Source organism: Macaca mulatta, chromosome 4 (genome assembly GCF_049350105.2).
Source record: "Macaca mulatta isolate MMU2019108-1 chromosome 4, T2T-MMU8v2.0, whole genome shotgun sequence".
In the NCBI taxonomy this organism is placed as follows: Eukaryota; Metazoa; Chordata; class Mammalia; order Primates; family Cercopithecidae; genus Macaca; species Macaca mulatta.
The window spans coordinates 81888614-82032792 of record NC_133409.1 but is presented as its reverse complement, the minus strand read 5'-3'; positions in this window follow the sequence as shown (position 1 = coordinate 82032792).

Sequence of the window (144179 nt, the reverse complement as noted above, 5' to 3'; positions counted from 1 at the left end):
TTAGTAAAATGCCACATGACCTGTTAAGATTCTATCAGCCAATCCATTTTCCCTAAGCTGCTGTTAGAACAAAAAGAAGAAAAATGGTGAATCAGAGAGCCATTATCAAAGGGGCAAACTGACTTGTCATGACTTGTGTGATGAAAAACAGCTTTGGCTGAATCTTGTACCTAATCTGACCTAAGATTTCTATTTACACAAGGCTTTTCAATAGTTGAACTTCAATTGACAACTAAGAGAGCTGCCATTAGATTTTCTCAAGACTGGAAACAATGTAGGATTTTCTTTTCTTCTAAAAATAACGACCATTTTTATTTGTCTCTATACTCTGTCTCTATACTTCCGCATCATTAAGTTAAACCACAGATATTTCTGGTTTCTGTGGTTACTCTTAGAAATTACTGTAACTATCTACTAATTTGCTCTTTATGCTTCCTGAAAGAGCTGCTTTGAGTATTATGGTTTTCACGTGAAGTACTGCTAACATCTTCTGAAGTTCTAAGTTTTAATAACTGTCAAGATTTCTAACTCAGTCTCCTCTGTCAAATACAGTAATGCATGCACAAACAAAAATATTCTCACATTTCTGGCTAAAATATTTTTTCAAATGGCTCACTCATATCTCCCTACCTCATTTATTGCACCTACTAATGAGAAGCTTCGAGATTCATTTAATTGAGATTCATTTTTAGAACCATGAGAATGTCCTAACATCTTCTTGGTCCTTTAAAGGAAACATTAAAATTGGCCATAAGACTGACAGAGTTCACATATATGTTCTGTGACTCATGGTAAAAACACCACATACCATTAATAACCCATCTGTTCCATTTCTTGGTATGCTAGAGTGTAAGGTCTCTTGGTTCTAAGACTGTAACAACTCAAATCTATTTGGTACACTAGCTACAACAGGTTAACATTAAGTTGGCTGCATTTCAAGCTAACAAAGCTGTCAGCAGTTCCAGGCCAGCTCCTGGATTTTTTTTTTTTTTTTTCCTTTTGGGATCATGCTTCCTTATTTCTTCTCTCCTGAATCTATTCTCATCTCTTTCTCTATTTCTTCAGCTTTTTATATTTGACTACTACTAGCACATGGTCACTGATATCAGGTTCATTGGACAAATAGAGATTTTTCAATGACATATGTGTTTTATTACTAATGATAGTACATAAGCAAATATTTACTGATAATGAGTCTGGGGTATCTATCTGGAAGGTTTGATGAGATAATATATACTCAGAGATCCAATATTGAGTCAGTCAGATCTTTCTCATATATTTTTTGTGTGGAGTCTGTGTGAAAAAAAATTAAAATCAGGGGAAGTTTTGGGCAGGAGAAGCTAAAACGTCTACAGAGAAGTTAGTCATATAGAGATTGCCATTTCAAAATTAGAAATAAATATAAGACAAGCCTCTTTCCGATTTTTATATACCCTAGGGTATTTGTGTGCCCTTTAAGTTTAAGCAGAGTTCCACTTTTGCTTGATTTGCAGAATGACCTTCAGAAAAAAGAGGTGTGAAGTGTTCTCTACCTTGTTTCATATTTACTCTGGTAAATGTGTGTTATCAACAGAATTGTCTAATATCAATCAACCATAAATTGTTTATATGCTTTTGTTTTCTAAATAAATAAATTTGCATTTGCAATTTACGTTTACTTTATCTCATATAATTTATTTTCTCCACCACAAAATATATCATGACACTTCCAATTTCAGAAATAAACAAGCATCACATTAAAATTTTGATCCTGGCCAACTCTTCTTAGAATTTCTTTTTCAATTTAGTTTGGAAAATTCTAACAGCTAAAGAAATGATATTACTTTGTAATAAATTTAGACTATTTCTGAATAGCACACCATCTTCAACTGCATTGTCCTCTTGATGGACAAGTAGATAATTAGAAAAATCCAGAAGACTGACACGAATGTCATACAGAATATGTTCAACACTGGTATCTTTAGGCATACATATTTGTCATCTACTTGTTTGTCACAAAGTAGCTGTAGGCCCTTAGGCAATTTATTTTTTAACCCTACATTTCCTTATCTGTAAAGCTGATATAATAAGAGTTACCTGTGTTAATTAAGGATGAGTCCTAGGAATCTATATTTTAAATACAGTTTTGAGTATTCCCTATGCAAATACCCTGAATTTGGTTCATAAATGTGTGATGAAAGCTACTGCCCCAAACAAGTCCTGTTTCTTGATTGTTTTTATATAAGGGTGATCAATTGATTATAAAATTAAATATTAAATAATAAATTATGTTTTATGTTGCATGGAGGAAAATCCTAAATAAAAACAAACACTCCAGAAGAGTAAATCATTTTAATCTGCCTTTTGGGCATAGCTTCACTATAACATTTATTTCCCTGGGGTTTTCTACTTTTTGTCTTCACATCTACAATTTTTTTTCCTTGTAATGTCTCATGATACCTGCTGTTTTGTTGCTGTTTGAAGAAAAATCTTTAGTGCACAAAGTAGTATTTATACAAATTTTCTCCCATATATTTCCATACAAAAGAAATGCAAAATGAGATTAAAGAACAGCTTCAGATAGAGTTTTCATTTAGATGTATCAATGTTATCGACAAATGAATTCTATAGTATTGGAAAACAATGCCTGATACCCCTTTTTTCCTGCAATATTCTAACAAGGCAAACCAGATATCTGAAAATCCAACAAAAAAAATCTTTAAAAACCTGATAAAGTATATATTTAAATATTTTTTAAATGATTTGTGAAAATGTCAAGAAATTTAGAGTAATTTTTCAAAGGAAAGAGAGAAAAATGGGGTGTTAAAACAGAGAGGTAATTACCTTTTGTAGCCACTGACAATCCAGAAATCTATGTGTCATGTAGTTTCAGTATTAAAAGCCATGTGGTGGGGGATTAAGTCAGGAACTCTCACACAAAGCTATGACTGCTGATAGATAACGCAGACTGAAAGAGAGAGCCTACAGTGATTTCACCTCCACAGCAGAGACTTGTATGTCTCCTCCTCTGTGGGCATAAAAGTAGAAGGTTGGAAACAGTGATTCAAATATACAGAAACAATAAAAAAATTCAATTTTATGCTTTTATAAAGTTCTTGGAAGAAGATATCATAGGGACATGTCAAAATACGGATGATAAAACAAAAAAAAAATGAAGCAGATTAAAGACAGAGGGCGAATTTCCCTAATACATGATTAATTCTACAAAAAGTTTTTTAAAAGATGAAAAAATCTAAAGCCAAAACCATGAAGAGATAATTCTCCAAATTATGATATAAAAATGATTCTTAAATGTATACAAACAGGTTCAATCCCCCTCAAAATAAGTACAAATTAAAATTACGCTAAAATCTTATATATCGCCCATTAGATTCACAAAATCTCAAAAGTTGTCAACACTTTAGTTAATAAAGCTATGGAAAACTATGAGCTTTTATATACTGCTGGTAGAAATGCAAATTGGTAAAGACTTATGGAGATGACAATATATTACAAAACTGCACAATACTTTTCCCTTTGTCCCAACAATCTCACTTTGATAATTTTATCCTCAAATTACATATGAAATAATCAAAAATACCTATGCAAAAGGTTATTCATTGTGACATTAGTTGCAATTACAAAACACTAGAGACATCCCAAATACACATTCATAGGCTATTGGTTTAACAAATTGTGGTATTTAACACAATGGAGTACTACAAAACTGTAAAAAAGAATGAGAAAGATTTTGAACAGATATGAAGTGATCTATAGGGTACATTCTTAGTTGAGAACAGCAAAGCACAAATAAAAAAACTGAAGTGTAAGTACAAGCACATTTATCATAAATTTTTTAAAAGATGAAAAATCTATAATGTAATACAAATAGATATTAATAAACCTAAGTTTATTTCAAATGATATCCCATTAAATAGTATAATTATCATTATGTTCTATATCTTGACAGTTAAATATACAGTTTATTATTATTATTCCAGCTACCTATCATAAATGATATTCCTATTATGTTGGATATGTGAGATGTTTCATTATTATTAAAAAGAGATGCTTTGAGTGCCATAGAGAAGCTAGTAAATCCTCAGGGAGTAGTTGAAGAATGATTTGTGTTGTCTTGGACAAATTCCCTAACACTCCATGACTCAGTTTTTCATTTATGAAATGAGCTTATAAAAGTCTCTATCCAGTAATGTCATTATAAGGCTTAAGTAGTTATTAGACAAACTGCTTAGAATAATATCAAGCACATAATTAAAATCAATAATTATTAGTCAGTAGTAAGAGCATGGAAGCCATTTCTCTAGGATCCAAAGTCTTCAACCATCAGTTTGTTCCTGAGTATTAGTGACAGTTGAAAACATTGTTTTAGTTACTGTACTCTGTAATGGCAAATAATAGTGATTCTCAACTGGGTATGGCATCAGCATCATTGTTGATCTCTTAAAAATTATAAACAAACACAATTCAGAGAGTTGAGTATCACCCAAAACCTCCTGAACATAATTTTTAGACATCAGGCCCAGGTTTACATAAGTTCGAAAATGTCATAGGTGATACTGACAAGTTGTCTTCGTTAAGAACCCCAGTGATAGAAATATTGAGGAAGTATTATAGCAGAAAATAAATTATGCTAAGTCCTTCACCTCAGACAGAGAACTGCATCTCAGTTTCTTTTCTGTAAAATGAGGATAACGATCCCTTACAGTGGGTTTGTTATGATGGTTAATGAAGATAATAAATAGAGAATACTTAGTTCATTGTTAGTAGTCAATGAATGATGGCTATTATCATTTTCTGTTCCTGTAGAAGGCTGAAAAATTACATAAAAAGAGGAAATGAAGTGTTTATAAGATATCATAGATAATGTAATTTAATATCATATTTTAATGAGATCTATAATTTTGGTAGAATTTTAAACTCTACTTTTAAGACCATTAGACCAAAACTTATAAAATATAAAAATATCACCAATTTTCAAAAAGGTAATTGAAGGTCTTCGTGCAATTTCAAATAATGGATTTATGCTGCTGACTTGCACACACAAATGAGTGCCCTTGTGAATAGAAAGATATTCAAGCATGTTTATCATATTCTGAGCCTGCAACTGCATACTGATCAACGCCCCTCACTCAATATACAAGACTCTTTTCTTGAGCTTTCATTTGCATGCTCTTCTAAAAGCTCCTTTTTCCTTCACTGTTCAAACAGCCAATGACTTTTGTAATCAACAAGAAAATTAGAAGCAGGTGAGAGCTTATTTTTAACGATGCTGAGACCAAATTGTTTAAATCTGAATTTTTTTCTATAATTTGTAATGCCTGACAAATATTAATTATATGAAGTTAGAGACCGACTTTCTCATTGTCTCTGATCAAGCTCTGCAACTAACCGTTTGCTTTTATATTTAATACATAAAAACACCTCTCCTTTATCACTTCTTTTTTTTTTTTTTTTTTTTAACCTGGAGGCTTCAGTATTAACATGGTATCTTTGGGATTTACTTAATGATCTGGCAACCATTACAAATTTATCTAGATGATTATAAGTGAAACTGATTGAGCACATTTCCTACAGGATTGCACTTATTTATTTTAATGAGTGCATATTAGTGAATCAGAAATAAAGTTTCAACATCATAAATGACAAGTATGGGCCATGTTTTCTGTCTCTTTTGTGTCTCAGTATTCTTAATCACATTTACTTAAAATAATCCCATTCCCTAAGGTTTCTCAGAATTACCAAACAACTTTCGTTTCAGCTTCATATACAAGTATATAATGAATTAAATAATGAAGATTGCCAATTGCAGTCATACCTAGATTATCTACAAACAAATACATGCCTGGTGAATCTAAAGCAAATTGAATTTCAGGCCAGGTTTTCTACAATATTTAACATGATCTACTCCGCTACCTCCCAATTCTCATGAAAAATATGCTCAAATAAACTAAAATTATATCAAAATGTATCATCCAAATCTTTCAAGATAAATAGAAACTGATTTCATAGTAGTCCAGAGTTTTGGATTTGTCACAACTCCCTTGTTAATTTTAAGCAATGTAGTATTCATTATATTTCATGTCTTAACCTATCCAGCTATTTCTCCATTATTATTGCATTTGAATGGAAGTAATATTATTGTTATCCTTTAGCAAATTAAATGCTTAGTTTACGTAAGATATAAAACAGAATATAGAGTTTTTTTTGGGGGGGAGGGGAATCCTATTTAAATATTTTGCTTTTCATTTAAAATAATGTACAATGACTTGTTCTTGATGGTTTGACAATATTTTCCAAGACTGTCCTGTCTATTAATATTTTTTCAAAAGGTCCAGGTGTCATAGCTCACATCTGTAATCCCAGCAATTTGGGACGCTGAAGCGGGTGGATCACATGAGGCCAGGAGTTCAAGACTAGCCTGGCAAACATGGGGAAACCTTGTCTCTACAGAAAATACAAAAATTAGCAGGGCGTGGTGATGCGTTCTTGAAATCCCAGCTACTCGGGAGGCTGAGGCAGGAGAATCACTTGAACCCAGGAGGCGGAGCTTGCAGTGAGCTGCGATCATGCCACCACACTCCAGCCTGTGTAGACAGAGTGAGATTCTGTCTCAAAATATATAATATAATATATATATTATGTAATATATGCTTTTTATATATTATATATATATTTTTAATATATATAGTCAAGAGGACTGACCCTCTTCAGCTATCCATGCATTTGAATACAAAAGATTCAGTGCTATTTTAAATATTTATACCTACCTATATATTTAAATCACATACACCACAAAGGTTTCATTGGTGGCAGTGCCTTAAAACCTTCTAATCAAGTAGAAGCCTGCTTAAGAGTGAATTGGCCTTTAAATACAAAAATCAAATCTCTGAATCTTATTTTCATGTTTTATGTTATATTTATATATTGGCTAATTATCTAATAATCCGAGGTAGCTTAAAATGAGACATTAACATGTACTTTTAAATTGTAATAGAAAATCCAGATTACAGAAAAAGTTAAGACAATATACGGCTAACCTATATTTTTCACAGATTTCCATATATAACCACGAGCCTTATGACATGCAGAAGAAAAATAAAAGGGATATAATAAATGGCATAGCTCTAACAGAAGTTAGAGTTTATATGTATTATAATGAACATCTAAGCACTATAACAGTTAACTCAAATTTCAGCTTAAGGTTCGAATGCATGTTTTGAGTTCAATGATCTCTATGTCAGTAAAGCTTGTAAAAATGTCATATACTGCTAATGCCATACAGTGTCATATACTGCTACTTTGGAAAAGTCAGAGGAAAAGAAAATAAAAAAGTAAAAATAAACCTATACAAAGCAGAAAGAAAGATTTAACTACTGTTTATATGGCCTTTTCTATGTTGTATGGCCTCAGGGATACTTGAGGATTTGACATTTAGTTAATTTTCCTAGCAATATTAACTCAAATAATGCATAGGTAGACATAATATTGGATCCAAGATAAATGAGAATTCAATCAAAGAATGTATATAAGAGCAAGCACATGTGCTTTATCATTGACATTGTTTATTAACAAATGAGTCACCAGTACTGTCGAGAAATAGCATCAATAAGGAATGAAAACTTGTCACAAATCCCCAAGGACACTGTGGACTAGTTAGATGTAAAAGATGAAGGGATTAATAGCTGATGGCCTTCTTAGCCAGTGACCACTCAGCTCCTTCTGTGACTAAACATGTTTTGAATGTGGATTTGGGAAACTGTGCTTGGGAATCATGAGGCACTTCATGTTGTACAAGCTATATTGTTGTTTGCCCTTGATCCTATCTTAAAACTAAGTAATCTTGGTGCTGGTGATGCCTATCATGTTGTATTTAATTATCAATCCCAGCTTACCACCACTGATGCTAGTAGAGTTCAATGAGAATGATAGTAATTAACAGCATTTCATATAGCTCAAGTAATCTGAAGAAAACTATAGCTGAAAGAATTCTTGCTTTAGATTGGCAGGGTAGAAAGAGGGAGTTGATTTTTACTATGAGTGGTCAAGGAAGATCTCACCTAGAAAGAGATATTTCCACAAAGACCTGAAGTACAAGGTATAGGAAGTCATTTTGATTTTTGGAGGAAGAGCATTCCAGAAAGAGGAAGAAGACACATAAATGATTGGAGGCAGGAATATGCTTGGTGTGCTTTGTATTAATATTTAAAAATCAGCGAGGCAGCCAGAGTGTTCAGTGTGGAACAAATTAGGGGTAACAGATGTAAGCAGATGAAATCAGCAAGATAATTATTGTGGGTAAGAGAGGGGCAGGTATTACAGGGCTTTCTATTTCATTCTAAGGACTTTCAATTTCACTTATAAGATGGGGAATCACCAGTGGCCTTTAAGCAAAATAGAGACATAATATGACTTATGTCTTATTAGAATCACTCTATTATTTTCTTAACCCACTGAGGGAGGCATTATGCAAGGAGAACGACTGAGAGGCTAGCACAGTAATCCAGATAATAGTGAAAGGTGGCTTAGTCCAAGAGAGCAAAGGATGATCAAGAGTGGTAAAACTGACAGGATTTTCTGGTGAATGTGTATGTAATGCATTGATAGAGAGGAATTAAGGATGATTCCAGGGATTTTGGTCCAGTGACTGAAAGGATGGTGTTGCCATTGTAAAAGATTATTCACTAGACACATTAAAAATGGTAAGACAGATTTTATTCAGACTTCAGAATAGCATAGACAGATTTTTGTATGAATGGAGTTCAATTGCATTGAAACAAAATGAAAGAAGTTTTTTAAATGCAGAGTGTGCTAAAGGTAGAGTCCAGAAACACATTAAGAGTGGGAAGGGGAGAGAGGTTGATTAATGTCATTAGGTCATCTACATTTGCTAACTTATAAAGTTAGACTTCTATCCAGCTAAGGAGACTAGGAGATAGGGGACTTATCTTTCTTGCTGAGTACTTTTCGAAAGGATGGCTCCCAAGTTCTTGAGAAGGACATTGCTGAGTTTTAGAAGATACTTCTAAAAGGGACAGAGAAAAGATTTACATTTGCACATTAAAAATAATAATAATAATGCTTCCAAGAAAAGGGTAGTCAGGGAACTATAGTCATGTTTTGGCTGGAACAAAGTGTAAATTCTTTTGTAGCATTGAGTTTTCTCAGGCAGGGATTTTAAGGGGCTGAAGTTGTCATCCTAGGAACACTGCCCTGAGCTGATAGAAACTATACTAGTGTTTATTTAAGTCTGTTAGTGTAGGTGGTAGATAAAATCATTTGTACTAAGAGTTTGTAGTTCTTATACTACAAGGCTGAGGCCTAGTCAAAAAGAGGACTCAGAAGGGCCCTTGAGTAGGGTTTGGTCAAAAGAGAGTCTTTGTCATCATATAAAAAGTTTCAGACTAATTCTCCATTTCCATAAACTGAATCTCTTCTTCTGACATTTATAGTTAAAACCTGTTGTTTACAGCACAGCTAGCTTCTACTTGGAGAGGGAAATGGTTGTCTTGGTCTTCTGAAAGGATCTGATATTATTTTATTTCACATTAATAATACACATATATTTTCTTAATAGAAAGAAACCAATATTAAATTAAAGGTAACATTATACCAGCTTAACTTTATCTTTTGGCACCTTATTTAATACCAAATTATCTGTATCTGCTATTCAGTGGTAAAGATGATTCCAATCAGGTTGTATTTAAAATATTAAAGTTACATTAAAAATAAGTCACATTTGGTGCTTTTTTAATAATGCCTTAACAAGAAAGAAAATTAAAATTCATGCATACTGAACACAGTAAAAATTCCAAACAGAGTACGCAAAAAGAAAAAAAAAAGGCTAATATATTTCCCATTAGGAGGAAAATTACCATAATATTATAAGCATAAATTTAAGGACAAATGAGTAAGCACTTATAGTCACAGTAAATGCATAATATATGTTCAAACCATTTTCTGACTCCTCCATACTGTTTTGTTTGGGAGAATGTTTAAAAAGAGAACAATGTAGCAAACAGCTGGTGAACATTCAACCATATTCCTGTTAAACAACATGAGAAAAGAAAGCAACTTTTAAAATTTTGTTTTCTAAGCCATAATTGCATACCTCATGCTGACAAATTAAAAAGCAAACAAGCCTATGTACATTCAAATAATAGGTGTTGAGGCTCTAAATGTCGAGCACTTTCAATGAAACACTCAGTTTGCAATTGCATATTTCAACTCACATATGTTTAAGGTAAAATATAATAGTTAAGCATGACAGGAGGCCAATGCACAAATGTTCATATTTGCACCGGTAGACCTTTCCAAACCCATGATAATTATTTGAGATGTATGAATAAAATATTGGTTTTGTAAAAAAGTCTTCAATTATTCAATTTATATTGTTATAGGCCTCGCAGCTTACAGTAAAAGAAAATGAATACGGAGCCCAGTTTGGATACAGGAAAAAAATATTTGCAAAATATACATCTTTAAAAAAATTTTTTGGCCAGGCGCGGTGGCTCAAGCCTGTAATCCCAGCACTTTGGGAGGCCTAGATGGGCGGATCACGAGGTCCGGAGATCGAGACCATCCTGGCTAACACGGTAAAACCCCGTTCTCTACTAAAAAATACAAAAAACTAGCCGGGCGAGGTTGTGGGCCCCTGTAGTCCCAGCTACACGGGAGGCTGAGGCAGGAGAATGGTGTAAACCCGGGAGGCGGAGCTTGCAGTGAGCTGAAATCTGGCCACTGCACTCCAGCCCAGGCGATAGAGCAAGACTCCGTCTCAAAAAAATAAAAAATAAAAAAATCTTTTAACTTTTAATTTTTGTGAGTACATAGTAGGTGTATATATTTATGGTATACATGAGATACTTTGATATAAACATGTTTTGCACAATAATCACATCATAAGGCAGGGCAAGGTGGCTCATGCCTGTAATCCCAGCACTTTGGGAGGCCGAGGTGGGCGGATCACGAGGTCAGGAGTTGGAGACCCGTTCTGACCAACATGGTGAATCCCTGTCTCTACTAAAAATACAAAAATTAGCCAGGCGTGGTGGTGCATGCCTGTAATCCCAGCTACTCCGGAAGCTGAGGCAAGAGAATTGCTTGAACCTGGGAGGCAGAGGTTATAGAGAGCTGAGATCGTGCCATTGCACTCCAGCCTGAGTGACAGAGCGAGACTCTGTCTAAAAAATAAATAAATCATCATCATCATCATCACCTCATGGAAAATGGGGCATCCATCCCCTCAAGCCCTGATCCTTTGTGTTGCAAACAATCCAATTATACCCTTTTAGTGGTTTTTAAATGTATGATTAAATTATTTTGACTATAGTCATCCTGTTGTGCTATCAAAATCTTGGTTTTATTCATTCAATCTTTTTTAGGGTGTGTACTCATTAACTATCCCCACCTCCTCCCTACACCCCCTACTACTCTTCCCAACCTTTGGGTACCATCCTTCTGTTCTCTATCTTCGTGAGTTCAATTGTTTTGATTTTTAGATCCCATATATAACTCAGAACATGTTATGCTTTTCTTCTGTGCCTGGCTCATTTCACTTAACATAATGACCTCCAGTTCCATCCATGTTGTTGCAAATGACAGGATCTCATTCTTTTTTATGTCAAAAGAGTACTCCATTGTGTATAAGTACCATATGTCCTTTATCCATTCATCTGTTGATAGACACTTAGGTTGCTTCCAGATCTTGGCTACTGTGAACAATGCTGCAATAAACATGGGAGTTCACATATCTCTCCAATATACTGATTTTCTTTCTTTGGTATATATACTCAGCAGCAGGATTGCTAGATCATATAGTAGCACTATTTTTCATTTTTGGTGGGAACCTCCAAACCGTTCTCCACAGTGCTTGTACTAATTTACATTCCCACCAATAGTGTATGAGGATTACCTTTTCTCCGCATCCTTATCAGCATTTGTTACTGCCTGTCTTTTGGACATGAGCCATTTTAACTGGGGTGAGATGATGTCTCATTGTAGTTTTCATTTGCATTTGTCTGATAACCAGTGATGTGGAGCATCTTTTCTTATGCCTGTTTGCCATTTGTATGCCTTCTTTCAATAAATAGCTATTCAAATATTTTTCCCATTTTTTAATTTGATTATTCATTTTTTTCCTCTAGAGTTAATTTGAGCGCCTTATATAATCTGGTTGTCAATCCCTTGTTGGATGGGTAGTCTACAAATATTTTCTCCTATTCTGTGGGTTGTCTCTTCAATTTGTTGATCATTTCCTTTGCTGTGCAGAGGGTTTTTGACTTGATGTTACCCCATTTTCCCATTTTTAATTTGGTCACCTGTGCTTGTGGGGTATTACTCAATAAATTACAAAATACATATCTTATAAAATACTTATATCTACATTTTACATAAAGATCTATACTGAACAATACAATAAAATAGGCAAAAGACATAAATATTTATAAAAGAAAACACTCAAGTGGCTAATGAGCCCATGAAAAGATGTTTGTCATCAGTAGTCATCAGAGAAATGCAAATAAAATCAAAATTGATAGCATATGCCATATCTACTAGCATGAGTACAATAAATAAGACAAACCACAAGAAACATTGGCAAGCATCTGGAAAACTGAGATTACACATAAACTGTCAGTGGGAATGTAATATGGTAAAGCTACGGTTGAAAACAGTTTGTCAGTTTCTCCAAAAGTTAAACATGAAATTGTCATATGATTCTAGCAATTCTATTCTTAGATACGTATCCAACATAAATGAAAACGTATCCCCATGCAAAGATTTGCATACAAATTAGGTTACATGTGAGGTTTACAGCAGCATTATTCATAACAGCCAAAAACTGGAAATGACCTAAATATCCATCAACTGATTGATCAATGGGCAAAATACTATATATTCACACAATGAAATATATTCGGCAATAACAAAGGAATGGATTACTGACACTCATGACATCCTGTGTGAGCCTCAAAGAAGCCAGTCACTAGTTCCATATTATATGTTTCTATTTATATGAAATTTCCAGAAAAGGCAAACTTGTAGAGACAGTAAATTAGTGATTACCTAGGCCTGGGGCTAGGGTAGAAATTGCAATTAGGCCTGAGGAGTCTTACTGTGGAAAGGGTTGAAAATGCTCTAAAATTTATGCTGATGGTTGCATCATTTGATAAATTTACTCAGAGACAGTGACTTGTGCACTTGAAATGAGTAAATTTTCTCATATGCAAGACATACCTCAATAAAGTTGTCAAAATATTAAGTTTCTCTCTCTCTCTCTATCTCTCTATTTATATCTATCCAGCTCTCTAAGATTTAGAACTTAAATGTGAGGTAGATATCATTGGGACTTTTTTTTAACTTTTTGAATAAAAAGACATGCCTACATGCTTGTCCTAAGAGCAAGTAAGTCTGATTTAATTGACTGGTTTCTCATAGAGGTTGGCATTTCAGATTAGATCACATGGAAGATATTTATAATAAATGGATGGGTACATTTGCATTTTCAAAGCTTTGGTGAAAAACACAAGATGTAAGTACAAAATACAAATGTTTTCCATCACTTTTTGTGTAAATTAAGTTGCCTCTAAATGAAAGGATAATAGGTTGCATAGATATTTTATTAAGCTTTCATAAAGATTCTTAAGTATATTTTTTAGAGATGGAGAAAGTGATGTACTCTAATGAATTTGTAATGCATCTTTTTTACTACTTAGATATTTTATTTAGAAACCAATATGTGCACAAAAATTTACAGTATCCTATTCACACTGTATAAGACTATACATGAGAGTCAAAGATGCTCTAAAACAAGATGTGAACACAAGAATAAAGGTAGAAGTTTTCTAAGTGTGACAGTTAAAAATATAATCATACATGAGCTCTCCAAGCCTGTGATACAGAGAAACAGAAGACAATCAGGTGAATACATCCATAAAAGATGGGTTATAGGAAAGTCAGAGAATAAAATAGTAGATTTGTATTTGAACAGCAAGGAATGTAAATATTGATATATATTAAAATTAGATTGAACAAATAATGTCTTTTGTTTAAATGCCTTGTGTTACTATTTAGAAAGTTATATCTTAATTTATAACGAGATTTGAGAATCCATTTTTTTCATATTTTAGAAAGTTCTTAACTGTCATGAAATATGTAATTTCAGATGTACTAAAAACTCATGTGAAATGTTAGGCACAAACAGAAACACCTCTTAGCTCTATGACTAGGCAAGTTTCTTAGTTTCCATAAATTTAATTTTATACTGTCATTATAAGCATTAAATGAATATGAAGCATTTATTAATACATCTTTCATATTATTTGTTTTATAAATATTAGGTGTTTATAGTAGTTAATATTGGTATTCTTGAATTAATCCAGGTATAGAGGCAAATAACACTGATCTTACATGCAATTGAAAATTGTATGTTAACATATTAATTGGCACTTTTAAATCTAAACTTGTTTTAAAGTGAACCAAATTCACAAGATGAATTTTGAGGGTTGAGTAAAACATTTACACATGTCCATTAACAACAGTCATAAAGCTCATGTGTCATAAGTGTACGTACCATGGTGAGCCAGATTTTCATTCTAGTCACATCAAACTTCACTTGCCTGGTTAGCCTTTTATAATTAAAAAGACAAGTGAACGTATATCTATTCAAGGGGTTTCTTTTATGATAATGTTAAAGATAATGCATAGGAAGCACCTAGAACAGTGAAATTAGCATACTGCAAGCTCTACAAGTGGTTGTTCTTGTTACAGTTATGGAGTAGATGCTATCACTAGACATATTACCTTGTCTTCCCTGTTCAACCTCCAACTTTGCCTTATTTCACCACGGCCATTTCCACAGTTTCCAAAATCCTGCAACTCTTACTTTCCACCACACTGGTATAGCAAGAGAGGACTCAAAGTTCCTTGCTTATTTTTCAAATGCTAACTCTTTCAGATACTACTTCTACTGATATTATCAAAGTGCTGGATTGGAAAACTTATTCTAAAAAGACATGAACCTTTGGTGACCAATTAAACATAGCTATAAGATATGATACAAGAAAGTTTAAAAACAAAAAATTATTGTTTTTCATGTACAAATAAGTGTTTCCTGGACATGTGTAGAATTTTTCTTCTGTGCTGACATTCAACAGGGAGTAACAGTCATTGATCCATTCATCAGTTATAATTCCTTGTGTACTTCCTACGCTTCTTGATCTTCCCAATGACAATATAGGATGATGATGTGTCTACCATCAAAGAACAAAATGTCTTTTTTGCGGGGATGTGTCCAAACCAGTTGAAAGTGATCCTCAGCCAATTTTCATGAGTTATATTGCATAAATTGATCATTCACATCTGCATATATGCCTCTCCCCCTACACACACACACATGAGAGACAGAGAGAGAGGCCACCATTAGTTAAATAGGAAATGCAAGATGTTTTTAAAATAGGCTGGGTAAAGTGTATATTTAGATTTCATAACTCCTCAGAATTAACAACTCAGAAGTATATTTATTATTCCATGTTGATTCTGAAATATGTAGCAACCAGGAGAGAACTGTGATATTTATTGACTGTCAATGTTTTCAAGTACTGTCTAGCACTGAAGGGCAGCCTTTATTTTCAAGTTGAAGAGAAGACAGCACGGCCTAATAGAAATTAACTTTTAGAGACAAAAGTTTCTGTTGGGTTCATATCTGGTTTCATTACTTGCTTTTATGAACCTGAACAAAATAACTTTCCCTATTCACAGCGTTTTTGTGATCCTCAAGGACAATAGTTCACAAGGGTTGTTGGCTTGGGTAGGTAGTGTTGGAAGTAAACTTCTTGTGCCAATTTTTCTGTGTTTAACATTATTTCTATAATGCAAGTATAATAACTTTTAGAGAATTAATGGATAAAATAAAGAAGCATTTCAATACTGAAATGTATTCAAAATGCACAATGACTGCAAGAATGTAGTTATAAATAAACCAGGCCCACCACACTGATAATTTTTCAAATAGATAGACATGATTAACTCAATCTAATGTTATAAACATTAGATTGGATATTACAGTTGTGTGTGTATATTATCAACTCATTCAACAAACATGTTTAACCAATAAACAATGTTTCAAATACGCTTAGTGCACTTTAGGAAAACCAGTCTGATATATAACTAAACAGAATACATATTTGGGCAACATAATAACTAATATAAGCTGAAATTTATTGAAAGCTTACTATATATAACACATGTCCCAAAGTTATCACATTTAATCCTGCAACAATCTTATCCAGCGGTACTATCATCATTCCCACAGTACAAATGGGAAAAATAAGGTAGACAATCAAACAGATATGCGAACAACAAACCCCGAAATAAAGTTTAAGAAAGTTGCTCAACGTGACCAGGATAACAGAGAGATGAAATCAACCATTATAAAAGTGGTAGTGGAAGAATTTGCACACAGAGTAGGTAGATCTAGAGTCACTCTTAACCATTCCATGAATATCACAGAGGCAGCCTCCATCTGTAAAGCCTCCAATAAAAAGTCTCAATTATAAATTTTTAGGAATTAGTTCCTAGCAAATATCTTATTCATAAGAGCAGCTAAGATTATCAGTAACTCAATCTGAAAATGTCATTTTTTTCAGTGTCTTAACAACCTAAAAATCCAATGAAAGTTGTTCACAACTACTTTTAGGTAAAGAGGGTGATGTATAATCTGTCTAACTTGTCCTTTCACCCCATCCCTATTTTCTGATTGAAATTTTCAAAGAAAAAAATATATATATATACACACACAAAAACATATATATACATATATCAGAACAAATATAAAAGTTTGAAGTGCCTCGAACTAGCAATGTTTTTCTGTGGATACCCACGCATATGGATGAGAAATAATCATAGCCCCAAGACATGATGAAACCTGTAAGTGATTCCTATCTTTCTCGGCTGTAGACCGTAACTCAGGCTCATGTTAGATTTACTGTGCTGAGGAGCTGCTCTGTGGGGGGATCAGGGTTGCTTCAAGATCATCTCTCTAATTAGTTACCTTTTCATCTGAGATTACGCCCCAGATTTTATTCCTTTATAGTGTCATAGATTAAGAAGCCACATCAGACAGAAAAAAATGTGCATTGCATACCGAAAGGTGAATTAAATAATTACAAAGTGTTGGAGAATAGAAGAACATTAGAGACTGTGCACTTTTGGTTGTTTTGAACACCTTCTGCCAAGAGTAACTGCACAGCTTACATGAGATTTTCTAAGGATACATTCACCTCAGCATAATCAGAGAAACAGGGAGGGAGAACAGATATATGGTCATCAGCCTTGTATATTCACTGGGCACGTCAGTAGGCTTCAGCAGAAGGTCTGAGAAAAGGCCTCAAAAGGGATGCAGGTGAAGAGTGAGGGGCAGAAGGAGATGCAGTAGCACTGCTCCTGAGAAGCAGAGGCCTAGACTGATCTCTTCTCATTCAAAGATGAGTGAAGAGAAAAAAATAGCATGAGGTTTATGAAAAAAACTCTGAAAAACAAAATATAGAGATAATGTATTGAGGATATAGAAGAACATATTTTGGTTAATGATTTAGAGGCAAAACCATAGTACTTAGACAGCATAATATTTAGAAATAGATGTATTTATATACACACATACACACACATATACATACATATATATGTATATATATAAATAGACATAAGTTCACAGCATGGAATGTAAATGGCTTTTGGCTAGCTGCTTAAAACCTCTCTTGAAAATTCCCAGGAAATCATTGTAAATAACAAAATACAATATCAAATACTGTATTTGGCAAGTTACAGACTTACTACTGATGAAATCTGTAGGCATATTTCAAAATTGTAAGCAATTTCAGGGCATTAACAATAACTAAAAGGGAAATAGAGGTAAATACATGAGAAAAATAACAAAACATTACTCAACTCTAGGGTTTATGCACTGTAGCATCTTCATGGTATGGAGATGGCCAAACAACCAGCATGAGACACAAAGGTGGTGCTTGTTCAGAAGATGAAACTGATAAGATGGAGGAAACAAAGTAATGGGGAGGGGCGGGGGAAAGGTAACAAAGAGAGTTATGTAAGACTATGTCTGAACCAATGAGGAAGTAATCTTTTTGTAGTAATTATACAACAGTGCAAACAGGACACTAATAATTATAATGCACTAATTTTCAGAAAGAAAAAGATTTAAAATAGATGTTACAGAGCTCTTTATGATGCTAAGATATTAATACAATATCCATTTTCTTAATTGTAAGAACGTTTGTAATTAATGTGAAGAAAAATCAAAGGCACAAAGCATTAGTAATTTTCATATAATATGTTTGCATTTTAAATATTAGTTAATTCATTAGTAGGAAAACTCATTTAGGAAGTACAATATTAGAATATTCACCTAAGGGCAAATTTACATACCAGGTAAGTGACAGCTCATTTTCCATTTAATTCATTAAAGTATTCCTCTCTACTCCAAAAGAGATAAATAGACTTTGTCAGAGATTTCTGTCTAAGGTGTTAACAATTGTGCATAGTTCAATGTTTAAATAGTTTAAAAAAGCAGGATCATCATGGCAGATGGGAGGTAGGACTGGATTACAGCTCCAGACAGAGCAAAGTACAGAGGCTAGCATTGTGAATTTTAGCTCCAGATCAACTGCAAAAACAAACCAGGAATCCTGAGAGGACCCACAGACCCTCTGAAGGAAGTGGACTGCTCCTGCAGGACCCAGGAGACATCTCAAATAATGCGCATGCCACAACTATGGAAGTGGGAAAGGGGAACTATTCCTCTCCTGAACACACACTCCCACTGGAGAAAGTGAAGGCCTGTTTGCAGGAGAAGTTTCCAACCTTACCCAGAGCTGAGTCAATTTAGAGAGCTGAGTGAAATACAGGGGTAGGGGAAGCAGCAGAAAGGCCCTGGGAGCTCTTTGGGTCCCCAAGCAACCCATTCCTGCCTGGCACCACAGGGATCCACCAGGAGGGCAGCCAGAGGAGCAGGGGGTAAAATTCCACAGGGAGAAGGAAATCTCTAACTGAACTTTGTAACAACTTGAACGGGGGAGAGAGGTCTCCTGGTCAGAACTCAAGGATGGTTGCAAATCCAGTGTGCAGACTCCACAAGCTGGGGAAGGACTAAGCCCTCTTCTTTCACAGCTAGGAGGCAGGTAGCCTGGGGCAAGTTTTCAAGCTCGTCTTGCCCATGGACTGGAAACAGACCGTTGGGGGGCTGTTGGGGTGCAGGGGGGCATGGTGGGAGTGAGACTGGCCCTTCAGTTTGCATGGGAGCTGGTGAGGCCTGTGACTGCCGGCTTACCCCCACTTCTGTGACAACCTGCATGACTCAACAGAGGCAGCCATAATCCTCCTAGGTACACAACTCCAGTGACCTGGGACTCTCAGCCCCGTTCCTCACAGCAGCTGCAGAAAGACCTACCCAAGGAGAGTCTGAGCTCAGACACGCCTAGCCTTGCCCCCATCTGATAGTCCTTCCCTACCCACCCTGATAGCAGAAGACAAAGGGCATATAATCTTGGGAGTTCTAGGGCCCCGCCCACCACTGGTCCCTCTCCATACTACTACAGCCGAGGATCTCTGTAAAGTGCCACCTCCCAGCAGGAGGCCAACCAGTACAAAAATAGAGCATTAAACCATCAAAGCTAAGAACCCTCACGGAGTCCATTGCAACATCCCGCCAGCCCCACAGAGCACAAAGAACACCTGGGAAATTCATCACAAAAAGGTCATCGCCTAGGCACATTGTCATTCCTCCACCAGAACAGGAACTGGTATCTACAGCTGAGAGAACCATAGACAGTTCACAGCTCAGGACTCTGTGCAGATAACCTGCCGTAGCAGCCTTGAGCTGGGTATACTCACTGGGTGACTAGACCCAGAAGAGAGACAATAATCACAGTTGTTCAGCTCACAGGAAGCCACATCTATAGGAAAGAGGGAAAGCACTATATCAATGAAACACCCCGTGGGACAAAAGAATATGAACAACAGCCTTCAGCCCTAGACCTTCCCTTTGACAGAGCCTAACCTAATGAAAAGGAACCAAAACCCAACCCTAGTAATATGACAAAACCAGGATCTTTAACACCCCCCCACAAGCACACTAGTTCACCAGAAATGAATCCAAACCAAGAAGAAATCCCTAATAGACCTGAAAAAGAATTCAAGAGGTTAGTTATTAAGCTAATCGGGGGGCACCAGAGAAAGGCGAAGCCCAATGCAAGGAAATACAAAAAATGATACAAGAAGTGAAGGGAGAAAAATTCAAGGAAATAGATAGCTTAAAGAAAAAACAATAAAAATTTCAGGAAATTTTGGAGACACTTTTAGAAATGTGAGATGCTTTCGAGAGTCTCAGCAATAGAACTGAACAAGTAGAAGAAAGAAATTCAGAGCTCAAAGACAAGGTCTTCGAAATAACTGAATCAAATGAAGACAAAGAAAATCGAATAAGAAAATATGAACAAATTTTCCAAGAAGTTTGGGATTATGTTAAATGACCAAACCTAAGAATAATCAGTGTTCCTGAGGTAAAAGATAATTCTAAAAGCTTGGAAAACATATTTGAGGGAATAATCAAGGAAAACTTCCCTGACCTTGCTAGAGACCTAGACATCCAAATTCAAGAAGCACAAAGAACACCTGGGAAATTCATCGCAAAAAGGTCATCACCTAGGCACATTGTCATCAAGTTATTCAAAATTAAGACAAAGGAAATAATCTTAAGAGCTGTAAGACAGAAGCACCAGGTAACCTATAAAGGAAAATCTATCAGATTAACAGCAGATTTCTCAGCAAAAACCCTACAAGCCAGAATGGATTGGGGCCCTATCTTCAGCCTCCTCAAACATAACAATTATTGGCCAATGATTTTGTATTCAGAGAAGCTAAGCATCATATATGAAGGAAAGATACAGTTTTTTTCAGTCAAATAAATGCTGAGAGAATTCACCATTGCCAAGTCACCACCAAAAGAATTGCTAAAAGGAGCTCTAAATCTTGAAACAAATCCTGGAAACACATCAATACAGAACCTTTTGAAACATAAATTACTCAGAACGTATAAAACAAAAATACAAATTGAAAAGCAAAAACAAAACAAAACGAAAGTACACAGGCAACAAAGAGCACAATTAATGCAACAGTACCTCATATGTCAATACTAACAATGAATGTAAACGGCCTAAATGCTCCACTTAAAAGATCCAGAACTGCAGAATGGATAAGAACTCACCAACCAACTACCTGCTGTTTTCAGGAGACTCACCTAACACATAAGGACTCACATAAACTTAAAGTAAAGGGGTGGAAAAAGGCATTTCATGCAAATGAACACCAAAAGTGAGCAGGAGTAGGTATTCTTATATCAGACAAAACAAACTCTAAAGCAACAGGAGTTAGAAAAGACAAAGAGGGACATTATATAATGGTAAAAAACCTTGTCCAACACGAAAATATCACAATCCTAAACATATGCAACTAATATTAGAGCTCCCAAACTCATAAACAATTACTAATACACATAAGAAATGAGATAGACAGCAATACAATAATAGTGGGGGACTTCAGTACTCCACTGATAGCACTAGACAGGTCATCAAGAAAGAAAGTCAACAAAGAAACAGTAGATTTATACTATACCTTGGAACAAATGGACTTAACAGATATATACAGAACATTTCATCCAATAACCACAGAATATGCATTCTATTCAATAACACATGGAACTTTCTTCCTGATAGACCATGTGATAGGCCACCAAACAAGTCTCAGTAAATTTAAGAAAATTGAAATTATCAGACCAATTCTAGGAGCTTTCTGGAGCAGTGTCTCAGACCACAATGGAATAGAAATGGAAATCAACTCCAAAAGGAATCTTCAAAACCATGCAAATACATGGAAATTAAATAACCTGCGTCTGGGGGAATATTGGCTCAGAAACAAAATCAAAAAGGAAATTAAAAAATTCTTCGAACTGAATAACAATAATGACACAACCTACCAAAACCTCTGGGATACACTAAAGACAGTGCTAAGAGGAAAGTTCATAGCCCTAAACACTTACATCAAGAAAACTGAAGGAGAACAAACTAACATTCTAAGGTCACACCTCAAGGAACCAGAGAAACAAGAACAAACCAAACCCAAACCCAGCAGAAGAAAGGAAATAACTAAGATCAGAGCAGAGCTAAATGAAATTGAAACAAACAAAAAATACAAACATAAATAAAAAAAGCTGGTTCTTCAAAAATATAAATAAAATTGGTAGAACATTAGCAAGATTAACCCAGAAAAGGAGAAAATCCAAATAACCTCAATAAGAAATGAAACAGGAGATATCACAACTGACACTACTGAAGTACAGAACATCATTCAAGGCTACCAGGAACACCTTCACACACATAAACTAGAAAACCTAGAAGAGATGCGTAAATTCCTGGAAAAACACAACGCTCCTGTTCAGATACCCTGAACAGACCAATAGCAAGCAGTCAGATTGAAATGGTCATTTAAAAACTACCAAGGAAAAAAAGTTCAGGACCAGCCTGATTCACAGCAGAATTATACCAGACATTCAAAGAATCAGTACTAATCCTCTTGACACTATTCCACAAGATAGAGAAAGAAGGAACTCTCCCTAATTCATTCTATGAAGCCACCATCACCCTAACTCCAAAACCAGGGAAGGGTATAACCAAGAAAGAAAACTACAGACCAATATCCTTGATGAATATAGATGCTAAAATCCTTAACAAAATACTAGCTAACTGAATCCAACAGCATATCAGAAAGATAATCCATCATAATCAAATGGGTTTCATACCAAGGATGCAGGGATGGTTTAACATACACAAGTCAATAAATGTGATATGCCACATAAGAAGAATTAAAAACAAAAAATCATTTGATCATCTCAATAGATGCAGAAAAAGAATTTGACAAAATCCAGCATCCCTTTATGATTAAAACTCTCAGCAAAATCGGCATACAAAGGACATCCCTTAAATGTAATAAAAACCATCTATGACAAACCCACAGCCAACATAATACTGTATGGAGAAAAGTTGAAAGCATTCTCCCGAGAACTGGAACAAGACTAGGATGCCCACTCTCACCACTACTCTTCAACATAGTACTGGAAGTCCTAGCTAGGGCAATCAGAAAAGAGAGGGAAACAAAGGGCATCTAAATCGGTAGAGAGGAAGTCAAACTGTCACTGTTTGCTGATGATATGATCATTTACCTTGAAAACCCTAAAGACTCCTCCAGAAAGCTCCTAAAACTGATAAAAGAATTCAGCAAAGTTTCCAGATACAAGATTAATGTACACGAATCAGTAGTTCTTCTATACACCAACAGCAACCAATCGGATAATCAAATCAAGAACTCAACCCCTTTTATGATAGCTACAAAAAAATTGCAAAATACTTAGGAATATACCTAACCAAGGAGTCAAAAGACCTCTACAAGACTTCTATAAAACACTGTTAAAATAAATCATAGATGACACAAAGAAATGGAAACACATCCATGCTCATGGATGGGTAGAATCAATATTGTGAAAATGACCATACTGCCAAAAGCAATCTACAAATTCAATGCAATCCCCATCAAAATACCACCATCATTCTTCACAGAATTAGAAGAAAACAGTTCTAAAATTTATATGTAACCAAAAAAGAACTTGCATGGCCAAAGCAAGACTAAACAAAAAGAACAAATCTGTAGGCATCACACTACCTGATTTCAAACTATAAGGCCATGGTCACCAAAACAGTGTGTTACTGGTATAAAAATAGGCACACAGACAAGTGGAACAGAATAGAGAATGCAGAAATAAACCCAAATACTTACAGCCAACTGATCTTTGACAAAGCAAACAAAAACATAAAGTGGGGAAAGGACACCCTTTTCAACAAATGGTGCTGGGATTATTGGCTAGCCACATGTAGGAGAATGAAACTGGATCCTCATCTCTCACCTAATCCAAAAATCAACTCAAGATGGATTAAGGAGTTAAACTTAAGATCTGAAACCATAAAAATTCTAGATGATAACATTGGAAAAACCTTTCTAGACATTTGCTTAGGAAGGATTTCATGACCAAAACTCCAAAAGCAAATGCAATAAAAACAAAGATAAATAGCCGGGACCTAATTAAGCTAAAGCGCTTTTGCACGGCAAAAGGAACAGTCAGCAGAGTAAACAGACAACCCACAGAGTGGGAGAAAATCTTCACCATCTATACATCTGACAGACAACTAATATCCAGAATCTACAACAAACTCAAACAAATCAGTAAGAAAAAAACAGTCCCATTAAAAAGTGGGCTAAGACATGAACAGACAATTCTCAAAAGAAGTTATACAAGTGGCCAACAAACATGAAAAAATGCTCACTATCACAAATGATCAGGGAAATGCAAATCAAAACCACAGTGCGATACCATCTTACTCCTGTAAGAATTGCCATAATCAAAAAATCAAAAAACAGTAGATGTTGGCATGAATGCAGGGATCAGGGAATACTTTTACACTGCTAATTGAATGTAAATCAGTACAACCACGATGATAAACAGTATGGAGATTCCTTAAGGAACCAAAAGTACAACTACCATTTGACCCAGCAATCCCACTACTGGGTATCTACCCAGAGGAAAAGCAGTCATTATTTGAAAAAGAAACTTGCACATGCATGTTTATGGCAGCTTAAGTCACAATTGCAAAATCGTGGAACCAACCCAAATGCCAATCAATCAACAAGTGGATAAAGAAACTGTGATATACATACATACATATATATATATATAGTATTTATATATATATTTTATATTTATTCATAAAATGTATTCATATATATATTTATATTTATATATAAGTACATATTTGATGGAATGCTACTCATCCATAAAAAGGAATAAATTAACAGCATTTGCAGTGACCTGGATGAGATTGGAGATTATTATTCTAAGTGAAGTAACTCAGGAATGGAAAACCAAACATCATATATTCTCACTCATAAGTGGAAGTTAAGCTATGAGGACAGAAAGGCATAAGAATCATATAATCAACTTTGGGGACTTGGGGAGAAGGGTGGTGGCGGGGGGCAAGGCATAAAAGACTACAAATAAAGTGCGGTGTATACTGCTTCGGTAATCGGTGCACCAAAGTCTCACAGGTCACCACTAAATAACTTATTCATGTAATCAAATACCACCTGTAACCTGTACCCCAATAACTTATGGAAAAAGGAAAGGAAAGGAGAGGGGAGGGGAGGGGAGGGGAGGGGAGGGCAGGGCAGGGCAGGGCAGGGCAGGGCAGGGCAAGGCAAGGCAAGGCAAGGCAAGGCAAGGCAAGGCGAAACCGTTTGTTTCAATTGGTATTTTATAATTTTCAACGTTTTGTCCAGATTAGCAGACTTGCCTTCATTGTCCATAAGCAAATTGCTTTTTTGAAATTCTTTAAAAATTTGTTCATCTAAATACCAATAGTTGCCAAGAAATCTGGACAGGGCACTCCTTCAGGACCAGGGACTGCTGAGAATCACCTTGTGAATACTCAGTGCTAAACCCACTTGTTCCCATATCTTTGCTATTCTTGCCAAGAATACCCTTGATACTCTTACTATCCTGGATGTGTGAGCCCATCTAATTAGCTAATATCTCTGGGTAAAAGACTGAATCCTTCAACATTATTGACTGGCTCAAATGAGGTTATTCCAGATAGCTCTTTTTCATCATACCTGAGGCACCATCCCTTCTAACTAGTCCTTATTTCTTTGTTCTGTCCACCTCTCATACATCCAGGTTTCTTGTGTGTTTTCATAGTGGAACAATCTTAATGAACAACTTCTTTTTCTGGCTAACTCCTTTTTATTCTAAGGGTCTCACGTTAAATGTTACTTCTGCTGGGAAATCTTTCATAAACTGCAAAATCTAAGTTTGGTAGCTCACCTGTGAGTTTCTTTATCCTTTCCCATAGCATCACTTATCAAGCACACTGTGTAGGATAATACGGTGTGTCTTCTCATTAGATTTTACATGTTCCTCATGGGCCATTGTATGGTCTGCATCTATCAGAGGACTGGGCATATGGTCAGCACACATGTCAGAAGGAAAAAAAGGAAAGGAAACGAAAAGAAAAAGCAAGGAAGGAGAAAGGGGAGAGAAAAGAAGAAAAGGGAGGGAAAGAAAAATGTGGCTAAAACCTTAGGTGATTTTTGTTTTAAATAATATAAATAGCACTGTAATTGTACTGAGAGCCAAAATAGCGGCATTTTTGTCAAAGCATCATAACCAGGTAAACTCTCTTTTATTTCCTCCATGAGGTAATTCTAAATTAAGGAGACAATAAAGAGTATGCTCACAAATCAGAATTCTACCCTGTTTGGGTATTAGCTACTGAAGTAAGCAATACTATGATTGCTTGTTTAGACTTCAGTACATAATTATCCACTCAGATTCCCATGTCCTTCAAATTAAAGCTGGTTATCCAATTTGCCACCTATCTGTTTATTCAACAAATGCTTCATATGTGCTTATTCTGTGGTAAACATCATGTTACCTTCTGTAGCAAATAGTATCTCATTTATTTCTCAAACCAATCATTTAATGCAAATGATGTCATTGTCATCATTTTATCAGATGAGTAAACTGTGGCACAACAATTATATAATTTGCCACCCCAAACAGACAGTGCTTGTAATCTTTGACACTATTCTAATGCAGTTACTCATTTTATCAAAAGTTAAATAATAACAATAATAGTAATAATCTCTCAGCAAACTAGGGATACAAGAGAATTCCCTCAACCTGCGAAAGGGTTAAAATACCTACTGCTTTACATCCTATGTAATGATGAAGAACTGAATGCTTTCCTCTAAGATCCAGAGTAATACAGGGATGTCAGCTTTTACCACTTCTATTCAACATTATACTGGAAATTCTAGCCACTGCAATCATTTTTTAATTGGGAGTGGGGAGAAGGAAGGAGAAAAGAAGGAAAAAAGAGAAGGAGAAAAATAAAAGCCATAAAGATTAAAAAGAAAAAAAATTATAAGCAATAAGTTTTTAGAATTCACATGCTAATCTCTCTCACTCTGTTTTCTCACCTAACTCTCCATCTTTCTATATCTTCAGAGTGTCATGTGGATATGAAGCTCATTGCATGGGAAAGAAATATGTAAAATATGGTAGTTGCCTTCATGACAATTCGTAATCTGTGTAAGAAATATATTTGATTGTAAAACAAAACCACTAAATTCATCACATTTATTGTGCCCCTACTAAGATGCCTGCATATTTATTTCAGGTTCCAAAACTGAATAGACATAAAACAAAAGGCAGATCATGGCAAATTGTTTGAAAGAAATAAAACTATGTAATAAGAGCAAACAGGAGTAACTCCTATGTTATTGAATAAAAACTTGAGAAGTGCGGTAGCATCTGAGATGGTACCTGTGTCTGCCTCCCCACACATTGACTTGCTCTCTCAGTTCACCTACCTGCCATGTAGGGGACCCAGAGCCAGTTCTGAATGGGCTTCCATTTCACTTAGGAGCTGTGCTGGCTGCAGTTAGCCTCTGGCCTTCTCACATTTAAATAGCTGCTCCCTCCACCATTGCTACTCCACCATACATTTCATGTCTCTAGCATCTTCTTTCAGAGGTCATGAGCTTCCTCAAAGGCATAAACTAGGAGAGAGAAGAGAAGCCCCTATCCCCTAAGATTTCAATTTTTTAGTGGATTACCTACACTGACAACCCTTCCTGGCCAGGTGGTCTGCAGGGCATGAGGGAGCAAGCTGATCACATCTCACTCACTTTATTTCCCATTTCTTCTAAAAATCCTCACTCTTTTGGAAGATTACACAATTCTCACGTGGTAGCAGCTGGGAGGGAGGCTAGGAGGAGAGGTTGAAAAAGTGGGAGGTCAAAAATAACCAGTTTTGTGACTATGCAAAAAAAATTGGGGCCTTGTGCTTAAAGCCTAGCCTCTTCTTTATAGAAACAAAAACTTTTGTGCTGTTATTCTCCAGCTGTGATCTGATAGCTCCTTCCTAAAATTAGTGACAGCCTGAGTATAGGTGGTTGATAGGGATGGGGAAAGGAGCAGAAAATGCTGACTACTATCTCAAATTATTTTTCTGCTTTATAACATGTGATCAGTATGACCATATAACAGAAAAAAATCAAAAGAAAAAAAGTACCTGCAACCCATTGCTGGTTAATATTTGGTCTCTATTCATTTAGAATCCATTGATTGAATAAGTACACTGAATTGATAACAAATACCTGGCTATCATATTATTTTGGGCTTGGGTGTTTAAAAAATAAATCTGTCCTAAGCAAAATACCAGGATTAAACCCAGCTTCTCCAAAAATGTCCTGCAGGGAAATAAGACAATGAGAAAATGGCCTCTTGTTTTGATTCATCAGCCTTGGAGAAATTGGAACAATGAAAATTGCCTACAGAGAATCAAGGAGAAGGAGCACCATGAAAGGTCCAGCTCCCAGTGTGGTCTGGGCCACTGCAGTGGACATCTTTACTGGGTAAAATCCTGCTTTGAGACCAGTTTATGCAGTGCTCTATTCAAATTTAATCTCAGCGCCTAGTTAGGAGGCCAGTAAAGGGACTTCTAAAATTCCTGGATGGGTGCCGTGGCTCACACATGTAATCCCAGCACTTTGGGAGGCCAAGGCAGGCAGATCACTTAAGCCCAGGAGTTCAAGACCAGGCTGGGTAACATGACGAAATCCCATCTCTAAAACTAATAAAAAAAATTAGCCAGGCATGGCGGCAGGTGACCACAGTTCTAGCTACTTAGGAGGCTAAGGGCAAAGGTGGGAGGAGCAGCTGAGCCCAGGACATCAAGGCTGCAGTCGGTTGTGATTGTGCCACTGCACTCCAGCCTGGGTGACAGAGTGAGACCCTGTCTCTAAATAATAATAGTAATAAATAAGAATAAAATAAAATTCCTAAGCACATTGCTTTTCAGAGAAATATATAGACTCCAAATTATTTTGCCTTGAAGCCAGGAATAAGGAAGAAAGAAATGAGGACACCCAGTTTTGCCACTTAAAAAAAAAAAATCATCTCTGTGTCAGCGTTTCCCATTAAATAGTGCTCTTTTCTTTATTTAAGAATCTGACGTTAAGTCTCTATCTCTATTTGCCCTGTCAATGAATAATAGAGTGTGAGTGCTTGCCCATAAGCCATATTCATCAGTGCACAAGTCAAAGAGAATTGAAAAATATGTGTTAAAATAAAAACACCAATAACAGTTATACTACCTCAAAGAAAAATCTGTCACTCACCATCATTTATGGAGTGGATCGGCATTAGAGAGCTGTGCCCTTACTTTACCATATAAACAAATAAAAGAAAAATGGAGATAAAGCACAGTGCAGAGCAATACGTACTAAATCTCTAATTGCTTTCCTGACGTCCATTTGTTTATAATGTGCTGAGTACATTGACAGGATAATAACTGAAAAGCATGAGAAATGTTTGAAATGCGTACAAAGAGTTCAGATCCACTGCGAGCATAAAATAATCACCTCATGACTCAGCTAGTGTTTCCACTTTTAATTGATGCAATAGATTTGCCATTATGGGCTTCTCTTCTGAGGTTTGTCTTTATTTTTATTGAAGAAGAAACACTCACCAAAAAATTTTGCATTAAGCTTTTTTATTTTAACCTGGTTTTTCAATGTGAGTGTTCATTCTGATAAACCTAAACCTTTCTGACATGTTTTCTGCCTTAGAGAACATATTTTGCCCATAGCATGAGGCACTTGTTCCATGGCATGCATTGGAAATGTAGCTTAGCCAAGAGAAACCAAGGAGAGACAGAGCTGGGCAACATGGTGCCCCACCTCATCTCCCCTCACACTACACAATTCTAGGACTGATTTTTCTACTGTAGCTTAGGATCATAGGAAATTATTTCTCAGCTGCCATTCAGACTGGAAAACGTCTGCACCAGCAGCTTTGTGATTCTCTGAGGATATGTAAGATCTCAGGGGCAATTGATGGGAACTCTTTTCTTCTTCAGATCTACACATACGCTATTAGTGTATAGGATCAAAAAGGCAGATTAGGGTAACTTGCATCTTATGCATTGTATATATGTATCAAAACATCATACTGTACCCGATAAACATGTACAATTATTGTATGTCAATTGAAAATAAAACTTTTTTAGAAGTCAGATTGTTTTGCCTTCTCACTTTATAGAAGGATGCAAGATTTACTTTTTCTTTCATCACGTCAGAAATGAAGAGCTGTTATAGAAACATTAAAAATATACTAAACAGGCTTGCAAGCCAATACGCCAGATTGAACACATATTTTTAACAACTAACTCCAATACACTGAAATAAAATCAAGAACTTAGATACATAACATAATTAAGTTAAAAGGAAAATAAGTATAAATTAAAGGAGAAATGAAAGGGAAGACAAAGGAAATCAATAACTCCAGGTGAAAAAATAACTGAAGAAGTGTACAAAAAGTGTCATTGTCCAATGTTGGAACAAAATCAAATGTGGCATGAAACCTGGAAATAAGAGGGAGACATGATTGAACATAGCAATTTTCAACTATAAACTAATCAAAAAGGAATTTATATGGGAGCTTAAGTTCAGGAATGAGAAACACATTTTTTAAATTCGTGTCTTATATATGCAAAGAGAACACTGATCTTAGATGTAGTCCTGAAAGGGACGGTTGGAGATTAACTCTTGCACTGTAATATATGTATAGTTTTTAAGACCTGGGTAATAAAATTTGACAAGGAGAGAATGATCATACTAGCCACTCATACTTGAGTCCATAAAGAGTCTGAATCCCAAGAAGAGACCAGGCACCTACCAATTGCTGGGGAAATTCTCTCACCTCACACAGAGAAGTGGAAACTACGTAGGTAGAAAAGAAAAAGAGCTAAAGGATGAAAGCATTGTGATGATGGGAGAATAAGGGTATCATGAAATAGTATTTATCTATGCTCTCCAACCTCTAGGGGAAATTTTACATGAAGAAAATCCCACTAATATGGGGTAATATAGTCAATGAAGTCTTGAACTCATACACAGTGCCTGGGAACAAGATAGTTTGTTAGTTAGAAATGATGCACAGTACTCAGTTTATTAATCCTGATCCCTCTCCTCCAAAAAAGTTCATAGAACTATTTATGATTCCTGATAGCAGGAAATCTGGCAAGCCTTCTTAGAGAAGATGTTAGGTGAAATTCATTCATGCAGGGTTAAAATGTGTAACTATAACATATGTGTACATACATATGTATACATACGTATGTATACACATGCCCATGTTTTTTGGAAGGGAATGGGCTTTTTAGTTTGAATGAACATCTTGAGCAAAGGCACAAAGAAAAGATGATATGATTAATATAATTTCTTACTGAAGTTTACAAGAAAATAACAGTAGAGTATGCTAGGAAATTACACAAGGGTTAAAGGAATTATTTTATGTGCTATGCTAAGATTTTGCATATTAATTTATAGGAAAATGCATTTTAAAGATGTATAAACTAGGATTTTAGTATCCTCAGTCTTTTAAAGCTACGATCTATTATGAAAAAATACTTCTATCTCCCTTGATATTTTTATTTATTTGAATAAAATAAATATTGTGAGTCAGAAAAGAAACCAATACTAAATATCTTTTCTAAACAATCACGAATTTTTTATAGACACAGACACACACACATACACACATATGAGTGTCTGATATGCTTTCCCAAAGTCATTTATTTCCCCCAAATATATTTTAGAAATACTAAACTAAAGAATGAATCATAAAGGAAAAGGTAATTCTGAAGAAGGACAAGGAGAAAATTGCACCAGTTTCTTTGGTTTCAAAAAACAGGAATTGACTCAGACTAAATTTTTAACACACACTCCTAAATGAACATATTTCTGGGAATGACAAAAGTTAAGCAGTACCCATGCTATCTATTATATCAAAAGCAAAACATTAGAAAACATGCTACCTAAACTTATCTTCTCTTGATTCCAAATGAATTCCATTTTATAATACCTGCAGTTTTAGTTCAAAATTGTTATTAACTTTTGCATTAAAAATAATTATAGTTAACATTTATTGAGTGCTTATCATTTGCCAGGAATTGTTCTAACCACCTGACAAGCACTAATTTACTTAATGCTCATAATACTCTTATGAGGCGAATACATTTATTTTTCCCATATTACAAATAAAGTCATTGAGCCAGAAAGAAGTTAAGAAACATGTCCAAGGTCACATAGATAATTAGTAGGAAAGCTTGAATTCCAATTATCAGTCTGGCTGGGTTTCCATGCCCTTTAACACAATACTTTAATACTTCTTAATATTCTATATTCATAAGTTTGTTAATATCTTGCAAATAATTATGGTTCCCAACTACTTCTCTTAGATTCATATTATCTTCTCTTTAATGTACATATTCTCTGGGAATTATTTCAGAGGTTCTATGCAAAATAAATTTCCTGAATCCATCCATACATAGACTTTCATATATGAAAATACTTCTATTTTCCCAGATAATGGATATAATTTGACTAAGCATAGAATCCTAAATTGTCAGAAATTTTACATAATTTTCTATATCCCCCCTTAAGATATCATTATTTTTTTTTAGTGTTTGAAGTTATGGTGATTCTTGTTCTTTTGTGGGGGGTCTGGTATTTCCTCTAAAGAATGTTTTGAATTCTCTCTATATTCTTGGTGCTCTCCAATTTCACTATGTCAGTTTGGGTGTGTGTGTGTGTACACGTTTATGTGTATTTTGTCTTCATGGTTTTGTTTTATTTTATTAGATTGATTTTGTGCTTTGAAACATACTTCCTATGTTCTGAAAAAATTCTTCAGTTTGATCATACAATCACAAATTATTTCCTCCATCTATTCCTATTTGCATTTTGGCTTATATTTTAAGATTTTTTTCTGCTTGTTTACTCTTATTGGCGATTTTATTTACGTAATCTGTGTCTCTTTATTTTTTATCACTGCAATACATTATTCTGTATGTGACAGTACAGACAACACTTATTCTAAATTTCTCTTTTTTTGTTCCATTACCTATGGTTTCCTCTGTTTTACTTTGGTGTTAAGATTTCTGTATTTTTGATATGGGAGTGAGGCAAGGAAGTGCTCAGTAGAAAAGGGCAGGGTCCCTGGTAAGGGCTCCACCCTTGGGCCTGTGCTGGTGGACCTAAATGAGAACAGGTGCTCCTGTTTTCATTTCTGAATGTTGTACTTTCCAAGAACACTCTGGCCCACCACGAACCCTATCCTGTACCCATATAAATCTAAGAATTTAGCAAGCACACACACGAGTGGCTGATCGTCAAGAGGAACAAACTGGTAGAAAATGGCAGAGAGTGGCAGAGGGCAGCAGGGTGTCATTGGAGAAGGAAGGAAGAAGTGTCTGAACTTCCAGAGGAGTGTCTCCGAGAACAGCCAAACTCCAGGCGAAAATTTTCTCCTCCTACCCTCCACCTTCCCACTCCAGCTCCCCATCCCTCTGAAAGCTGCTCCCACTGCTCAATAAAGTCTCTGCATTCATCACCTTTCAAACAGTTCATGTGTCCTGATTGGTTCAGGACACCAGACAAGAACCCAGGACAAGGGGGTTGACACTCAGCTGTCCCTGGACAATAAGGCTGAAAGAGCACACTGTAACACAAGCCTACTTGGGCTCCAGTACTCGTCCATCTGCCTGCTCCCCCTTCCCTCAGGGGTTTGAGCTGCTGGCCTACTGAACAGACGAGCCACACCTCTGTCACATGTCCTGAGAGGGGAATCATGGAAATCTCCCATTTCATTTTGATGGTATTGGATTTCTGCAAATATTTGCTGATTTTATGTTGTGTGTTATGTAGTTATTATTATTTTGGGGTGGTTGATGCAGCTGCGGGTCTGAGGGTAGCATAGCTCCAGGGTATTTACAGTTATCAAGGGTTTACCTGTCTCTGTGCCCATGTTCTCAAACTTACTACTCTATACTGGGGGCAGAAAATACAGTTGCCTCTGCCTGGTCCAAGATTGAGTATGGGGAGGATCCTCAGTGTGGAGGCGTTCATCAATCTGACTGGGTTTCCTAAGGTACTTCCATCCCAGTACCCCCTTGGGTGCTTCCATGACCCCTAATTCCTCCCAGCACTACCAACTACCACTACCAAACAGAGATAGCAACAGCGCTATTGCACATGTTGGTCTATGGTTTCCTTCGTTTACCAAGTTCTGCCTCCTTTTCATTTCTCAGGGATGCCCTGGTCTTAGATACTATAAAATATTCTGACATTAAATATTTAACATACCCTAATTCTCTTTTCTCTTAGAGATACTTAAAGAATGTTAATATTACATTGTAAATTAATATTATGACAAAAATATCTGTGTAAGTTTGTAAGTTGACATCATTTTGTGTGAAAGGAATGAAACAGAAAACATGTTTTGATCATTTTCATGGAAACATCTTTGCACTTATAGAATAAAAATATATAGGCCGGGCGCAGTGGCTCATGTCTGTAATCCCAGCACTTTGGGAGGCCAACGTGGGTGGATCACCTGAGGTCGGGAGTTTGGCACTAGCCTGACCAACATGCAGAAACCTGGTCTCTACTAAAAAAAACTACAAAATTAGCCAGGCATGGTGGTACCTGCCAGAGGCTGAGGCAGGAGAATCGCTTGAACACAGCAGGCAGAGGTTGCGGTGGGCAGAGATCGTGCCATTGCACTCCAGCCTGAGCAACAAGAGTGAAACTCCATCTCAAAAAAAAAAAAAAAAGAAAGAAAGATAAAATATATATTTATACATGATATTTTTCCTATTTCTTGTAATAAAATGTAGCCAAGTTTGAGAGGATGCTAGAACCTGTAGTTGCTCTATGTTCAATAGTAACCATGTTGCTCAAACAAATAATGACAAGGGTTGATCACTCCTCAAATATCATGTACCACATTCCATGTTGCTGGCTTCTTCCTCACATGAGGGAAATATGAGAGCCAAAGTGATAGCAATATTTTCTAGATAAGAATAAAGGTAAATTATTTATTAGATATTGTATTTATGTGGGAAGTCTACTGTAAAAGTTATTCAATCACATTGGCAAAGTTGTTGCAAGTAATATCTTGAAGGTTCATTTTTGGATCATTCCATTCTGGTCAAGAATAGTTCTGCCAGAGTAATTAATCGTGAAGAAAAGCTCACATAAGATAAATTATCAAAGTTAAAAATAAAATAAATATTGTAATGAATGGCACACAATTATTGCAATAGAAAACAACAAAACATCTCTAAAAATATGACACTCAAAGTTTTACATAATTGAACTTATAACAAAAAAAGATAAATTGATGAAAACATCTTAAAAAGAAGACTGGCACTACATGACTAAGCAAGAACACAATTAAAGAGAACTCTTGAGAAGAATAGAACACGCTCCTATTTTACAAACACAAAAAGGCCTGTGAGCTACTAGCTAAGATCCTAAGTTCCAAAAAGGTCTTCATAAATGTGAAGAGACATGCCAAATATCACGATTATCAGTGGGGATATTTTGGATTTACCTGCACCAAGGTTATGACTGATGTCTAGCAGAAATGTGTAACAACTTATGATCTTAGTCAAATATTTCTCTTTGAATCTTGAACCTTGTACCGTATGCAATGCATGCCATCTTCAGCATGCCCTGCCTCCACCCTCCACTCAGGATGTTTAATTACCTTGTGGCATGAAAATTTGGTAACTAAATATATGTATGTGTAAATAGAGCAACCACAAAAATAGAGAAATGTTCTCTTTATATGTCTCTGTGTCTCTGTCTCCCTCTGACAGCCAAGTATAAAGGGGTCCCCAGAGAACCTCTGACGAGCCTGTGCACTGGGAGAATGGGGTGGAGCCATGGGAAGTTCACGCCTTTGCAGCAGGGAGGAGGCCTGGCCTCTGCTGTTCCGGGGTGGTAATCTGGGATTGGATCTGTGAGGCAGAAAGACAGCTAGCAGGACTCTGGCTTTGCTGAGACTCCCCGTTTCTTTTTTTTTTTTCCTTTTCACCCAATAAACCCTGCCCTATTCACCCTTCAAAGTGTCTGCGAGCCTAATCTTTCCTGGCTGTGTAACAAGGACCCTAAGGAGAAAATCCTACAACATCTCTCTCTCTCTCTCTCTCTCTCTCCATCCATCTATCTATCTGCAGCATCCTAATTTCTCATGCCACAAGATTGCACAAAATATGTATATTCACACATACGTATATTTGGTTACCTAATTTCTCATGTCACCAGATTTTATATACTATGTATAATATATAATACATATGAGCAAATACATAAATATACATAAATAATACATACATAGAACTCTTATGGGTTTTGTGATTGGTATGCAGTTGGAAACAAATATATAAGTAATATTTCCCAAATAAATAAAATGATTACAAGTTATCAATTACATTAATTTTTTGAAACACTGTTTAATCTTGGTTACACAGCAGTAAACTATGTGGAAGAGAAAATAGATTGCTGGATAAAATAATTAGAGCCTTTGATAAAATTAAAGGGCTTGTATACATGTCAGTTTCCTGGTTGTGACATTAAACTATAATTTTGCAAAATGTTTTCATTTCTGGAACTGGGCAAAGTATACCAATGAGCTATTTCGGTATTATTTCTTACAATTTTATGTGTATCTACAATTATTTCAATTAAAAATAATAATCAAGGAGCACTTGGGAATGAAACGAACTCTCTGATGCCCAATATGCTGCTCTCATTCACTATTTCACAACCCGCATCTTCACTATTTCAAACCATTCTATTCCTGCTTTCTCTTCCTACAGACCTACCAGAAGTAAACTGAATTAAACAACTTTTTGACATAAGTTACCCAGGAAAATTCATTAATCAATTTCTCACCCCCATAGATATTTAGAAAATATTAGCTCAGGGCAGAATTTTCTTAGAAATTCCACTCTCTATATTTTATATTGCATTTCTGATTACAGTAATGTCATTATTATTGTTTTGTTTTTTTTTTTTTTTTTGACACAGAGTCTCATTCTGTCATCCAGGCTGGAGTGCAATGGCACGATTTCGGCTCACTGTAAACTCCACCTCCCGGATCAAGAAATTCTTGGGCCTCAGCCTCCCGAGTAGATGTGATTACAGGTGCGTGCCACAACGCCCCACTAATTTTTGTATTTTTAGTAGAGACGGGGTTTCACCATGTCAGCCATGCTGGTCTCCAACTCCTGACCTCAGGTGATCTGCCCACCTCAGCCTCCCAACATGCTTTGATTACAGGTGTGAGCCACTGCCCCCAGACTATTATTATTGATTAATATATCAATTTCTGATAATCAAAAATTGCTAATAATTTAGAAATATATTTGGTACCTTTTGTATTAAACTGGACAATATTTTTTAAATGTATTATTCTTAATTTGATGCAAATTTAATGATAAAAGGAAAAGATAAAAAGATTAATATATTATTTCACCTGGACTTTATATTTTTACTTTTAAAAAATTCTGTTAGCAGCAGAGCTTCATTTTATTTCACTGGACATATTAGTGTTATGAATAGACATTAATTTCAAAAACTGAGTATAAGCAGTTGAATTATTATCCACATTTGTTTATTTTTATTATTTCAAGTGCAACATCACAGCAGAAAATCAGGTTATTTCACACGCCATTTCAAATCACCAAAAATTATCATGCATGTATTTGAGCATTTTATTACCCTATTTCATAGTGAAATATAAAGAATATATTTTTTCTTGGGTTTCAGCTTTTTTTCTCTACTCATTTGATTAACAAAATCAACTGTATATAGCCGATTCAATGCTCAATTTCTGCAAACTTTCAAACACAAAATCACAAGATATGTCATTACAAAGACTACCAGCAGAATTAAATGTGACATACAAAACATTACATCATTTTCCTTTTACCCTTTCAAAAAGAACATGTTGGATTGAGCTAATTTTAGGTTTCAGATGAAATGTAATCACATCATTTCACCCTCACTCAAGGAAGTAAAAAATTAAACTTCACGCATTAGGCTATAACCTTAAGATTATGAAATGATCTCTTTTCTTTAATTCACTGGCAATATAATAGTTACATCACTTTAGAAGAGATTAGAATTTCAACACAAGATTCACAGAGAATTTTAATTTCCCTGACTAGTCTCCTGCTGGTTTTAAACAGATGACTATCAATTCTTCATAAAATGTAGGAGAGTTACATTAACTAGATAACTTCAGGTCTGAAAAGCAAAACTGGTATAATTCATCTGGTAGCCTAACCAAGCTTTTTATATTTGAGTTAAAAATGTAATTTACAAAAAATTAATTAACAAATAACTTTTGTTGTGCATTACATTTGTTTCAGACACTATTCAGGATCAACAGTGAATTCAGCAATAAGAAAACAAGTCTCTGATTTTAAAGATTTCCATTCTACTAGGATTACAAAGAACTATTGGGCAATTATAATTGAATACAGGAAGTGTGACATCTAAGTGTAATTATTTGGAGATATAGGCTTACAAATAAAAGAAGAATGTATCTAGTTCAATATTGGGAGGCATGGAAAGCCTTCTAAAAATGTCATAACTAAGTCAAAACTATAAACTAATTTCTGCTAATGGTTTGCACTTGATCTTGAAGACAAATGGTGTCTATTGACTACATTTAAGGAAGGCAGAGTTAAACCAGATTTGTATTTTTAAAAGATCCTTTGGGCTGGGTGCAGTGGCTCACGCCTGTAATCCCACCACTTTGGGAGGTTGATGTGGGCAGATTACCTGAGGTCGGGAGTTCGAGACCAGCCATGTCCAACATAGAGAAACCTCGACTCTACTAAATATACAAAATTAGCCAGGCTTGGTGGTGTATGACTGTAATCCCAGCTACTCAGGAGGCTGAGCAGGAGAATCAAGAATCACTTGAACCTGGGAGGCGGAGGTTGCAGTGAGATGAGATTGCGCCATTGCACTCCAGTCTGGGCAACAAAAGTGAAACTCTGCTTAAAAAAAAAAAAAAAAAAAAAAAAAAAAAACTTCCATAAAGTCTCAACCCAGTGACTAATTCGTACAGCATTGCTAGATCAAAAGTACCACAGGCTAGATTTGGATCCAGAGATTGAGACTTTGCTTACCAGAGTGCCTCATGATAGCTAGCAACCAACCTAGCTATCTATATAGTGGCATTTTGACTTACCACTTGTTTTTATTCTGCATGAATACAGCACCATCAGTAGCCACCCAGAGTTCTGGCAAAATGAAAGGCAAAGCATGTATGTATCCTCTTGGCTTAGTACTATATAGATGCATGAAACCCTCACTATGATTGTGAAATTTTAACAAGATTCACTTGCTTTGGTTCAGGTTTGAAATAACCGCTATGACGGTTCCCCACTTTCAAACTACTCCACTGGCTCAGTTTGTATAATATACGATCATTTTTTTCCTTGTTCTTCTGATTTTAATCATCCTTTATATTGAAGGCTCAACAAAATTTCATCCAGCTTTTTTTTATTAGCTCCTCTTCCTAGTTCATTTCCTCCTGTTTGGGATAGTAATAAATCTCTGTGGGTGGGACACACATTTATTTTTAAATTTCTCATATAATTTTAATATTGAAAACCCTGCTTTAGGTTAATAATCTCTTTAATTTTGCCCTCTATATTAATCAGATCTTTTAGAGGGAACAAAAATCCTACTTGAGTTACTATATGGAAAAGGGGAATGTATAAACTCAAAATACCAAACCACAAGATTATTATGAAGCCACAAGAGCAACAGGGACCAGAAATTTAAATGACAACAGGACTTGGTCTCTTCAAATTTCACCTAATTTTCTTTAAATGCTTGCTCTTTCAGACTTGCTGTATGAATTGAAAAAGAATTGAAGGAACTGAAAAATGAGTGTTCATAATCTCACATCTCATGTTCCACAGTTTTGCCCATCAAGCTAGCCAATCTTTCTCAGATTCTTAAGGAAGTGCTGTGATTGCCCAGATTTTAGCTAGAGGCTCAACCCAGACCAGTCAAATACAGCCAGGGTTTTTGGGTCATATGATGGTATGTCTTCATAGAATTACAGTGTTGAGGCCGGGCACGGTGGCTCATGCCTGTAATCCCAGCACTTTTGGAGGCGGAGGCGGGCGGATCACGAGGTCAGGAGATCGAGATCATCCTGGCTAACATGGTAAAACCCTGTCTCTACTAAAAATACAAAAAATTAGCCTGGTGTGGTGGCAGGCACCTGTACTCGGGAGGCTGAGGCAAGAGAATGGCGTGAACCCGGGAGGCAGAGCTTGCAGTGGCCCAAGATCATGCCACTGCACTCCAGCCTGGGTGACAGAGTGAGACTCTGTCTCAAAAAAAAAAAAAAAAAAAAAAAAAGGCAAGAATTACAGTGTTGAAGGAAGAGAAGGAAGAGGAGTTATTTGAAAGAAAATTTTAAGATGTAATATTGGTTACATTGGCTGGCCAATTACTTTTCATAATAAATAACAAATTTAAAACTTTAGAATTTTAAGATCAAGAGGAAACCATTAAAATATTTTCATTAGAAAGATGGAAATCAGATATTTATTTGGAAAAACAAATACCTTTGTTACAGTGTGGAGAGTCTATTGGAGGAGATGATACAGGCAGAAAAAAAAAATACAAAAACACAAGGAAACCAAGGTATAAGATGGGTTGTAGTTTTTTGGGTCCAATTGAGCTAGAAAGAAGAGAAGACATTTCAGGAAGATTAGAAGCTAGGATCTACAGGATTTAATAACTGAGATTTGGGAGTGAGAGCACCTAAATGGGAAAAAACAGGTTTCAGGTAGCTGATATAAACTAGTTTTGATTTTGACTTTGAATATAAGATGTGATATGGTTTGACTGTGTTCCCGCCTAAATTTCAACTTGAGTTGTATCTCCCACAATTCCTGCATGTTGTGGGAGGGACCCAGGAAGAGGTAATTGAATCATGGGGGCTGGGTTTTCTCATGCTATTCTTGTGATAAAGAATAAGTCTCATGAGTATTTGATGGGTTTCTCAGGGGTTTCCACTTTGGCTTTTTCCTCATTTTTCTCTTGCTACTGCATGTAAGAAGTGCTTCTTGTCTGCCACTATGATTCTGAAGTCTCCCCAGTCATGTGAAAGTATAAGTTCAATTAAACCTCTTTTTCTTCCCAGTCTTGGATATGTATTTACCAGCAGCATGATAACAAACGAATACAGTAAATTACTACCAGGAATGGGGTGTTGTTGAAAAGATACCTGAAAATGTGGAAGTGACTGTGGAACTAGGTAACAGGCAGAGGTTGGAAGAGTTTGGAAGATTCAGAAGAAGACAGGAAAATGTGGGAAAGTTTGGAATCTCCTAGAGACTTGTTGAATGGCTTTGACAAAAATGAAAACAGTGATATGAACAATAAGGTCAAGGCTGAGGTAGTTTCAGATGGCGATGAGGATCTTATTGGGAACTGGAGCAAAGGTGACTCTTGCTATGTTTCAGCAAAGTGACTGGCAGCATTTTTCCCCAGCCATAGAGATTTGTGGAACTTCGAGCTTGAGAGAGATGATTTAGGGTAACTGGCAGAAGAAATTTCTAAGCAGCAAAGCATTGAAAATGTGACTTGGGTGCCATTAAAAGCATTTTATTTTAAAAGGGAAACAGAGCATAAAAGTTCAGAAAATTTGCAGTGTGACAAAGCAGTAGAAAAGAAAACCCAATTTTTGAGGAGAAATTCAGGTTGGCTGCAGGAATTTGCACAAATAGCAAGAAGCCTAATGTTAATTACCAAGACCATAGGGGAAAATGTCTCCAGGCCATGTTGGAGAATTTCATGGCAGCCTCTCCCATCACAGGCTTGGAGGTCCAGGAGGAAAGAGTGGTTCCATGGTCCGGGCCCAGGGTCCCTGTGCCTTGTGCAGCCTAGGGAGTTGGTGCCCCGTGCCCAACCACTCCACTCATGGCTAAAAGGGGCCAACATAGAGCTCAGGCTGTGGCTTCCGAGGGTGGAAGCTCTAAGCCTTAGCAGCTTCCACATGGTGTTGACACAAGTCAGGAATTGAAGTTTGGGAACCTCAGCCTAGATTTCAAAAGATGTAAGGAAACACCTGGATGCCCAGACAAAAGTTTGCTGCAGGGGTGGGGCCCTCATGGAGAACCTCTTCTAGGGCAGTGAGGAAGGGAAATGTGGGGTTGGAGCCCTACTGGGGCACTGCCTAGTGGAGCTGAGAGAAGAGAGCCACCATTCTCCAGACCCCAGAATTGTAGATCCACTGACAGCTTGCACTGTGCACCTGGAAAATGCTGCAGACACTCAACGCCAGCCCATGAAAGTAGCCCAGAGTGAGGCTGTACTCTGCAAAGCCACAGGGGCAGAGCTGCCCAAGACTGTGCCAACCCACCTTTTGTATCAGCGTGACCTGGATGTGAGACCTGGAGTCAAAGGAGATCATTTTGGAACTTCAAAATTTGTCCTGCTGGATTTTGGATTTTCATGGGCCCTGTCACCCCTTAGTTTTGGCCAACATCTTCCATTTGGAAGGGCTGTATTTACCTAATACCTGTACCCTCATTTTATCTAGAAAGTAATTAGCTCACTTTTTATTTTACAGGCTCATAGGTGGAAGGGAATTGCCTTGTCTCAGATGGGACTTTGGACTGTGGACTTTTGGGTTAATGATGAAATGAGTTAAGACTTTGGGACTTGGGAAGATATAATTGGTTTTCATATGTGAATACATGAGATTTGGAGGGGCTGAGGTTGGAATTATAAGGTGTGGCTGTGTCTCCACCCAAATCTCAACTGGAATTGTGTCTCCCACAATTTCCACATGCTTTGGAAGGGACCCAGGGAGGGGTAATTGAATCATGGGGACCAGCTTTTCCCATACTATTCTCATGATAGTGAATAGATCTCATGAGATCTGATGGGTGTATCAGGGTTTTCCTCTTTTGCTTCTTTGTCATTTTTCTCTTGCTGTCACCATTTAGGAAGTGCCTTTTGCCTACCATCATGATTCTGAGGTCTCGCCAGCCATATGGAACTGTAAGTCCAATTACATCTCTTTTTCTTCCTAGTCTAGGTATGTCTTTATCAGCAGTGTGAAAACAAACTAATACAAGAGGTCTATAGAACACAAAGTAGAACTGTCCACTATGGGGATGTTAGCAATATGGAGGACTAGGAGATCCAAACCCTTGTTTCATCCCATGGAAACATCAATACAACAACAATATATTCACTAATTCCCTTTGTGATAAATCCGGAAAAAAGATAAGAGTTCCTGTACCCCAAGAAACTGACCCTAAAAATGGAGATATATAAATTACTTGCAGATGAACAAAATAACTTTCACGAAGGTGTTCAATGGGCTCAGGAAAACAGCATGTATGAACAAAATAAGAATAGCAACAAAGAGAATACATTTAAAAAGCATAAATTTCAGAGCTGAAGAATATAATAAATGAAATGAAAAATTCACTACAGGAGTTCAACAGCAGACTCAATCAAGCAGAAGAAAGAATGAACAAACTCAAAGATAGGTCATTAGAAATTATCCAGTCAGCAGAGCAAAAAGAAAAATAAAGAAAACGGGTAAAGAAAGTCTAAGAGACCTACAGGATACCATCAAGTGGACTAATATAAGCATTATGGGAATTCTAAAAGAAGAAAGAAAGGGACACAAAGCTTATTAGAATATATAAAGGCTAAAAATTTTCCCAATCTAGAGAAGAAGATGGACACCAAGAGTCAAGAAGCCCAAAAGACCCCAACTGGAATGAACTAAAATAAATTCACACCAAGAAACATAATCAAATATTCAAAATTTTAAAAAAAAAAACCCTGAAAATAGAGAAAAGTGACTCATCACATAGACAGGAGCATTCATAAGACTATCCATGGATTTCTCTTCAGAAACTTTGCATAATAATATATGCAAAGTAAAATGGGAGTATAATGATATATTCAAATAACTGGGTGGCGGGAGAGCAGCAATCAAGAATACTATATCCATCAAGACTGTCCTTCATATGTGAAGGACACATACCTGGGAAAATAAAGTTTTCCCAGGTAAACAAAACTAAAGGAGTTCATCACCACTCAACCTGCCCCAGCCTTAAAAGAAATGCTATAGGGAGTCCTTCAAGGTAAAATGAAAAGATGATATATGGCAACATGAAAGGATATACAAGTAAACGTCTTGCTAGAATTTAAGTATGTAGACAAATATCAAATATAGAATACTATAATATTCTAATAGTGATGGATGTATCACTTTTTTTTTCTTTGAGACAGAGTCTCACTCTGTTGTTCAGGCTGGAGTGCAATGGTAAGGTCATGGCTCACTGAAGTCTCAACCTCTCAGGCTCAGGTGATCCTCCCACCTCAGCCTCCCAAGTAGCTGGGACCACAGATGCATGCTACCATGCCTGGTTATTTTTTTTATTATTATTTTTCTTGTAGAGAGAGGGCCTTGCCATGTTGCCAAGACTGGTCTCAAACTCCTGGGCTTAAATAATCTGCCCACCTTAGCATCCCAAAGACCTGGGATTACAGGTGTCAGCCACTGCACCAAGCCAGGCATATAACTTTTAATTTTGACATATATTTAAGAGAAAAAAAGACAAAAATTAACAATAACAGCACAAAGTTGATTGTTCTGTAAGATATTTTATATAAGTCCCATGGTAACTACAAGAAAATATGTATAGAAGATATAAAGAATAAAATTAGAAAGAAATCAAAGCCTGTTACTACAAAAAATAAAGGACATACAAAGAAAGAGAGCAAGAAATGAAAAGAAGGGTGAGAAAGATACCAAACAGTAAACAATTAACAAAATGGTAATAGTAAGCCCTTCCCTGTCAGTAATTAAATCCAAATGAATAAGACTGCCTAATCAAAATACATACTGTGACTAAAAGGAATTTTTTTAACAGAGATCCAACTATAAACTTTTCATAGGAACTCATTTTAGATTTAAGAACACACATAGTCTGAAAAATAAAAGATTTTTAAAACTCCATAAAAATGATAACCAAGAGCAGGAGTAGCCACACTTATATCCAACAAAATAGACATTAAATTAAAAACTATCACGAGACAAAAAAAGACCATTATATAAATAATAAATGAGTCAATACAGGGAAATACAACATTTATAAATACATATACACACCCATCAGAGAACCCAAATATAAAAATAAAATGTTGACAGAATTGAAAGAAGTAGATAATACCATAATAGTAGAATTTAATATCTCACTTTTAATAATAAATAGAACAATGATACAGAAGATCAATAAGAAAATAGAGGGCTTTAACAGTATTATAGTTCAAATATACCTAGCAAATATCTACAGAACATTGCAGCCAACAGCATGCGAATACATGTTTTTCTTGGCCGGGCGCGGTGGTTCACGCCTGTAATCCCAGCACTTTGGGAGGCCGAGGCGGGCGGATCACAAGGTCAGGAGATCGAGACCACGGTGAAACCCCGTCTCTACTAAAAATACAAAAAAAAAAATTAGCCGGGCGCGGTTGTGGGCGCCTGTAGTCCCAGCTACTCGGGAGGCTGAGGCAGGAGAATGGCGTGAACCCGGGAGGCGGAGCTTGCAGTGAGCCGAGATCGCGCCACTGCACTCCAGCCTGGGCGACAGAGCGAGACTCCGTCTCAAAAAAAAAAAAAAAAACAGGGAACTCCTGGTACATTGTTGGTGGAAATGTAAAATGGTGAATCCACAATGGAAAACAGTATGGAAGTTCTTTAAAAAACTAAAAAATGTAACTACTATATGATCCAGCAACCATACTGCTGAATATATAGCTAAAAGAACTGAAGTAAGTATCTATTTGAGTATACTGCCGTGTTTTTATAGCACTATTCACAATAGCCAAGATGTGGATACAACCTAAATATCCATCAAAGGATGAATGGATTTAATATATGTGATATATACATATAATTGTATGTGACTACGTAAAATATACACATTATTCAGCCTTAAAAAAGAAGGAAATCCTGCCATATGTGACAACATGGATGAACTTTGAGGGCATTATGTTAAGTGAAATTAGCCCATCACAGAAGGACACATAATGTATGAGTCCACTTATATGAATTATCTAAGATAGTCAAAATCACAGAAGTGGAAAGTAGAATGGCAATTGCCAAGGACTAGAGGGAAGGAATAATGAGGAATTGCTGTTCAATGGGTATATAAGTTTAGCCATGCAAAACAAAAAAAAATCCATAGATCTTCTATAAAACAGTGTGCATTTAATTAACAATAGTGTAGTCTAAGCTTAAAAAATTTGTTAAGAGGGCAGATCTCATGTTATATATTTTTATCATAATAAAAAACTAGCTCTAGCTACTGGGGAGGCTGAGGCAGGAGAATCACTTGAGCCTGGGAGGTGGAGGTTGCAGTGAGCCGAGGTAGCGCTCCAGCCTGTGAGACTCTGCCTCAAAAAAACAAAAACAGAAACAAACAAACAAACAAAAACAAAAAAAAACTGTCTTAAAATAAAACAAAAATTTAAATTTACCAGTTATCTTTGAATGTCATGCTTAGAATACATAGAAGAAAAACAAAAACTATTTAAAAATTTTTAAATCCAGCAAAAATAAAAGAAATATCTTCCAGGCAGTGAGATATATGGTTGTAAAACCACGTCCTTTGGTATACTATATCTCTTAAAATGGTGGTTATTTGTATATGACTAAATAACAATCATTTTTGGTTATCAAAATTTAAACTTAACACTAGAAAAGTAATTTTCACTTTCTATAATTACACTTGTCTACACAGATTACTCAGAATCTGAAATCCTTCTGTAACTAGAGATTGTAGATTTCTCATCTGACAGGTAAATTTGACTTCACATTTTCTATTAGTTGAGATCTTTATAATATGTCATTAACCTTTTTATCCCCATGCTTCACTGTTTAAATAAAACCAAAATTCAGAAGTAAAAATACCAAACCACTAGCCTGTAGAAAAGAGTACTTTTCAACCTTTCTCTTGCATACGTTGTTTGTCTGCAACATAGAGAATTTTAGAATGCAGATTAAAGATTTTATATTACATTTCAGGTATCTGTTGATAAAATACAGTATGCTGTAACTTTATTACATTTAGTATAAACTATTATTGACCTGGGGTTCTTCCCTCTTGATTAAATAATTAAAAAGATACAAGTAGGATGGAGGGTACAGGCCATATCACGTCAAATGGTAGTTATTCACATACAAGTTCTACCTGTGCAGGTTATCCAGAGACCAAGATGAAGGGACCAGCTACCAGGTGAGTGAGTTAGGAGTACCAAATTTTGTTGTTCCAATGGGGAGGCTCATCTAGGTTACATTAAGTAGTGCTAGTCTAGTGTAAGATCATAGAAAGGAATGTTTCAGCCATTTCTTACAAGAGTCCTGGGAAAATTGAACAATCCAGTCAGAATTGAAGGACAACAAAGTGCATAGAGCTAGGGTGATCTAACAGCAACTGGAACTTGGAACTGTGACAACTAGGTTACCTTGCCATCCTTCAGCAAGCAGCAGTCTGATGAACTCGACTCTGGAACTCTTTATACCTCTCAGCCATTTGGGAATGTCCACTTTTCTGTTTTCTGCTTTCTCATCTATCACGTTATTATCTCACTTCTCCAGTTCAGCTTTATACAAAAAAGGATCTAGTTATCCAGGGGATTAGCATCTTTCACTTTAGAAAGAGCCTTGAAAGATATCATAAGGTACTGTTTAATAGAGAAGGTCACCAAGGGACAAGTGCCAACCCCCTGGATCCAAAAGTTGAAGTCAGAGTGTGAGCTTTGTTACATGAAAGAAGTCCCTTAAAGAAGACTGAGAACTGTTAGAAAAATAACATGGCTGGGTGGAGTGGCAGGCATTCTCTCATGAACACCTGGGCAAAGACCAAGTAGGAAAGACAATATGGTGAGAAAAGAGTTTATAGCCAGTAAATGAGCATGTTGTACTGAAAGAGCTGTAGAGTAGAACAGATGGGAGTTTGGGGTTAAAAAAATCAAGAGTAAGAGAGGGGGAAAAAAGTAAAGATACAAATAAATGCTACAGGTTGAAGGCTAATTGGTATGACTCCCCTAGCACTAGGCTCCATCTGCCTATTTTTCCTATGTATGTATTTTGGACTTTTTAACATATTCACTGCAGAAAGTACCAAAATATTGGAATCTAAATTAGGTTTCCCCACTCATCTCTGGACTGTAAACACGACAGTGTGAGCATAACCTCAATTACTATTTACACGCTCAGAATGTAATTGGTTCCAATAAAAGTTTTAGTATATGACCCACTCCCAACTTTTAACTGGGTTTACTCTGGTAGAATGGGTAATTGTGAGGGGGATTGGCTGAGAGTAGGTAGAGATTATCCCTTTTATTATTTATATATTCATTAAATAGTGACATATGTAAATATGAAATATATTCATTAAATAGTGACATATGTAAATATTATTTTTTCGTGTTTTTATTTTTTTTCAAGTAATTAAAAAAAACTCATAAGAGTTTAACTAGTAGCCTTTCTGGATATGGGTATAATTTCCAAGTATATATTTACATAAGAATATGTAATATTTACATTACTTTGAGCATAAATACTATGGCTGAATATGGAAGTTTTCCCTCTACCATGTGAGGAAAAAAACATATATGCCATAGTTATGAATATAAAGGTCAGAAAAAGGAAGAAGAAATACAACATTGTCAACGAAAGACGAAAAGACAGGAAGAAAATATATGAAGCTCATTTAAATACAAACAGGCTTTATATAAATCTTTGTAATAAATTATTTTAAAAATTGTTGAAATGAGTAAAATAATATACTTGTATTTTTACATTTTAAAAGTTTTAATCCTTTTTATAACCAAGAAAAAATATGGAACCAAATTACAGTTCTTAATGAAGTTTGAGGAAATACATACTTGGTTAATTTTATGCTATTTTAGTGGCCTAATTCTTAGGCAAATACAAATGTGCATATTATAAGCTGATTTGAACAGAGGTTCTGAAAATAGCTAACTACAATCCTAGTGAAATTATAAATTGTTTTACTTGAATAATTGCTCTGAAAAGATCAATTTTTCTTTTCTATTTTCATTTAGTCAAAATGTATTATTTAATGTTGGACTACACCTAAACTCAACACTGAGGAGATAATTAAGTTTTATTAAGTAAAAGGAAGGACATAGCCAAAAATATTTTTTCTTAGAGCTGAAACAAAATTTTAAGAATTAGCAGATAATTGCTGTGTTCCTAAGAAAAATACATTCATTGTTCCTCCTAAATATCAAGTTATTTATAGAAAAGATTCTTATTATTAACATTTATAATAACTGATAAAAGATTTTTCAATTTATAAATAACATTTGGAGACATCACATTTACATTTAACTTAAGTTTTCATGAAAAAATGCTCTTACTTATTACTTAGATCTTATATAAAATCATTATACATGATTACTAAAAGCTGGTTGTTTACAAAATAATACAAAAGAGCATAGCAAAGATGAGACAAAAAGATGAATTAGCACTTTATTCTACCAGTTCTGAGACTTAAAAGAATGATAACAATCTTCTTCTTTCTAATGCTAAAACATTATAAAGAAGGAGAGAAAGAAATTTGGTTCTGCCTTCTCCCCAGCTCTCCTCTCCCTAAAAATGGCCTCTGGTTAGAATGATTGTGAATTTGTGGCTGAAAATCACACTGAAAAATATAAACCTTTCTATCTACCTTCTAAAATGATTAACTCAAATACAATTCAGGTCATCTAGCAGGCATAACCCATTTCCAGGTAGTAGAAAATGTGGAGAAATAAGAGCGAAAAGAATAGACACCATAGCAGAGGGGGGAGTGAATATTTTGGAGAGGCACTACTTGATTAACAATTATTTTGTAATAGCAGTGTCTCCAACTATCTTGGTGGCTTTTGCTATTGCATGGTCCAGAGGAAGCCTGGAATTCCAGTGAGTCTGGAAACATGGAGGAACACCTAAGACAAAGCCAGTAACTGGAGCTAGAGTGGACAAGATAAAGGGTTTTCTAAGGAACCCCACAGAAAATTTGGAGACTCTTCCATCAACTCTCACTGTTCATGTGTTCTACTTCTCTTGAATGCCAATAAATAGGTTTAGTTAAAACATTTAGCATCACATTTTATTCATTGACCCTGATATCTAACTAAGCATCACATGGGGATTGAATAAACCAACACACCCTTCTCCCATAGTCAAATTCCTGTGAAAGTATCATATAGAAAGTTGTGAATGCTCAGATAGAAAACAAATTATTTTTACCCAGATTCTACATGTTACGCACATCTGAAGATATAAGAGTGAGAGCACATGAAAACAGTAAGCAGCTCACAGCCACAGAGTTCATCAAAGTCTCTCGTCAGAAGTAGCACTCTGTATCTGTCTCCGGGCAACACACCATCCACCTCAGACACGGGCCTCTAAAACATGAGCTCTGCCTTCTGAGCACAGTGCACACAGACCAGGTTTCTATATCTCTTATGTACACATCACTCTTTTCAGAGAGCGGCAGTTACCTCCCCTACCTAAGAGATGTGGCCATCCCCAGCCAAAGGCAACTTTTACGAAGACTGAATGCTCCCTAGTCCTTGGTAATAGCTGCACGGAATTTTTTTGGCGACTGTCTGACCAACATAATTCACCAAGCTGCCCACAAATACTCTGTCAGTCAGCATAAAGATATAAACATTTCTCATGCTCTCTGATCTATTTTCTCATCATCATTATACATGTATTATTCTCCTTTTCCCCTTCTCTGAACAAATTAGTTCCTTTATTCTCCAATTTCAAGTTTCATGTCATGATATAAAAACTCTCTTGTTCCCAGTCTTCATCAAATATTTGTTTCACCATTGTGTCCTAATTGAACCCAGCTTCTCAAACAGCTTCAGAACAAAAACTATAGCCCACTAGTTTCAGAGTAATGAAGCAAGACCTATTCTCTGCCAGTGCTATCCCCAGCCCTTACTTATCCACATTCTTATAAAAACAGCTCATCCCTAGAAGCCCTTGCCTTTCAGCTGTCCCAAAGGGCCTTGGCTCTCCCCAAAGTAGATTTACAGACCAGAAAAATAGTCTGTCTCTTCATGCTGGTAGCTGCAATAATACTGAATGACTATGGTGTCCCTTTGAACAGCTAATCTCATCGCTTTCCTTCTTGCATCCTTGATCTCTCTACCTCTAATGAACTTAATCTCTGGCCTGCACTGACTACCCACTCATATGGCCATAGCAAAACCTGGCTAAAATCCATAACTGTTTTATCTCTGAAAAATTAAGTTCAATGATTCCACTCTCACTATAATGTAAATCTCACATAGTTTTTCCACTATATCTATTTTTCAAATTCCTAAGGCTCAAAACTTTGTTTCTTCTAGTTTTCCCGAACCCACCAAAAACTTTCCTGCTTCCCTTCCTTACCTATCTGGTTTGAGTTGTGTGACTATCTTTTCAGAATGCTGTCTCCAAAATCCAACTTCCTTATCCCATTACCTTCTATTGTTCTAGGTCAGAAACACCAAAAACTTGAATCAACTCAAATGTCTGTTCTTGCCAGAAAAATCACACAACCATACAGATTAATGCCACAAATTTATTGTTTCTAGCTTCAACAGAAGTCTCCCTCTCTAATTACTATTCTCTTCCCTATTTATTGTCTAAACTTTTTTCTGTGCTAAGAGATGTGATCCTGACCATCCTCCTTTACAATTCCAGCATTTAACCCTGCTTTCCACTATACAAAGAAAACAGAAGTCCACCACATTCTTACCTCCTTTTCTCTATTTACATTTAAGAACTGCCTCTTCTCCAATCTAAAATTAGCACTCTTCTTGTGAATCTTCAGTTTCTCTCTCTCCCTGCCCATAAGCATGCAAAACGAATCAAGCCTACCACATAAAAGGGGGAGGGCATATACCTTAATATACCTCTGTAACCCTATTTTAAAAGAAAAATATCCCCAGAAATGCATTTATACTTCACTGCCCCACCACCCTTGTATTTTTCATCTAGCTTCCAAACACAAACCCATCCACCACTCTGAAGAATGTAAAATGGCTCCCAAGAATGGCATTTCAAGACTAAATCCACTAGAATTCTCCATTTCTTACTTGACCTCTTAGTGGCTGATAGCACTTTTGACCCCTAATTTCTTCAGCATATTCTCTCAATTTCTAGGACAACATGCTCTCCCATTTTATTACCTTCCTCTTCTTTACTGCTCCTTAGTATTTCTTAGGCTTTTCTTACTCTGCTTATGATTTGGTGACCTTCAGGTTCTGGTTCTATGTCTGCTTCAACATTACAATTTCCTTTTGTTTTAGTGAGGTGATCTCATCCAGATCCATAACTTTAATTAACTATATACTGATAACTCCCAAAGAGATATTCTGAGGCCTCATCTCCTTTCAGATCTCCTTATCTTTATAAACAACTTTCTATTGCTTCACTGACAATCCTCAAACACACCAAATACAGAAAGTCTAAAACTGAATATCTCTTCCCATTTGTGTTTTATGTTTTTGTAATTCTTAGTAAGAATTTACCAAATTGCTCAATATTGAAATCTAGTCATAATTGTTAGCTTTTCTTTCTCATCCTTAACCCACATTTAATCAGTAACCAAAGGTTCTATCACCTGAATATCACTGGAATTCATGTGTTTATACCCTAGTTCAGGTCTCATTACTTACTCCATAGATTACTGGCCAACTACTACACTAGTAACTGATTATCTCTTCAATGTATACCCCGCATTGCAAACCAAATACTATTTTTAAAATGAAAATCTGATTCCAGCACTCCTTTTCCTAAAATGCTTAACTGCTCCTCAGGATCTTCTGGATAAACCCAAGCTCCGTAATGCTACTCAAGGCTCTTCTTTAAATGGCACTCCTTACCATTTCAGAATCATGTCTTCTCTACCTCTCCACAACCCTATTGCTATGCTGTATCTGAGCAAAGACAAACTATTTTCTTCAGATTATAACAGTTTCCATGCCCCTTGTCTCCAAACAAGATTCCTAAAATAGAATGTCTGACCTATCACCTGATTACTTTTTTCTTAACTTTGGATTTGATACTATTTATACCAGAATTCACCACTGAGCATTCATCCCATCGACACCTAAATCCAGATTAAGGCCTTAAGGTACTAGTCCTATTTATTTATTTTATTTATTTACTTATTTTGAGACAGAGTTTCGCTCTTGTTGCCTAGGTTGGAGTGCAATGGCACCATCTCGGCTCACCACAAACTGCGCCTTCTGGGTTCAAGTGATCCTCCTGCCTCAGCCTCCTGTGTAGCTGGGATTACAGGTGCATGCCACCACACCTGGCTAATTTTGTATTTTTAGTAGAGACGGGGTTTCTCCATGTTGGTCAGACTGGTCTTGAACTCCCGACCTCAGGTGATCTGCCCACCTCAGCCTCCCAAATGCTGGGATTACAGGTGTGAGCCACCGTGCCCAGCCTAGTCCTAGTTATTCTATAGGATACTATTTAGAGCGATATATATATATATATATATAGAGAGAGAGAGAGAGAGAGAGAGAGAATTATAATACTATAGAATTACAGAGGGATGCACTCTATAATTGATTCACCATAGTATGTATTTCTCATGAAGTCATTTGCTTGTTTGTTTCAGTCACCTGATGTGATTGCAAGTTTCTGAAAGATGCCATACACGTCTCTCATATTTATCTCCATATGCTAGCAATTAGCACCTATGATAAATTATTTCTTATTGAAAGTATAAATGTGTGGAAGCTAAAGCACCTCCATCTTGGAAGCTAATCTGCCATGTTGGTTTAACTGACTAACCCCAGTTCTGGAAAGGTCTCTAAGATTTCCAGTTTATCTATTGTTCCTTGTGTAAGAGCAGGTACTTACCATAGATCCTTCCCTTAGGTCAAACAACATTGATGTTATCATACTTCAGTTATCCTACAAATCCCTTCTGAACCACTCCTTTACCTGTGGTATCAATCCCTGACTCTGGAGCGTATTGGTGCAGGGATCTGCCATCTTGTCTCACTGCCACGTGTGTCTTGTGACTTCTGTTCATAAGTCCTAATTAAATGCTTTTAAGAAACTGGATTTGTCAGCCTCTTTCTTCAGCCTCACAGCTTCCTTGGACCTTCGGGTAGGTTTAAATACTCCTGCCTATCTTGAAACAAAATGAAGTAGTGTATAAATTAATTATCTCAAGAGACAAATTCTGATTGTTTGGCAAGGTGATATCCAGCAGACTAGCTGGACTCCTGCCCAGGTGATGGGTGATTTTGGTTCAGTCACCCATTGCCAGTTCAAACATCTGTGTCAAAAGTAATGGGATCATGTGGTATAAGTAGGCAAATTAAGCCTGAAGAGTCACCTGAAGAAAGTGATAGGCCTAAATATTTTTCACATTTAAAAGCTTCTTGAAAGAGGACAATACAACTTACAAGTACTTCGCTTTCTCTGCCAAATGCATAGAGGCCTGCCAAATGCACTGAGGCCTCCATCTAGACGTCCGTTTTTCTAAGAAGTTCTTTTAGATCTCCATTCCCCAAATTATAAGAGGGTAGCTCTCAGGTAGGTTTTATGTCTTTTTGTTTATACCTACGTCATGATCTGTTTAGGAGAATAGACTTAAACTTGATTTCTCAGCACCTGGGACTGTTTCTGAATAATAGTAGATTAATATAGTTTAATGGATTCCTGTTGAATGAAGAAATACATGCTTACATGAATAAAGGAACAACTCCCTAACTCAAATTTCATGAAAAGCTTAAAGCATCTCAATAAATTTATTTTCTAATATTTTAAAAATAAATTTAAATACACATACATCTAGAGGATAGGCAGGTGACCATTTTACTGGCCCATTGACAAACTTAATTTTTCAAAATATAGAGGAGTCTCCTGATTATTTTTATTGCTATAATCAATTGCTTGAATATAATCAGTTTGATTTTCAGCATAGTGCACTGTGGAGAATAAGTGTAAGACATGCTTATTGAGTTAAATTAATTGAATGGTGAACTGCATTGAATTTGATTTAGATTACATCATCCTCACCCACATGAAATTACTGAAGAAGACGACTAAATCACAATATGCTGGGGCTTTCTTATCCTATTAATTGATCCAGGTCATAAATCAATAACAAAAATTAACATTACTTGTACTGGAATCCAAACCTTACACACCTTTTATTTTTGACATATTAATAAATTAAAGGAATTTTCCTCCCTATAAAAAAGTTATTAGTGAAATAATAGCTCGAGTCATTTTTTCTTGAAATTGTAAACCAAAATGAGAATGAATAGTGATTCTTCTGAATTAATCTGAAATAATAATTGTTTTTTGGAATACCTCGTTATTCCTTAACAAACTGATAAGAGTTTTCATCTACAACAGTATCACTAATGTATTAAAAAAGAATATGGCTTTCCAATTTAAGTATGTTTGGTGACAGATGGTCAAAATCTTTTTTATTTTAACTTAGTGGACCATAACATATAAAAACTGAACTGTACGTAGACTTTTTCTTTTTTACCCAGTGGCAAAAAGTTCATGAGGAACAGATGTCTGTTTCTCCTGATTAAAGTAAAAGACATTTCTGAACACTTTTTGAAATGCATTTTATATGAAAATGTTCTAAGAATATAATATTGGATATGCTTAACGGAGTCTTCAATATCAACACTTGCACAGAACTTACTCCTCTAAATATCCTTAAATATAATCCATTTTCTACAAATTAAATCCTGTGAAATAAAGATGCCAAATGGTGTGATGTTCTCTTTTATCCAGCTTTTCCTTGTAATTATTACCCAGTGTTTACAACCTGGAGAGCTTTTGAAATGCAAATTAGGATCTAACTAAAGAAGCCAGTTCTGCTATTTGAAATACTGCTACTTCTTGATAAATAGTCTATTATTTTATCCCCCTCTACATTTGCCCCAATGCCACTATCACTTATCAGAATTATAATCATTTTTTTTCTATCCTGGAGTCCCTCTTTTCTCTCAGTTTCAAAGAGCAATAATTAGCAATTCTACTTTCCAACAGGGATTTGAAATGGTCATTACTGCTCTAAGACTATAAGACAACGTGGAAGTGCCTGACTCCCCTGAGAGGTGGCCTATAGACAGGTCTCCCACAATTCCCAAGAGATAACAAATCTGCTTACCTGGTCCATTTCTGCTCAGAACTTCAGTGCTGTTAAACTCTTCATGTTCCCCATGTAACTCTGAGGATGATGCCATAAAAGTTTAAGGTGTACTTCTCAGGAACAGAGCCCTGTTCTTACTGCATTTTAGACAAAATTTTGGAAATAACTGTCTATGCAGTTGACACTGTCTCAGTTTTCACTCCATGCTTTCAAAACCAGACCCTTGCCCTATTTCCTTCCATTGGACCTCTTTTAGTTCTCAAAATCAAGCACACAAATGAATTTTTTGTTAATGCCCTCTCCAGTATTGTCATGTCTACCCTGATTTCCACCTTTGACTCTGCTATTCCCTCCAATTCCTCCTCATCTTAGAAACAGGCCCCCTTTGTTCCCAGCATACTGCATGGCAGTAAATCTAACGTACTCATAGGAGCTTGAATTGATTGGAAAAAGTAGAAGTTTGGCTTCAGATTATTTTTAAATTCACAATAATTTCATAATTGCATTATTTCCTTGATAACCTTTGTGAGCTTGATTTATTTTTAAGATATTGATAAACACAAAAATTGAATTCTTTGCCTTGCCGTGATTTCTCAGTGTGTCCATATATGTTTCAAGGGGCATAATTATACATTTCAATTTTGTCTGACTTCTTAGTGAATGTATAGACAGAGCCTATTGGAATGGTAGTTCGATCAATACCTGGCATTCATAAAATGTCCTGTAAATATTTTTGTGAATATAACATATTTTTTGAAGTCAAGATCATATTGAATATAAGATATCTAAAAGAAGGAAAAATAGAACTAGCTGAAAGGTCATGATTTATACCTATAAGTATGATAATCCCTATAAGGAAGTATAATTACAATCTTATGCAAGATCATAATTATAGTTTGAAAATAAGCCTTCTTTCCCCTCTGAGGCCTGTTTTGCTTTTGGTATTCTGCAGTTATACATAGCAACAAAGCAACACTGTTTTCATAACCTGAGCTTTCAGTTTGGACCTCCTTAGCATTCTTCAGACAAACAGAATAATGTCAAGGTAAAAATCAAAGCTTTGGCTTAATTCTCACAAGTACAAGTGCTAACAACTACATTATAACTTGTTCATCTATCTTGAGAATGTCAGGTTTTTTTTGACATCAATTTAACTACCATGCCAACTTTGGAAATGCAAAAATGTCACACACACACACACACACACACACACACACACACACACACAAAACACTGTTTTATAGTACAGGAAATATAGAAATGCATTTGTGCCTAAATCTCCTACATATTAATGAGCTTAAACTTTTCTTTTTTCCCAACAGTAAACAAGCTCCTTACATACTTCTCAACACGATGTGTTCTTTTCAGGAGCATCACGGCAGCTAAAGAGCAGGCAGTAAAGCCCATACATTTTAAATACTAAAAGGAATTCAGCACTTTATTCACTATATTTTAGTATGTTTGTCACTTGTGTACTCATTGGCATCACTGTGAAATTAATTGAAGATTCCCTTCAGTTTCTCATTGCATAAAACTATATATGGGGGAAATGGCTCTATCTACACATGCAATAAAAAGTTAGAATTTGACAAAATCAAAATTTGTAATTATATCTTAAGAAAAAAATACAGTCATAAAATGAAATATCAAGATATCAAGGTAAGTGAGGCAACAAATTTTTTTTTTTTCTTTTTTGTTTTTGAGACGCAGTTTCACTCTTGTTGCCCAGGCTGGAGCGCAGTAGTGCAATCTCACCTCACTGCAACCTCTGCCTCCCAGGTTCAAGCGATTCTCCTGCCTCAGACTCTTGAATAGCTGGGATTACAGGTGCCCATCACCACGCCTGGCTAGTTTTTTGTATTTTTAGTAGAGATGGGGTTTCATCATGTTGGCCAGGCTGGTCTTAAACTCCTGACCTCAGGTGATCCACCTGTCTCGGCCTCTCAAAGTGCGGGGATTACAGACATGAGCCACAGCTCCCGGACAGTTTTTTTAAAACTTCACTTTGTGTGCTTATTTAATGCATTAAGAATAAGTCAAATTCACACTAGATAATGTGATTCTCACACAATGCCAGGACAATTATTATTTGTTATCATTATTTTATGGAAGTTCATTTTAAAGACCATATATGGAAATATAAACAAAGCAAAATAACCAGAAAAACCCTGACAAAAGAAAACTAATGAGGGGCTATGCAGAGAATTAGCTACAAATGGTCCTAATGCATATAAGTAGATTCTCAACTTGACTAAAAATAAAGAAATATGAATTAAAACTACTTTGAGAGATAATATTTCACCTTTCATTTTGGCATTTCAAAAGCCCAACTATATGCTTTGTTGGTGACGCTGTAGAAGAATAGGCACTCTGACACAGAGGATTACAAATTGGTGCAAACTTATGGGGGAGAAATTGGCAGTAATATCTAACTAAATTAGATAGTCATTTGCCTTTGACCCACATCTAGGAATTCACACTAGAAATTGTCAGAGAATGCAGCTTGGAAAGTGGTACTCCCACGAGTTGATACCACCCACAGTTGAAATGCACTGAACTAAGCTAAGCTATCAAACATCATTGCCCCAAAACACAGAAGAGGGGCCCTAGAAACAGCATATAGGTCTTAGCAACCCAGGGCCTCCTTTCCACATCAAGGAGGGAGCCAAAGGAGATCAACTATGGCAATGGCCCTTTAACACAGTGACCCATTTCGCTCCATCCACCGCCACGGCAATCAAAGATGACCAGAACCATATTCTAAAGTTTAAATATTCAGATTAGATTTCCCTCCCTGGAAAAAGGAAGAGAGAGGTGGAAAGAGACTGGCAAAATAGCAAATGCCTTTTTCTCCATTTTATGTATTATACTATATGTTTGTCCTTAATTTCACAAACATGAAGAAAACATTCTTTATATTCCTGCAAATATCAGTCTTAGTAAATTCCCACCAGTTCTAGTTCACAAAATGTTTTCTGATTAATATATGGCTGTATACTAATTTTAACATTATACTTAATAACCTGTGCTAATATATTGACCTTAATACATAAATATAATTGTTTGAGTTAATTGCTTTTTATTTATCCTACATAGTGTATCTTCTTTTTTGTGAAGTTTCATAATGTGCTGCTCTTAATAAACACATTGATTCACTATCAGCTTCTGGGGTCTTGGAGTGCCTAGTGAGCAATTTTTGCTTTATAATTTTGAGATGGGCATCTGAAATAAGATTCAAGATGTGTAAAGGGAGCAGAATATCCATCTAATGTAAGAATAGCACCCTAGCTGTTGGCTTTCAGGAGTCTGAGGTTAGGAATAGGAGCAGGCAGTTCAGTTCTATAAACATCATGAACAAAGTTACTCTTCTCATAGTGCACTAAAATCTTAGCCTCCAGGGCTCGTCACTTGACACAGAATCAAGTCTATCCATTCTGCCCATCTTTCTCCAGGCTGAAGGTTCTGAATGTTGCAGTAGGATTGCTTTTGTGCCAGCTTGGATAAATTTATCTTCCACAACTTTGTTGTTCTACCAGGGTCATGATTTTGATATTAACTCTCCTGCTTTATCCTAGAAATTCCTGGATCAAGTTCTTGTCTCACTTTAAATCTGTTGTGGAGGAAAGAAAACTGGATGAAACCCAATATAATATTTGTATCTACTGAGGGTCCAATAAAAGTTAACAAGTTTGAATCTAATACATATTAGCTAAGCTTTTTTGTGTGGTTTCTGCATTATCATAGCTTCCAAGCATGTCTGTTTTGTGGCTAGAAATCTCTTGGTCCTATTTGTAAAAACGCATACCTTTATTAAGTACTGGGATGGCACTATATGTCTTTCAACTAAACCACAGCTGACTTTATGGGATGTACAAACAATCATAGAGGTGGTAGTTGCTTTACACAAACACAAGCAGAAGTCCAAAATGAAATGGGAATCACAAAGGAAGAAGTGTTTGCAGACAAACAATTCACTCACAGCAGGATTCGTATTGGTTATACGACATTGGTCTATATCAAGCAGAGTTCCTGAAAACACTTTATACTCCAGCTATCTATCACACATGCCGATACCCCAAGATAAGGGAAGGAATAGGAGAGGTGAGAGAAGAAAGCTGTTCCTAAAACATCTTTATAACATCCCTGGTTCTTGAAGCAGGGTTTATTTTTATATCAAGGTTCCTGTAATGTTAATCATGCTTTGCTTTCTAACTTATCAGGAAAGGGACACATAGATACTTTTTCTTGTAGTTTTCTGAGATGTCAGAAAAGAGGATAAATGTATGAAAACATGATTATAGACCGTAGACTACTTTTTATTTTTTATCTTTATATTTTTTTATATTTTGAGGCAGAGTCTCCCGAGATGGTGTGCAGTGGTGTGATCACAACTCATTGTAGCCTTGACCTCCCAAGCTGAAGCAATCCTCTGCCTCATTTTTAAATTTTTTTATAGAGACAAGGTCCGCTATTTTGCACAGGCTGGTCTCAAACTCCTGGGCTCAAGCAATCCTTCCACCTTGGCCTCCCCAATTGCTGGGGTTACAGGCATGAGTCCATGCCCAGCCTGACTACTGTTTAGTATTTAATACTTATGTGGCTATATTCTCCCTATATCCAAGGTATATACATGATTTTATTATTTTAAGCAGAGAGATCAGATAAATGAATGCCACCAAGCTGCCTAATCATATGGGAAACTGCCCCCACTATAAACTTACTTATTTTTAATTAAAAAGCACAAGAGGTTTTATTTTATTTTATTATTTTTTGCATATCTTTAAAACACTGAGTGAAACTATATCTAAGGTAGAAATTACCTAGGCAATTGTGATTCCACATGCATTTTTCTTTAAACTCAGCAGGACTTGCTTATAAAATGCACAGCTTTTAAAAGAAATCAATCATACCACAGATCAAAATAAGTCTCCCAAATATAAGGATGATAGAATGTCTCACTCAAACAAAAAAAAATCATGCAACATGAATGCTAAACGTGTAGAAGGTTTTAAATATGTGAGGTGCTTCCTCCCAGCAGATGACATAGTGACACAGTTGTTGTAGTTACTACTTATACAAGACACATTGCATCTACTCAATCAATACTTGATAACTAGCTACTGGCTGTTACTATCTAAAAAAAAAAATCCTCTAATGTTGCCTCCATACAAATTCATGGAAAAGTTTTAAATAAATTGTATGTATTTTGGCAGAAACTGTCTCTTATTAGTGGTTCTCAAACTTGGCTTCATTTTAAAGTTACCTAGCTTCAACCAAACCAGGCATTAGCACCAACGAAGCACCAAGGGGATTCCTATGCAGTCATGCATCAGTGACGGAGATGTGTTCTGAAAAATGCATCGTTAGGCAATTTTGTTCTTGTGCAAACTTCATAGAGTGAACTTAACACAAACCTAGATGGTATAGTCTACTACACATCTAAGCTACGAGGCATAGACTATGGCTACTAGGCTACAAACCTGTATGACCTGTTACTGGGCTGAATACTGTAGATAACTATAACACAAATGTGCATCTAAACATATCTAAACATAGAAAAGGTAAAGTACAAATATGGTATAAAGATAAACATGGTACACCTTTGTGGGGTACTTAATATGAATGGAGCTTGCAGGACTAGAAGTTGCTCTGTGTGAATCATTGAGTGAGTGGTGAGTAAATGTGAAGGCCTAGAACATTACTATACATTGTAGACTTGGTGAACACTGTACACTTTGGCTACATTAAATTAAATTATTAAAATAAAGTAAGTACTATGACATTGTGACTATAATGTCACTAGGTGGTAGACATTTGTCAGCTCTATTATAATCTTATAGAACCCCCATCAGGGGGTCTATTATTGGTGGAAACATTATTATCAAGTGCATGACTATATTTAGGCAGTGATTTAATCTTTAAGGTGTAGCAGTATCTCCTTGAGGTGATTGTTAAAACACAAACTTCTGGGCCATACTTCAGAGTTTCTGATTCATTAGGTCTGGGTATGGATGGACATTTATATTCCTTACAATTTCCTAAGTGATGCTGATCCTGCTGATCTGGCAATCATTCTTTGCAACCTCTACCTATAAAGCCCTACCCCAAACTTCAATGTAAATACAGCTCCAGACCTAGCTGAAGTTTTACCTTCTGTGTAAAGCCTTCCATGAGCAACAGAGTGGAAGTAAATTCTCTTTTAAATTGTTAGTGACACTGACTTTGCTGCTCAGTTATTGTTTTATTGTTCTTGAGCATTTGCTACATTCAGGCACTGTGACTAAATACTTTGCAAACGTTTTGTACAACCTTCAGAGAAGGATTAGAATGAGTGATATTTGCCACAATTTAAAATGGAAAATCAAAAAGAGAGAGGACTCCTTGTTTAAGTTTCTGGGAAGTGCCAGTTTTTTCCCATGGTAGGTTCTTTGCAATTTCATCTATTTAGAAGGAACCAACTTCTCACCTCCAAACATGTCATCCTAAAATTCTCAGCTCAGGCACTAAGGCTTCCAGTTTCCTACTCTCTATCCCAGGTCTCCTGAGGACAAAAACGTTAGAATGTAATGGCAGGGGTGGGGTGGTGGGGGGAAGGGTATCTATTAGACTCCAGAAAAGCCGGGCAACCAGAAAATATCTTTATCCTAAAGCTGAGCATTATTTAAAATAAAATACAAATAATTATGTATTTAAAATATTACCCCATATGCTGAATGCTTTTAAAATTGTATGCCAAAGAGTCACAGAATTTACAATCTAGTAGAGAAGATTGATGCTGATCACATAATTGCATTAATTAATTCATAATTACAATGTGAGGAAAGTGCTCCAAAAGAAACAAACATCATTGTTTAAGGTAGTAAAAGAACGAATGTGGGTGCAGAGTAGGAAAGGGGGAGCCTGAATTGGCTGAGCTGGGTCTAAGGTTGGTGTGTTTGGAGAGAAGAGAGTGATTCCTTCTAGATAGATGAAATCACAATATCCTATCAATGAAAAAAATATATATCTAGCACTTTATAGTAATGTATACAAGACCACTGTGGCTATACTGCAAAAAGCTGTGGGGAAGGGGAGCAAGAACAGGATTTGTGTGAAGTGAGGTGTTATTTTTACTATCATAGTAATTATTAGATTACACATAACAACTGCCAGTTTTTACATTGTTTATATTCACGCTAGGGTTACTAGGTAAGATATGGGACACATGGTAAATTTCAATTTCAAATAAACAACAAGTAATTTTTAGTGTATGTGTGTATCATGCATTTTTGGGAATATTTATAATAATCAAAGAAAAATCATTGTTTATCTAGAATTAAAATTGAACTAGGAGTTGTATATTTTTATTTGCTAAATCTAGCAACCCTACATGGCAGTCTTTCCTGAATTTTCTCCTCGTCGATTCTCAGTGCAATAATTTGAGACACTCACTAATTCAACACATTTTAGAAATGCCTCCATAACATCTATCTGCAGAACATACACACCCCCATGTAAGAGTTATGGATATATACCATGTATCATGTATGTTCTAAGTACCGGGATGGAGTGGTGAATAAGACAAGCAACTTCCGTAGCTTGTACACACACTCATGTGTTTTGTATGGTATTCATCAAACACATACAAAACCTGCCATGTATCAACAGCCAGGGGGAGGTGCTGTCCTTAGATTATTTCATTTAATGCCAACAGAATTACTATTTCGACTTATATACATCACTTCAAGATAATTTTTACAGAAAATAAATAGGTCTTATTAACCTTATTTTTATTTCCCTTCAAAAGTTGAGGAAATTGGCTGGGCGCGGTGGCTCAAGCCTGTAATCCCAGCACTTTGGGAGGCCGAGACGGGCGGATCACGAGGTCAGGAGATCGAAACCATCCTGGCTAACACGGTGAAACCCCGTCTCTATTAAGAAATACAAAAAACTAGCCGGGCGAGGTGGCGGGCGCCTGTAGTCCCAGCTACTCGGGAGGCTGAGGCCGGAGAATGGCGTGAACCCGGGAGGCGGAGCTTGCAGTGAGCTGAGATCCGGCCACTGCACTCCAGCCTGGGCAACAGAGCGAGACTCCGTCTCAAAAAAAAAAAAAAAAAAAAAAAAGTTGAGGAAATTGAGGCTTAGGGAAGTTAAAGAAGTTGGTTGTTGCAACATAGCTATGAAATGACTGAGTCAAGGGTCAATGTATCTGTATGACTCAAAAGCCAGCATATACTTCTATGTCCTACTGAAGTCCCTCTAAAAATGCAAACCCAGAACATCTCCACAATTACAGCTTAGGTATGAATTTTGTTATCTTTTATAATATTATTGTTCACTTCTTTTTGCTTTGCTTTGTTAATTTAAATGAAAAGAAAAAAGACTTCTTCAAAATGCAATTATATCATTATTATGTATCGTTCATTTGTTATTGCAACGGTGCAAGAAACCTTGAAAAGGACTCTGTTTCAATATTAGGATTTCCCAAACACACACACACACCAATTACCTATAAGGAGACAGATTTATGGTTTTCAGATTAGCTGGTATCCTTTGGCTCAGATGGAAGCATTATAACATCATAACTTTCCTCTGCCCATAAATAGACATTGTCATACATTTTTCACTCTTTTAAATGAATATATCTTCAGACTGACACATATAAGATGATTTTTGAGAAATTATGGTCTTGAAATTCTACTATAAGCCTCAAACTACAACATTTTGTCATGGAAGTAACAGTAGAGCTCTCATATTCTTTATAATCTTATTATTAATTTGTTGTAATAGTTTCCAACTCTTGAATTGGGGCTGTTCTATCAAAAAATTATGCAACTTTTGAGGTTATTATTTGGTGACAGTCTATAACACAGCTGGATAAACTGTAGTTTTACCAGTGCTTTGGATTTAAATGTAGCATTAGAGCTCCCTAACTCTAACATTTAACTTGATTTATTGTTTGTGATATAAAAATACTAGGGCTCAGATGGCTTTAAGTGACTCTGAAAATTAAGTAAAGAAAATGTAACTACTAATCTAAACTTGCTGTGAAATATTAATTATGCATTTCAAGTTAAGGAAGTCAGCAAGCAATAATTTAATCTGTGACATGAAATAAATCCCAAACTGTACTCTTGCTGAAGGCATTTTCTAAATAAATACTTGATTTTTAAGTCACAAAGGAACTGAAGTTGAAACCATTAGTTACTGAATTCTGAGCTGTTTATTAAAACATTTCCCCCCAGATGGCTGTTTTTTGTTTTTTTTTTTTGTTTTTTTAAATTCAGTTTTGAAAGGTAAGTTAAAGTAGAAACACAGCTCTAACCTAAAGAGGAATAGAGTATCTTTAAAAAGTATGACAGGTGGAACTTCTTAATGATCCATGACAGTGTAAGATGGCAGTTGCAACTGCTGAGTCAGTGTAGAAGCAAATCTAAATGTAGGTGCAATTGTAGACTTTATTAATGACCCACTGAGAACACGGGCAAACTGCCAGGGCCAGACATGCAGCAATACTTCTCTGATAACTGAGCATTCCAAACCTCCTAGATATAAATTTCTCTATGCTTTCTAAACCAGAAATAATATCCTTAGGATTTTGTATTAGGGAAGATACACAGGCATGCTATCCATATTAAATTAATCTTTGAAATGTATTGCCCAAGGAGGAGACATGAAAGAGAACAGATTATCTTTACTGGAGGAATTAACACTTGAAAAGAAAAAGATTTAAAAAATTGCATCCAAAGCAAACACAACACATCCTTCATTTGCAGGTTTGAAGAAATTTGCTTTTTCCAATCTCGTGCACAAAGTACTTCACAAACATTTTGCCATACCTGTTACAAGAGCTTTTTTTCCTCCCCTTAATATCTCAAACTTATGGTAAATACATCTCTCAGGATTTGGAAGGAAGGAATATATTTTTATTTTCAGTGAGGAAGAGTTGAGTTAGGGTAACATGCCCATTGGACACAGAAGAGACCTCAGCTTATTTTTTAAGAAAGGGTATCTGTAATTTTGAACTATTCAGAAGCAGAGTTCTCAGTCTGAGTCAGTTGTGCTGAGCTGTATGTTTGAAGGAAATATTTGGAAATTTGTACCAAAGATGGGAATTTATGAAGCTAGCAGCAAATCAAAATTACTTGTAACATAATAAATATGAGACAAAGAAAAACAAAGAGAGAAGATAAAGAAGAATCAAAATCATTCTAAAAGTGTGGTTCTCTAATCAGTGGCACTGGCATTTCCTGGGAACTTGTTAGAAATTCAAATTATGGTGCCGGGTGAGGCCATGAGTAGTCTATCTCTCCAGGTGATTTTTGATGTAGCTACCTTTAAAATCCACTTCCTTTGCTAAGTTTCTTTCTGATTTGATCTGAAGGGAAAAGATCCAGTTTTCACTTATGCAAACAAAATGTTTATGATTCACTTAAAATAGTAAGTCTCACCTTTTTAAGTCCCAAAGCATAGGGCCTTAAGGGCAGATTAAAGAGAAGTAACTGTTAAAAAGGAAATGGTGCGTTGGTCCGGAAGTGTTTTTGACAAGGACTGTAGCATAAGGCCACATAAAGCAGCAGGTAAAAGCAAAATTTTCTGATCCTACATAATTGTTAAGTAGAAGAAAATGGCTACAAAACAGTATGCAATTTTTGTTAGACCTACATACACAAACCCACCCTTATTAATAATCAGATTGAAAAATCGATCACAATTATTTTTGGTTGATGAGATTATAGGTAATTTTAATTTCCATGCTTTTTTTGTTGTTGTTACACGTCTGTAACTTCTAACAACTTTGAACTGAAATAATGTTTGACAATATTGTCTAATTATACAGAAGTTACAACCTCTATTGAGAAGTTGGCATGGGAACCTATTATCATCATCAAAATTCTTAAACAACTATAAGCGGTCCCCAGACTTGCCTGCAGATTAAATTCACCTAGGAAATTCTGAAGGCCCAACTGCAGCCTCAGAGATTGTGATTTAATTGTTCTCAGCTGTTACCTGTGCTCTAGAATTTTTTAACAATCCCCAAGTGGTTCTAATCTGCAGACCAGTTTGGAAATCAGTGGTTTAGTTTGCTTTAAATGCATTTTGTTTTCAGTGTCACCACCAAAAAGTAGAATTAGGGTCAACAGATCACAATCCTAGAGATGTCTAATCAGATGTAGCTGGACAAAATTGTGATTCTACATTTTTTTGATACTCCCAGACACATTTTTAGGATTCTGACTTGTTTGTAATAGTCAGTGCTGACAATTTGGGCAGCATCATATTATCTATTCATCGAAAAGGGGGAACTCTTTAGCACCAAGATAGATACAGGACTCACAGTACCTGAGATAAAGTGACATGGTCAGGTGTGCTCTGACAGGACTTAGTTCTCATGACCGAATATGGATTAACTGTATCTTGCTGCACATTTCAAAATCCACATCATCATGGCCACTTGAACCCTGTAGGTTATGTCTGTGAACGTACTTTCTGCTACCCTGCTTGTATTAGTCTGTTTTCACATTGCTCTAAATACCTAAGTCCCAGTAATTTATAAAGGAAAGAGGTTTATTGACTCACAGTTCCACATGGCTGGGGGAGGGCTCAGGAAACCTACAATCATGGTTGAAGGCGAAGGAGAAGCAAGGACCTTCTTCACATGGTGGCAGGAGAAAGAAGAGTGAGAAATGAAGCCAGAAGAGCCCCTTATAAAACCATCAGATCTCGTGAGAACTTGCTCAGGAGAACAGCATGGGGGAAACTGCCTCCATGATCCAATCACGTTCCACCAGGTTTCTCCCTAGATACACAGGGATTATGGGGATTAAAATGCAAGACGAGATTTGGGTGGGGACACAGCCAAATTGTATCACTGCTTAACTCAAAATTCTAGACTTTGCTTGCTAATGCCTAAGTGTTGGTCTCCAAGACTAGGTTATGAAGTAGGCAAGAGTAGGCCTTAAAGAATCATTTTTCAGTTATCACATAATAACATTACCTCCCACAATGAGATTCCCAGTAATCTCAGAAGATTTGTTTTTGAAATTTATTCATTACTGTTTACAAAATAAACAGGATAATATAAATAGGTAATGTCTATAATTATTAGATATACGATACATGTCTTTGTTTTATATGATATTTGACATGCACATAACATAATTTATATTGTTTTACATATTTCATTAACTTTAATTTTAAGGTAAGTATGTACTAAAAGAACTTGTGCAATTGCTATTGCAAAAATGCATTAAAGCAGATATTGAGTCTCGTTATTTTATTACTTTTAACATTTCTGCTTTTATCTATTCTGAGTGAGAGTTTATTGTGACATTGCAAGATAGAAATCAGAAAATTGTCAAAGTAAGATTATTTAGATTTGTTTTAGGCACCACTAGAGACAATTAAAAGGACAGTGACATAAACGTTTATGGGAAATTAATGTAGATGTCACCAGGTGTAGAAGCACAGATGAAAAGGAAGAAACAATACTACTCACTGACAGATACCTATGACACTTATTTTCTGTTAAAAAATAGACATTTTAATCATTTTTTCTTGTTGTCTCTCTTTAAAATTTTTTATTTCTGTTTTTGTTTCAGGGAAGGTGAAATGGCAGTCAATAAAAGACTTGTTTTTTTTCAGGTATGGAATAAAGTAATTGCAAAGGGTAGGATCTATATTGGTTAAGGCAGTATTAGTTGCTGTGGTAAATAAACTCTGACAATTTCAGTAGCTTAACCACCCCACCCCTGGACTTCAGCCCCACTAATGTAATACAACATATTAGGAGTATTCTTGGTTGAATAGCTCTTCTAGGTAGCTCTTCTCCAACAAAGGATTTGAGAAACTAGAGTTCCTCCACTTTGTGGAATTTGGCTTTCAAGTTTACTATGAAGCCCTCTCCATCTAGTCAGCCAGAAAATATCATAAAGATTACATGTGGGATATTTATATAGACGAAGCCTTGAAATGAGCTACATCGGGCTAGAAGTTGGTTGTGAGACTGCAACTGCAAGGGACACTGCAAAATTTAGTCTGGCTCAGCTTCCAGGCAGAAGAAGATATGAAATTGATAATCCATTAGCACTCTTTTTGTAGATATCCAATCATGTTGGTTTGTTTTAAAAGGCTGAATGATGTCATCATAATGGAATCCTGAAACCTGAGCATTTGAGTTAAAATTCATGCAAACATTATTTAAAATTGTTTAAAATTGGGTTATTTTTTTCTGTTAGATACAATATTGTATAGCACATACAACTTAACATCATTGGAAAATATCAGAAATTTCAAAGGTTATTAATGTTTTACATGCAACTGCATGTGCATCATAAACAAATAACAGTCACAAAGCAATTTTACTCCACTGAAAAAACTCTTACAATGCCTTTCCTCCCGAGCATTATCAAAATATGATGAAGAATTACCACAATATACTTTTTTCTGATTCTATCAGTAAGCACTAGATTAATGACTTAGCAAAAAATATTGGCCTGGCAAAACAATTTCATTATTGCTTTTTTTTAAGTATTAGGTTTGTAAAGTGTCTGTTGGGATTGACTGCTCTGATTGCATCATTTACTGCTTAAACACTGGCTTCTAAATCTCCACATTGGGATCGCACAGAAGAATTCAATTCAAAAGATGAACTATTAAATTTAGAAAGAGAGTCAAAAATCAGATTACTTTCATTGTTTTGTGAATTTTTTTTTGCTTTGTGAATATTTTAATGTTGATTACAAAATCTTCTTTTTGAAAATCAGTTGTTTTCTTTTTAACTATTTTATTGTCAGAAAGAAATGTGTAGCCACAGATTTATGAGCTGAAAGATGCTGTTGCTCTATTTTTGGAACACCAGTGAAAAGACCAACTGCCTCAGACATTACAAAAAAAAAAAGATAAATTTCAGGGCACTTGCCACATTTGGCAAATACAGTTAAAACTTTGAATACAATAAATCCAAAATGTTCAGAACCAAGTGCAACATTATTTTTGGCACACTGTACTTCAAGAAATTAGAGCAAAAAATATTGTTATGAGTAGACTGAGTTAGTATTAAAAATATCACTTAAATTTTTGACTTAGTGATGTACTTAAAGAAAAGATTAATGAAAATGATTTCAAGAAAATATCTTTAAAAATCTATTCTTTCCCCACAGGATGAATTCATGATAGTGTTTTTTGTTTTGTTTTGTTTTGTTTTGTTTTGTTTTGAGACGGAGTCTCACACTGTCACCCAGGCTGGAGTGCAGTGGTGTGATCTCAGCTCACTGCAACTTCTGCCTCCCAGGTTCAAGCAATTCTCTGCCTCAGCCTCCTGAGTAGCTGGGATTACAGGTGCCTGCCACCACGCCCAAGTAATTTTTGTATTTTTAGTAGAGACGGGGTTTCACCATCTTGACCAGGTTGGTCTTGAACTCCTGACCTCGTGATCCACCCGCCTTGGCCTCCTAAAGTGCTGGCATTACAGGCGTGAGCCACCGCACCAGGTCAGATATGATAGATTTCTGATGTGATAGCTAGACATCTCACTTAGAGAGCTACAAGAATAAAGTTTTTTCCTAGCATTACGTCTTTGCCTCACAGTATCTGAGAGAAATATTTGGAATTCAAGGTGATCAAGTTATGGATTATCAGAAAATTTCCTTGGAGAAATCAGGGGTTGAGGGAGAAAATATTCCTCTGTTTTCCCCACAAATCAGTTACTCTTCTTTTTTCATACAGTTGTGAATTTTTTTCCCTTCTACTTCCACTATGAAAGTAAGTACATAAGTTTGGTATTCAAACTGCTCTGTCTTTCCATCACACATAGCACAATACTTGCAGAAAGAATCAATAATCACATTGATATGAGAAAAATAAAGGTGTGGGGAGGTTGCCTCAAATCCAAGTTGCTTACTTTCTAAAATTGCCATTGTTTTAATTCATTTTCAATTTTATTTAACTCATTTCAAAATTTCAAATAGTATTGAAGAAAAGCATGGAGTAATTGTATTTAATAGGTCACCACTGAACCAATAGTATTATCATTTTAGAACAAAACCATATCCAGCAAAAAAGGATTTCAAACACATAGAGGTATTTTTTGTTGTAGGAAGACAATGTTTCATTAGCTTTCACGTTAGTTTTTGATAAGATTTCACCATTTCCACCCAATGATCTAACTTCATCCTTACAAAGAAATTCTAGTTATAAAACTTGTGTTTGTTCAGACAACTAGAAAAAGAGACACCCTGAATTGCAAACATAACAATGGATTAATAATTATTGGTAGAAAAGTCAATGGAAAGGGATATCCCACATTGTTATAAGCATACTAGCATTCTAATGGAGAAAGCCTAGGCTTTGAAATCATTCAGATTCACATTCTATCTCTTCCAGGTTTCTTCTTAAGACATCTTGGGCAGGTATATGAACACGGAGATTCAATTTTCTCATTGAGGATTACCAAAACCTATTTTTGAATACTGCAATGAGAACTGCATGAAATAACCTAAGTATTTGGCTTGGCAAAATTAGACATATAGTAAATGCAAAATAAATGACAGTTGTTAAGCCATTTCCTCTTTACATGTATTAATTTGAGTGGGTCCTTCATATGAGGAGTATTTCTTGATTACTAACATTTGGTTTTCTAGATTCACAAAACTAAGGAAAAATCTGTGTTAACTGTTGATGGTCCTTTGAGGGTTATGTTCCATCCATTGATTGATGGCAATCTCCTAGGTAAATAAGGCTGCGGCCATATTATTTTGGACCTGACGGGGCTACCCAACATCAAGAAGTGGTAATTGCTATAAGTCTCCTTCAACTCCAGCTGTTCCTGTGGATGCCTTGTCTCCTGTTATGTAGACAGGATAATGGTCTTCCAAAGATGTCTGCATCCTAATCCCCGGAATCTGTCAATATGCTACTTTACATGGTAGAGGAACTTCGGAGATGTAATTATGTTAAGGATCTTGAGACAAGCAGTGGGGAAATTATCCTGTTATTCAGGTAGGTACAATGCAATCACAAGGTTCTTACAAGAGGAAAAAAAGGGTACACAAGAATCAGAATCACAAAAAGATGTGATGATAGTCAGAGGTTAGACTGTTGCACTTTGAAGATTAAAGAAGAGGCCAGGGAATGCAGGCTGCCTCTGGATACTGATAAAGGCAAAGACATAAAGTTTCCCATTGAACCTCCAGAAGAAATGTAGGTTGGCATTGACATTAATTTTAACCCCTTAAGATTATTTTCAGACTTTTGGCCTCCAGAACTGTAAGATAATAAATTTGTGGTATTTTCAGCCACTAAGTTTGTGGTAATTTGTTATAGCAGCCTTGGGATACTAATGACCTATTCTATGCTTTATTTTAATAACTGACCAAGCCTTAGCCCATCATGTCTACCAAGCATGCCTAATTCCTTGGGTATATCCAGGTTGTTTTAAATTCCAGTTCTAAGCTGTAGATATCTGATGGTTAGATCTTTCCTTGGACTCAGCTATGCTTGCATCTGACACATCTTAATTCCAACTTTTGGGCTTAATTCCTGAGGTACAGTCATATGGCATGCACCTCAAGGTAGCCTCTAAATGGTGACTTGCAACCTGAACATTACCAATATTCTCAAACTTTCCTGGAAAGCTAAATTTTTACATCATTTTTTTTTTATCAGAGAGTATGCATTGTACATAGTCCCTTTCTGAATAAATTAACCACAGGCTATAATCTTTATTTATTTGATGAAGAAATATGTTTTCAACATCTGAAAATCTTAATAATATACTATATTAACTTTGTGCAGTAGGTGGCAGAAATCAGGAAATACCTACAGTCTTTATGTTGTGCAGTGAAAGGTTAGCTCAACAGACTTGGGCTACCCAAGCCCCACACATTCCGAAGGACTTCAGGACTGGCTTTTGAGTCACTCTTGGAAGATATCCTCAAAGCCTTTGGAATAGCCTGTCTGAAAAGCATGTATTTGAGTACTTTGGACCCTGGACCAAGCCAGATAGTTTATGATAATATTGCAATTTATGATGAATGCATGTTTTATTCACTTGAAGCCCAGGGCCATCAGTTTCACATCTGGAGAGGGGTTAGCTGAAGATTGAGCAGATTATGTCAGTCACGTAAGTCATTTCGTGCCTACATAACTGACCCCTAATATAATCTCAGAACACTAAAGCTTGGATGAACTTTCCTGTTTGGCAATACTTTGCAAGTGTTGTCACATATTATTGCTGGAAGAATCAACTGCTGTTCATCTGACTCCTCTGAAAGAGGATAACCAAAAGTTTGCGCCTAGTCTTACTTGGGCTCTGCCTATGTGCCTTTTTTTCCTTTGCTGATTTTAATCTGTATTATTTTCTGTAGTGAACCACAACCATGAGTATAACAGCTTAACTGAGTTCTGTGAGTCCTTCTAGCAATCATCAGATCTCAGGTTGGTTTTGAGGACCACCAACATAAGGTCAGACTTCTTTCCAAAAGTTTAAATGATCAGATGGATAAATAAAATTACTATTCACAAACTTGCTAAGTTTTAGAATTTCATGGCAAAATAATTTCATCTGCAATGTTGACTTGGCAATTCCTGTATACACATGCATACATTTATGCACAATCTCATGTGTGAACATGCACACACACAGACACATACATATAATACATTATAATGCTTCAAACGATGTCTTTCTCTGATGAACAATAAATCTAGTCAATCACACACAGCCTACTGTATCAGAACGTTTCATAGAAAAGTACTTGTATCTCTTTCTTTGGTGGATTGATATGTAGCTGCATTATCTACTTTAAGATAATTTGATTGAAGATGAAATAAGCTAACATGTGAAAGTGGCTATCACAGTGCCTCTCAGAGGGGTAGATATTAAGTATCTCTTCCTTTCTTCTTTCCTCTTTCCCTTTCTTCATCTCATTTTTCTGTTTTGGGACAAGCAGATATTTCTTCCTATAGAGCTTTCAGTTATAATCTCTGAACACCTAATCTAATAGATAAATGTTTTAGAATTTTCACTCTATTGAATTGTACGTATAGTATCATGTGACATGCTCTTGGAGAATTTAAGAGGTAACATAGAATTCACCTTCCTTCCTGATCTACCACCAATCACGGCAGCATATTCTCACCACATGGCTTTATACTGTGATTCCAGGCCAGCCTGTACAAATGGAGCCAAGTCAAATGGATGATACATATAATGTCAAAATTGGGAAACCATTATTTACATGACAACAAAATAAAGGTCTTTGTTTTTCTCATATATCAATACCTATATGTAGATCTATTGATGGTACTGCTGCAGAGTCTTGTTTTCTGCAAAACATTGGCAATGTGTTATTTGAAACCGGATATTTTCTTAAGAAATAAACCTGCTAAACTTGTTTCCTGTGGAAACTGGAAATTTGTTTTACTTTAGAGTTTAAACATGCCATAAATGCAAGATCTTCCATTGGTTGAGTCAATATAGCCTTCTAAACGTGATTTTTTATTCTAAATGTGTGCCTGCAGCGTCAGCATAATTGCTGATACCTGAAAACCTTTTTGCATATACTCACATAAGACTACAACTATTTCTGCAGTATTTATTATTGGACTTACTATAATATAATAATGATAAGGCTGTATATAAATTATACCTTACTAAAAAATTAAAATCTAGCAATTTACTGAGAGAGCATAAAGTATGGTTGTAATAGAGAAAACAAATGATTGAAACGGCTTAAATGCAAGGCTTTAATATTAATTTTGAGTATTTTAATGCAAATAAAACCAATTACGACAGTGTGCTCAAATTGGTAAACAACCCATTTGTGACTTTATGAAAATATATTTTTGAAACTCATACTTGCCTTACTCTTAAGTTGGGAGCACTATAAATTAATTTTAAAGCAAAACATATGACCCTCATACAATGTTTTAAATGAATTGCTTCCTACTAGGAAAACAAAACATCTCAGGACATCAAATACTTCTAGTAATTAAGATGTTTTGCTTACATTTGCTAATGTAAACTTCAACTCTATTTGGTTTCACTTTAAAAAAGCATACTAGAAAATGGGGAATATTCCAAAATGCATGTTTAAAAGCTAGGTATTGTCTTACTCAGAAGATGTTAAAAGCTTCTTTATACATTTTATTTGAAAGTAATTTCCAAAAAAGGGATGCTCGGTGGATATATGAAAAGGTGTTCAATGTCACTAATCATCAGGGTAATAGATATCAAAACCATAATGGAATATTTGCTGTTAGGATGGCGTTTATCAAAAAGACAAAAAAAAAAAAAAAACAAGTATTAGTGAGAATGTGCAAGAGAAGGAATTCTCACACACCACTGATGGGAATGTAAATCAGTGTAGGTATTATTAAAAACATTACGGAGTTTCTTCAAAAATTTAAAACTAAAAATACTATATAATCCAGCAAACCCACTTCTGGGTATATATCCAAAGGAAGTGAGATCCATGTATGAAAGAGATATCTATTCTCCCATATCCATTGCAGATTTACTCACAACAGTGAAGATATTGAAACAATATAAATGTTCATTGATGGAAAAGAATAAAGCTGGAGGCATCACGCTACCTGACTTCAAACTGTACTACAAGGCTATGATAACCAAAACAGCATGGTACTGGTACCAAGACAGACATATAGACCAATGGAGCAGAACAGAGACCTCAGAAATAACACAACACATCTACAACCATCTGATCTTTGACAAACCTGACAAAAACAAGCAATGGGGAAATGATTTCCTATTCAGTAAATGGTGCTAGGAAAACTGGCTAGCCATATGCGGAAAACTGAAACTGGACCCCTTCCTTACACCTTATATGAAAATTAACTCAAGATGGATTAAAGACTTAAATGTAAAACCGAAAACCATAAAAATCTTAGAAAAAAAACCTAGGCAATACCATTCAGGACATAGGGATGGGCAAAGACTTCATGACAAAAACACCAAAAGCAATTGCAACAAAAGCCAAAATTGACAAGTGGGATTTAATTAAACTAAAGAGCTTCTTCAAAGCAAAAGAAATAATCATCAGAGTGAAGAGGCAACCAATAGAGTAGAAGAACATTTCTGCAATCTACCCATCTGACAAACGTCTAATATCCAGAATTTACAAGGAACTTAAACATATTTACAAGAAAAAAGAAACGACAACCGTATCAAAACATAGGCAAAATATATGAACAGACACTTCTCAAAAGAAGACATTTACATGGCCAAAAAACATACGAAAAAAAGCTCAACATCATTGATCATCAGAGAAATGCAAATCAAAACCACAATGAGATATCATCTCATCTTAGAATGATGATTATTAAAAAGTCAAGAAACAATAGATGCTGGTGAGGCTGTGGATAAATAGGAATGCTTTTACACTGTTGGTGAGAATATAAATTAGTTTAGCCATTATGGAAGACAGTATGGTATTTCCTCAAGGATCTAGAACCAGAAATACCATCTGACCCAGCAATCCCATTACTGGGTATATACCCAAAGGAATATAAATCATTCTACTATAAAGACACATACACACATGTGTTTATTGCAGCACTATTTACAATAGCAAAGACATGGAACCAACCCAAATGCCCATCAATGATAGACAGGATAAATAAAATGTGACACATATACACCATGGAATACTTTGCAGCCATAAAAAGGAATGCCATCATGTCTTTTCCTGGGACATGGATGAAACTGGAAGCCATCATTCTCAGCAAACTAATACAGGAACAGAAAACCAAACACCACATGCTCTCACTCATAGGTGAGAGTTGAACATTGAGAACACAAGGACACAGAGGGGGAATAACACATACCAGGGCCTGTTGGGGGGTGAGGGTTGGGGGATGAGGGGAGAGAACTTAGAGTACATGTTAATAGGTGCAGCAAACCACCATGGCACATGTATACATATGTAACAAGCCTGCACCTTCCACATATGTATCCTATTATTTTTTTTTTAGAAGAAATAAAGGAAACAAATATTCATTGATGGGTGGATAAACAAATCGTGGTTTATAAATATATATGTGTTCCTTGTGTGTATGTGTGTGTGTGTGTGTGTGTGTGTGTGTGTGTGTGTGTGTATGTATATAAAATGGAATATATATAACTTAATTTTTTTGGCATTAGAAAAGAAGGATGTCCTGCTTTTCACAACATGGATGGATGAACCTGAAGGACATTAGGCTAAATGAAAAAAGCCAGACACAGAAGGAAAAATAATGTATGATCTCACTTATATGTGGAATATAAAATAATCAAATACATTCAAACAGAGAGTAGAATGTTGGTTGCCAGGAATTTGAAGAGGTGGATAAAATGGGGGCAATGTTGATTAAAGGGTACAAACTTGCAGTTATAAGTTCTGGGGACCTAAGGAAAAGCGTGGTGACTATAGTTAATTATAAGATTTTATAGTTGAAATGGGCTAAAAGAGTAGGTTGTAAGTATTCTCATCATATGCAAAAAAAAAAGGAAAAAAAATCTATGGGAGGTAATGGGTAATGTTAATTAGCTTGATCATTGTAATTTTACAAAGCATACATATATGAAATCATGTTGTACACTTTGAGTATACATAATTTTATGTATCAATTATGCCTCAATAAAGCTAGAAAAAGAATAATTTTAGTCATCTCAATCACTGAATGAAAATTGACTTTCTTTAATAATTTTAAGTCATTACAATAATTATGCAAAACTTACATAGAGAAAATTAATAAACACTTGTAGGTTATATTAGTTCATTTTCACGCTGCTGTGAAGAACTGCCCAAGACAGGGTAATTTATAAAGGAAAGAGATTTAATTGACTCATAGCTCAGCATGGCTGGGGAGGCCACAGGAAACTTAGAATCATGGCAGAAGGCAAAGGGGAAGCAAGGTGGGAGAGAGTGAAGGTGGAAGAGCTCCTTATACAACCATCAGATCCCATGATAACCTACTATCAAGAGTGGGGGAAACAGCCCCCATGAATCAATTTCCCCCACTTAGTCTCTCCCTTGATATGTGGGGATTATAGGGATTTTGGAGATTACAATTCAAGATGAGATTTGGGTGGGGATGCAGATTAGCCATATCATAAGTATACATCTGGGTGGAGATTCTGACTTCCCCTTCATAACAGGTTTGTGAAGCGGAAAGAGCCTTGGACTTGAAGCCACAACAAATCTGGTTTTTTGTCCTGGTCTGACTCCACCACTTGTCTGCCAGCATGAACTTGACCAAATTCATTTTGATCTTATCTGATCTAATATATGAGATGCCATGTTTTTAATACCTTTTTAACCTGGTGGCCATAAAGACAACAGACCAACAAACTGGCAATAACTACTGGCATAGCAAAGGAGAAAAATAATGCCATCCCACTGACCTGAGCCCTGTCTTCTGCAGATTTTCCCCCATCCTACCCATAACCTGGGAAAATTCTCCCAATCAAGTCTTAAAAATAACTTCAACAACAGACAAGAAGGCAGTGGTAATGGTTGGTATTGTGTGTAGCGGGGAGAAGGCTAAGGTGAAATTTAGGTGACCAATATTTCAGAATATAGCATTTTAGGATGATGATATGAGAATGTATTTCTTTAGTCCTGTTTTAAGGTGGCTCCTATATGTTACCTATTGACAGAAGTAACGTGGGTATTAGAAAAACAACACATGTTACATAAGATATACACTAGAAATATTTGTGGTTTTGTAGTTGAGCCTTTGAGAGCAGGAGTCCCAAAATACATTTTACTGTAAAATATTAGATTTCAATAGGTTGGATTTGGACTATTATCAAGGTTTAATTGTATTTTACTAAATATTACTATAAGCATTTTAATTAATATTATAATTACAATTATTGTGAATTTTCTACAGTCTGTACATTAGGTGTACTTGTGAATTAACTCTTTCACCTTTTTACTCGTGATTTTAATAAAAAAAATTTCAGAAGAGTGTGCAATTGAAAGAATAAAAGTTAGCACCCCAATAACAACAGAGATTTGGGGACTAAAAGCTTATTCCTACTATCTTAGAACTTAGAATTTTTAAAAATATCTTGTTAAATAAGAAGGCAAGAGCAACATATTTTGAGAAAGTCATTAAGTTTGGTTTACTTTGTTTAATAAATAAAATGCATGTTCTCTTTAGGCACATTTTAGAGTTCCATATATTGTTTCTGACTTTTAAAACCTAATTGAAATGCCAAAGATTTGAGCATGAAGCATAAATTTCATTTGACCTTTTAAGAAAAAATTATTCTTGTTTATTTTTCAGAAAATGAATTTATCTTCTCTACCAATCATGTTAGAATGAGCCAGGTGGCAGATTACTTAACATCTCGCCTTTCACCTCTGGAGACTAGGGTTTAAATGTGGCTTAATAAAATACCCAGGAGTGATTTGTGTACATCTCGAAACCCTTACAATTGGGCTTAAGTAGCAATCACTTGCAGCTGTAGAGATGCTCTTTCAAAAAAGCATCAGAAATGTCATAGGACCAAATCAGGGGATTTCAATAAAGGTATGAAGGCCACTCAGACAATCCATGTGGGATAAAGCTTATCAAAATAATGAACCTAAAGGTCTGGAACTTTCCTGGTCAATGAAAAACAGCAAATGAGCCTCCCTGGTTTTTGTTTTTGTTTTTTTTTTTTTTTCTCCTAAAAAAAAAAAAAAAAAAAAAAAACAAAGAAAGAAAAATGAATAGTCTCAAGTAGAACAGATTAAGTGGTAAAAGCATCCCTAAAGACATGCAAATTACATTGGTAAGTGAAAAAAATAAAAAATAAAAAGTATAGCTTACTAGTGCCCTCTAGTGTACCTTCTCTCCTGCTTTTTGTGGAATGTGTGTGTGTTTTGGGGGTTTTCTTATAATGTTTTCTAGAGTGTAAGTAGGGGTTCTAACATAAATAAATTTGAGAATAAGTGAAAACAAAAAAAATGCTGTAAATTACTTAAAAATTAAATATTAACATTATTGGAAAAGATAAAAACAGTCAACCTAATAATATTATTACATGTATTTGTGTCAATGAACTAACATCATTGTGAAATTAAAGAAAGACTGCAAGACAGAAAAATTATACCATTTCCCCCTCCTCATGGATGGGCAAAACAGCCTTTTCCCTGAGAAATGTTTTGCTTCACAGTAACTCTGTTTTGCATCCTAATTGTACCATGTGCCAACAAAACAGATTGTTTGCTAATTGATATCATAAAGCAAGACAGCCCAGTGAAGGATGATAATTCTGACTCCAGCTAGCAGCAGCTGATGTAGAGCTTGATAGAAATGCTGTCATTTTCAACACAAACTGCCTACAATTGACTTTTCACTGTAAATATAGAGATGTGACAGAAGCCTCACACACCCACCTTTATTTTTAAAAATGAACTGATAATTCTGCTACGATATTTTTGTTACCAGTTCTGGTTTAGCTCGTAGCATCTAAAAGAACTAAGTTTAGGGATATGATTAGGTCTCTGTACATAGCACTGGGGGACAAGGTAAAACCTTTCGTCCACAGTCAGATGTAGGCTCATGAGTAACATGTTTGCTTACAGATTTTTAGAGGAGAATAAAACAGCCAGAGCATGCACTATTCATCTATTGAAAATTCACACGATGTCAATAAATTAGAATATAAAAAATATATTTTACTGCAAGTGTTTATAAATTTAGCCACAGTATATGTGAATAATGAAAATTATTTTCACATTTCTATGCATCTTTCACAGCAAAAATGCACTATTGCTTAATGGGACTTAGCCTGTCAGCACAAAGAGTGCTTAAATACAACATTTTTCTATGTGAAAACTGATATTATTAGGCATTAATAAGTGTCTAGGGTGAAATTAAATGTGATTCAGCACAGAACATTCTTTTGAATGTAGGTCCCTAAAGAACAACGGCTATGCAATGCAAATAATTTAGGCAACAGAAAATGAGAAAATAAAGACATTTGGATAGAGAGGGAATGCTGACATGGATGTGAAGGTTTTTAGCATAGTTCTCAAGAAGAAATGTTGAGGTAAAGGGGTGATGTACCACAGGCCATAGTATACAGCAACGTTTGTTCAAAAGAGTAACTATTTGTCGTTTAAGAAGCTGAATTATCTTTTCTAGATATGCACTTTATTATAATATCTCCTCAACCTTAACTTTTCGTTTTATTTTTCTGCAGAGTGAAATCTGATTAAAAAATAGGTGGATTAGACTCAGAATGTTTATGGTAGAAGAAAACATCAGAGTCCATGTACTCATCCCACTCCCAGACTCCCATTACTTAACAAGTAAAGAAACTAAGGCACATAGAGGTGAAATCAAATGTGTTTAAAATCACACAGCAAGTTAGTAGCAGAGACAGAAGGAAAATAAATCTCTAATATTTTATCCATAGTTTTTCAAAGTAGCTATTTTTTGTGCAATACACAGTCCTTTAAAATGTCGTTAAAATCGCTTAATTTTCTACTTCGTTTTAGCTTTAGTTTCAACAATTTAGTTCTTAAAATGGGCAACAGAACAGAGCCAAGGGAACAAACTTCAGAGCGGATTGAAATCCCATCACAGTTGATGGCAAATTGTTTTGCAGTCTAAAGTTAATCCTAAAGCAGTAGTTGATGGACTTTTAATTAAGAAACAAACATCTATACATTTGTGAGCCTGGCAATCTACACTTCTAACACTCCTGAGAACCACTAATTGACACAATCTAGGTGTTTGATTATGAGTAACTCCACACTTACATTTATTTTTCTATTTGCTAAAATTCTCTCCTTTTAACCTTAAATTTGTAAAGAAAAATCTGTGAAGGTTGTAATTTTATTTTCACTACTAAATGCAATCTAGCATTATTAATTCAAATTGCTTCTTCCATATATTATTTTAACACTTTACTCAAAGTTTTTGCCTAATCTTCAGACTATCCCCATCAAATGTCTATCTGGGTCCTGAGGCTGCACACTCATATTTCTAAAGTAGGAAGCTGATTTTTTAGCAAACCAGCATATGTCATGGCATCAAAGTTGGATCTTTACCAGTACCAACAACAAACCCAGGAAGTTGTTGATCACAGTGTGGCAAATAACACCGTGATCACAATGTGGCAAGTCACATTGTGCCAAATAATACCATGGCTAAAATCACAGTGTTCACATCTTCCTCTCCTCCTCTCACTAAAGAGCACACTGAGCAGAAGAGAGAAAAAAAGTATGCAGAGTAAAAACATAAAGGGAGGGGAATTTTGAGTTCCGAGTGTTCAACATCCAATTTCATTTTATGTCAAAGTTATAATCCATGTGACTTTGTTTTCCCTCTCCAGTGAGCATTAGTGCCATTGTGCCATATGCCACTGTTTGGAGCCATGTCTCACTTAGTTATCCTTTAATTGGCTTGACCTATGGGAAGGATGTCTTGCAACCAAGCTAATTACATAAATCCACTCCAGGCTCTATAATTTTACTATAGACAGCTCTTCTGGGAGAATACAAAGGAAAAAAACAATTTATCCAAAGTTTCAAACTTCTTCACATATTTCATATACCAAAGCATGCATTTTATAGCATGATAAAAGGTAACAATGATTTGCTTCACTTACAATGTGACTTTAATTTTCTTTCCCCTCACATAGTTAAACACATAATTGATTTTAAATTTTACAAATGTATGAACAATACAATTTAAACAAAAAGTCAAAATTATAGTTAGAAAACTAATTTTAGGTTGCCAATTTTAATTCAGGCAGTTTTGATGGCGGAAAATATGATGGAATGCTAGAATCTCTTCCAAAGTTAAAATAGTGGGGAAAAAGTTTCCAAAGAAAATCCATTTCATAGTTCTATAACATAATAAAAGTAATAACACAAAACAGTCACAAGTCAGAAAAAAAAGGAAAATTACCCAAATCAATAGATATAGGAGAACTACTTGAAAGCTGTACTTAAGGTTGAAAATCACATGTCTCTTGGGATCTGGACATAATATGTTTTTTCATTGAGATATCTATTATACACAATTTATAGAGTAATGGTTAGATTTTTATATACCTTTAGGACACATTGAATGGTGTCTCTTGAACCTTGAAAATACATAGACCCATTAAATAATGGAATTTGAAGCATGCATGATATACCTAACTTTGGCAGAATGATATATAATTGTTGAAATATTGAGAAACGTAAACTCTATACATATGTTTCAGAAAAGTATAATTATTTTCCATGAATTCATGTGTAGCCTTCAAGATCTCTGTTTAAGCAAGTCAAATGGTAGTGACTAAAGGATACTTTTCCACATAATTTATTACTCCAAGTCTTTTTTGAGAAAAAGACAGAAACAACTCCACTAGTACTGCATTACTTTAAAATAATGAATATTTATTTTAAAAAACATCAGACATATTTATTGCTTCTCTTTAATACTGCTTCAATATTTTGACTAAATATGTGTCATATTTATATTATATCAAAATTCCTAATTATTTCCTTTATTCCCTGTATCCAGTTTTTGAAAGAATAAAGGGATTATCTGGTGATCTGAGGTAAAAAAGAAAAATAACAACAATAACAAAAGTTTTGCACATGATTTCAAAGTTACCACTTTATTGTACAAATCATCAACCTTGTGATAGTATAACCAAAAGGGTACTACAGTTTGGATGTATTTTCCACAAGATACATGGGAGATCATTCCAAGATGGACAAATAGGAACAGTTCCAGTCTACAGCTTCCAGCATGAGTGACGCAGAAGATGGGTGATTTCTGCATTTCTAACTGAGGTACTAGGTTCATCTCACTGGGGCTTGTCAAACAGTGGGTGCAGGAAAGTGGGTACAGCCCATGGAGCATGAGCAAAAGCAGGGTGGGGCATGGCCTCACCCAGGAATCACAAGGGGTAGGGGAATTCCCTTTCCTAGCCAAGGGAAGCCATGACAGACGATACCTGGAAACTCAGGACACTCCCACACAAATACTGCACTTTTCCAAGGGTCTTAGCAAATGGCACACCAGGAGATTATATCCTGCACCTGGCTTGGCAGGCCCCACACCCACAAAGCCTTGCTCACTGCTAGCACAGCAGTCCAGGATGGAACTGTGAGGTGGCAGTGAGGTGGGGGAGGGGCGTCCACCATTGCTGAGGCTTGACTAGGTAAACAAAGCGGATGGGAAGCTCAAACTGGGTGGAGCCCACTGCAGCTCAACGATAGGCCTGCCTGCCTCTGTAGACCCCACCTCTGGGGGCAGGGCATAGCTGAACAAAAGGTAGCAGGAACTTCTGCAGATTTAAATGTCCCTGTTTGACAGCTTTGGAGAGAGCAGTGGTTCTCCCAGCATAGAGTTTGAGGTCTCAGAATAGACAGACTGCCTCCTCAAGTGGACTCTGGAGTAGCCTAACTGGGGGACAGTAGGGGCCCACTGACAACTCATACAGCTGGGTGCCTCTCTGAGATGAGGCTTCCAGAGGAAGTATCAGGCAGCAATATTGCTCTTCTACAATATTTGCTGTTCTGCAGCCTCCGCTGGTGATGCCCAGGCAAACAGCGTCTGGAGTGGACCTCCAGCAAACTCCAACAGACCTGCAGCTAAGGGTCCTGACTGTTAGAAGGAAAACTAACAAACAGAAAGGAATAGCATCAACACCAACAAAAATGACATCCACACCAAAACCCCATCTGTAGGTCACCATTATCAAAGACCAAAGGTAGATAAAACCATAAAGATGGAGAGAAACCAGAGAAGAAAAGCTGAAAATTCTAAACATTAGAGCACCTCTTCTTCTCAAAAGGAATGCAGCTCCTCGCCAGCAACAGAACAAAGCTGGATGGAGAATGACTTTGACGAGTTGACAGAAGTAGGCTTCAAAAAATCGGTAATAACAAACTTCTCCACGCTAAAGGAGAATGTTTGAACCCATCGCAGGAAGCTAAAAACCTAGAAAAAAGATTAGACAAATGGCTAACTAGAATAAACAGCGTAGAGAAGATCTTAAATGACCTGATGGAGCTGAAAACCATGGCACGAGAACAATGGGATGCATGCACAAGCTTCAGTAGCTGATTCGATCAAGTGGAAGAAAGGGTATCAGTGATTGAAGATCAAATGAATGAAATGAAGTGAGAAGAGAAGTTTAGAGAAAAAAGAGTAAAAAGAAATGAATAAAGCCTCCAAGAAATATGGGACTATGTGAAAAGACCAAATCTACATCTGATTGGTGTACCTGAAAGTGACGGAGAGAATGGAACCAAGTTGGAAAACACTTCAGGATATTATCCGGGAGAACTTCCCCAACCTAGCCAGGCAGGTCAACATTCAAGTTCAGGAAATACAGAGAACGCCACAAAGATACTCCTCGAGAAGAGCAACCCCAAGATACATAATTGTCAGATTCATCAAGGTTGAAATGAAGGAAAAAATATTAAGGGCAGCCAGAAAGAAAGGTCGCATTACCCACAAAGGGAAGCCCATCAGACTAACAGCAGATCTCTCGGCAGAAACTCCACAAGCCAGAAGAGAGTGGGGGCCAATATTCAACATTCTTAAAGAAAAGAACTTTCAACCCAGAATTTCATATCCAGCCAAACTAAGCTTCATAAGTGGAGAAATAAAATCCTTGACAGACAAGCAAATGCTTAGAGATTTTGTCACCACCAGGCCTGCCCTATAAGAGATCCTGAAGGAAGCACTAAACATGAAAAGGAACAACCGGTACCAGCCATTGCAAAAACATGCCAAAATGTAAAGACCATCGATGCTAGGAAGAAACTGCATCAACTAACGAGCAAAATAACCAGCTAATACCACAATGACAGGATCAAGTTCACACATAACAATCTTAACTTTAAATGTAAATGTACTAAATGGTCCAATTAAAAGACACAGAGTGGCAAATTGGATAAAGAGTCAAGACCCATTGGTGTGCTCTATTCAGGAGACCCATCTCACATGCAGAGACACACATAGGCTCAAAATAAAGGGATGGAGGAAGATCTACCAAGCAATTGGAAACAAAAAAAAAGCAGCAGTTGCAGTCCTAGTCTCTGATAAAACAGATTTTAAACCAACAAAGATCAAAAGAGACAAAGAAGGCCATTACTTAATGATAAATGGATCAATTCAACAAGGAGAGCTAACTCTCCTAAATATATATGCACCCAATACAGGAGCACCCAGATTCACAAAGCAAGTCCTTAGAGACTTACAAAGAGACTTAGACTCTCACACAATAATAATGAGAGACTTTAACACTCCACTGTCAATACTAGACAGATCAACGAGACAGAAAGTTAACAAGGATATCCAGGACTTGAATTCAGCTCTGCACCAAGTGGACCTAATAGACATCTATAGAATTCTCCACCCCAAATAAAGAGAATATACATTCTTCTCAGTACCACATTGTACTTAATCCAAAATTGACCACATAGTTGGAAGTAAAGCACTCCTCAGCAAATGTAAAAGAACAGAAATAACAACAAACTGTTTCTCAGACCACAGTCTGAGAGAAATTAGAACTCAGGATTAAGAAACTCACTCAAAACCACACAACTACATGGAAACTGAACAACCTACTCCTGTATGACTACTGGGCAAATAATGAAATGAAGGCAGAAATAAAGATGTTCTTTGAAACCAATGAGAACAAAGACACAACATACCAGAATCTCTGGGATACATTTAAAGCAGTGTGTAGAGGTAAATTTATAGCACTAAATGTCCACAAGAGAAAGCAGGAAAGATCTAAAATCAACACCTTAACATCACAATTAAAAGAAATAGAGAAGCCAGAGCAAACATATTTAAAGTGGAGGGCAAGAAATAACTAAGATCAGAGCAGAACTGAAGGAGATAGAGACACAAAAATCCCTTCAAAATGAATCCAGGAGCTGGTTTTTTGAAAAGATCAACAAAATTGATATACCACTAGCAAGACTAATAAAGAAGAAGAGAGAGAATCAAATAGATGCAATACAAAATGATAAAGGGGATATCACCACCGATCCCATGGAAATACAAACTACCATCAGAGAATACTATAAACACCTCAATGCAAATAAACTAGACAATCTAGAAGAAAATGATAAATTCCTGGACACATGCACCCTCCCAAGACTAAACCAGGAATAAGTTGGATCCCTGAATAGACCAATAACGGGCTCTGAAATTGAGGCAATAATTAATAACCTACCAACATAAAAAGTCCAGAACCAGACGGACTCACAGCTGAATTCTATCAGAGTTATAAAAAGGAGCTGGCACCATTCCTTCTGAAACTATTCCAGTCAACAGAAAAAGAGGGAATCCTCCCTCACTCATTTTATGAGGCCAGCATCATCCTGATACCAAAGCCTGGCAGAGATGCAACAAAAGAAGAGAATTTTAGACCACTGTCCCTGATGAACATCGATGTGAAAATGCTCAATAAAATACTAGCAAACCAAATCTAGCAGCACATCAAAAAGCTTATCCACGACGATCAAGTTGGCTTCATCCCTGGGATGCAAGGCTGGTTCACCATACACAAATCAATAAACATAATCCATCATATAAACAGAACCAAAGACAAAAACCACATGATTATCTCAATATTTGCAGAAAAGGCCTTCAAAAAATTCAACAGCCCTTCATGCTAAAAACTCCCAATAAACTAGATATTGTTGGGATGTATTTCAAAATAATAAGAGCTATTTATGAAAAACCCACAGCCAATATCATACTGAATGGGCAAAAACTGGAAGCATTCCCTTTGAAAACGGGCACAAGACAGGGATGCCCTCTCTCACCACTCCTATTCAACATAGTGTTGGAAGTTCTGGCCAGGGCAATTAGGCAGGAGAAAAAAATAAAGGGTATTCAATTAGAAAAAGAGGAAGTCAAGTTGTCCCTGTTTGCAGATGGCATGATTGTATATTTAGAAAACCCCATCATCTCAGCCCAAAATCTCCTTAAGTTGATAAGCAACTCCAGCAAATTCTCAGGATACAAAATTAATGTGCAAACATCACAAGTATTCCTATACACCAATAACAAATAGAAAGCCAAATCATGAGTGGACTGCCATTCACAATTGCTTCAAAGAGAATGAAATGCCTAGGAATCCAACTTACAAGGGATATGAAGGACCTCTTCAAGGAGAACTACAAACCACTGCTCAATGAAATAAAAGAGGACACAAACAAATGGAAGATCATGCCATGCTCATGGATAGGAAGAATCAATATTGTGAAAATGACCATACTGCCCAAGGTAATTTATAGATTTAATGCCATCCCCATCAACCTACCAATGACTTTCTTCACAGAATTGGAAAAAAAAACTACTTTAAAGTTTATATGGAACCAAAAAAGAGCCCACATTGCCAAGACAATCCTAAGCAAAAAGAACAAAACTGGAGGCATCGTGCTACCTGACCTCAAACTATACTACAAGGCTACAGTAACCAAAACAGCATGGTACTGATACCAAAACAGAGACATAGACCAATGGAACAGGACAGAGCCCTCAGAAATAATATCACACATCTACAGCCATCTGATCTTTGACAAACCTGAGAGAAACAAGAAATGGGGAAAGTATTCCCTGTTTAATAAATGGTGCTGGGAAAACTGGCTAGCCATATTTAGAAAACTGAAACTGGATCCCTTCCTTAAACCTTATACAAAAATTAATTCAAGATGGATTAAAGACTTAAATGTTAGACCTAAAACCATAAAAACCCTAAAAGAAAACCTAGGCAATACCATACAGGACATAGGCATGGGCAAGGACTTCATCTCTAAAACACCAAAAGGAATGGCAACGAAAGCCAAAATTGACAAATGGGATCTAATTAAATTAAAGAGCTTCTGCACAGCAAAAGAAACTACCATCAGAGTGAACAGCAACCTACAGAATGTGAGAAAAGTTTCTCAATCTACCCACCTGACAAAGGGCTAATATACAGAATCTACAAAGAACTTAAACAAATTTACAAGAAAAAATCAAACAACCCCATCAAAAAGTGGGCAAAGGATACGAACAGACACTTCTCAAAAGAAGACATTTATGCAGCCAACAGACACATGAAAAAATGCTCATCATCACTCGCCATCAGAGAAATGCAAATCAAAACCACAATGAGATACCATCTCACACCACTTAGAATGGCCATCATTAAAAAGTCAGGAAACAACAGGTGCTGGAGAGGGTGTGGAGAAATAGGAATACTTTTACACTGTTGGTGGGACTGTAAACTTGTTCAACCATTGTGGAAGACAGTGCAGTGATTCCTCAAGGATCTAGAACTAGAAATACCATTTGACCCAGCCATCCCATTACTGGGTATATACCCAAAGAATTATAAATCGTGCTACTATAAAGACATATGCACACACATGTTTATTGCGACACTATTCACAATAGCAAAGACTTGGAACCAACCCAAATGACCATCAATTATAGACTAGATTAAGAAAATGTGGCACATATACACCACGGAATACTATGCAGCCATAAGAAAGGATGAGTTCATGTCCTTTGTACTGACATGGATGAAGCTGGAAACCATCATTCCGAGCATATACTAGCACAAGGACAGAAAACCAAACATCACATGTTCTCACTCCTAGGTGGGAATTGAACAATGAGAACACTTGGACACAGGGTGGGGAACATCACACTCCGGGGCCTGTCATGGGGTGAGGGGAGGGGGGAAGGATAGCATTAGGAGGAATACCTAACGTAAATGATGCTAATCAGTGCAGCACACCAACATAGCACATGTATACATATGTAACAAACCCGCACGTTGTGCACATGTACCCTAGAACTTAAAGTATAATACTAAAAATAAAATGAAATAAAATCAAAATAAAGATATATGGACAATATTGAATAAACAATTAAGTGTTAATTAAAGTACTAGCATACTAAAGGATTTACGTACAGGTAGCTACACTATTAAAAAAAAAAAGGTATTTCTCCAAATAAAAGACTAATAAACATTTAATGAAAATGATGGTAAGTTTTTTTGGGGTGACTGCTAATGGAGATATTGAAAAAAGCATGGAAATTTTATTTAACATATTTTTATATATTTTTTTCCTTTACTGATATAAAAATACAAGTGACTCCAGATATCTTCTAGACTAATGCCAGCCTTATAAAGATGGAGTAACACACAGATGATCAATTGATGTAAAGAGAAGTTTCCTACTTGCAAGAAATATTTCATTTGTTCAAAAAACAGAGGCATATGTTTTTGCTTCATTGAAATTTTAACTATTTGATAATTTTTTCCTTATATTTGGGAGTTGACTATTAATATCATATTCATTTACATATGATAACAATTAAATCTTAATGAGATTTAGCAACTTACACATTCAGTTAGTAATTGGCAAATCTTGAGTTTAAATAAAATGTTAGGTTCAGAATCCAAATGTTATGATTTTAGCTTTTATATTTACTTGAAGATAATTTTAAGTTCTATATTCCAGTGATACTTACTCTGTTGTAGATGAATTTTGAAAGTCTTATAGTCAAAGCTGAGTGCGTATGTACCCAGTTTTCCAATACTTACCCGCAATGTGACACTTTTAGTAAGTATGAAACTTTGAGTAAAATATGACCTATTGTAAAATAAAAAGATACTCTGTTTTTCTGTACTTCACTGGCATTATATTTTTAAGCACTGTAATTATTGTAGCTTCATAATGAATTTGTAATCATTACAACTCCAGGTATTTTCTTTTCATATGCAGTAGCTGTTGTTAGCTTAATTGGCCCCCTTCTAAATTTATGCAAATGTGTTTTGAGCTTCAGTATTCGACTACAATTAAGACAATTTATATTCCTGCTAAATTTCATCATTTTACATAGGTATTTTCATACAAGCAGAAAAATGTTTTAGCTACCCTCCCTGACTTTATAATATTTATAAATTTAATAAATATTCCTGGGGTGACTTTATTCAAGGAACTGATCAAAATGTTGGAAAATATATGATCAAGAATAGCCCAGTATAGCAAGAATATTTGCATTAATACAGTAATTCTTATTATATGCACAATAATAAGCTTTTTGATCATTCATTTTTGGCAGGGACACTGTGATTGATATGCACTTCCTTATTAACTCCTTACAATACTCTATAAAGTCAACCTATTACTCTGTCCTGTGGTGAGAACACTTTGAGGGATATTAAGTCATTCTCCCGAGATAACACAGCCAGTAGAAGTAGAACCAGGGACTGAATACAGTTCTGACTCCACAAATCTGTCCAAAGGATTTTTCAATCTAGATCTGGAAGAGAGAAGTCCCTTTTCTTTGTGGTCACAGCAAGGTGAGAATTCAAGCCTAGGAGTACCAGCAACTCTGGTTTCAGCCTAGTGGTGACTGTCAGAGAAAGAAGACAAAATGGAAAAGAAAATAAGGAAGAAAAATCAATAAAAGGAATGTAAATGAAATCTGGAAGAGGAAAGGCTAATGATACTGAATTTCCAGGTTCCAGACATTTCAGCCATCAACCTGAAGGAATAACATCCCTTTTTGATCAGTGCTAAATAAACTTTTTATTAATATGTCTTTAACACAAGGAATATTAACAGAGAAAAAGAGAGATTAAGAGAGACAGAGAGGATAGAATTCTCTGAGACAAGAGACAGACAGGAAAACTTAGCCTTACGGGCAATTGAGACTGAGAAAGAGGAAAGACTTGAAGGGCCAGGGGAGTATGTAAGTACTAGACATCCAGAAGGTAAGTGGAAGAAACTATGTCAGCAATTCCCCTACCACGTTTATTTTAAGGCATTTGACAAGGTGCCACTGATTCCTTTTGGAAAGACATACATTTTGAGTAGTTGCATTTAAATGGAGTTGAATACTTAACATTTATCCTTATCAAGAGCATTTTTAATGAGTACTCCTGTCTTGGATTAATACTCTAGTTTTCATATTAAAGGCTCATTTTTCTACATGTTCTTGATTTAAATTAATCTTTCTTAGCTCTCTCTGTTTTCTCTGTGGCTGATTTGTTGACTTTGTTTTGAATACTTAGCAGTTTAACTGATAATTTAGAGATGTTTATATGAGTAGCATAGTTTTTATGCTTGCGTGTAGTTACCTCTATTGAAAGATAAACTATGGTGTGCCCAAGAAGGCTGGACTAAGATGCCGTAATATGCAAGCCTTGTCTAAAGCACCAAACGGAGAGAGAAGAGCTTCATGCCTCTGAATGGATCAATCAGGCTCACTTGATTCTGCGCACTGAGGCATACCTGCACCCATTATCTGATGGCATCTCTATTTTCTCAAAATTTAACATTTTTCTCATTCCCACTTAATCATTTTGTCATAAATTTCATTGTTTGGGAAATAACATTTCCATTGCTATTCATTTGTGTATCTTTGATCATTGCTTTATTTTCAATTATTTTTTATGTCATTTAGTTGTAAACAAAACTTATCCATGATACATTGCTGAATTTTGCTTTTTTAACTCAATCTGATAATGTTTAAGTTTAGCAGCATTATTTTATCATTTATTTTTTACAATCACTCATTTTATCATATTTCTGACATAACTTATTTTACTATGTTTTAATAGAAATACATGTGCTTGTTATTTATGTTCTTTCTTCCTGTTCTTTCATGGAGAATTGAGTACTGTTTATTGTCTGTTCTCCTACTAATTTCTGGTGGTTTGGAAGTTCTACATCTATTGCTTTATGTTACCATATATTCTTAAACTTGAAGTTATTTATTACTTCATCAAATCAAGTTATAGCTAAGCAGTACCTATGACTTCTAATCCAAAAAGTTATTTTCATCAATATTAAATTATATATTTATAGTATAAATGAACTATACTACACACACACACACACACACGTGCACACACATACAAACATCTTTATCATGTTTACTGTCTCTCCAGCATTCCCTGCCACCAGGATTTCACTGAAATTAGCTGTAATCTTAAATTTAGTTTAAAGTAGTAGTAGTTATTATATTTAGATAATCTCCATATTTTATTATTTGTTTCCTAATAATTTCTTAAAATGCCACTATGTTAACTATGGCTATTGTAAATCAACTGAGTATCTGTTGTTTTCTATTATTTTCTGTTTTCTTTATTGAATTGGCAATCTTTGCTATAACTTTATTTTACTGAGTCCATTTTTAAGTGATTTTGTTTTTTAAGAAAAGAAGAATGTATGCGGTTCATTTCAATTTCCTGCATGACCCAAGTGTCTTTAGTTAATCTTTATATATAAATAATAATTTTGTAAAATATATAATATTGGTTTCAAGGACTTTCTCCACTGAGAATTCTACAGATATTGTTAAGCTGCCTATGAGAAGCCCGACAGTCTGAGTTTCATTCTTTTGTATCTTCCCTACTTTTTCGTAGAAATTCTAGAATTGTCTTTTTTTCCATTGACCTTAGATATTTTACCTGGATATCTGTGTGTGTCTATGTGTGCATGTGTGTATATGTATGGTTATGTGTACTTATGGGTGCTATATATGCAGATGTATATACGTATCTGTGTCTATGCACACACTTGTAGTGTAAGTGCTTTTATGTAATGCCACCACTTCGCTGTTTTATTTGGAGAGGAAGAGGTTTGAAGAAGACATGAATGTCTGTGTGCTGTGTAATATGATATAAAAATACATAAAATCATAAGATAAAATTCAACAAGGCACAGTGTGAAGAAAGTTTTACTGTGTTATGATCTTTGTGGTATATTGCTAAGTTTTCCTCTAACACCATTCTTTCTTTTCCTCATAGTTACAAAGTTGAATTGGAAACATGGTCAACCAGCTAGAGACCTTATTTTCCAGGCCCCCTTGCAAGTAGATACGACCAAGTGGCCAATTTCTCAAAAATGAACAGTGGCCAGAAAGAATGTGTGCCACATCCAGTCTGTGGCTGTAAAATATTAATCAGGTCAATATACTTCACTAATGTACATGCATACGTCAGAAATATTGCAGCTTCAGTTCCAGACAGCCACAATAAGACAAATATTGCAAAAAGGAAAGTCACATGAATATTTTGGTTTTCTAGTGTATATAAAAGATATGTTTATACTATACTACAGTCTATTAAATGTGCAATAGCATTATGTCTATAAAACAATGTATATGCCTGAATTAAAAATATTTTATTGGTCAAAGATGCTAACAATCATCTGAGACTTCAGTGAGTTGTAATGTATTTTTGCTGGTGGAAGAACTTGACTTGATGCTTGCAGCTGCTGGATGATCAGGGTGGTGGTTGCTGAAAGCTAGAGTGGCTGTGGCAATTTTTTGAAATAAAGCAACAATGAAGTTTGCTGCATCAATGAACTCTTCCTTTCAGGAAAGATTTATCTGTAACATTTGATACTGTTTGATAGTATGTTAAATTTTCTTTTTTAATTGGAGGACAGGCACTGTGGCTAACACCTATAACCCCAACATTTTAGGAGGCCAAGGTGGGAGAGTCACTTGAACCCAGGAGTTTGAGACCAGCCTAGGCAACACAGTGAGACCCTGTTGCAAAAAAAAAAAAAAAAAGAAAAAAAAAAAGAGTCAATTTTCTCAAACCTTTCTGCTGATTTATCAACTAAGTTTATGTAATATTTTAAGTTCCTTGTTGTCATTTCAATAATGTTCACAGCATCCTCATCAGGAACAGAATTCATCTCAAGAAACCACTTACCTTGCTTATCCATAAGAAGCAACTCCTCATTCATTGAGGTTTTATCATGAAATTTCATCAATTCAGTCACATCTTCAGGCTTCTTTTCTAATTCTAGTTCTCTTTCTACTTCTATCATAATTACAGTAACTTCCTCTACTGAAGGCTTAAAGTCATCCATGAGGGTTGGAATTAACTTCTTCCAAACTTCTGGTATTGTTGCTGTTTTGACCTCTTGCCATGTAACAAAAATGTTCCTAATGGCATCTGGAATGATGATGCTTTCCAAAAGGTTTTCAATTAATTTCACCCAGGTCTATCAGAGGAATCACTATCTATAGCAACCATGCCTTATGAAATGTATTTCTGAAATAACAGGACTTGAAAGTCTAAATTACTCCTTGATCTATGGGCTACAGAATGGATATTGTGTTAGAAGGCATGAAAACAACATTAATTTCCTTGTACATCTCCATTAGAACTCTTGGGTGACTAGGCACATTGTCAATGAACAGTAATATTTTGAAAAAAATCTTTTTTTCTGAGCAGTAGGTCTCAAGAGTGGGCTTAAAGTGTTCAGCTAAAGCATGCTATAAACAGATGTGCTGTCATCCAGGCTTTGTTGTCCATTTATAGAGCTAAGGGAGAGTAGATTTATCATAATTCTTAAGAGCCCTGGGATTTTCAAAGTAGTAAATGAGCACTGACTTTAACTTAAAGTCACCAGCTACATTAGCCCCTAACAAGAGAGTCAGCCTGTTCTTTGAAGCTTTGATGATCTGAAGCCAGGCATTGACTTCTTTCTAGATATGAAAGCCCTTAGATGGCATATTCTTGCATTACAAAGCTGTTTCATCTACACTGAAAATCTGTTGTTTAGTATAGGCAGCTTCAATTATGTTAGCCAGCTCTTCTGGATAACTTGTTATACTTTCTACATCAGCATTTGCTACTTCACCTTGTACTTTTATGTTACAGAAATGGCTTCTTTCTTTAAATCTCATGTATCAACCTCTGCTAGCTTCAAACTTTTCTTCTGCAGCATTCTGACTTCTTTCAGCCTTCACAGAATTGAAGACAGTTAGGGACTTACTCTGGATTAAGCTTTGGCTTAAAGGAATGTTGTGTCTGTCTGATCTTCTATCCAGGCACTCAAATTTTCTCCCTAGCAGCAATGAGGCTGTTTTGCTTTCTTATCATTTATGTGTTCACTGAAGTAGCACTTTTAATTTCCTTCAATAACTTTTCCTTTGCATTTACAACTTGGCTAACTGTTTGGCACAAGGGACTTAGCTTTCAGCTTATGCTGGATTTTGAGGTGCCTTCCTTATTAAACTTAATCATATTTCTATTTTTTGGGTTAAATTCAGAGACATGTGGCTCTTCCTTTCACTTTAACACTTAGAGGCTATTGTCAGGTTATTATTTAGTCTAATTTCTAATTTCAATGTTGTTGTGTCTCAGGGAATAAGGAACCTTAGGAAAGGGAGAGAGATGGGGGAATGGCCAGTTGGTGGAGCAGTCAAAACATATACAATATTTATTAGTTAAGTTTGCCATCTTATATGGGCACAGTTCATGTCAACCCAAAACAATTACAATAGTAACATCAAAGATCACTGATTACAATCACCATAAAAGACATAATAATAATATAAAAGTTTGAAATACTGCAAGAATTTCCAAAATGTGACACAAAGATACAAAGTGAATTAATGCTGTTAGAAAAGTGGTGCCAATAGACTTGTACAACACAGCGTTGTGAACAATAAAAAAATGCAATATCCACAAAGTAAAATAAAGCAAAGTGCAATAAAATAAGGTATGCCTGTACAGAAAACTCAGAAGCCTTTCAAGAAAGAATACATACATACACACACACCTCTCCCTAAATAAATTTCCTACTGTATGAAATGTATAGATCTTAATTAACATCACACTAAAATCAATTAAGCAAACCAAAAGTCAAAATAAATATTAAACTATTTTTGGAATATGTTAGAAAATAATTACAACATTGCGTTAAAAAATTATAGGCTGAAATTAAACTCTATTCAATGGAAATTTCAAAGTAAATCCAATGAATCAGAAAAATAAAAGTTGAGTCAGCCTCAGTATGCTTAGTTACTCAGAACTTAACCAATTGCACAGCTGCAATTTTCATGCAATTGACTTACTTAAGCACATTATTTCCTTAGGTGCCTGTAGTTCTAAACATGGATGTCGTACCCATCCTAGAAACCCTATTACTAGTTCCCCATGTGAGTTTCTCTTGCTCATGTATGAAATATAATTATGACTATTATCTGGACTATTTGTGCATAGTCCAAAAAACTCTTTGACTTTATTGCAATCTTTTTTTCCATAATAGATAACATGAATATGCATAACAATGATTGACAGAAAGATGCATTTTGAAAAAGCACCTGGCAATGTTTTAATTATGTAAATGATACAGTTATACAGAGTAGATTTAGGAGAACAATCCTCATAGAGCAGCAAGATTTCCTACAAATTTCCAAAAAGACAACCAAGAATAAATACTGCCGATCCTTCACCCCTAAAAATACCAATCTGTTAATACTTGTGCTTCTGAAAATCCACCACAGCCTGTGTTTTTAATTCCTTAGACTTGTCGATATTACTTTGAGAAGTATTTTCCCCTTGCCTTCACATTTTTTCCAGTTTATCCCTCTTCACAATTTCAATAGAAAGACTATAGAAGACATAATAGTGACTTGTTGAGGATGCTTCCCAGAACTGGGTATCTAACAACTTACTAAAAGCCATATGTCTTTTCTCATTTTTTTTTTCATACTCAAAATCTGGCCTTTCGATGGTTTTTGAATTCTTCAGGTCTCAAATCATTTGTCATGGTCTGAACACGCCAGTTTGCTCTCTCTTTTTCTGTAGCTATAAAACCAAGTCAATATCTTCATTAATTTCCTTTCCCTTAGGTACTCTTCACACCTTTCAAAGGAGTTAAGCTTATTTTTTGACACTTCAATCTATTTCTATAATTGGTTCCAACATTCTCCCAATCTTATAGGGAAAGCACTTTGCGAGATGGTCCCCGACATCCTTTATCTTTTCTATAATACATATTTGGGCAAAACTTTAAAACTTATAGTTGCAAAATGATCCAACTCTTGACAATATTTCTGATATTCTAAAGTCTAAATGTAGTGCTCCATTCAGATCTAGGATTTGGAATTATTCTCATCCTCTACAGAGTAAGCATATATTTAAAGAAAACATATTCTAGACAGAATCTTTTTTTCTCTCCATTTTTTTCTCTTTAACACCTGATCTTGTAAAAATTTATTATTTTTTTCTAATCAACACAACAGGTTGATACATCACCTATATAGTACAGATATCTATTGCTCTTTATTTCCCAATGAACTGCATCAGTTCCACTTACAGTTAAACTCAAACTTTGGTCCTCATAATTTATTACCAGAAAAACGTTTATTTAAATGACAGACTTTCAGTATTGACTGAAGATGAGAATTCAGAGGAAAAGAGTATGTCACACTTGCCAAACTCAATGTTTGCATATCAAAATAGTATGTATTTTGGACACAGTTGAATTATATTCATGAACGTGAATCTTTTGCCCACTATTGTCTTGTTCTAACTCCTGTTCATCATTAATTGTAAGAACCAGGCTTTTACACAGTAACTGTCCACAACAAATATGGCTACTGTAAAGTTGGAGCTTCTAAAAAGCTTCTCCCAAATCTTAGTACACTAGATATGCTCTGCTGCAAAATCAATCTATAGAGAGAGAGTAAAAGTCAACATTAACTCACAGATTATACATAGAATCTCAAGTCCCGTGAGAGTGATAATGTTTGCTGAGAGTTTTTGAATAAAGTTTCAATCTATTTATCTCTCTAGATATCTATATTTTAATTTTGGTTTAAACCAGGCCAACAAATGGGAGAAAATAAAATTTATTGCTGAACAACCTTTTTCTGAAGAAACTCATCATGTCCTTCTAACTTTTTCCTTGATCTTATCCTCCTATTCTATTTGTATTTTCTCTGGATCTGAACATATTTAAGTATTTTCTTCAATTTCATTTCAAATTATATGCAATGCTAAAGTACCTCAAATATTTATGGAAAATGTGAGGAATATATAAATTTAATTAAATTTTAAAAATTATTTTTTGTTTTTTTGCTTCCCAGCATCTTACACACTATTAAATAAGAATCTCTGTAGCAAACCATGATTTCAGGATAGCTCTGACATTTACCAATTAGTAACTTACCATCTGAGATTAAGTTTCAGCATTTATAATTTGGTGATATTAACCTCATTGTGGCTATTGAATGGTATAACTAATACCAAGTGCTAGCTCATTATATTTTACACATTAGATATTAATCATCATTTGTCTTATTTTCCCCACTAAACTCCATCCTCAATTTCTTTAATTTTCCTTCTCTGAGAACCAATCTATTTGCTAGGGGCAGGAACATCTATAAAATCTAGTCCTTGATGCTCTGAGCCCGACTCATGAAGCACACCTACAAGATGAGAAAATAGCCTCCAAAAGGCAAATCGAGGAGGGAGAGAGAGATAGAGAGGGAGATTGAAATAGAAAGTTTATCTAAAGGGATAAGAAGAAGATAACTTCTTAAACCTAGAGAAAGATATCATTGTTAAAGTAAAAAAGATTCGAGAATATGTAGAAGTTTTAACCCAAATGAGACTACCTCAAGACATTTAATAATCAAACTCCTAAAGGTTGAGGATAAAGAAAGGACCCAAAAAGCATCAGAAAAAAGAAAGAAATAATATACAAAGGAGCTTAGGTACATCTGACAGAAGACTTCTCAGTCTTCTGAAGCCAGGAGTGGGTGACATGACATACTTAAAGTGCTGAAGAAAAATAAACATACTTTTATCCTAGGATAGTATATCCAGTGAAAATATTCTTCAAACATAAAAGACTTTCCCAATAAAGTAAAAGGTGGGGGATTTCATTAGCATCAGACCTGTCCTACAAGAAATGCTAAAGGGAGTTCTTCAATCTGAAAGGAAAGAATGTTAATAAACAAAAAGAAATCATCTGAATGAACAAAATTCATTGATAATAGTAAGTACACAGTAAACCACAGAATATTATAGCACTGCAATTATGGTATGTAAACTAGTCATAACTTCAGTAGAAAGACTGAAAAATGAACATATAAAGAATAATAACTACAACAACTTTTCACTACATAGACAGTATAAGACATAAATAGTAACAACAAAAAGTTAAAAAATAGGAGGGATGAAGTTAAAGTGTAGAGTTTTTATTAGTTTTCTCTGTGTTTGTTTTTGAAATCAGTGTTAAGTTATCATCAGTTTAAAATAATGGGTTATAAGATATTATATCTGGGGAACCAGCCCCCAATATTTCAATGTTGGTTCTTTCTATTTTCCCTAAGTGTCTGCCAATCCGAGAAATAAAGAGAAAGAGTACAAAGAGAGGAATTTTACAGCTGGGCATCCGGGGGTGATATCACATATCGGTAGGACTGTGATACCCCCTGAGCCGCAAAACCAGCAAGTTTTTATTAGGGATTTCAAAAGGGGAGGGGGTGTACGAATAGGGAGTAGGTCACAAATATCACATGCTTCAAAGGGCAATAAAGATCACAAAGCAAAGGCAAAATTAGAATTAGTGATAAGGGTCTGTCTCCTGCTGTGCACATATTGTCTTGATGCATATCTTAACAGGAAACAGGGTTCAAGAGCAGAGAACCAGTCTGACCAAAATTTACCAGGCTGGAATTTCCCAATCCTACTAAGCCTGAGGGTACTGTAGGAGACCAATGCATATTTCAGTCCTTATCTCAACTGCATAAGACAGACACTCCCAGAGCGGCTGTTTATAGACCTCCCCTGAGGAATGCATTCTTTCCCCAGGGTATTCCTTCCTCGGAAAAGAATTCAGCGATATCCATCTTACTTGCACGTCCATTTATAGGCTGTCTGCAAGAAGAAAAATATGGCTCTATTCTGCCCAACCTCACAGGCAGTCAGACCTTATGGTTATCTTCCCTTGTTCCCTGAAAATCGCTTTTATTCTGTTCTTTTTCAAAGTGCACTAATTTCATATTGTTCAAACACACATGTTTTACAATCAGTTTGTACAATAGTGGTCCTGAGGTGACACATATTCCCAGCTTATGAAGATAATGGGATTAAGAGATTAAAGACAGGCATAAGAAATTATAAGAGTATTATTAGGGAAGTAATAAATGTCCATGAAATCTTCACAATTTACATTTTTCTGCCACAGTTCCAGCTGATCCCTCCATTCAGGGTCCCTGACTTCCCACAACAATGTTATTTGCAAGCCTCATGGTAACTTCAAATAAAAAAACCCGCAACAGATATGCAAAAAATAAAAAGCAAGAAATTAAAACATTAAATTTTGGAATTTTGGAAACTATACAAATTAAAACCACAGAACATCACCATCACAAAATGGAAGATAGGAAGAAGGAAGGAAGGAAGGAAGGAAGGAAGGAAGGAAGGAAGGAAGGAAGGAAGGAAGGAAGGAAGTGAGGGAAAACAAATGAAAAAATGACAGGAGTAACTCCTTATCAATAATAACATTGACTGTAAATGAACTAATATAAAGAGATAGAAAAAAGACATTCCATGGAAATGGAAACCAAAATAGTGGAAGTAACTATACTTATATCAGACATAATAGACTTCAAGACAAAACCTATAAAAAGAGACAAAATGTCATTATATAATAATAAAGGAGTCCATTCAGTAAGAAAATATACAAATTGTTATTATATATGCACCCAACACTGGAGCACCCAGATATATAAAGCAAATATTATTACAGCTGAAGAGAGAGATAGACTCCAATACAACAATAGCTGGAGACTTCAGCATTGGACAGATCTTCCAAAAAATAAAAATAAACCAACAAATATCAGACTTAATCTGCACTGTAGACCAAATTGACCTGGTAGATATTTACAGAACGTTTCCTCCAATGGCTACAGAACACACATTCTTCTCCTCAGCACATAGATCATTCTTAAGGATAGATCATATGTTAGGCCACAAAACAAGTCTCAAAAAATTCAAAAACATTTAAATCCTATCAACTATCTTCTCTGACCAACCAAAATGGAATAAAACTAGAAATCAATAAAAAGAGGAATTTTGGAAACTATACAAACATATGGAAAATAAACAGTATGTTCCTGAATGACCAATGGGTCAATGAAGAAGTTAAAAAGAAAAGTGAAAATTTTCTAAAAATAAATGATAATGGAAACACAACATACCAAAATCTGTAAGATACAAGGAAAGCAAGTACTGAGATGTAAGTTTATAGTAATATTCACCTACAACAAAAATAGGTGCATATTTAATATGCACCTATTTTTAATATGCACCTACAACAAAAATACTACAACACCTACAATATAGATCATAGAGAATGATCTATGTCTTTCTTCCAAATTGGAAAGAAAGAAATCAAATTATCCTTGTTTGCCAATAATATGATCTTATACTTGGAAAAACCTGAAGACTCCACCAAAAGCTATTGTAACTGATAAACAGATTCAACAAAGTTACAGAATACAAAATCAACATTCAAAAATCAGTTTAAACAACCTAACAATGCATTTTAAAGAGTTTGATAAGTAAAAGTAAACCAAACCAAAAATTAGTAGAAGTAAAGAAATAGTAAAGATCACAGCAGAAGTAAACTAAATTCAAATGAAAAACACAATGGAATGAAAACTGGTGTTTCAAAAAGATAAACAAAATTGACAAACCTTGAGCCAGGATACATACAAAAAGAGAGAAGAAACAAACAAATAAAATCAGAGATGAAAAAGGAGACATTACAATTGCTACTGCAGAAAATCAAAGGATCATTAGAGACTATCATGGCAACTATATGCCAATAAATGAGAAAACTCAGAAGAAATGGATAAATTCCTAAACATATACAGCCTACAAAGAATGAACCATTAAGAAATTCAAAATCTGAAGAGACAAATAAGAAGTAATGAGGTTGAAACCATAATAAAAAGCCTGCCAGCAAAGAAAAGCCTAGCAACCAATGACTTTATGGCTGAATTTTAATGAGCATTTAGGGAACTAATACCAATCCCACTCCAACTATTCCAAAAATTAGAGGAGGACACAATACTTCCAAACTCATTCAATGAGTTCAGTATTGCCCTGATACCAAAACCAGATAGACATATCAAAAAAGAAAACTACCTGCCAATATCCCTGATGAATATTGATGCAAAAATCTTCAACAAAATACTATCAAACCAAATTCAACAACACATTATAAAGATAATTCATCATGACCAAGTAGGATTTATCTCAGTAATGCATGTATGGTTTAGCATATGCAAATAAATCAATGTGATACTTCATATAAACAGAATAAAGGAGTAAAAGACCATATGATTCTTTTCAATTGATCCTGAAAAATCATTTGATAAAATTCAATATTCCTTCATGATAAAAGCCCTAAAAAAATTGGGGTTAGAAGGAACATACGTCAACCCAAGAAAAGCCATGTACGACAGACCCACAGCTAGTGTTGTACTGAATGGAAAAAATTGAAAGTCTTTCCTCTATGTTCCGTGAAAAGATAAAGATTTCCACTTTCACCACCAATATTCAATATATTCCTGGATGTCTTAGCTAGGCCAATCAGAAAAGAGAAAGAAATAAAGATCATCCAAATTGGAAAGAAAGAATTCAAATTATCCTTGTTTGCCAATAATATGATCTTATACTTGGAAAAACCTGAAGACTCCACCAAAAGCTATTGTAACTGATAAACAGATTCAACAAAGTTACGGAATACAAAATCAACATTCAAAAGTCAGTAGCATTTATATATGCCAAGATTTCTGAAAAAGAAATCAAGAAAATAATCTCATTTATAATAGCTACAAATATAAAATTAAAAACCTAGGAATAAACTTAATCAAAGAAGCAAAAGATCTCTACAATGACAACCATAAACTATCGATGCAAAAAATTGAGGACATGAAAAAAATGAAAAGATATTCCATGTTTATGAATTGGAAGAAAAATATTGTTAAAATGTCCATACTACCCAAAGCAATCTATAGATTCAATGCATCCCTATAAAATACCAATGATGTTCTTCAAATAAATAGAAAAATAAATACTAAAATTTCTATGGAACAAAAAAGAAACCAGAATAGTCAAAGCCATCCTGAACAAAAAGAAAAAGAAAAAACAAAAAAAAAAAAACAGAGGAATAACATTGCCTGACTTCAAGTTATATTACAGATACTACAGAGCTATAGTGACCAAAACAGTATGGTACTGGAAAAACAAAAACAAAACAAGCAACCCCCCCCCCCCAGAAAAACCCACATAGACCAGTGGAAAAGAATAGAGAAGCCAGATAGAAATTCATATATCTACAGGGAACTCATTTTTAATAAAGGCACCAAGAATGTACACTGAAGAAAGGACAGTCTGTTCAATAGATGGTGCTAGGAAAACTGGATTTCCTTATGCAGAAGAATGAAACGACATCCCTATCTCTCATCATATACAAAAATCAAATCAAAATGATTAAAGACTTAAATATAAGACCCCAAACTCTGAGACTATTACAATAAAACATTGAGGAAACTCCAGAACATTTGTCTGGACAAATATATTTTGAGTGATAACCCACGAGCACAGTCAACCAAGGCAAAAATTGACAAATGAGATCGCATCAAGTTAAAAAGCCTCTGCACAGCAAAGGAAACAATCAACAAAATGAAGAGACAACCCACAGAATGAGAGAAAACATTTTCAAACTATCCACTGACCAGGGATTCATAATCAGAATATATAAAGAGCTCAAACGACTCTATAGGAAAATATCTAATATTTCAATCGAAAAACGGGCAAATGATTTGAATAGACATTTCTTGAAGGAAGTTATACAAATAGTAAGCAGGCATATGTAAAGGTGCTCAACATCATTGTTCATGAGAAACACAAATCAAAACCACAATGAAAAATCATCTCACCCCAGTTAAAATGGCTTATATCCAGAAGGCAGGCAATAACAAATGCTGGCGAGAATGTGGGGAAAAGGGAATCCTTGTACACTGAATGAGAATGTAAATTAATACAACTACTATAGAGAACAGTTTGGAAGTTCCTCTAAAAACAAAAATATAGCTACCATCTGATCCAGCAATCCTGCTGCTGGGTACATACCCAAAATAAAATAAATTAGTATATGGGAGAGATATATGTGAAGTGGGGATGGTTAATGAGCACAAAAATATAGTTAGATAGAATGAATAAAATCTAGTATTTGATAGCACAACAGGGTGATTACAGTCAACAATATTTTAGTGTACATTAGTTGTTATTCTTCCTATGAATGTAAGCTGTTTTGTCATATTCCTGGCAGCTTTGATAATTTTCTTTACTGTTCTGCAGTTTCATGTGTGTAGGTGTAGACTTTTGTTTATTTATCTTGCTTTGGAAATTTTAAGATTCATTTATTCGATGTTGGAATTTTCATTTCTTTTATTTCTGAAAATGTCTAATTGCTTGATGCCCGGAGTTTCAGACTAGCCTGGGCCAAGATAACAAGACCTTGGCTCTCAAAAAAAAAAAAAAAAAAAAATTAGCCAGGCATGGTGGTGTGCCTGTAGTCCCAGCTACTCCAGGGCTGAAGCAGGAGAATCACTTGAGCCTTGAAGTTACAGATTGTAGTGAACTATGATCATGCCACTGCACTACAGCCTGGGTGATGAAGCAAGACCTTGTCTCAAAAACAAGAAGCTTCTGTTACTTATTCTTAATCTCTCTAACATTTTTTGAATTCAATTTGACGAATGTGTGGATGTTAGAACTTTTCAATCTGCATGTCTCCTAACTTGTCTTACATTGTTTTGTAATCTTTATCTTTCCGTTTTGCATTCTGGATATGTCTCTTCTGATTTATTTGTATTGCATTAATTTTCTCTTCATTGCATCTGATTTGGGGTTTAGCCTAAACTTTGTGTTTTATACATATGTATTTTTTTTCTAAAAGTTCTATAATGTTCTTTTATTCAGTTCTACTTGATAATTTTGGTTGAGTCTTATCACTTAGTCATAATTTTGATACTTTTTTAAATTTCTTTAAACATATTTAGCAAGGTTATTTAATACTCTGTGATGACAGTTCTGGTATGTGCAGTTTTCTCATTCTGTAGTTTGTGATTTTGTTGACCCTTACAGAAGCTTATTTCTTTCCTCATATGTCTTATGAAATTTTTTTGTTGTTTTTGACAAATCACATTCCTTAGAATTTTGTTTTGGGATTACCTTAAGGATAATATTGAGTGTGTTTTCTCTCTAGTGATTTGCATATACTTTTATCTGGATTTGAGGATCCATTTAAAATAAGTTTTCTGGTTTGGGGTTTCAGGACCAATTAATGTTATTCTAGTTCCCAACCCAGGAAAAGTGGTTACAAATTCTCAAGATAGGTTTTCTGTTTTGTTTTGTTTTGTTTTGTTCTGTTTTCTCTATTCTTCCAAAGGCAAAGATCCCTTAATATTCCCCAACTAAATGACAGGCTTTCTCACTTCAGCCACAGGGTGTGTCATTCTATAAGGATTCTGGCTTAATTATGAATCTCTAATCCACCTGTTCACTATGCAAGTTCTAACATTCGTCAACCACATATGGCCCTTAAAACTGAAACTCTGGGGGCAATAAGAGTCAATTGTCAGGGCCCTGAGGGCAACACCTATCTAAAATGCTTGGCGACTTCTCTAGATTTAAGCTTCTGAGGATTTCCTTAATATCTTGCTATTGGAAGGCTACTTTTAAATGTTTTCTAATATTTTAGGTGGTTTTATACTAGGAAGCCACTGAGGACTATCACACTGTTGTTTGTGCCATAGTAGAATTATTTAATTGACAAACTGAAAGATATAGTCCTTAGAAAGAGAGACACGAAGTCAAATCAAAGCTTGGGTAGTGTATCTCCTAAAACTGAGGTCACACCACAGTAGGTACAGAGGATATCTTTTTACATGTCATGTTTCTAAGATATAGTCCCAATTGCAGTACTGAGTCTTGTGCACTAATAATGAACAGTGAATATCATTGGGTTCCACTCCATTTATCTATTTTCTCACATTACCAGTGATTATATCTAGCACAAGGTGCAAAGAAAGGAGGTTTAGTAATTTATCTTGGTTAGTCTAGTATATGAACGAATCATATTAAGCAAACATAACAAAGATACTCTTAAAAGAGAAACATATTCATTTGAGATGAATTGAGAAAGAAGGAAGCAAATCAAATAGTTTGACTCTAGAGCCCATGCTTGTTGCACTGCACCATTTCTCCAAAATTACAGCTTCAGAAATGGAGCTTGATTCCTAATTGGCGCATTCATAGAAATACGAACACCTGTTAATTAAAAGCAAAGATTCGTATTTTAACCGACTCAATTAGATTAGTTAGTAAAGCTAACCCCAAAAGTAATTCTAACCTGTAATAATTTTTGAGGTTAGCATCTGAGAGTAAACACAGGCTCATCTCTAATGTACACTCAAAAAGTATCATACAATCTAAAGCATCTTTAGTATCTATACCTAAACATATTTACAGCGCTTTCCTCTTGAGAAAGAAAAACGACAATCTTTTTTTTTCCAGAAATTCTTAATACAATGAACAACAAATTTTTAAGCTGAAATCTAGAAGAAAATGATCTGTGAGTTCTTCCGATTATTTTAGACATTGATCCAAAACTACTTAAAAGTTGTACCCACCCTTTCTTTATACTCAGAGTTTTGTAATTTATTTCAATTAGCAACTAAAAATCCTGTAAAATCCAGTTCTTCCCAATGAAACAGACAAGGATAGTAAATGGCTATGCTGTAAATACAAAGATGATGGGGAATGTATTTAGTCTACATCACTCTGATAGCAGTTTTCAAAGTATTGAACTAGTCACGATAAATTCAATTTAGAGGAAGCCAGATTCTGGAATAACATCAAAATCATCCATTAGAAGTTTTTCTATTTCCAAATGAAATCTATTTTCTTACAAAATAATGAACTTCCCTTTCCTAGAAGTATTCACAAAGACACTGGATGTATCTCTGAGATGCTGTATGAGGTGATTAGGGTCATGATTCTAGTTTGTCTTTCGTAGAATCCCACTGAGTCTGCCTCCTTCCTGGTCATAGCCCTCTCGTTGATGTTTACAGGTCTGAACGATGCATTTTCATTTACAGAGTCTCTGTCCTAAAAATGAATTTGTTCCAACAAGCATTTTGAGCAAAAATCTAGCTTTTAACCATTCAGACATGGCCTCTGGGACTCAGTGGATCAAGCAGGGGATGACAGATGCAATTGGTTTGTAGAAATTTTCAGGTCTTAAGAGAATGATCTCCTAGGAAAAGCAGCACGTCTGCTGCCGCTTTTAAAGTGACAGAGCAATAGATCTTGGGCTGCCTCGGGTACTGCCTGAAGAATCAATAAACTCTCTTTTAAGGGCCACTGATGTCTCATGAAAGGCATCCAAAAACATTCTATTTAGAATATCCGTCTTATTTCTTTCTGAACAATGTAACTCCCCTACGGCTGACAAATTGAGAAAAGCTTGATTTGTCTATTTTAAAGGATATCTATTTTAATAGAGGACATAGAGAAGTAATTTGGAAATTCTCTTTTTAGAAGAGAGTCTTCAACTATGTTTATATAGAAAGAGTGTCTATTAGGGAAACTTTTATTTAATAAAAATAATTTTAAATTATCCAAACTCTCAGTAACATCTAAAATGTTGGTATAGTATATGAAAAGCTTTAATCAGAAATTTTATTTTTGCTATTATTAATTTAAAAATATAAAATGTATAACTATTATTCCTTTACAATAAAACATTAGAGCATATAACTGCTAAGCAATCAGATGTTTGTTGATTAGCACCCAATTTGTGAATATATACACTGAAATCCCCAATTTATAAAGCTGCCTGCCTCAGTTTCTCATTATAAAGTGTGAAAAATAATACATCTTTCACAAAGTTACTGCTAATATTAAATTATTAAAATGATAGCAAATATAAATTCTTGATACCTTGTATGTTATTAATGCCATTTTCTTACTTGCTGAAATGAGTATACTATTTATGACTTTTAGAATTTAGTATATTTTGTCATATATTCTTTGAATATAAGCACAAAATATCAAGTCAAAATTTCCTATAAATTATGTTAATCTAAAAGTTTCACAACCCATATTCTTGACATTATTTTGAAATTGCTTTACAAACTTATTTGAGTTGTCTCCAGAGAATTTGAAACTGCCTTCTCATCAGGAGATTTGTAATACTGGTACTTAAGAATAAGTAATTTTTTATTTAAAACATAAGTTTATAGACAGTAAAAAGCAAAAGAGATATAAAGAAAATAAACAAGTATATATGAAAGGAAATACAATATGATGCATTGAGAGATGGGGGGCAGGGGAACCAGGCTGTAGAAATCTAGACTTCATATATTAATGCTTGGAAAGCCATGTATAGGTTTTGTTTTGTAGAGCAGGCGGTAAAATTGTAATTTAAAAAACACAGGACACATGAATGTGTGTAAATATGATGTGTCCTTTAAGTATCTCTAACTTTAAGAAAAAAAGCAAGCCATGTCAATACATCCCTGTTGTGTAAAGCATAATTTGCTTATGTTCTCATAGTTTTCTTTTCTATCTGGTACAGTGTCAACAGGTTTGCCTACTTCTTTCATTGTTTTAAAAATTGTGTTAATGGGGAAAATATTGAATTAAAATACCTTAAAGCAATGACTTGCCTTCTAATACCCACAGTCCTCAACATGCAGATGTTTCACAAATTTCTTTTTTTTTTAGTTTCAGAAATCATTTCAATTTGATCTCTTCTTCAGCATAATTTTACTATAGAGTTTTAAGTAAATCTACTATTTTACAAAATATTTTTAAATGCTCACAAATAGTTCAGGCATAGAGAAAGTAACTAACTTTATCTTAATACACTTTTTTCAATGTCTTGGGTTTCTAATCGTATGTTCTGGCTGTGTTTTGGGAGTCAACTTTCATTTGGAACTTGCCATAGCTATGTTACTGAAAGTTCTTTAATAATAAGAGTATTCTTAGTAATAAGAATTATTATATTACACTATATATTATATTATATTATATTATATTATATTATATTACATTATATTCTTAGTAATAAGAATATAGATACTAACAGAAGATACCACTACGGAAGTACTATAATGGACAAAATCCAAAACACTGACAACACCAAATGCTGGCAAGGATATGGAGCAACAGGAATTCTCATTCAATGCTGGGAATGCAAAATGGTACAGCCATTTTGAAAGAAAATGTGGAAGTTTCTCACAAAACTAAACATATTCTTACTATACAACCCAGAAATCTTACTTTCTGGTATTTATTCAAAGGTGTTGGTTGAAAATTTATTTTCACATAAAAATGTGGTATTTAGAGAAACTTTATTCATAATTGCCAAAACTTAGAAACAACCAAGATGCCCTTTTGTAGGTGAATGGATAAATAAATGATGGTACATCCAGACAATGTAATATTATTCAGTGCTAAGAATACATGAGCTATCAAGCCATAGAGGAATCTTAAGTGCCCATTATTAAATGAAAAAGGCCAATCTGAAAAGTCTACATACAGTATGATTCCAATTATATGACATTTCTGAAGAAGCAAAACTTGAGAGAGAAAAAAAGATCAGTGGTTGTCACAGCTTGAAAAAGAAAGAAATAAATAGGCCATGCCTAACAGATTTTTAGGGTAGTGAAACTATTTTGTATGTTACTATAATGGCAGACACATGTCATTACACATTTATCAAAACCCATAAATCCTAATTTAATCAATGAATTGGGTGATGATGATGTGGTAATGTAAGTTCATTTATTGTAATACATGTACAACATTGTTGGGGGATGTTGATACTGGGAGAGCCTGGTGGGAGTGGAGGGAAGGCGTGTATGAGAACTTTCTGTACAATGTTGTGGTGAATCTAAATCTATTCTAAAAGTAAATAACAGATGGCAATAAATGCATTTTGGCAAGAAAATCAGTGATGCTGATAATGTTGGTAAAGCTAATGCAGCAATTTTTAAATATATACGCAGTCCCCTAAAGTTGTTATATCCTTCTGGAAAGCTGCCTTTTTTCAGATTAAACACAACTCTTGCTTGATTCTTCTCTCCATCTTTAGAAAACAAACAAACAAACAATAACAGCCTTTATAACCTCCAAGAATTATAACCATTTCCTCCCAGTTTCCTATCCTTCTGTAGTCAAAGCCATGCCTTATGCATTTTAAATGAAGAAGCTATTATACTTACCTGGAAAGTGCAAGATAGATTTATGATGAATATACAAGGTTTCTAATTACATATAATGAAGAGTGGAATGGCATTTTATTGAATTTCCTATTTACTTGCTGATTTAAAGAAAAAGAGCTGCTTTTTGTATAGCCCAGACAATCCTAAGCAAAAAGAACAAAGCTGGTGGCATCATGCTACCTGACTTCAAACTATACTCCAAAGCTACAGTAACCAAAACAGCAAGGTACTGGTAACAAAACAGATATATAGACCAATGGAACAGAACAGAGGCCTCAGAAATAACACCACACATTTACAACCATCTGATCTTTGGCAGACCTGACAGAAACAAGCAATGGGGAAAGGATTCCCTGTTTAATAAATGGTGCTGGGAAAACTGGCTAGACATACACTTTTACACTGTTGGTGGGAGTGTAAATTAGTTCAACCATTGTAGAAGACAGTGTGGCAATTCCGCAAGGATCTAGAACCAGAAATATCATTTGTCCCAACAATCCCATAACTTGGTATATTCCCAAAGGATTATAATTCATTCTAATATAAAGATACATGCACACATATGTTTATTGTAGCAGTATTCACAATAGCAAAGATGAGGAACCAACCCAAATGCCCACCAAAGATAGACTGGATAAAGAAAATACAGCACATGTACACCATGGAATACTATGCAGTCATAAAAAAGAATGAGTTTGTGTCCTTTGCAGGATATGGACGAATCTGAAAACCATTATTCTCAGCAAACTAGCACAGGAACAGAAAACCAAATATTGCATGTTCTCAATAATCAGTGGGAGTTGAACAATGAGAAAACATGGACACAGGGAGGGGATCATCACACACCAGGGCTTGTTGTGGGGTGGGGAGCAAGGGAAGGGAGAGCATTAGGACAAATACCTACATACCCTAATGCATGTAGGACTTAAAACCTATATTATGAGTTGATGAGTGCAGCAAACCACCATGGTACATGTATACCTATGTAACAAACCTGCAAATTTTGCACATGTATCCCAGAACTTAAAGTAGAATAAAAAAGAGGCTGCTTTAAAAATTGATAAACATTGTATATAGGTATCATGTACATGTTGTTTTGAAATATATATAAATTGTTGAATGGCTAAATTGAAATAATTCATACACACATTTTCTCATATTGTTGTCACTTTTTGTGATGAGAAAATTCAATATCTGCTCTTCTAGTAATTTCAAGAATAAAACACATTGTTAGTAACTACAGTCAACACATCATACAACACATCTCTTTAGCTTACTCCTCTTATCTAATATTTTATATTATTTGACCATCATCTCCCCAGTCCCTCCTTTCCCTGCTTCCTAGCCCCTGGTAATCACCATTCATTTCTCTATGAGCTCAACTTTTTTAGATTCCACATATGAGTGAAAATATGTGGTATTTGTCTTTCTGTGTCTGACTTACCTCACTTAACATAATGTCCTCTAGGATAATCTATGTTGTTGAAAATGGCAGAAATTCCTTCCTTTTGTAAGGCTGAATAGATGTGTATATGTACCATATTTTCTTTATCCATTTATACATCTATTGATACTTAGGTTAATTCTACATCTTGGCTATTGTGAATAATGTTGCAATAAGTATAGAAGTGAAGATATATGCTGAATTAATGTCCTTTGGCTATACATCTAGTAGTGGGGTTGCTGGATCATTTGAAGTTTCTATTTTCAATTTTTCTGAGTACCTTCCATACTGCTTTTCATAATGGCTGTACTAATTTACACTCCCAGAAGTGTACAAGAGTTCCCTTTTCCCCAGAAACTCACCAACACTTATCTTTCATCATTATGATGTAGTTATTCTAAATAGGTGTGAGGTGATATCTCACTGTAACTTTCATTTGCATTTCTCCAATGATTAGTGATTTTAGCATTTTTCCCCTACCTGTTGTCCATTTGTATGTCTGCTTTTGAGAAATGTCTGTTCAGATCCTTTGATCATTTTGTAATGGTTTGTTTTCTTAAGATTGAGTTGTTTGAGTTCTTTATTTTGGATATTAACTCATTATCAGATGCCTGGTTTGCAAATATTTTCTCCCAACCAATAGGTTGTCTCTTCACTCGATTGTTTTTGTTTGTTTGTTTGTTTTGTTTTGCTGTGCAGAAGCTTTTTAGTTTGATATCATCAAATTTTTCAATTTTTTTATTTACCTATTTTTTAAATATTGTTGCTTATGCTTTTAGCATCACATCAAAAGAAAGTATTGCCCAATATCACTGCAATGGAGACTTCTCCTATGTTTTTTTCCTAGTAGTTCCATAGCTTTTCATTTAGGTCTTTAATCTACTTTGATTTGTATTTTCTATATGATGTGACATAAAGGTCTAATTCAACAAAAAGTTTCTGACAATATTCTTATTACTAGAGGCTACCACTTCCCCCCAACGCAGATTGATTTGAACAGAGAAATAGTAAAGTTAGAGAAGAGACAGACAGAGAGGGAAGTGAGAAAACTAAAATAAAAAACATCAATAAAATACATTTTATTTACCTCTATATTAAATATACTTTATTCATTGATAATTCACATGCATTTTAGATTCATATGGTGCATGAATATCATAATTTTGAGCATCAGTTATTATGATGTAGATGTTCAGAATTGTAGGCTAATGCAAAAGACAAAATTATAATCAGACCAGGTTTTACTCTACTAACCTTAATCTGTTTCTCAAAGCCACTGGCTGAAATTGTAAAGTACACCCTATTGATGATGACATGAGGCTACCAATGGGAATATTCTAATATTTATCTTAAAAAGAGTCAGATTAATTAAGTATAAGAAGAGTTCTCTTTTGATATGTAAAAACTCACCAACTTAAAAGAAGAAACATACATGAAAGATTGGGTAGTAAAAATTATAAATTATTTGGTATTATATTGACCTATTCTCTATCTGATGTGTATAATCAGGTAGGGATAATCATTAGATGCTCACTGGAGAAGAATTAGAACCTCATGCCCTGTGTTGTTGTTGCTAAAGGGGTACTATCAAAGTATTCAAGTGATGTCTATTCTCCATAACATTACTTGATCTGTCCCAAATTCAAGAATATTTTTTAATATTTAGCTGAAAAAATCTCATTTGAAATGTATTAAATTTTAGAATAAATCTAATGGGAAAATAATTTTTTATATTTTGATTATCCTGGGTAAAACTTTCAGTATATCTACACAAATTTAGTGATAATTGTAATAAATAAGAACCTTAAACCATAGCAATAGAATCTCCTGTAGGATTAAAGGAATTGTTTCCCTTAAAATCCTTCATTAAATGAGTTAAACCAAAAAGAGGGTAGAAAATAAAATACGGTAACAATTAATTTTTAATGTGGTTTTATTAACTGAGGAACAATCACTGTACTGAACCATCTAATACAATTTATGTCCTAAAGTATAATTAGCAAACAAATAATTGGTCACTATACATTTCTTTTTTTTTTTTTTTTTTTTTTTTTTTTTCAATACTTTAAGTTCTAGGGTACATGTGCATAACGTGCAGGTTTGTTACATATGTATACTTGTGCCATGTTGGTATGCTGCACCCATCAACTCGTCAGCACCCATCAACTCGTCATTTACATCAGGTATAACTCCCAATGCAATCCCTCCCCCCTTCCCCCTCCCCATGATAGGCCCCGGTGTGTGATGTTCCCCTTCCCGAGTCCAAGTGATCTCATTGTTCAGTTCCCACCTATGAGTGAGAACATGCGGTGTTTGGTTTTCTGTCTTGTGATAGTTTGCTAAGAATGATGGTTTCCAGCTGCATCCATGTCCCTACAAAGGACACAAACTCATCCTTTTTGATGGCTGCATAGTATTCCATGGTGTATATGTGCCACATTTTCTTAATCCAGTCTGTCACTGATGGACATTTGGGTTGATTCCAAGTCTTTGCTATTGTGAATAGTGCCGCAATAAACATACGTGTACATGTGTCTTTATAGCAGCATGATTTATAATCCTTTGGGTATATACCCAGTAATGGGATGGCTGGGTCATATGGTACTTCTAGTTCTAGATCCTTGAGGAATCGCCATACTGTTTTTCATAATGGTTGAACTAGTTTACAGTCCCCCCAAGAGTGTAAAAGTGTTCCTATTTCTCCACATCCTCTCCAGCACCTGTTGTTTCCTGACTTTTTAATGATTGCGATTCTAACTGGTGTGAGATGGTATCTCATTGTGGTTTTGATTTGCATTTCTCTGATGGCCAGTGATGATGAGCATTTTTTCATGTGTCTGTTGGCTGTGTGAATGTCTTCTTTTGAGAAATGTCTGTTCATATACTTTGCCCACTTTTTGATGGGGTTGTTTGTTTTTTTCTTGTAAAATTGTTTGAGTTCTTTGTAGGTTCTGGATATTAGCCCTTTGTCAGATGAGTAGATTGCAAAAATTTTCTCCCATTCTGTAGGTTGCCTGTTTACTCTGATGTTAGTTTCTTTTGCTGTGCAGAAGCTCTTTAGTTTAATGAGATCCCATTTGTCAATTTTGGCTTTTGCTGCCGTTGTTTTTGGTGTTTTAGACATGAAGTCTTTGCCCATGCCTATGTCCTGAATGGTACTACCTAGGTTTTCCTCTAGGGTTTTTATGGTATTAGGTCTAACATTTAAGTCTCTAATCCATCTTGAATTAATTTTCGTATAAGGAGTAAGGAAAGGATCCAGTTTCAGCTTTCTACTTACGGCTAGCCAATTTTCCCAGCACCATTTATTAAATAGGGAATCCTTTCCCCATTTCTTGTTTCTCTCAGGTTTGTCAAAGATCAGATGGCTGTAGATGTGTGGTATTATTTCTGAGGACTCTGTTCTGTTCCATTGGTCTATATCTCTGTTTTGGTACCAGTACCATGCTGTTTTGGTTACTGTAGCCTTGTAGTATAGTTTGAAGTCAGGTAACGTGATGCCTCCAGCTTTGTTCTTTTGACTTAGGATTGTCTTGGAGATTCAGGCTCTTTTTTGGTTCCATATGAACTTTAAAGCAGTTTTTTCCAATTCTGTGAAGAAACTCATTGGTAGCTTGATGGGGATGGCATTGAATCTATAAATAACCTTGGACAATATGGCCATTTTCAAGATTTGATTCTTCCTATCCATGAGCATGGTATGTTCTTCCATTTGTTTGTGTCCTCTTTTATTTCACTGAGCAGTGGTTTGTAGTTCTCCTTGAGAGGTCCTTTACATCCCTTGTAAGTTGGATTCCTAGGTATTTGATTCTCTTTGAAGCAATTGTGAATGGAAGTTCAGTCATGATTTGGCTCTCTGTTTGTCTGTTACTGGTGTATATGAATGCTTGTGATTTTTGCACATTAATTTTGTATCCTGAGACTTTGCTGAAGTTGCTTATCAGCTTAAGGAGATTTTGGGCTGAGACAATGGGGTTTTCTAAATATACAATCATGTCATCTGCAAAGAGGGACAATTTGACTTCTTCTTTTCCTAACTGAATACCCTTGATTTCTTTCTCTTGCCTGATTGCCCTAGCCAGAACTTCCAACACTATGTTGAATAGGAGTGGTGAGAGAGGGCATCCCTGTCTTGTGCCAGTTTTCAAAGGGAATGCTTCCAGTTTTTGCCCATTCAGTATGATATTGGCTGTGGGTTTGTCATAAATAGCTCTTATTATTTTGAGGTCCGTTCCATCAATACCGAATTTATTGAGCATTTTTAGCATGAAGGGCTGTTGAATTTTGTCAAAAGCCTTTTCTGCATCTATTGAGATAATCATGTGGTTCTTGTCTTTGGTTCTGTTTATATGCTGGATTACGTTTATTGATTTACGAATGTTGAACCAGCCTTGCATCCCAGGGATGAAGCCCACTTGATCATAGTGGATAACCTTTTTGATGTGCTGCTGAATCCTGTTTGCCAGTATTTTATTGAGGATTTTTGCATCGATGTTCATCAGGGATATTGGTCTAAAATTCTCTTTTTTGGTTGTGTCTCTGTCAGGCTTTGGTATCAGGATGATGTTGGCCTCATAAAATGAGTTAGGGAGGATTCCCTCTTTTTCTATTGATTGGAATAGTTTCAGAAGGAATGGTATCAACTCCTCTGTGTATCTCTGGTAGAATTCAGCTGTGAGTCTATCTGGTCCTGGACTTTTTTTGGTTGGTAGGCTATTGATTATTGCCTCAATTTCAGAGCCTGCTATTGGTCTATTCAGGGATTCAACTTCTTCCTGGTTTAGTCTTGGAAGAGTGTAAGTGTCCAGGAAATTATCCATTTCTTCTAGATTTTCCAGTTTATTTGCATAGAGGTGTTTATAATATTCTCTGATGGTAGTTTGTATTTCTGTGGGGTCGGTGGTGATATCCCCTTTATCATTTTTTATTGCATCTATTTGATTCTTCTCTCTTTTCTTCTTTATTAGTCTTGCTAGTGGTCTGTCAATTTTGTTGATCTTTTCAAAAAACCAACTCCTAGATTCACTGATTTTTTGGAGGGTTTTTTGTGTCTCTATCTCCTTCAGTTCTGCTCTGATCTTAGTTATTTCTTGCCTTCTGCTAGCTTTTGAATGTGTTTGCTCTTGCTTCTCTAGTTCTTTTAATTGTGATGTTAGAGTGTCAATTTTAGATCTTTCCTGCTTTCTCTTATGGGCATTTAGTGCTATAAATTTCCCTCTACACACTGTTTTAAATGTGTCCTAGAGATTCTGGTATGTTGTATCTTTGTTCTTATTGGTTTCAAAGAACATCTTTATTTCTGCTTTCATTTCATTATGTACCCAGTAGTCATTCAGGAGCAGGTTGTTCAGTTTCCATGTAGTTGAGTGGTTTTGATTGAGTTTCTTAGTCCTGAGTTCTAGTTTGATTGCACTGTGGTCTGAGAGACAGTTTGTTATAATTTCTGTTCTTGTACATTTGCTGAGGAGTGCTTTACTTCCAATTATGTGGTCAATTTTGGAGTAAGTGTGATGTGGTGCTGAGAAGAATGTATATTCTGTTGATTTGGGGTGGAGAGTTCTATAGATGTCTATTAGGTCTGCTTGCTGCAGAGATGAGTTCAATTCCTGGATATCCTTGTTAACTTTCTGTCTCATTGATCTGTCTAATGTTGACAGTGGAGTGTTGAAGTCTCCCATTATTATTGTATGGGAGTCTAAGTCTCTTTGTAAGTCTCTAAGGACTTGCTTTATGAATCTGGGTGCTCCTGTATTGGGTGCATATATATTTAGGATAGTTAGCTCTTCCTGTTGAATTGATCCCTTTACCATTATGTAATGGCCTTCTTTGTCTCTTTTGATCTTTGATGGTTTAAAGTCTATTTTATCAGAGACTAGTATTGCAACCCCTGCTTTTTTTGTTCTCCATTTGCTTGGTAAACCTTCCTCCATCCCTTTATTTTGAGCCTATGTATGTCTCTGCATGTGAGATGGGTCTCCTGAATACAGCAGACAGATGGGTCTTGACTCTTGATCCAGTTTGCCAGTCTGTGTCTTTTAATTGGAGCATTTAGTCCATTTACATTTAAGGTTAAGATTGTTATGTGTGAACTTGATCCTGCCATTATGATATTAACTGGTTATTTTGCTCGTTAGTTGATGCAGTTTCTTCCTAGCATCGATGGTCTTTACATTTTGGCATGTTTTTGCAATGGCTGGTACCGGTTGTTCCTTTCCATGTTTAGTGCTTCCTACAGGGTATCTTGTAAGGCAGGCCTAGTGGCGACAAAATCTCTAAGCATTTGCTTATCTGTAAAGGATTTTATTTCTCCTTCACTTATGAAACTTAGTTTGGCTGGATATGAAATTCTGGGTTTAAAATTCTTTTCTTTAAGAATGTTGAATATTGGGCCCCACTCTCTTCTGGCTTGTAGAGTTTCTGCCGAGAGATCTGCTGTTAGTCTGATGGGCTTCCCTTTGTGGGTAACCCGAACTTTCTTTCTGGCTGCCCTTAATATTTTTTCCTTCATTTCAACCTTGATGAATCTGACAATTATGTATCTTGGGGTTGCTCTTCTCGAGGAGTATCTTTGTGGCGTTCTCTGTATTTCCTGAACTTGAATGTTGGCCTGCCTTACTACCTTGGGGAAGTTCTCCTGGATGATATCCTGAAGAGTGTTTTCCAACTTGGTTCCATTTTCCCCCTCACTTTCAGGCACCCCAATCAGACGTAGATTTGGTCTTTTTACATAATTCCATACTTCTTGCAGGCTTTGTTCATTTCTTTTTCTTCTTTTTTCCTTTGGTTTCTCTTCCCGCTTCATTTCATTCATTTGATCCTCAATCGCTGATACTCTTTCTTCCAGTTGATCAAGTCGGTTACTGAAGCTTGTGCATTTGTCACGTATTTCTCGTGTCATGGTTTTCATCTCTTTCATTTCGTTGATGACCTTCTCTGCATTAATTACTCTAGCTATCAATTCTTCCACTTTTTTTTCAAGATTTTTCATTTCTTTGCACTGGGTACGTAATTCCTCCTTTAGCTCTGAGAAGTTTGATGGACTGAAGCCTTCTTCTCTCATCTCGTCAAAGTCATTCTCCGTCCAGCTTTGATCCGTTGCTGGCGATGAGCTGCGCTCCTTTGCCGGGGGAGATGCGCTCTTATTTTTTGAATTTCCAGCTTTTCTGCCCTGCTTTTTCCCCATCTTTGTGGTTTTATCTGCCTCTGGTCTTTGATGATGGTGACGTACTGATGGTGTTTTGGTGTAGGTGTCCTTCCTGTTTGATAGTTTTCCTTCTAACAGTCAGGACCCTCAGCTGTAGGTCTGTTAGAGATTGCTTGAGGTCCACTCCAGACCCTGTTTGCCTGGGTATTAGCAGCAGAGGCTGCAGAAAATAGAATATTGCTGAACAGCGAGTGTACCTGTCTGATTCTTGCTTTGGAAGCTTCCTCTCAGTTATGTACTCCACCCTGTGAGGTGTGGGGTGTCAGACTGCCCCTAGTGGGGGATGTCTCCCAGTTAGGCTACTCAGGGGTCAGGGACCCACTTGAGCAGGCAGTCTGTCCCTTCTCAGATGTCAACCTCTGTGTTGGGAGATCCACTGCTCTCTTCAAAGCTGTCAGACAGAGTCGTTTGCGTCTGCAGAGGTTTCTGCTGCTTTTGGTGTTGTTTACTGTGCCCTGTCACCAGAGGTGGAGTCTACAGAGACAGGCAGTTTTCCTTGAGCTGCTGTGAGCTCCACCCAGTTCGAGCTTCCCAGAGGCTTTGTTTACCTACTTAAGCCTCAGTAATGGCAGGCACCCCTCCCCCAGCCTCGCTGCTGCCTTGCGGTTAGATTGCAGACTGCTGTGCTAGCAATGAGGGAGGCTCCCTGGGCGTGGGACCCTCCCAGCCAGGTGCGGGATATAATCTCCTGGTGTGCCCGTTTGCTTAAAGCACAGTGTTGGGGTGGGAGTTACCCGATTTTCCAGGTGTTGTGTGTCTCAGTTCCCCTGGCTAGGAAAAGGGATTCCCTTCCCCCTTGCGCTTCCCAGGTGAGGCGATGCCTCGCCCTGCTTCAGCTCTCGCTGGTCGGGCTGCAGCAGCTGACCAGCACCGATCGTCCGGCACTCCCTAGTGAGATGAACCCAGTACCTCAGTTGAAAATGCAGAAATCACCGGTCTTCTGTGTCGCTCGTGCTGGAAGTTGGAGACTGGAGCTGTTCCTATTCGGCCATCTTGCTCTGCCCCCCCCACATTTCTTTAATCTGATGTGACTTCTTTCAGTACCATGGGAATGAGAATTCCAAATATTTAAATACACTGTAAGAATAGAACATGCTGTTACTATTCATTTCTGAAAATATAAAATAGCAACTTAAAAATCACATTTTAATATGTCTGTGCATGTGCTGTTTTACATTTTGGTTTGATTGGGAACATAATGATAGAAATATTCTCCCTTAATCTGGGAATTGCTACTCTCTTTAGCCCATCCATGAGTTTATACAAGAGTGCTGTGATATTTTTAGTTCTCTTCCCCTCTTACCACTATTGATGTATGGTGGGGTATGGATCTGGTTCAAACTTGGCTAAACAAAGCTTTTTTTCTCTCTCTCTTTTTTTTTAACTTTGGACACTAGAAGAACACACACCAGTAAGTTCCTCTTATCTTGTATTGAGAATTGCAAAAATTGAAACATGCAGGATGTTGACAACAGTATTTTTTGGTTGATAGAGTAATACACTTTGCACTAATACAATATAGCCAACATACAGGCAGGAAAAAAGAATAGATGGCTAGCTGGGGTTTGGGTTGAGATGGGGGGCATGAAAGAGAGATTATGAGAAACAAACATTGTATTGGAAATCCATTGAATCTTGACTCTCCACATGCCTTTATCCTTCCTAGTATTAGATGAGACATCTTAGTATCGTCCCACGAGTTTCCCATTTTGTCAAAGGTAGTTAGACCTGAATTTCTTGTATCTTTAATAAGCAAGAGCTCTAATTAATACTGATGATTTTTGTAGCTTTTTGGATTTTCTTCATAGTCATTATCACTTTGCATTTTAAGTGATTTTAAAGTTGATGATTTTAAGTTTGATTGTGGCATAATTAACATGTGAATGTTTCTTCTCTTCTCTTTATTTTTCTCATTCTTCCTCTTTGACACTCAGTAACCCAGTTATTTGTGATAGCAAATAAGAATTACTTAGAGACAGGAAGAAGGCAGGAGATTTGACCAGTTTCATTGGCTAAATCCACCTAATAATAATCTAATAATGGAGACATGTGAGGAGCAAAAAGATGCTCTTGGTTGGAGTTTTGGAAAAAACTTTGAGATTTTGGTAAGCAAGAGGTTGTGAGCTGTTAAAAGATGAGAAAAATTTAGTAGCAAAGGAAGAGATTAGTGAAGTTATCCTTAAGGCTATACAATGTTTCCCATTTAAAATTAATTATAATTTAATTAATTGAAATAATTTATAGATTTAACTTATATACAAATGTATGATTTAACTTATATACAAATGTATAACATCTATAAATATATATGCCATTAAATCATTGCACTCGTACTCTCTTATGTCTCTGTAAGCCTTTATGGTGTCCTATGTGCTTCCAGCTGTTTTACCCAATTAAATTTTAAGAACATTTTGTGAAGTACAGTAATATAGGTCACCATTATCACCATTTTAGAAAAATCAGCACCTAAAAATTTAGAAAGTCTGAAAGATTACCCAAAGTTCAATTCAGTTTTTCTCACTATGAATTCAGAGTTCTTTCTACCATACTGCATTGACCTTTTTCTAGTGTTTTCATCATACCAGAGATATCTGTGGCAAAAGAAGTCAGATTTTGCTTCAGTGTTTTTATAATTCATTTAAACTTAAGAAAATTCATCTTCTGGACGCAGCTAGACTCACAGCCATATCTAGTGCCAACACTTTACGTTCAAGCCTGAGGTTGTTATAAAGAATATTTTTGTAGAGAGATAAATGTTAAATTGCCCATAAACATCCTACCTCTGAATATCTCATGGTGAGTCATCCCTTGAACCCACTTCAGACTCTTTTGACTTGAGAAGTCTCCATAGCCTCCCCCTCCAGTCCGCTGTACTGTGCTGTGCTGACGTAACTCTTCTGGAATCTCCAAATTTTATTACACCATTATAATTGAACGTTTATTTTTGGTTAAGTTTAGAAATAAAACAGAGAATCTCTCACGATTATGATAAGCACATAAAACTATGCAAACATGAAAGAAGGATTGGTGTGTCAAGGAAATGGGAAGTGATGGATGATATGTCTGGTTTGGGAGTAGTTGCTGAGAGGAAGTGGAGGTGAAGTAAAACTAATTTAAAAAGGAAGGCAAAGTCAGACTAAGTAGTATTATGGGTCTTTAACATGAGCATCATAGTAACTCTGATGTGGGCCAAAATTATATGTCAAATCCCAAAGCCTTCAATTAACAAAAGGGAGTGCCCTGCATGAGAACACAGGAGAATAATAGAGATAGAGTGTACACTGTCTTCAAGTGCTATCAAATTTTGATTAAGGTATAAATTTTACATCTGATTCAACTGAGGACACATAATTTTACAATGATTTTTTAAAAAAATATTCAGCTGAGGTTGAAGTGTAAGATGGCATAACTGGTATAAATTATCATTAATCAAGTACCAAAGAGGAATTACTTATTTCTGCAAGATATGACAGTGAGGTCAGGGTGGTAGACAATCCTGCTGCAAAGGACTACCATGCTTAATAGAGTGGCCAACTGAATCTAATTCTCAGACAACAGGTGAATTTTTTTTTGTAATTGTTTCATGTTCCAAATCTCAATCTCTCCGTTTAACTATTATTAACATATCCTTTCACATGTGCGGCCAAAGATATGATTTGAATAAAGGTTGAGAAGCAAAGCAGTTGAGAGTACAAGCAGGAATCTCAACGATGTAGGGCTTTTAACAAAAAAAGTAGGCAACAAATGGTTTTAAAGTATGTGATAGATTATTAGAAAGGTTGATCTAATTGAAAACCAAGAATATTGTGCTTATTTACTACAGTAGTTGTTAGTGCTATTTGGTGTTACAAATTGAATATCCCTATTCCAAAAATCTGAAATTCAAAATGTGCCAAAATTTGAAACTGAGTGCTAACATGACCCACAAAGTCACAAAATGCTCATTACAGCCTTTGGGATTTTGAATTTGCAGATTTCGGATGCTGAAAAGACTGACTTCTATAAAAATATCTTACATGCTATCTTTATAGATAAACTAAATAATGCAAATTTAGCTGGGATTCTTACACCACAATTATTGTAGTATAAAATTTATTACAGGAATAACTTTAGAACAACTAACCTATTACTTTTGAAAAAAATGAAATATTCTATCAATCTTTTTCTGATTTAATTTTTTATTAAGTTAAAATGTATGTAACATAAAACTAATCATTTTACAGTACACCACTCAGTGGCACTTATAAATTCACAATATTTACCACCACCTCCTCTATCACGTTTCAAATCACCCCAAAAGAAAACTCTGTACCCAGTAAGTAGTCATTCATGTTCCAGCCTGTCTTTCCCTGGTCCCCCCAAAATAGCAATCTGCTTTCTGTTTCTCTGAATTTGCCTATTCTGGATACTTTTATATACATAAAATCATGTAATATGTTACCTTTTGAGTGTGGCTTGTTTCACTTAGCATTATGCTTTGGTGGTTCATTCACCTTGTAGCATGTATCAGTACTTCTACTCTTTCATGCCTGAATAATATTACATCTTCTAGACATACAACATTGTGTTTATTCATACATTGATGGATGTTTTCGTTGTTTCTATCTTTTGACTTCTTGTCCATCTTATCTTGCAAATAGTCTTCATCACATTTTCCCCAGGTACTATATAATATATGGTGTACAAAATTAGACAATATGGAAAATCAAGGGATGCCACATATTGAAACTGAAACTAAGCTAAGTTATATAGTTGGATAGTAAAACCTACCCTAGACAAAAACAAAAATCATCAAACAAAAATGCATTGTACTCACACAGCAATGATAATGTTTGTTTAAACCATATAATCGTACAAACACACACACACACAGCTTCTGGGAAGAAGGCCAACAATTTGGTTAGCCTTCTAGAAAGTGCTACTAGGAATTCAGGAAGATGCCATTCCCGTGGCATGAGAGAATAACATTTGCACCCCTGAAAAGGCTTCCCGAGCCAAATGCTTCCAATAAAGACCAGGTTTCATTTAGAACTAGGAAGCTATCTGCTGACCACTGATCTACTCAGCCGCACAGTGGTGAGCACATTCATCATCTTCTTTGGTGATCCCTAATCAATAAGCTACTGAACCCTCTGGGTCTGGAAGTTATTGCAGGAATTGCACCAGGCAGTCACTACCAAATGGCTTCTTTAGCAGTAGCAGACATTAATGAGGGCACTAGAGTGGAAGAACATGGGATGGCTGCTTATGTCTCAATGTGAGAAAATCACCAACATTCTCTGAAACACCTGAATTAGAAAAAGATTGAATGAGAGGAGGAAATGAGATTGTGGGATATGAAGAATAAATCAGAGTAAGTCAAAGAAGCACAACTTTGTACTGTTTATATAGCCTCATTTGTAACTATAGAGTTTTGAGACTTGAAGGGATTAGATTATAAGGTTACATTCCTATTTTGTGAATATGTACAAATAATATTATGACAAAAAAATTCATTTAAATGCATCATTGAATTCATAGTATTTTTTTTCTACTTGCAGATACTAAGCACAACAGCCTATGAGGATTATAATTTTTTTTTTCTTCTTTCCTGTTAACAAGTGTCCTTCACATTTTAAAAGACTAAGAATCAGAGCACTAATCCTGCTCTCTGCTCAGCCACATCTGGTACTTTTCTCTGGACTTTCTCGATATTCCCAGGTAAGGCTGAGTTTCCCTCCTGTTCTGGATACCATTTAAACTCTTCAAGGAGATTCAAGAGTTCCAGTAATAGGTGCTTTACCAGATTTACCCAACTTTAAAGATAGTTCTCACTTGCAAATAGTTCCAATTAGATTCAATTCCTGCTTTCTATTTACCTTGTCCAGGACTAAGTCCTTCTTGTGAAGAAATGTACTTCACATTTACATTAATGAAAACCTATCAGCACTCATTTTTTTCACGGAAGACAAACTTTACACATCTCCAGTTGCCTTTTCAATTTCCCTAAAAGTGACATGAAGAACTCTTCTAAAAATATTGTTTTTCTAGAAGCTACAGAGACAAATTTTACCCAAATTTGCCATTGATATCTTTCTCCCTGTCTCTCTCTATATAGAGAGAGATATGTATATACATATACATAGATGTGAAAATGTGTGTGTGTGTGTATATATATATTTAGAGAGACAGAGATGGAGTGAACACTGTCTTATAGTGCTCACACCTGTGATTAGCGTTACTTGGAAGATGAGATGGGAGAATCACAGATCACTGCAGCCCCGACCTCTCTGAGCTCAGGTGATCCTCCCATCTCAGCTTCCAAGTAGTTGGAACCACAGACATGAGCCACCACACCCAGCTAATCTTTTACTTTGTGTAGAGACAGGGTTTTGCCATGTTGCCCAGGCTGTAAAATCCTATATGAATTTTAGGAGAAATTTTGGCTATGGGTTTGTGTTCCAGGCGTAGATATTTCCCTGAGAGTTCCTAAAAAATATACACCCTGGGAAACTACCTTCAGTTCTCCTAAATCAGCATCTGAGAGAGAAAGTGGTTTCATTCTAGTTTGCTTGCCAGCTGACCAGAAATACAGAACGCCTCCTGCTAGACCATTTCCTGCTCCTGTTTTTATCCTTATTCAGTAATAAAAGATCATCCCTATTGAAATCTAAAGCTTAAATGAGTCTCATGTAAGTAAACATAGTACTTTCAGAGCATCATTTATATAGAAGTTCTTCAGGAGAAATCTATAAAATGCAAAGATATTGGATTTATTGCCTCTGGCTTTAACCCAGAGGGAGACTATCAGCTACACATTGTGCCCAGATCCTTTACAAAGAGTATCTGTGTTGATCAGATATTATCACTCAATCAGTTCAAAATTTATGATCAGATTCCCTTTGTAGTTGATCCTTATCTTGCTGCTTCTCACTGACAGATAGTATAGAGAAGAGGATCACTGGTATATAAAGCAGAGCAACTCTGGAAAGATTTTCCGTACATCACCCTGACAGGATCCTAATGACCACACATTGTTGAAAAGAATAGCATGTCACAAACACTTCAAGAATTGCAGGTCTCCCAGAAAAATAGGAACGTGATGGTAATGATGTTGGTGACATCACTAAACTTAAACTTTAAAAGCCTGGACTGTTCTATGAAGTGTCCTATTTTTTCACATTCTTCTAGTTAACTAATAAGTGGCAAATAATCTCACCCAGTTTTTCCATAAATCCTTAAATAAAATGGAAGGGAAAAGTGCCAGAAGGGGTGCCTGTCTTCATAAGATACTTCACATACTTTGCAGTCAGGCATTCCTTTCCTGCAGAAGCTTGTCTTTCTCTCCTCTATCACTTTTGTTTTCAAACAATACGAAATTTAAATTTTAGAAAGGTAAACTCCAAAGATTAAAAAAAGGAAAATTTTCATATTATTGGAAGTAATTGTTCATTGTAATTGTAGATGCCGGCCACAGTAGCACTGCATCTCAGGGGTGGAAAAGATGAGCTCCATATTCAACCTTATAGCCATGAGAAAACCCCACGAGAGCCACAGGCATCTTCAAATGCCCAGGAGGCTGTTTTCCTGGTCACTTCAGCTAAAGAGTCCTATCTCCATGTGAGTTCATTTTTCCATTTGGAGTCTTTACAGCTGTTTCTTTTTCTGTCTCCTTAGGTGCTAAAAGATGGAGTGCTTTGTGGAGAACCCTACTGGCAATGGGTTAAGTGAGCCCTGAGGAATGAATTCCTAGGAAGGAGAAATGAGGTAGATCTTACAAAGACGAGAGTGGTGGTTGTCTTTGTCCCATGTTAGCAAAGTCTCAGACCCCCTGAGTGGTGCTGATGGGCTGCAATGCCTGCATTGTAGTTGTGTAAGTATAGGGAGGGTGGGAGGAAGTTTCCTGTCCAGTTTGGGGTCCATCACAGAATGATGGCTTCCAGGTGGCTCTGCACTGTAAGTGATATACTCCAAATAATTATCTCTGCACCGCGGACAGCAAGGTAGGGGGCTCCGGTGAGAGTTACCAGTATTCCAGACAAACCACAAGTGCAACAACAACAAAATCAGACTCACAATTTGTTGAAGAAGTTTACATAGCAGAAATTAAAATTCAAAACAATCTCTAACCTCCGTTCTATTCTCAAAAGGGTAAAAATTACCTTTCAAAGGGCTAATACCTTCTCCTATAAATGAATCTTAAAACTTTCTTACATTCTTTGAAAATTCTCTATTTAACCCATCTGAGACCTTCTCAGAGGAGACATAGCACAGAATACATGCTATTTTACCTGGAACCTCACAGCAAAGGACATTAGCAAAAGCTGAAGACATGATGAAGCACCTAAATAAACCTTTAAATGTGTGCCCATTCACTCACAGCTCCTCTAATATTGCAAAATTTTTGAAATATTTTTCTCACAAAGTTTTAATAATTCCATCTCAAAAGACATGTTACATTATATTCTGATCAAATTTGTGAAAATCCAAGTGCATAGGCTTGCAATGAAGTTATCCCTTTATTATATAATTCCCTAGAGCCATGTCCTTCAAAGGCTTAGGAAAAAAGTTATTCTGCTGTCTATGATATAGTTGGTATTGTTTTACATCTGTTATTAAAACTCAGAAAGGGTAATTTTATACATTTGAGCTATCACTGAGCATGGCTACTGTGCATGTGTCTCTTATTTTCTATCTCTTCTAATTATATTCACAGGAAAACATACCTAAACTACAAATACTCACTACCAGAGGGACTGCTCTGGAACTATCTTGTTTTGAAGGTAAATCATGTGAAGAATGTCAACACATCCCACTTAGTATTAGAAATCCTATAGAAAAATATCTAATTATAACACTATTGTGTAATATTATGTATATTTATATATATACTACATATAATACCATTATATCTAAATATAATACCACCACATTGCACTTTAATAATGATGTCAATTATTTACCTACTCATTGTGTTACTCAAGCTTGCAAATTTACATAAAAGAACAAATGTCTTGGAAGGGCAGATATAAGTCTGTATTGCCAATATTTAAGACAACAAAATGTTTCATAGATATTATCAGTCTATTTCTCAGGAAGTTTAATATCAAATTCCTTTCTCCATACTATGTCCTAAAGTATCTAGTTTGTTTACTCTCATGTGGATTTTGAGCTGGTAGATTTTTCTTCTTTTCTAAAATGTTCTGTAGAAAAATTGTGTAAATCCTAGGGGAACTTGGAGATACAAGCAAAATAATTCTCACTATATTCTGAAACTTTGAGAAATTTTAAAACCTTCTTCTCTTCCCCAAACTGAAATCCATTATTAGTGTGGATTTCTTTTATACACGTTTATTGACCAGAACCAGATCCAGGATGCTACCATGGGAGACATGAAACAGTAGATTTGATTCAGCTATACTACTCTTTCACTCAATAATATCTATATTATTCCTATAACCTATTATATCCTATACATGGTATGTGCTCTTTCCTTGGAGAAAGCATTCTATAGTGGTCATGGTATAGTGATATAGTATACATGTACAATGATATAGTGGTCATAATATAATATCATGGTGCTATATTATATTCTAAGATTTACTAAAAATAGTAATACCTATATGGGTCCCATATAACTCCAAGATGGTATTACTATAAGTGAACTATTCTAGAAGTACTCAAAAGAATATGTTTTATTGCATCTATAACATGCTCATAGAAATCAAAACTGATGAAAGTTCTATCCACTTATATGAGAAAAAGACATATTTCATATTATTTTTTCTTATAATCTACTCCATGAGCACAAAGTATTTATTGTATTAGCAGAAGTGAAAGAAGTGAACAGAATGAGATGTTAGTCATTCATCCATAATGACTTCATCGAGTCATTATGAGTGTAATGTACTCCCATTCAAATGAATAGGTTAATTAATTTCATTAGGACTTTATATGGGAATTAGGTTTGGAAACTAATCTGAGCCACTTGACTTGAAAATGGATAGTATGTAATGCTACTAGGTTTATCAATAAGAAAACTTGTAAAAATTTGCTTTTGGTTATTCTTTTATCCCCTAATTATCTCATTTTTACATTAAAGGTGCTGTATTAGAACAAAATTTTCATATTTTTAGTTGCACATTTTAGATAGTATTCATTTTATTCTCATATTCAGATTTTTCTCTCTTTAATTTGCAATAAAGTTAATTTTCTTTATTGGAACATCAGGGAAGTAAGCATAGTTAATAAAATAATAACAAGTATGAAGAATACTATTTCTTTTTAAAATAAATGTTATTAGACATATAATATGCCTTCAGTACCACTAAAATTATACTACATGCAACTTAATCTTTCTTAGAAAAATTTATACAATACTTCAGGATTCACAATATCTGAAAAACATTATTATTAATATTTTATTATGAATACATCAAAATGTCAAATACAACTTGATGAACTAGAATAATACTGATGATAAATCTATGGAGAAGCCAAAATCCTAAGTAAAATAAAACTGATCACAATATTGTACAAAGTGATGTAAATGTAAGTTTATTAAACTATTACTCCATACTTAGGAATACATTAATCACACAAGAGTTTTATATGTAATGGTGGGTTTCTGATGCTATTATTAAAGTGATTGTCCACTATGGCAATATGTTAGAATTTGGGGGTGAATGCACTGGAATGGTGAGATTTTGCCTTAACAAAGACATGGAATTCCCTACGAGATCCCTCAAAAAGGCACTGATCATTTTAGCTTTGACTGGGTTAGAACCCAGTTCACAGTGTTCTAAAAAACTTGGCGTGGGCCGGGTGCAGTTGCTCACGCCTGTAATCCCAGCACTTTGGGAGACTGAAGTGGATGGATCATGAGGTCAAGAGATCAAGGCTATCCTGGCCAACACGGTGAAACCCCACCTCTAGTAAAAATACAAAAATTAGCTGAGCATGATAGTGCATGCCTGTAGTCCAAGCTACTCAGTGCAGAAGAATCGCTTGAACCCGGGAGCCAGAGGTTGAAGTGAGCGGAGATCCCGCCACTGTACTCTAGCCTGGCAACAGAGTGAGGCTTTGCCAAAAGAAAAAAAAAGAAAAGAAAAGAAAAAAAGAAAAGAAACGAAAAGAAAAGAAAAAGGAAGGAAGGAAGGAAGGAAGGAAGGAAGGAAGGAAGGAAGGAAGGCAGGCAGGAAGGCAGGAAGGCAGGAAGGAAGGAAGGAAGGGGAGAGAGGCATGAAAGAAAGACGAAAGAAAGAAAGAGAGGAAGAAGAAAGAAAGAAAGAAAGAAAGAAAGAAAGAAAGAAAGAAAGAAAGAAAGAAAGAAAGAAAGAAAGAAAGAAAGAAAGAAAGAAAGAAAGAAAGGAAGGAAGGAAGGAAGGAAGGAAGGAAGGAAGGAAGGAAGGAAGGAAGGAAGGAAGGAAGGAAGGAAGGAAGGAAGGAAAAAAAAACATTAGTGTGAACACTGAGCTTGATGAGGCCAACTCTAGCCCAACCTTAGCCAGCTGCTCAGCCTCCCCAAATGAGTAAGATTGTGAAAGAAAGAAAAGGGAGCATGTGAACATGAAGACTAGCTTGAACTTGAATTGATAAAAGTAGAAAAGAGGCTAAACAAATAGTCGGCAAATGGTGAGTGCCCGGTCCTAGTCCCAGAAAGAAAAGAAGAAGGAATAAAGGCAGGAGGGAGCTAGGGAGAGACAGAGGAAGGAGAGAGGAAGGGAGGGAAATGTTACCATCAGGTGAGAGAGTAGAAGTGAAGGAGCTAAAAATGCAGGGCGATTAAAACAAAATACCACAGATTATAAAATTTAAGTTTTAATTATCATAGAGAAGAAAAAAGTTTTGTTTGTTTGTTTGTTTGTTTGTTTTACCATTCTGGTTAGAAATTGAGATATAACATTTAATCTACTGGTAAATGGAAGATAATATTTTTTAGCAGATCAAGAGTAACTTTATGATACCACTTGTGTAAACTGATATTCTCAAAGAATAATTTAATATGGCAAGAATGGATTAACTTGAGGAAACAATGGTCTTACTGGTACTTCTATTTATGGTTTAATCTTTTGATAATCATAGAATGTTAAAGATAGAGGATTTTAGCAATTTATCTAGTTCAACTCCCTGTTTAATGCTCATATAATTTATTCACCCTTAGCCACATAGATGATTAAATGAAAACTAATCTGATTCCAATCTACTGTTGTTTAACACATTCTTCCACCTCAATGATTTTTCTTTAAGTTAAACGTATTAATGAGCATCTTGAAATCTTTGGGCAACTTTTACAGATAATTCTTGTTTACCACTTACCCAAGATCAAAAGGAGTGTCTTTCTTCCTTTGATAATTACAAACTACAAGTAAAAACAATATATTTTAAAACTCATTTGGAACATTCCAAACCAATTCTTGTAATGAAAGCTTAGTTTTTGCTTACAAACATAAAATTTCAAATAAAACACTAATTTTCAACACAGTTTTAAGGAAAATATATTTTTATTACACTAAAGTTTTCAAGGGTATAAACTGCTAACCATTCTATTTTACCAGATACATAACGTTAGTCTCCATTACATGTGATTGGCACAGTCATGTACTATAATAAAATCTGTCAGTGTGGCATTTTTTTTTAATTTGACAGTTTTCTAAAAAATCTTGCTCTGGAAACCAATTAAAACTTGATATTTTCCACTCTATTGTATCTCTTTATAGAATTTTAGTTAATTGGGAACTCCCTGATAATTTCTTTGTAACAATAGCAAATTGACAGCACAATGTAATTAAATAACCTGGAAACAGTTCTTTGAAAAAACCACTCCCTGCCTACTATTAGCCAATGCTTGTGCTGATGTGACAGACATATCACTTTGGGACAGGCATTTTAAGTCCACTGAACCAGCATTCCACTCAGTTGTGGGATCACTTCTTTCAAAGATTCAATATGAGGAAAAAATGCTAGACTACTGGAAATGGCATACAGACAAATGTCATAATGCTCGACAATAACTATTTTAAAAAACTGGTATTGTCAATAAGCTTATGTTTAGAAATCCCAAAACTAAAGTTAAAATCAAAACAGAGAGAGATGTTTGGGAAAGAATGGCAAAGAAGCAACCACCAGTTACCTCGGCAAATTATAGTTTAAAAGAGGGCTATTAAGTTTAGATATCAGTAGAATCAATGTGATTCAAATAACTCTCTTTATAGTAATTAATTTTTGTTCTTTAATATTGATGCCTCCTCAAAGTGTTTTAAAACATAAATTAATATCTTTAATGATATTTGGCTTACTTTTTTGAGAATACAGATATCTCTACTTTCTCCTGAAATTTAAATTTAGTTGAGAACATTAATTCATTAAGAGGGTTGAGAAATGCCTAACAATGCTCAGGAACATATATGTTTACTTTTGTTTTCTTTTCTGCTGAAAACACACAGTCTCATTCTATGTGTTGTTTCTTAGCTATAAAATAATAAGGCTTGGCTCTTTGGTCTTAGACTGTGACCTAACGTCTCTCATACAGATTCAAGGGTCTGCTTCTAACACCAGAAATTAAAGCAAGACTCTTTCCCTAGAAATTGATATTGTAAGATTTGATTGCCTAATAAGATGCTATTATAAAAGATGCCAATTAAAAAATATTGGAACTACTAACAAAGAACTAGTTTTTATTTGTTAAAAAAAGATTCATTGAGTAACCAACATGTGAAGTACACTGGGCTCAAAACAATGAATGACATACTATCGAAGACTATATAGAACTCAAGCTCCACATGGAAATTTCCATAGCTTTTGCTTTCAGTTTTTATTGAATATTTTCTGTGGCTTCCACTTGTTTGGCCATAATCAAGTGGATGCACATTATGAAAAACAAGTAATTGGTGAAGCAACATTTCGATCAAACTATATTCATTAGATAATTTCTCTGTTCAGATGAAGTTTATTTATGAAATATTGAGAAAGCCTGATTTAAAGAAATAAGATTATTCAGCCTAGTTAAAAAAATGCATTTTAAAAATTGTGCCAGTAATTGCTTTTGTAATACAGTAAAACAACTTTTTGTAACACATACTATCATATCCTCAAATTGATTTAATTCTGGGTAACACCACAAGGTGAAAGAAAACTCCAAGTTTTTATAAAATTGTCTTAAAAGTAGCTCGATTGTTCTGATGACGTTGTTTGTGTATAACGTTTAAAAGTTTTTAAAAAAGAAGCCAGACTATAAAATGATTAGGAGCAACTAAGCTTAGAATTTATACCAAAATATATAACTGAAAAACTACCCAACCATCTTTTATAACAAATAGACCATTGTTGTGCCTGGAAGAACAGAATAGACTCTTCCCAATTTCAGATAATTGTTTTATACAAATTCTCTCTATATATTTATTTGAGGTTTCATTTATATACATTGTCACGAATATCCATTGAATACCTATTACATTACCGACACTGTTATAGAAACTAGATGTGGCAGTGAGGAAATAAATTCACTATTATCATGAAGCAGTCACTCTACACTGTAACAAAAGAGAGTAGGTAAAACGTTGGGGTCAAAAATTTCAATAATTACTGGTAAAATTTGATGTTTGGGGAATTTCAAATAAACTGTCATTTTTTAAAGTATCCTAGGTTTTTCACTGTCCAAGTCACAAGTATACTCATTAGAAAAGCCTGGGGGTACTGCCTGACATGCAATTTGAGAGTACAATATTTTGAGGAAAAGACCCAGTATGAAAAGGCAAAGAAGCAGATGCAAGTAAAGGAGATCATTAAGATCCATTTGCAATTGAGGACTAAAAGTCAAAAGAGTATGAGTGAATGATAGAATATAATTATCAAGGATTGTACTGAATCAAAGGGGAAAATGTATCTAAGCATATTAGACAGTAAATTCAATTTATACATACAGGCCTAACATATAAGAATCAGTCACCAAAACACTAGGTAAAAATAAATTTTGTGGTTTCATATACGTATTTCAAAATGTGATTTATAAATATTGTATATACGCATTTATAACAGTTTTTAAAATATCTTTATGTTTTAATATAACTGTCAAACATTGCAGTAGGTACTTGTTAATGCTATTTAATTTCAACAGGCAGGCATTATCATACATCATACAAGCAGGAATATTTAATATAGGAGCCAGATCACCCCCTCTTCATCTCAACTTTACCCTCTTGACTATAAATACCTATTCCCCAGCAGAAACAGCTGTTTACTTTGTCAAATAACAATAGTAGTCAAATCCACAGGAAGTTTTGTTCCTGGATCACAGGTGTGTCCATAATACAGGCGTGGATTACCTATTAATAATGATAACTTCATAATTCCTGGCTCATTTTCCTTTTTAATTTAGATATTCTTGTTACATACAAGTAGATGCAAACTGTCATTACCTATAAATTTTTCTAGAACATTCAGGATCCATTTTGCTTCAGAGAAATGTCCCTGATCATTGGCAGCACATAATTTTTAAGAAAACCATGTCTGTTGTAGTCAGACTGAAAAACTCTCGGTATCTGGTAGGTGGTCACTTCTAGGAACTGCCACAGACAAGGTAGGCTGGCCTTTGGGAGAGCTACTGCAAGGTCTTTTTCCTGTCTGGGGACTATATAGAGACAACACCAAGAGTGAACAAAGAGAATAGATTACACAGCAGCTAGAAAGAATAATAATAATTCTAAAAAGCATTTCAGGGGCATTTATACATATGCCAGGTCCTGTTTTAAGTACTTTATGTATATAAATTTACTTAATCCTTACAACAGCACTACAATGTAGATGTTGTTATTATCCCTATTTTATAGGGGCCAAAACTAAAATACAGTGAGATGAAGTAGCTTCTTCCAGACGGTCCAGAAAGAGGGCTAGGAAATAAATTTTTGAAAATTAAAACAAAGCACATCGCATGGAGCTCTAACATAATGGAAACGTCATTGAACTAAGGGTTCACAAAGGGATATAGATCATAATGCTGTATGCTTGAAAGACTGTGATGGTTAATTTTAGATGTCAACTTGAGTGGATTAAGACATACATAGAGATATGGCAAAGCAATACTTCTGGGTGTGTCTCCTAGGGTGTTTCCAGAGGAGATTGGAGAGGGAATTGCACTGAATAGGGAAGATCCAACTTCAACATGAGCAGGCGCCATTCAATTGGCTGGAGGCCCAATAGAACAAAAGAGGAGAGAAAAGTTTTTTGTTTTTTTTTTTTTTCTCTTTCTCTCCTGAAGCTGAAAAACTCTTCTGCCCTAGGACATTAGTACTCCAGGCTCTCCTCCCTTGGGACTTTAGATCTTACACCAGCAGACCTCTGGTTCTCAGGCCTTTAACCTTGAACTGAGAATTACATGATTGACTTCTCTGGTTTTGAGGCCTTCAGACTGGGACTGAGCTATGCAACCAGCATTGCAGGGTCTTCAGATGGCAAGATGGCCTGTCGTGAGACTTCTGTTCCATAATCTGGTCCCCTAATAAATTACCTCCTATCTATCTATCTATCTATCTATCTATCTATCTATCTATCTATCTCCTATTGATTCTAACTCTCTAAAGAACCCTAATACAGACTTCAGCAATTTTAAGAACAACTTTACTGGAGCTTCATTGGTGCACAAATATAAAGCTAATTTCAAGTGAGGAAAACATAAATTTAAGAAATTAACTACCATCACTAAGTACCAACTAGGTCCTAAGCACTGTCTAAAATAATGGGCTTATAAAGATTTTTTAAAATTCCCATTATTGAAGAGTGTAAAATCCAGTGGGAGAGAGGTATATTAAAAAACAATTGTAGCTTGACCTGATAAGCCTATGATGGACGGATATAAGAAGCATGAAGAGAGCAGAGAAAAAAAATGAACCAATATGCTTTTCCCACAAAGGAAAGACATTCGGAGCCAGCAGCTGAAGAATGAACAAGACTGCGTGTGAGTAATGGTGGAAGGCATTCCGAGCAGAAAGAATATTATGAGAAAGGGCAATGGAGAGTGAGAAAGCATATTCAAAGAATTAGAAAGATTTCAGTATCACTAAAGATTTACCCTACAATAGAGAAGTTGTAGATGATGCTGCTGGACAGGAAGCAAAATTTAAAGCAGTTTAAAAGTTACAGAGGCACATGAACAAATTTTGTACCTGACAGTCTGGAGGCAGAAAATAATGAGCCTATATTATTTCCTATAATCACTGTCTTCTTTTATTCAACCTGGCTTTATCAAATGGCAGATAAAGCCAAAGAGTGAAAGATTCTAATTGGAATCTGTTAGCAAATAAACATTGGAGTGGATAAAAATTGATGACTTAGGTTTTGAGTGTAGACAAGTCTCTGAAATAAGTAAATGTGTATAGCTGGGATTCCGGCAGAAATTTAATCTGGAGATGCTAAAAAAGATATATTCCAAGTTGGAGTGGACATTTAAAAAATCAAATATTTATTTTATCAGAAATATATATGTAGATCTAGCTTACTGTGGCTCAAATTACAAAAATTTGCAAGAGAGTAGCATATTGCATGCAGTGCATAGATAAATGATAAAAGTAATAAGCTGGATTCAGTCCATAAAAAAATATTTAACCAATTCATCAATATTTGTACATTATTCAGTACATCAGCAAATATTTACCAACCATGTACCATATTCAACAGCATATTCAAAGTATTGAATATTAAAAAGTGTATGCCATACATTGCCCTGCTACATCAGAAAGGCATATAAAGTCTGTATGTTATTAAAATAAAACATATGAATAACAAATATTAAATAAAAGGCAAACTCAAACTATAAAAACTGTCATAAGACTCAAAGTTGTTCAAAATTTAAGCCAGCAAGTGACCATTTTATTTGGCAGATGATTATTAAAAATGCTGGAAATTACTGAGAAATATAATATTCAAGATGGGCACAATTTTGACAAATTGGTACAATCAATATAGACATATGCAAAATCGGGTTGGAAATTGATCAACTGAACTGATGTTAATGATTAAAAGTTAAATTGAAATTAAGAGTCTGAATGTAATACCATTTAAGATAATACATTATTATATACTCATTTCAATGTAACTGTTGTTGTATTTTATTATTCTATTTTTTTGGCCTTACTTGGAAATTCAGTGAACATAATATCCACTGACTATCTTCTATATCTATCATTTTTTCTCTACTCTCTTAAATAATATCTTTATTAAGTTTTCTTAAATCTATCCTCTGTGTCTGTTGCTGGCTTTATGTAAGGTCTGTTCTCTTTCATGCTCCATGTACTTTAGTCTTCATTTCTCAAATGATTTTGTCTTTTCCTTCTGTTTATTTTCTGAATTCTGCATGTTTTTGTTGGATCCTATGGTTTGGCCATATTGTTTCAGAAATTGTGCATATGTTCTTTCTAATCATCTTTCATAAAAGTGATTGCTTCTTTCATTTTTTTAAATTCATGTTGGAATGTTTACTTTGTGGCAATATCTTTCTGGTAAGTTTAATAACCTATAACAACATTTTACTATTTTTATCTTGTGATCTGTAATATTTTTGTATGAATGTGTTATATTTTTATTTTGCGGTTATCTGAATGGCTGTATTTTGCTAAACAACTTTTGTAAGCATTTCCTCTGGAAGGGATGAGTAGGCCAGGGTGCTTCCCAGACTTTTCTGCTCATGAACTCCCTCGTGAGTTGCTGCTGTTGCTAATAATTGTTGCCATGTCTTCTTTACTCTTCCTACCCAAACTTCATTCAAAAGTTTTGAATAACAGCTCAGCGTTTCAAGTTTCTTCACAAGTTGTTGGCTGGGATGAGATACAGTCTGGACTTTATGGCAATCACTTAATATTTACAAGAGGCATTTTGCTTTTACCTTCTGAGTTTCCATTTCTGGGTCACACTGATCTTTCTATATTGTCTCTCTGTTTGCTTACCTGATATTCAGATTCAAGACTTGTCCATTCTTAGCCGTCATCAACAGCCTTGAGGATGTATTAAAAGAGTATGCCATTTTATACTATATAATCATATTTCCTTTTATCACCACTGTCTGTACAAGATGTGACAGTTCCATTCCTTAAGGTAATGAGCTATACCTAGGGTTTTCTGAGATCTTCTAAAATTATGCCTCTCTCTCCATATTTATTGCATCTTGAAGTAATCACATGATAAGGTCTGGGAGTTTTCTTGATCTTCTAATTTTGCTGAAAATATACCTGTTGGTGCTTTTATAGTTGTTGCTCTTGTCACTCCATCTACCTACTTAAAAACAACTTTTAAGCATAAATTCTTCAGCATACTATTAATTGTACCTTTATAATTGTAGTATCCTCATATACGAAACCCCTCAGATACTAGTCTATTCCTGTGAATGGTCTTTATGTTTTGATGAAAATTGTTGACGTTTCTTGCACTTTCAAACATTTGAATGTGTCTTTTTCTGTATATGAAATGGACTTCTCCTCTGTCCATTTGTAAAACTCGTTCATCAACCACATTAAGTTACACTTCCTCGTGGAGCTTTTTAAAATTGTACTCCATCAGTTGTAAGCTGTTTTCTAAACTCTCCTAACAATTTGGATGTTTTCTTTTGTTTCTTGTTTTTACCATTTCATGGCTTGTTCCTACTAATTTCTATTCTGTTTTTGTGTAAATATATGTGTGGGGGTAGATTGTATGCTTTTGTCCTATCCTCCTTGTTGAATATATGTTCTTTGAGGGCATGTATTAATTATTTTACTAATATTTATGTCACCTGAAGGATATTTAACATATATATATTTCTAAATTGTTGAATACAAACTAATAAGTATTTTTGAGTGATTGCTATATATACAGCTGAATACGAGTTACAGGGGATGCAAGAGAAATATAAATATCAAAGTAAGTCTTAAAGAACTTAAACTATGTTTGAAGAAATAAGATTAAACTCACAAATTGTTGTGACTATTAATGAAATTAGAATGAAAAGGAGAGACTTTGAATGAGTTATATGGAATAATAAGCAAATTTGAAAAATTCTATGCTTTTTTTCATAAACAAAATACTAAACATTCTAACATTTATCCTGGATAAAAATATTTCACCTGGTGATATCTGAAAACACTATGTACTTTAATGGAGTCTAACTGCTCTTATATATTTCTTTTTTCTTTTAAAAAATATGATATATCTTTAAAAAAAAAGGTATCACATATAAATATAAAACATTACAATTATATATGGCTATAGGATAAGACAGTAGAGGTAGACTGAATAACATTTATATGTTATAACAATAGATTCAAGTCTTCTTACAGTATTTGCTATATTATTGGACATTTTTGAAGCACTGTTTTGAAAGACTGTCAGAAAAATTAATGTCCTTAATGCAATTCACCTGAATGTTTGATACCAAAATGTCATGAGAGAGTCAAGCTTCAGTGTATCTCAAAGCTAAAATATCATTCTGAAGAGAAAACTGTGGTGTCAGGTGAGTGGTTAATTGGATGTCTACTTTCCTCCTTGGATTCTTTATGATGGGAAGGAACGACTACCACCGAGTGAAATGCGGACAGCTCCAGAGGTACAATAAAATAAAATAAATCATTTAAAGTTTCAAATTATTTAGGTATTAGAGCTAAAATAAAATACAAGGTCTTATCATCAATGATTCTATGATTGTTCAATTAAAGATGCAAGAGAACTATTATTATAAAATTCATCTCTGAAGTGCAAGTTATTCAGTTGAAAGTGAACCAACTTATAGGTAGACATCATGGACTCAGAACTTGCTTCACATAAATCCCCTACCATCTTGCATCATCCATGAAATTTATGAGAGGGTGCTATTAAAAGAGACGATGACATCTTGTACTATATATTCTTTCATTTTCTTTTACCACTACCACCTGTACTAAGATACGCAGTATCAGTTGGTTTAGAACATTTCATTGATACAGCAAAAGTCTGAAATGTGTTGAATCTCATTGGATGGGTCTGCTGATGAGGGATAATAACATGACTTGTTTCTCAAGATAATCTAGATGTAGCAGATACATATATTTTTAATTTTTAAAAAAGTGCATGGTTTAATGTTCTCTATTTTCTAGGCTTGGTATAGTGGCTCACGCTTTTAATCCCAGTACTTTTGGAGGCTGAAGCAAGTGGATCACCTGAGGCCAGGAGTTTGACACCAGCCTGGTCAACATGGTGAAACTCTGTCTCTACTAAAAATACAAAAATTAGTGGAGTGCGGTAGTGGGTGCCTATGATCCCAGCTACTTGGGAGGCTGAAGCAGGAGAATAGCTTAAACCCAGAAGGTGGAGGCTGCAGTGAGCAGAGATCATGCCACTGCACTCCAGGCTGGGCAACAGAGTGAAACTCTGTCTCAAAAATAAAATAAAATAAAATAAATTTCTTTATTTTATTTCCATCTCTCCAGTGTCTCCCTTCCTTTCTTCCTTGACAATTGAAAGTCAGTTTTAATTATTAGCTTATAATTATTAAAGTAATAGAAATAAAATGGAAAAGGTATGGGAGTAGATATTCTGGTTTCAGTTCCTTTGTCTACTACCTAGGTGACCCTGGGCCCTTTCAAAGAATACCAAAACACTACTTATGCAGTCCAAGAAAAGGAATGCCCTTAACCAAGATACTATAAAACATTGATGTTATAAAATAAACACTGCTATTTTAAATCAATTAATTAAAATGAAAATGTTAAAAACTAAAAATCAGATATAAGATGAAACAAATAGGCAAATATTAATCAGAAAATACACATAGTATTTGAGGAAACTACTAACAATAGATGACATACAAGATTTATTTTTTCAAAGACACAGTATGCCTTTACAAATTGGCAAGTGAATATATAGCAGCACAAAAGAAAAGAGTTAAAAAAATATGCAACACAGCAATGCCCAGAAGAGCAAGTTCAGAAGACAAATAGACACATAAAATTATGCTTAAATTCAGTAATATGAAATCCAAATTATTCAATTGAAAATGACTGATTGAAAACTTTTCACCAGACTGGAAACATTTAAAAATAACAATTTTTTGAGGTAATACAGAAAAATGTACTGTCATATATGTTTATAAAGGTGCAATTTGCTACATTTTTAGACAAAATATGCCAATATTTATGAAAACAAAATATACATTTATCCTTCAAACCATTTTGAGTACCTATCATATAAAAATAAAACTGCATATATTTATTCCTTCTCTGACATGTTTGAAGTAACAGGGATTGATTTAATTCCATTTTTTTTTTCTCACCACTAGTCAAACATCGGAAAAAAAATCAGCAAAAAGAAACATGAAACAATCATCTTCAAGGCATTGGACCTAACAAAATAAGGAATAGTGTTTCCTGAGAAAATAGAAAAAAAATAGGATGAAATCAATAACCCACCCCCGCCCCCCGCAGCTTACTACCTTGAGAAAATGCCCAGGCCATATTGCAAGAAGGTAGAATCCAGATACAGTCCTTAAATCAAGATGAGAAAGCTGGGTATCCATGGATGCCATAGCAGCTAGAATTTGCAGGCAGAATACTAGAGATGAGAGAGCTGCACAGAGAAGCCCAGGTATCTGCAGATATTCTTTTTCTACTACTCAGCAGAATAATCAGAACTTCAGCAAAATCTCATCAGCACACACAGTAAGAAAACTTCCTAAGGAAAGAACCATCCAAAAGCATTAGAAGGATGGTAGTTGACCCTCACAGGGCATGGAATGGAACCTGTTCAATTCAGCAAAACTGGACAAATTCAAAATTCATCAAGCAAGGGGTGCAGTACCTAGAAGGGTCCTGCCATCTAATGAACCTTAAAAAGCAAGACATGAAAGTGTCAAACTATTTTTCAGTTGCATACTGTGTGTCATAAGAAAGGTGAAGAATGTTTATAGAGATAGACAGCACACAACAAGATAAAATCATATTGTCTGGCATCAATAAAAAATTACCAGATATGGAAAGAGGCATGATAATTATAACCCATATGTGGAGAAAAATCAATCAATCAAAACTAACCATGAACTGATACAGATGTTGAAATGAGCAGGTAAGGACCCTAAAACAGTCACTATAGCTGTACTCTATATGTTCCAAAGTTGAGACATTGAAGTTATACAGAGGGCAAATGAAACTGCTAGAGATGAAAATTATAATTTCTGAGAAGGAAATATATTTATAATAATAGTGAGGGTAATGGCAAATTAAATATTGAAAAAGAAAAGATTAGTGAAACTGAATTCAAATTTGAGGTTCTCTAACCATAAATAACATGAAAACAAAAGGCACTTACACACATTAAAATGAATAATAAAGAGAAAATATCAAAAACAGGTAGAGAGAAGAGCATGTGACATCCAGAAGAACAAAAGGATGAGGGGCTTTTAGCAACAGCAACAAGCAACAAGCAGGAAGCTGAAAGACAGTGGAATCGATGTCTTAAAGTACTGGAGGAAAAATAAAAGTGTCAACCCAGAATCCTGTTTTTGTTTGTTTGTTTGTTTTTTATACTTTATGTTCTAGGGTACATGTGCACAACTCGCAGGTTTGTTACATATGTATGCATGTGCCATGTTGGTGTGCTGAACCCATTAACTCATCATTTACATTAGGTATATCTCCTAATGCTACTCCCCCTCCCCCCACCCCACAACAGGCCCCGGTGTGTGATGATCCCCTTTTCTGTGTCCAAGTGACCTCAATGTTCAATTCTCACCTATAAGTGAGAACATGCGGTGTGTGGTTTTCTGTTCTTGTGATAGTTTGCTGAGAATGATGGTTTCCAACTGCATCCATGTCCCTACAAAGGAAACAAACTCATGCTTTTTTATGTCTGCATAGTATTCCATGGTGTATATGTGCCACATTTTCTTAATCCAGTCTGTCATTGATGGACATTTGGGTTGGTTCCAAGTCTTTGCTATTCTGAATAGTGCCACAATAAACATACGTGTGCATGTGTTTTTTTTTTTTTTTTTTTTTTTTTAATTTATTTATTATTATTATACTTTAAGTTGTAGGGTACATGTGCATAACGTGCAGGTTTGTTACATATGTATACTTGTGCCATGTTGCTGTGCTGCACCCATCAACTCGTCATTTACATCAGGTATAACTCCCAATGCAATCCCTCCCCC